The sequence below is a fragment of the Camellia sinensis genome, chromosome 6, assembly GCF_055761805.1.
Source record: "Camellia sinensis isolate YWXY chromosome 6, ASM5576180v1, whole genome shotgun sequence".
NCBI classification, from domain to species: Eukaryota; Viridiplantae; Streptophyta; class Magnoliopsida; order Ericales; family Theaceae; genus Camellia; species Camellia sinensis.
This window is the reverse complement of record NC_138966.1, coordinates 204548457-204692635: the sequence shown is the minus strand read 5'-3', so window position 1 is coordinate 204692635 and position 144179 is coordinate 204548457. Positions and strand designations below refer to the sequence as shown.

Below are 144179 nucleotides of genomic sequence, written 5' to 3'. Positions count from 1 at the left end.
AGTAACAAAACAAGAAAATAATCTGAAAAATAAAAAATGGATAGGAGACACTGTATGGTCGTGTCAGACCGTTGTAGAAGACTGTATGGTTATGGCAGACCGATGTAGAAGACACTGGCTCGTGTCGGACCGATGTAGAAGACAGTTTATGGGGTCATGTCGGACCGTTGTAGCAGACAATGTTGTGACAGTTGTTGTGACAGTTTACAGAGTCTTGCTGGACCCTTGTAGAAACTAATCGGAATCAATGTCGGGACAGTTTACAGAGTCTTGTCGGACCCATGAAGGAGCTAACCGGAATCAATGTCGGGACAATTTACTGAGTCTTGTCGGACCCATGAAGGAGCTAACTGGAATCAATGTCGGGACAGTTTACAGAGTCTTGTCGGACCCTTGGAAAAGCTAACCGGAATCAAATGTCGGGACAGTTTATGGGGTCATGTCGGACCGTTGTAAAAGTCGCACCCTCAAAAGGTGTGCCCAATCTTTCAAAAGGCGTGCCATAAAAAGGCGTGCCCAATCCATAAAAAGGCGTGCTATCAAAAGACGTGCCATCAAAAGGCGCGCCCAAGTTGTCGGCGAGCACCGAGAGGCGCATGATGCGCGTGTCTGCCTCTTCATCATGGTCTTTATAAACCGAAGCGGAGGCTGAGGCTTGGAAGCATAACAAACCAGTTGAAACCTCTTCGTTCTCTGAGAGCTTGTCGCTAAGAGCTGCAAATCTTGAAACACTCTGTAAACACTCTGTAACCAACCCTTCTCTGAAACACTCAGCAACCAATAACATGGCCTCGTCTTCCCGTTCAGCTACCCAGAATATGGCCTCTTCGTCCCGTGGTCTGCTCACTCTCTTTCCCGACCTCAACGAGTCAACAAGAGAGATAACTGGTGCGGTGGCCAGTGAACCTCAACCAAGCGCCTCTGGTTTTGCTCCGTTGAACTTTCCTATGCGGTCTGTGGAGCAAAGAATGGCAGGGCAAACGGATATTAAGGCCAATCAGTATACTTTGAAATCATGTGTGGAGACCATGACGGCGGCCACAAACCTGTCGCACCGGCTGCAGAGTAGGACAAATGAGGTGCAGCAATTAAACGCCCAACTGACTCTGCTCCAACGCATGTATAAGGATGCGCAAGCAGAGATAAGTGTGCTAAAGGCGGAAAATAAGGAGCTGAAGCGGAAGGCCACCGTGATGTTCCGATTTGGAGGTCCGCCATATGCTGTAGTGGAGGAGCAGGGTGGAGTGATCGTGCCCAGTGGAGTGGGAAACACGGAGGCAACACCGTCAAGGGCCGCCCAGGACGGAGGCAAGAAGAAAAGACCGGCGGAATAGGCGAAGAAGTGAGGTCGATTGGTGGCCGGCTGCAGAAAAGAAAACAAAGCTGTTGTGTGGTGGTTTGTTGTTGTTGTTGTTGTTGTTTTGTTTTTTTGTTTTTTTTGTTTTGTTTTTTTTTTTTTTTTTTTGTTTTGGTGTGTGTAAAATTGTGATCGGGGTGGATCCCTGAGATGAATAAAATATGGTTTGGTGTGCAAAACTATATGGTATGAATGGAATTGGAAAAAGATTAAAAATAATGTGAAAGAAAAATAAAGAAAAAATAATAAAAATATATTTGAAATCAAAAATGAAAGATGGGGGAAATAAAGAAAGTTGGATGGAGAAAATAAATAAAAATAATGGAGTTGGAAATCAAACGGAGGAGAGATGATGATTTTTTTTTTTTTGTAAAGATATAATAAGGAAAAAAGGTTTCATGGCCCACAGTTTTGTGAAAACCTGCAATGGGTTTGGTAGTTGTTTTTGTATATTTTGTTTAATAATAATAATAAGAATAAAAAAAAATAGATAAAGAAAAGAGAATTTTTTTTTTTTTTTTTTTTTTTTTTGAGTGGAGGATGTCAGGGCGATGGTGTAATGTTCAAAAAGAAAAGATAAAAAAATAAAGTAATGGTGGAAAAATCAGTGATAGTGTGTGAATCTGTGAGGTGATATTGCATATTATAATATATTATAATGGTGTGGTGGGAACAAGCCCACGAGGTGACAGCATAATGCAATAAGGAATGTGATGATGAAGGGTGAGAGAGAGAGATTAAAGGGATAGTGAGGAATTTGAGAGGGAAAGCACAAATGTCGGGAATTAAAAAATCGATTTGAGCAGACTGTAAAGGAGGCGGCAGACAAATCTCAAGAGCTCCGTTTGTGGGTGCGAAGATGGTGATGTTGTGGTTGTTTACTGTGGCTTCGAGGGTTTGTAAGAGAAGGGCTTTCTCAACGAGCTCGGCGAGCTCGGTGTAATGGGAGTCGAGGAGGGCAACGAGGACTGAGTCTGTCCCTGGAAGCTGTAATATGTGCTGGCTGGAACGGCTGACATCGTTCTGGAACCAGGCCCGTGGATCCACATGGCTGAGTTCTCATTCTGCTGTAGAGAGATCAAATGATTGGCGTCCTTGTACTGGGAACTCATTAGGTCATCATAGCTAATATTTGTAGCACCAGGGGCAGCAGGCGGATTCATTGGGATTTCGAGAGCCAAATCAGTCTAAGAAATTTCTGGCTAGACCGACCAACGACGCGTTGAGAGGGCGGCGTGGTCGGCATCAACAGTGACGTTCACGAAGGCCGACGGCAATGGCTTGTGTGGCCTTTGGTTCGGCAGCTTTGGAGCTTCGTTGAAGAAGAAAAGAGCTGGGTCTTTGTTGAAGAACAAGAGTGCTCATCTCTGTGTGTGTGTCATGTCCATCATTGTTGCAGACATGGTGTTCAACGAAATGTCCCAGAGGGATTTTGGGTTTGTTTCGGCGAGGTGGTGAAGCAATTTGAAGGTATGTGTAGAAAATTCTAACGGATTAGGTTGAGGTCCGGCGGGCGGCCAAGGCGAGGTTGCCGCCCGCCGGTGAAGCGAAAAATACTAAGTGCTTAACCTGGCTCTGATACCATGTTAAAATTGATGTATTATTGATTGATGTATGTTGTAAATTACAAATGGTGAGGGGCTCCTTATATAGGAGATGTAGTGGAGTAGGTGGTAGTAGGTGGTAGTGGTAGGTGTGTAGTAGGTGGTAGTAGGTGGTGGTAGGTGTAGTAGGTGGAGTAGGTGATGGTAGGTTTTAACACAAATTGTGTTTATTCAGAATATAAGGCAAAAGGTATGTGAGCTTGGCTTGATGAAGCAACCAGTTGTACATCAGCCAGAACTGATTCTTATTGTGTAATGAACTATATGCAAGAATACAACGAGTACATAGACAACATAAATGAGTTTGTCAAACCATTGATTACGAAAGTAGTATTTGTTTAAGAAATTAAATTTTAAGCTAGTAGGTTTTTATTCATATCTTTTGAGAATTTGCATATCAGAATTTGTACCTTAAAAAAAAAAAAAAAAAGAACAATATCTGCAAAGGTTTAAATTAGAATTATCATTGATGGAAATGAAATTTAGGACAAGGCAAATGTAAATGAACTGAAGTAGCTAATTTTGCAGGAAAATCGGACTTGCAAAGGGGTTGCCATCAACTTATATTAATGGTTGCACACTTGTTAGCCAAAGCTTTTACCAAGCATTGGCATCAGCATCAAGATTTTCCTCAAAACTACCACCTTAACCCACTGCCTTCCTTTGTTAGCAACTACATTTGAATCTTTAGCCATATATCACTACTTACTGGTGCTGACATTGTTTCTTTGTTGAAAAATGACAAACAATCTCAAATGATTTCCTCCAATGTTGCACCCAAACCCAATAAATGCTTCTATTCTGAAAAAACATTCATTTTAAAGCAATTCTCTATTGTAACTCCAGCATGAATCTCAGATGTAACACTTCCTACTCCACTCTACATGACTGTGTTTTTGCACTTCCTGGTTACTAGACACGCACTCCTAGTTCCCATTCAGACTCACTTTATGCTTCATTTTTTAAATCTCAATAACCCCACTTCAACCAAATTAGTTTTTATGCTCAACATGTTTGAGCCACACATTTCTGGCAGTTACACTTATCATTCAAAGCCACCTGATATATATTGCCATTGAAGAGTGATGATCAACCACCCACTAGTGTTACCTAAAACAAAATTAAAATGTGTTTTAATAATTTTCCTGTTTATTTCAAACTGCTGAATTTGATATGCAACAGAAGAAACAAAATTCAATCCATAAAATCAAAAACAAGAGCATCACTTTATAAAGCTCTGCATTTCTGATTCATTATTGACAACTTTAAGCACTCATGAGAAAGTTTAAGCTTGATTGAAAGTTTCAATGTCCCATACTGTTAAAGAATAAATCAACAGACATAGAAACTAAAGTGACAGGTACCTCTTTAAAAGACTAAAAGAGGATACAGTTGAAATGCAGATATAATAATCTATTTGCAACTCAGTTGGTAAACAAATTGCAAGTATGTTCAAGTTTCAGCTAAGCTATGTAAACCTACTAGTGTTATTTGGGAAGCCATACCTTGAAAACACGAACAAGAAAGAATGCTACTACTCCAGAAAATCCCATATGAATCATTGTCAGTGTTATTGGAAACGGGAAATTGAAGTACTTTGGAGAAAGAACCCACTGCAAGTATACACATTTTTAACATTAAAAACAAATAGGGGGACAACAGTTCAAGTTTCAGCTTAGCTATGTAAACCACTGCAATACAATAAGATACCAAATTAAGGCCCCACAGTTCTTGAAGGAACCAGTCAAGCCCAACAAGGGCCAAGCATTCCTTGTTTTTAGATGCTTGAGAGCAATTTACTTCAAGCATAAGCAGTAGCAGTTAAGAACATGAAGACTGTATGGTCTTAAGTCTTGACCTAAATCTTATCATGTATTCACATCCATAAAACTGGAGTATATTGCTGAAATCTCACAGTAGTTGGGGTCTTTAACCAAAGAGCAGATTATTCTAAATGCTAGAGAAAAGGAGTAAAGGATGGAGGAGACTCCAAAGCATTTTCTCTCTAATTTATCAAATATTGTAACTTAATATACTTTTAAAATTTGAACAGCAGGGTTATGTAATATACACACATATATGTACAATGGTCTAATCATGTGACAAGCATATTGATATTAATGGTAACTTCAACTTCATTCAAGGAAAATCTGGACTTAGAATTGTGGATGAACAAGTTCTTCTATATATGATCTTCCAGATTTTATAAGTTGTACTGCAGTATGTGCAGAGGGAAAAAAGGTAGAAAACAATAAAACTTTGTGTGTGTTTAAAGCTATTGGCAAAGTTTCAGCATGAGAATACATCTTGCCAGTGATGAGTCAACACATCATTTCACACATGTATGAGCTTGTATGATACTATACTCTAGGATTTCAAAAGCTGTTGAAAAAACAATATATGGACCAAAATATCCTCCTCCATGCAATTTTGAAAGCAAAGTAAATCAATTCTGATCCAGTAATAGAGAATACAAATTTATATGTTGATTGTGTTGTGAATAAAGATGTTGAGATATGCTTAGACCATCTCCAACGGTTCATCAAACCTGATATCAAATTCAAAATTTGGTGAAAAAGCCACTTTTTTGAGCTCCAACGGTTGCACCAAATCGATATCAAATCCAGAATTCAGCAAATCTTTTACCAAAATGAGAACAGGCGAAGCATTTTACCAAATCACTGTTCCTCACTGTTCCTAACCGTTGGGAGAGACCAACCGGTCAACCAACCGGTTGCCTGGCCGGTTGACCAACCGGTCGACCGCCTAAAGGTTCAAACGGTTCGAAGAAAAGGTTCAAACAGTAAAAAAATATATATATATATATATTTTTTGCCTAACCGGTCGACCACTAAAAGGTTCAAAAAGTTCAAAAAAAAAAAAAAAAAAAATCGCTTAACCGGTCGACCAACCGGTTGTCCCCGGCACAAATTTGATGAAAGTGCACCGTTGGAGCGAGTGGTATCAAATTTGATAAAATGGGTCATTTTTAACTCAAATTTGGTGAAAAATCTGATTCACCGTTGGAGATGCTCTTACCCCCCAAAAGAACAGCAAAATAGGTAAAGATGCTGAGATATGCAAATCAACCATTAATTTTCATTACCTTGTTATACAATATAACTCCAGATGAAAGAATAATGTAGATTAGTAAGTACAGATAGGTCAAGAGAAGTGATTTATTGATCATTTTCCCCATCCTTTTCTTTCACAAGGTGATGCTACTCTATCCTTGGCTCTAAACAATCTGAAAAGTGAGTCTTCCACCTGAAACAAAATATAAGATGATTCCAGGCATATCTAACCGCACATTCAGTACAGTTATCTAAATCCAGAGTTGGAATTCATCTCCAGGACTGTTTATAATCTTTATATTGACAATTTAAGCAGCTGTGGCCAGACTTCAGATATCTGCAATGGACACAAACCAGAAAATACAGATCACATGAACAATATATCCATAACATCACCTGGTAAAAATACAAGACTATCAAAGTTGCAGAGTAATTTCATAATCACAACGTGTGCAGAAAATGTACAAGACTATTAATAAAAGGAAATTCAAGGACAAATTTTGTATTTATGACTGCGCATGAGAAGCCAGCTTTGAAGACAAAGCAAAGGCACCATTTGAAATTTCAAATATAAATGGAAATTCAATCAGGAGCTGGAAAAAATAAATAAATAAATAAATAAAAGAGTATCAGCCTTGAATCATAAATTTCTACTGCCGAAGCCAGAGGTCCTAATAATAGATCTAGGAGGCAGATACATAAAACAAAACCAAATGTATGACATGAACTCAAACTCCAGAAGTGATTCTTTTGGTTGCCACAAGATTCAAGTACAGACAGAAATTAGGTACCCATGTATTTTTTTTATCAGCAAATAGTATCCATATATGACCGTGGATATTTGTTTTCCATTTTTGCTTCTTTCTTTTTTTTTTCTTTTTCTTTTCCTTGTAAGTATCCCTGAATATTGATTCCAATCATGTCAAGAATTCCTTTATAGCAAACCTTGGACAAAGGAACCTCTAACAAAAACAAAACTACATAGAGTAAAGTAAAGTTCCACATAACTGCTTTTGTATTCTCCAGAGTTCTGATATAACTGGGTGGTTGTGAAACAAGACAGAGATCACCTCCCTGGCAACGTCACCTTCGGGCAGGAGGCTAAACACATTAATATGATTGTTCTACTTTGAGATGAATGTGGCTGTGGTGATGCTGCCAATGGAACGTTTCAAGGGTTTGAATTGAGGTAAATGGAAGAGCTAATGACTAGCATGTTGCAAATGATGTCACCTAATAAACTGTCTTTAGGTTGCATTTTCTACTATCCTCGTATATACTCCATAGCCCGATGAGATCAATTACTTTGTTGTTTCATATTAGTAACTTCTGGCAGGGGAATTCAAGCAATCTCTTAAGAATGGCCAAGTCTATGTTAATGTTAATGTTACACACTCCTTAAAAGAGCGTGCATCATGTGCAAGTTATGCTCCAATGTGGTATTGGCTGCAAACAAAGTAGTGTTGGTTATGACTTGAAGTGGTGATGGGATGTGGTGCAGCTATGGTAAAACAAAGTTGGGTCAACTTTGGTTACGATCCAAAGTGATGTTTTGTTATGCTCCAAAATGGTGGGTTTTAGTTATGCCGAAAGTGGTCTTGGGTGGTAATGCCTCAAAGTGATATGTTGATTATATTATAACCAAATGCTAGAAGTGTATATGGTGTATGCACAAAACAAACTAATCCACATGAAATGCCTTTAAGATTTATTAATGTCCCTTAACTTGCATTACAACTCATATGATCAGCCTCTCTCACATTGTGCTTGCTTTCACACGATGAGGTTATTACTGGTGATAATTGAGAGAGTATCACTTAAAAGGCAACCAGGCAGCAATTTGCATCTAATAAATAATAAAATAAAATAAAAAATTGCATCTATATATACAGACACACATACAGACAGGGGACAGGTTGCATTTTTCATCTAGGGTTAGAACTGCAGGCATCAAGCGCCCCAACCAATCAATGGAACTCAGCTCCCAGATACACACATTCATATTATATATATATATATATATATAGTACCAGAGCAGATCCCACTAAAATGGCAAAAAATTAGGTACTGAACTGAAACAGATTGAAACCAATGTGGCTTTGCCCAAGAAGAGCATAAAAAAAAATTTCTTTTTAAAAAAAAAGGTTAGAAATAAAATCCAAGTAGAAAAAGCAATATTTGAAGGAAGATTGAACTGGATTTTTACCTAAAACCAACTCCAAATCTGAAGACGAACCGTCCAACCGATTGCGTACTTGAAAGAGATCCCCCCCACTCCTTTTCTTTTAACACCGAACAGAGAGAGAGAGAGAGAAGGAGAAGCTCTGTTGTCGTATAGATATATATATATATATAATGAAAAGAAAGAGAAAGAGCAGTGAGTGAGTGTCAGTAGTGTGTTTTGAAGAATAAGACAGTAGTGTAATGTAGAGTAGAGTAGTAGTGTGAGAACTGATGAGGAGTAGCATCAATGTGGGATTGTGAGTGAATGAGTTTGGTTTAAGTCTTGAAAAAAAAAATTAAAGTTTTGTTTGGTTAGAAATCTGTTAAAAAAATTACTTTTTTCTTACTTTCTTATGTGCTAATCAATTATTTTTTCTCTCTACTCTCTCCTTCTCAATCATTTTTTCTCTCACACATATTAAGAGTTATTTTGAAAAGTTGATAAAAAGTTGACTTTTGACTTTTTATCAAGCTTTTTAGCTTTTTGGAAAGTGATTTGAGAAGTTGGTAAAAAGTTGGCTTTTGACTTTTTAGTTTAATATTTATTTATAGTGTCAAATCAAATTAAAATGACTAAAATACCCTTACCCAACATAAGAAATTTATTTTTTTTATTTTTTTGTCATAGGCCCCAATTTGTAATTTCACACTTTCGTTTTTATAACTTCCCAAATCAATTTTGTTGCGTTTTTGGCCACTTGCGTTTTTGGAAAATGATCAAAGCGTGGGTTTTTTCCAAAGTTCCCAAAATGGCACTCAACTACAACAAAATATTAAATTATCTCAAACTCTAAAATTATTTTCAAAATATACAACTAAACAAACCAAAAAAAATTTCTAAATTTTCTCTTTATTTTTTTTTTTTTGAAAATTTATATAAAAACACAAACCAAACACACTCTAAATGTTTTAAAAATCATATCACTAAATGAGTGAATCGAAAAAGAGATTGGATGAATGAATTATTGGTTTAACTATCGAGTTAAATTAGAATTGAATTGTGATATCATAATTATTTTATAAATATTTTTATAATTTAAAAATAAATAAAATACATTTATTTAAAATATTTTTATAATTTAATATATATATATATATATATATTCATCAAACATATATATTTATATATATTTTTATATTAATAATGTTTGTAAAAATATTAATTATACATGTGTTTGAAGGAAATTAGTTTGAATATAATTAATATTATATATTGAGTGCTGTTATTAGCACTTAATTAATTTTTTTGGACCCCTATATTTTACTTTTTTTTTATTACAATTATATATTGAAATAAAATTATGTTAAAAGACAACTTTTAATGGAACGTCTACCCACCAAATGAAAATAATTAAAATGATACTCTACAATATTGTACATCCACATCTATTCTACAATATTGTACATCCACATCTATTCCCATCTATACATATTCCTTACCAATCTAAATCCTAATTGTATTCTTCTTCATCACCATTCTAAACTCACGGATTCATCTCTAATAAAAAAACATTTGAAACTGTTTAATTAGTTAACATTTTGTTCGGTAGTTTCAAATGTATTCGGTATTTCAAATCAATTAATGTTGCAAACAATCCCATTACAGACTCTGAGTTTCTACATCTCTGGTCATTTTCACTATTCGTTGCTACTTATAGAGTAATCACTACAACATTTTCTTAGTTTAGTAGCATTTGAAAGTGTCACAAAATTATTGATTTAATAACATTTTTTAGTCTTGTGGCATTTTGAACAAGTGCCATTTGTATCCATGCCACGGTAAATACTTGCAAGTGCCACTACACCATCATGGCTAAAAACTTTCAATGACATTTTGATGTCATGGTACTATCAAGCGCCATTAAGAAAAGAGTTAGTGACACTTATAAGTGTCATTACACCATCAAGGCTAAAACTTTTCAGTGACACTTTAATGTCATGGTAGGCACTATTTGACGTTATCAAGTGTCATTTATGACGATAATTCGTTGTAGAACAATTTGATCCGCTCTTGCGGAGACTCGAACTGCCAACCTCCCACATCACACTGTTCACACTATATCTTTATAGCACCACATGATTATATATGCAACATATATTATTTATATAGTACATACATCCATACTAATATAAAAGCATATGTATAAATATAATTATTTTATTGAACATAATTTATGTAAAATAAACTATTTACTAGCAAAATAAAAAAAGATCACTTTTGGCGACTAAAAATATTTTTTAGTCGCCAATTCTATAGTTTTGGCAACTAATTGTTTTTTAGTTGCTAAAAAACTTAACTTTTGCTGACCAAAGTCGGATTTGGTGGTCGAAGATGCACTTTCAGCTACCAAAATTTTGGTCGCCAAAAAATTTAATTCCCGCCTTAGGATTTTAGTTCTCCTGTTCTAAAAATGACCACTTTTTGCAACTAAACTTATTTTTTCGTCACCAATTGTAGACTTTTGGCTACTAAAATTTTTTTAGTCACCAAAAAACTTTATTTTTTGCTACTAAAATTTTTTTAGTCGGTAAAACCCATATAATCAGCGACCAAACTTAGTTTTAGTCGCCAATTGTAGACTTTTGGCTACTAAAATTGTTTTAGTCCCCAAAAAGCATTACTTTTGACTACAAATGCTGTTTTGGTTACTGAAAGCTATACTTTCAGCAACCAAATTTTTTTTGGTCAGGAAATTTAGTCGCCGAATGTTCTTTTACCTGTAGTGTATATTGAGTTTAATTTATTTATTTATAATCATTTACTGCATTTTAAAAATTTAGAAAATATATTGACATTTTTTATTTTTTCAAAAATGCCATTATAAGCTTGGAAAGTTTTTGGCTTAGTGGCATTTCTCAAAATGCTATAAAATATTTATTTATGACACTTTTCACCTAAGTGCCATAAAAAAAAAATTTGCACCTGTTTAATGTCCTGGCATTTTTTAAAAAATGCCATTGCTACTAAAGTTTAGTGGTATTTGTTAGTAAATATCACGAACATAATTTTTTGTGTCATTATTTTATAAAATGTCATAAAATTGACGTGACATTTCTTTATTGAAATGCTACTAGAGCCTTATATGTTTGTGGTTCTGTGGCATTTTTTCAAAACATTTAATGCCAATTTTTATTTTTGTGGCATTTTCTAAAAACATGCCACTTGTGTAGTGTCACTAAAGTGTAAATTTGTTATAGTGACATTTTTGTTGTAGTGAAGTGGCACTTTTTTTAATTGAAATGCCACTAGAGCCTTGTTTGTTTGTGGCTCTATGACATTTTTCTAAAAAATGCCACCAAATATTCTTTTTGTGACATTTTTTAAGAAGATGTCACTAGTATGGTGTCACTAAAATGTGCTTTTGTTGTAGTGAATGGAGGATGATGACAACAACTCCAATGAGATTAGTGTTGCATTGGTAAATTTATGTATCCTACATTTTATTGGAGAAACTTCACTGTATTATGGATAAATTATGTTTGTCTACTTAACAACAAACTAAAGAAATAAAGAAAATAAGAGAGATTGTTTGATTACAAAAATCAAACCAGAATATAAAATAAATAAATAAAAACAAAATTTTATTTTATTACAAAAATAAAATCAAAATTTGAAACAGAAAAAATAATAAAACAGAAAGTAAATTAATTTCTTACCATATTAATTTGTTGAACAAATTTTATTGATCAAGTCCAGTGTTTAACACCGTGTCCTTAAGATAGATTTGTCTTCTCCACGGTGCTTTCAGATTGTGGATGTCTATCTCTCAGGATAAAATGTTTAACTGCAAATAATAGCAACACTACAAATTATTTGCATAACGAATACACTTTACGTTTACACTCTTTCTCACAGAAAAATAAATACAGCAAAATGCAGAGAGGGCAGGCAGAATTTGGGACGAAAATTGAGTGAAAAAACCAAGTGAGGGACTGCCTATTTATAGATGTAAAGGTGGTTGCACAGATTTGAATCTAACAGGTATGGTTTGAATTTGAACAGGTAAGGTAATGTTTCAACAGATATGAACTATTTGGGTTTGAAATTTAAACAAATTTGAATCTGTCCGATTTATATTGGCCAAATATAGACTTGTGTGGGGTGGAGGGAAAACTGGACAAATTTCGGAATTAATTTCGAATTCTGGACAAATTTTATTTTACCAAAAATAAAATTAAATTCAAATCTTTTTTGCCCAAAAAAATAGGTATTGGGTTGGACAAGTCCAACCCAACCTCACACCATATACCCACGCCCAACCCTAGCCCGACGAACAGCGGCAACACGCATGTTTATTTTTGGTCCAATGGATCTAGCCCAAAACTTCCCCCTTACAAAACTTGGGTGCCCCTTGAGGTTTACACCAAGTTCCAAACTCAAGACTTAAAAATCCACTCAAAGTTTGCCCACCAAAACAATATGGGACAAGCCTTAAACCAAACTTTTAGGAAATTTCACCCAAAACACCATTTCCATGGAGCTCTCTTTGGCTTCAATTTTCCATTCACCCGATAATAGTTTTAAGCAACAAAATATAACACGTGAATCACAGCACGGCATAAAACACTTTACTACTTAGACCCGCTAACTTTGGCGTATGGGTCACATAAAAAATAGACTTAAGTTAAGGAAAAATCATACTTTCGAAAGCCATTTTCAGTAATACAGTGCTATTTCGAAAGCCATCAAGCTCTGGGTCATTTTCAGTTCAGTACTAGTTTGCCGACAATTAAGATTTTGTTCAGTAATACAGTGCTGAACAAAAACATTTAGTTCAGTAATACAGTGCTATACATAAACATTTTGTTCGGCACTGGAATACCAAACGATTCCATTTTTTAGGATTTTTTCCCTATTTCTGTTTTTTCTTAAGATTTTTCCCTCTAAAACCCCTGTATCGAAGGTTTTATCCCGAAATTTAGAAAATATATATAATATGTGATGGGAAGTTGAAAGTTACCTAAAAGAATAAGAAAGAGGCCGTCGAAAAGATTTCCGACGAGATTTTTAACTGAGATACCATTATTCATGGTGACAAAGAGAAAGATACCATCATTTATGAAAGAAAGAGAAGAGAAGGGCAATCGATTCATCTTTCAATCGTTTATTATTCTCAATCGTCTCACAAGAGAATAAGAAGAGAGGGGTGTGCAAAATAACGTGGGTGTGCACTTGGGGTGTAATGATCTTATGAATATGGATAAAATTAATATTAAGTGGAGTGTTCAAAGAAATCTTATTAAAATTTAAGTTTAAAGTAAGGGTCCAAAGAAATGGAGGGTCCAAAGAAATTAGATAGATGCTAATAGCAGTTCCTTATATATTTCTTATAGATTAACCAAGAATCATGGTGATAGAATGGAAATTCATACTCTTTAGAGCTTGATGTATTGGGTTTAAGTCTTTTTAGTATCAACTTTTTCAATATTGGACCGAACATAGCAAACTGGTCCGATTTGCTTCAACTTAGGATAGTTCGTTGGGTTTAACAGTTTAATCACGATTTACACCGATTTAGTTTAAAATGATCTATTTTCAAGGGTGAACATATTAGAGAATATATTCAAATTGGACCATAGACCAGTCGATGGTTCAACTGATTGAACCGACCGATCCAATTCAATTTTCACAACATTAATAGAGAGAGAGATGATAGATCAAAAAAAAAAAAAAATTTTGAGATTGGGCCGTAGAAGAAAGAAGGAAGAAAAAGAAGGAAATTAATAAAATTCGTACATAATGCATGTATGTATGCACATTTATGGGTCCCCAAAGAAAACACAAACAAACCAACAACAACTCCCAACCATAATATGGATAGATATATTAATTAAGAGTACGCTCCTGTTTCTGTTACTGCATCATTTTATTTCCTCCTTCAAAGACATTTATCATACCCTGTACAGTACACCCTCATTTTTACATACGACAATGTTGCATGTATTAATTGATATATTAATTAATGTATTAATATATCTTATGTCATTATTATTAACTTTACATATTATATAAATTATAAATATTTAAATTTTTTAAAATTATGTCATCACTAATTAATATATTAATTGATACATATAACACTATTTTATTACCAATTTGCCTAATCATCGTCGTGGTCGTTAACAGCCAATAGGGTATATTTTTGACCAATGACTTGACCAGCATCGAATGCCAGATATTTTGCTCCAATACACACCCACATCACACCACTCTTTATTTACAATTTAAAAAAAAAAATTAATTTATTAATTTACGTAGGTCATGTTATTTTTTTATTTTTTATATAAAAAAACTAATAATTTTTTTTTTTCCTAATTGTCAAAACAAACTTTTTTCATCCACCGGTTGGGTTTGTATTTTTTAATTTTAGGTTTAAAATTTTATGAATATATGGTGAATATAAATTCATTCTACTTGTCCAAGCATTTTAAAGTTTTAATTAACATATTTCAAAATTTTAAAATATCCTTTAAATTAATTTTTTGTTAAAACCGTGGAAACACGAAATAACTTCCTCATTTTATATTATTATAGTAATTATAATACAAACATATTTTTTAATAAAATACTTAGTGTAAAAAACATATCAATAGTATAAACAAAAAAGGTATGGCTTCTGTCCAGTTTGAGATTGGACTGAACCGTGGGCCCACCATAGGTCCCGTTTTGATAATCTGAACCGTTCAATGTGTAAAAATCACCGAGTACTATATGCCTATAAAAAATCACGTTGATCGGATATCGATAGCTATGTGATCAAACAGTTTTTGTCAACCGTTAATTTGTTCACCGTCCAATTTTTTTAATACGAAACTTATTTGATCATATAGATATCGATATCCAATTAACGTGATTTTTTACAGGCATATAGTACTCGACGAGTTCTACACATTGCACGGTTCAGATTATCAAAATAGGACCCGTGGCGAGCACCTATGGATCCAATAGTATGGTCTAGTCTAATTCCGGACTGGACAGAAGCCATATTCAAAAAAAAAATTAGACGTGCATATTTTTTGTAAAGAGATTGAACTTTGTAAATAAGATTAATGAAAGTCTTATCAATGTTATAAATATATTGAAAATTTCAAAAAATGATGAGAAGAAAAATTAAGTATTTTGTGACGGTCATCCAATCACTAAATTAATATTTTGTGAAGGCAGTTATTACAATTATAAAAGTAATCATTTTGTTTGGTTTTAATTTTTTGAATTTAATCTTTTAAAATTAAGTTTTTTAGTTTTTATTTTTTTTTTGTATTAGTGAATTTCTTTAATATTTTTTTAAAACTTTTTAGATACACATAATATAAATATAATTAAAAAAATATAGTAATATTTATGAAAAAAAAAGTTTAAAAATTTCACCATATACCAAAAATAAAAAAACAAGAAAACAATAATATATTGAAATTTTCATTATTGATTTTTTAAAATATATATTTTTTTTAGGTACATTTAGGTTAGATGCTTCTACAAAATAAAAAAAAAAATTGCTTAAAATATTAAAAAAATAACTAAAAATAAAAAAATACGAAAAATTAAAAAATCAATTTTCAAAAAATTGAATTCAAAAAATTGGGAACCAAACAAGATGAATACTTTTTTAACTTGTTATTTTTTGGGAAAATAACACCATATTGGTACTAGAAAAAATCACAAATTAGTGTTAAAATTTATATACTTTAATAATTAAAATGTTATACTTTTTCATTATTCTATAAAAAAAATTTCTTGGTACCACTGTACTGTTATTTCCCCTTATTTTTTTACCATTGCTAAAGAAAAAGTTTGCAACTTCATTTAGTACTTTTCAGTTAACAATTGTGCTATGGATACAGAAATAATTTTTTTAAAATGAGACATAAACGTAATTTAAAATATTTATATTTACAATTGAAATGTATTAACATTTTGATTTGTACATATTGTGTGGAGATTTTTTTGTTAAAATTATCTACTGCTTGGATGACATGAAAGAGTCTAATCCTCTCCACATATAGCATTATTTTCAAAATTGACGTGTTTAATACTGTAACTTTTTAATAAAAAAGTTAGCTTTCCAAAATATGCCATAATCTTATGGAGTGCTTTTTATGCTTTCATCATTCATCATTTGGTCAAGTACATGTAAATTTTACTTTGGACCGACAATGATACTAAAAGATAAAAAGTTATGTTATTGATTCTGTGGGGCCGAGAAGAGGGAGTCGTAGAGATTTCGAATAGTCGAATTTCGGAGAGTCGAGATTCGAGGTACTCAGCAATTGGCTCGTATGTTCAAATTCAACCCTATTCGGCCAAATAACCGATTAGGCAAGGGGCCGAGTGAGGGTCGGTCTATTATAAGATGTGCCGAATATGAGTTGGAAATGGACCTAATCCCCGAGGCCCATGGGAGAGAAGATATAAATAGAAGAACATCAGCCAGAAAGAGGTATGTGAGAATTGTAGTGCTTAACTTAGAATATAAGTATTCTTGAGTGCGGTTATTGACTTGTTCGTCGGAGTGCTAATTCCAGCACCCCCGCCGGAGTGTATATTCCTTTTCAGGTGATCGGAAGAGGATCTCGAGCGTTCCCTAGGATCAGAAGAGTATTTCCAAACCACTTCTCTACAATTGGCGCCGTCTGTGGGAATACTCAAGCACATCCATGGCGAGCGTGACGGAAGATCCTCTAACAGTCACTGTCGACCCTATACCGCAAGATGCAACCACTCCAACAACCATACTTGGAACAGAGACTTTCGCCGCAAGACGTGCCTTGACTTTCGTCTCACCCTCGCCTTCAGAGCACTACGCAATGCAAGCAATCCTGGAACAAGCACAGCAAAACGAACAAAGATTGGAGAACATGATTGCAGAGAACGAACATCTCCGTCAGGATTTGGCCTTGGAGGTGGCGAAGTCCAAACAAGCTGCATATCAAGGCCCGGAACGACCCGTGAGGGCAGCTGGTCGACGATCTTGAGCCCGACAACAAGATACTAATAGCAACTCCGACTCATTATCCTCGGAGCTCAACAAGAAGGGATGATCCGAAATTACCAGTTCTTCTGAAGAGAGTCCCTGTACAAGGCGTAAGCAAAGAAGAAACAGCTCGGATGACGATCAAGACGATCATTTTCCGCGACAGATCCCAAAGGCAATCCTACTAAAAAAATTCAAAGCACCGTCATTCATCCTGTACGATGATAAATTGGTACAAGATGGCCGGCTACAATAGTACGTTCGAAAAGGCAACCCAAACCCAAGCAATAGCCTTGGCACAGGATTCACGTTTGCTCCACGCGATCCACATGATATACAACCTGCCAACGTCATCGGCGATGCACGCAATTCAGTCAAAGTCTAACCCTCAAGAGCAACTCACTTTGGCTAAACGGCCCCATGAAGCCGAGGTTATCACTTTCGATGATTCAGATTTGGCCAGAGTAACATTGCCCCACATTGATCCCTTGGTAATTGAGTTGTGCGTGAACCGATTCACTGTTGAGCGTGTACTCATTGATTTGGGGAGCACATCGGAGATTATGTACTACAAGACATTCACCAAACTTGGCTTCTCCGAATCCGATCTCTCTCCAATCCCTTACCCCTTATTCGGCTTCAATGCCAATCCAGAGTACCCGTTGGGGAAAATCAGACTTCCCGTACGAGTTGGTACCCGAATAGTGGATGTGGGATTCTTGGTCGTCAAACTGTCGTCGCCGTATAATCTCATCATGGGGCGATCCTGGTTGCATACTATGCGAGCCATCCCTAGCACCTATCATCAGCTGCTCCGCTTCCCGATAGAACGCGGTATTGAGCAAATCTGTGGCTCCCAGAAATCGGCACAAGCATGTTATCTCCTTGCTGAGAAAACGCCAAAGGAACTACAGGTGAATTCCATTGAGTTGCCGGATCGAGAAAGCCTCGACAATGTTGGGCGGCCTCCAAATGAAAAGGCAACGGAAGATTTAGAACGAGTTCAAATCGATGGAAGCCCTGACAAGTTCTTCATGGTCGGCGCCTCCTTGCATCAGGCCGACAAATGGCAGCTAATATCTTTCCTGCTCGGCAACCTCGATATCTTTGCATGGACTCCGTACGAGATGCCGGGTATAGATCCGTCAGTTTCACAGCACCATTTGAATGTCGATCCTAAGTGTAAGCCGATCATTCAGAAAAGCCGGCGGTCAGCCGCAGAGCACACTGCCGCCGTTGTTGAGGAGGTTGACAGGCTGCTTGATGCCGGAGCAATTAGGGAAGTGACCTACCCTACATGGCTCTCTAATACGGTGGTGGTAAAGAAGAAAAATAGGACTTGGCGAGTGTACGTCGACTTCACGGACCTAAACAAAGCCTGCCCAAATGATTGTTTTCCTCTTCCCAGGATAGACCAGCTTGTAGATGCTATGGCGCGCCATCAGTGTATGGGCTTCCTTGATGCCTATAGAGGTTATCATCAAATCACCATGCACCCAGAGGACCAAGAGAAAACTACATTCCTCACCCCAAGAGGAACCTATTGCTATAAGGTAATGCCTTTTGGGTTGAAGAATGCAGGGGCAACCTACCAGAGACTGGTCACCACCATTTTCAAGGAGAAACTCGGCAAAACTATGGAAGTATACATTGACGATATGGTGGTCAAATCCAAAGAAGAGCAAAATTATATAGCCGATCTGGAAGAGACATTCGCCATCCTACGCAAATATGGAATGAAATTGAACGCTTCCAAATATGCGTTTGGTATTGGCTCTGGCAAATTTTTTGGCTACATTGTCAACCATAGAGGAATCGAAGCCAACCCAAGGCAAATCACAGCAATCCTGGAGCTCAGCTCTCCTCGTTCAGTAAAGGAGGTCCAAAAGTTGATGGGGATGGCTGCCGCACTCAACAGGTTTATAAGCCGGTCCACAGATCGCTGCCGACAATTCTTTCATACATTACGGCATGGCAAGGCCTTTGAATGGTCCGCCGAGTGCGAAGCCCCTTTCAACGGCCTAAAGACCTACCTCCGCTCAGTACCACTTCTGACAACACCCTCTGTTGGCGACCCGTTCATTTTGTAGCTGGTAGTTTCTGACCGAGCTGTCAGCGCCGTATTGATAAAGGAAGAGCTGGGGGAGAAAAGCTCATCCTAGCCCTAGTTATGGCGGCAAGGAAGCTCATGCATTACTTTCAGGGGCATAGCATTGGGGTGTTGACAGATTATCCCCTCCGATCAGTACTACGCAGTGCGGAAGCATCTAGACGTGTATCAAAGTGGGCTCTGGAACTTGGCCAGTATGATATTCAATTTCTACCCAGAACCTCAATCAAGGGACAGGTGCTTGCCGACTTCGTCGGCGAATTCACTGGAGGCCTTGCCGACTTCAAGTCTGATGTCACCAACTCCAAGTCAGATGAAATTTGACCAAAGCCGAGCTGGAGGATTTATGTTAGGGACATCTGGCAGTTGTATTGTGATGGATCGTCCAATCAACGGGGCAGAGGAGCTGGAGTTGTAATCATGACCCCCGACGGCGCAATAATTGAGCAGGTCGTCAAGCTCGGCTTCGAAGCATCAAATAACGAAGCCAAATACAAAGCCCTTTTAGCTGGTTTGCGGAATGCGCATCTTCTAGGTGCTTGTCGTCTGTTTGTATTTTGCGACTCAAAACTGGTGATCAATCAGCTAAAAGGGGAATACGCGGCAAGAAACGACCGTATGGCGGCCTACATGAAAACGACCAATTCCCTGTTGGCAAAATTTGACCATCATGAGTTGAACCAGATAACACGTGATCAGAACACCCATGCAGATGCCTTGGCTTGCCCAGCCTCCACAATTAACTCAGAGGTTAAACGGACCATCGAAGTAGGATTCATCCCAGAGCCAAGCATTGGCCCTCTGGAGGAAGTCCAAATCAACGTTGTCGAATCTGCACCAAGTTGGATGGATCCCATTGTTGTATTCCTATCTTCTGAACAGCTCTTAGAGGACAAGAAAGAAGCACACAAGCTGCGAAACAAAGCCATGTGATACTACCTAGATCTGCAAGGAAGGCTTTATAAAAAGTCACTTTCCGGCCCATATTTGGAATGTGTGCACCCGGACAAAGTCGGAGAGCTTCTGACCGAGATACACGAAGGCAGTTGTGGAGCCCATTCTGGCAGACGCCCTTTGGCCCATCGAGCTATAACCCAGGGGTATTATTGGCCAACAATGAGAGCAGACGCCGAGTGTTATGCAAAAAGTGTGAACAGTGTCAGAAATTCTCCCCGTTAAACCATCTGCCTGCTGAAGAGTTAAACTCTATCACCAGTCCTTGGCCGTTCACCCAATGGGGGCTTGACATCGTAGGACCATTGCCGAGGGCCCTAGGGAACAAGTGATACCTGATCGTCGCAACAGATTATTTCATGAAATGGGTCGAAGCGGAGGCATTAACACACATCCGAGATGCTGACGTTAAGCGCTTTGTGTGGAGGAACATCATAACATGATTCGGCATTCCCAGAGCTCTTATCTCAGACAACGGCACCCAGTTTGATTGTGGCGTATACCGAGAGCTGTACAGCAAATATAGTATTCGGCCTTACTTTTCTACGCCGGCTTACCCCCAAAGCAATGGCCAGGCCGAAGCCTCTAATAAATCCATCTTGGACGGCATCAAGAAGAGACTGGAAAAAGCCAAAAGAAAATGAGTCGAAGAATTGCCGAGTGTACTGTGGGCTCATCGAACTACACCGAGAAGATCAACTGGAGAAACGCCATTTGCCCTATGCTTTGGAACCTAGGCAATCTTACCCCTGGAGATCGGCCAACCGACACTCAAGTCGCAAGTTTTTTATACGGGCCGAAACGACATGATGCTGGCTTTGGACTTGATTCTAATCGAAGAACGAAGAGACCGAGCCCTTGCGTCCATGGCACGGTACCAGTAGCATCTGGCAAAGTCGTACAATTAACGGGTTCAGCTGCGCCGCTACTCACCAGGAGAATTGGTCCTGAAGAAGGTGCTTCCAGCTGATAGAAAACTGGCCGATGGAAAATTAGGTCCTAACTAGGACGGCCTGTAACAACCCTCATACTGTTTACTGATTAAGGACTGATTGATTACCGATAGTCACCGATTACTGCTAAACGGAACTGATAACTGACTGATAATCGAACTGAATGAAATACTGAACTGACTGACTGAAATTGAAACTGAATTGACTGAGTATATGTTAGTTAATTGCATTCTATCTGTTTGATTGTCTGATTATCTGTTCATGTTTATATGTTTAAACTGCTAATTGAAGGCCTTATCGGCGGCCGAATTAGAAACCGATTGATGTTCCGTGACCCTCATAATTAATGTGATTTTATGGTATATTTATCTGAAAACTGATTAGGTATGATTAAATTAGATTAAATAAGCTAAGTAAAGAGTTAAGCTTAATTACCATATTGCCACCCTTAGTGGCCCACTCAACATACATGTTTGAGCCTCATTACACCTTGTATCAAAACACATTTTGATCAGCCATTTTCCTTGCTTTAGCCGACCTTGAGAGGGAGAGAGTGAGTTTCATCTTGCATTGCTTGGAACTTGATAGAATTGCTTGGTAATTGAAGTGTATTTGCATATTTGAGCTCCCTCACTCCTAATTCTACAAGACTAAGGTAGGACATCCATCTTCTTGTTGCTGTTCTTGAGTTCATTCTTGCATGATTCATGTTAATTTGTAGAGCTAAGTCATGATTTGGTTCATTAATGATGGATTGAAGATCATTTCTTGCATGCATGTTGGTATTGTTGCATTTTGAGGTTGATTACATGGACATTAGTGCATGCATGCTCATATTGTTGTTATAGACCATGTTTCCAACTGGTTTGAAAAGAAATGAGCTCATTTGATCAAGCTTTGGAGCTTTAATTTGGTTTAAAACTCATACATGACATGTTTGAATGTTGTTCTTGAAAATGGGTTTGAATGTGGTTTTAATTGACTCACCTTTGGGGCTTGAATTCATAAATTGAGCTTTGAAACTTGTTATACATTGAATTTAATGATGTTTTCCAGAATTTGGGCCCAAGAGGTCGAGTTTGGAGTGGTTGAATGCTTGGTTTGAGCTTGGGAGGCAGATCTGGAAATTCCAGATTTGGCTTCCTCGCTCGAGCGAAGGATTCCCCGCTCGAGCGAGCACCTTTGTCCAGGGCTCCGCTCGAGCGACCATCGAGCGACGATCGCGCGTAAAATTTCAGCATCCAGTACTTTTACTGTTTTGCAGACCGCTCGAGCGAAGGATTCCTCGCTCGAGCGAAGCCTTTGATTTTGGACTTACGCTCGAGCGTAGAAAGTCTCGCTCGAGCGAGGCTCCTATTTTCAGCAAACTTTGCGAAATATTTTCTAAGTGTATTTTTGCATCCTCATCCCATCCTAGGCATTCTTAGGCCTAGTTTAAGGCATCTTGATGAGGATATCATTGTAGAACACACCAAGGCAAATTAGGGATTAAGTTATGAGATTTCCCAACTGTGTAGCTTAGTGTGTTCAACCTGTGAACTGTGTAGGGTTGGCAACTGGGGAGACACGCTCTAGCATACTGTAGCCCAGAACTCTGTGAGTAACAATTGTGTAAAGATATGTTCAACTGATTATCTTTTGAATACTGAACTGAACTGTTTACTGAACTGGTATTATTTACTGAATGAATGTATGTCCTTTATTTCTGAACTGTACTGTGGCATCCTTAGTACCTACGGTTTACTGTTACTGTTACTGTTACAGAGATCTCTGTCGGTTCCCTCGTGGAACCACTACTGTTTACTGACTGATGGCCATCATTACTGTTCGGTCTTTCAAGACCTACTGTTACTGTTATGCTAATGGATGTACCACATATGACTGTTTACTGTACTGAACGACTGAAATACTGATTGAATTGAACTGTTTTCATTACTGTAAGGACATTCATTCTAAACCTCTTTACGCTTTATGTTATTCACTGGGCTTTAGCTCACTGCTCATATATATATGTAGGTGTACAGGCACCAGATCGGAGCTAGGAGCGTCAGGGTAACTCCAGTTTTGTCAAGCCAGCCTTTGTGCCTCACTGCGAGGTTCCGAGTTGCCATGCTATGGCTTGGGGGTGTTTTGGTTGTTTCCCCCGCCTGTCTTCTGTACTGTCTAACTGTTCTGTATAGACTGACTGTTTACTGTACTGTTATACAGGGAATAGGTCCCTGTACTGTGTGACTGTAAATTTTGTATAGACCGTACTGTTTTGTACAGACGGAATGTTTTCTGTACTGTTCTGTAGGGTTGAGTCCCTAGTTTGAATGGATGTGAATATTGTTCATACTGTTCTGTACCGTTTATGTATGAATGCATGGAAAATCTTTTGCATACAGACTGTCACAGCTCATTGGACATTGTTTAATTACTGTATTGGCTTCCGCCAGGCCCTGTACTCTGTTTTACTGTATTTCTGTTAAGCAGGCCTTCGGTAATCTCGGATTACTGGCCGGTTACGGTGCTAAACCCATAGGGCCGGGTTTGGGTCGTGACAGAGTGGTATCAGAGCGATACTTAACCACGAGTTATACCGCACACACGTGTCCAAATGAGCTATAGGGTGTCCTAGAAAGTGATTAGGGCATCTCATGAGCATGTTAAGTGTGTGATTACGTTATGACTGAATATCTGCTAATGTGTTAAACTGGTAAGCAAATGACTGCTTATGTTTAAAACTGTTATAACTGCTTATAGTGAAATGGACAATGCAAATGAACCTGAATCCTCGTCTACCGAGGCAAGAATGGAAAGAATGGAAAGAATGATAGAACTGATAACTGCTAGACTGGAACAACAACAGAACCAACCGCCCCCACCTCCTCCTCCTCCGGTACAGCCGGAACCTAATGCGAATGTGGATGATGGGGATATTATTGCTCTCACCCATAAATTCAGCAAGATGAAACCGCCATCCTTTCAGGGAGGCCTTGAACCGTTAAAAGCTGAAGCTTGGGTTCTGGAAACAGAAAAATTATTCGAAGTGTTTCCGTGCTCAGAAGCGAACAAAGTATTGTTAGCTACCTTCACCCTGCAAGAAGAGGCTAGAAGGTGGTGGATGTTAATCCGTGATACAAATACCGTTATGACTTGGGCTCAGTTCAAGGAGTCCTTCTTTGAAAAGTATTTCCCTCAATGTGTTAGGGATAGAAAAGTGACTGAATTTGAACAGCTGAAGCAGGGCACAATGACTGTTGCGGAATACGAGACGAAATTCACCGAGCTTGCTAGATATGCACCGCATATGGTGGATACGGAATATAAGAAGGCCAGAAAATTTGAAGGCGGCCTTAATGTGGCGATACTTGACCGGATAAATGTTTTGAAATTACCGACTTTTGTGGGTGTCCTCGACCGGGCATTGATGGCCGAGTCGAACATTGCAGCAGTGAAACAATCTGAAACACCAACAACTGAATGGCATGGTAAAAGGCAGGGTTTCAAATTCAAGAAAGGCAGGCACAACCCAGCCAACAAGAAACAGAATACGGGGACAACAACTAGCCCCAGTCAAGGGAGTGGATTCATACCACCCTGTCCTGAGTGTGGCAAGAAGCACAAGGGGGTCTGCTACAGAATATCTGGAGCCTGTTACAGGTGTGGCAAGGTGGGCCACATGGTTAAAGACTGCCCCTCTGCTCCACAAGCCAGTAGTAAAGCTGCACCAAGCGCAGCAGCAACAACTGTAGCACCAAAGCCTAACCCCAGAGCTACCGGGAAAGAGCCCATGAGGCAGGGCCGAGTGTTCGCCCTAGTACCGGGAGACGTGCAAAATACTGAGACCGTTGTGTCAGGTATCCTCTCTATCTGTACACAAAATGCATATGTATTGATTGATTCGGGGTCTACACATTCTTATGTATCGCATGCTTTCTCACGGAAATTGAATAGACCCTTAGAACCTATGAACTATCTGCTAGCCGTATCATCACCCGTAGGGGGATCCATGACATGTGCTTATATGTACCCCGCATGTGAAATCATTGTTGGGGATATGCATCTGTTTATTGATTTACTGCCATTGAACATTGATCAATTTGACGTAATATTGGGGATGGATTGGTTACAAAAATATTATGCCACTATTGACTGTGTGACCAAGCAAGTTGTTTTCCGTCCACCTGGTTTACCTGAATTTGTGTTTAATGGGAGTGGAGTAGTACCTCCTCCGTATTTGATTTCGTCAGTGAAAGCTGTTAAATTAATTAGAAAGGGGTGTAAAGGATATCTGTGTTCTGTACTGACTGTGTCTACTGATGATAGTGTTAAAACTGATGTGAACTGCATTCCTATAGTCAGAGAATTTCCAGATGTTTTTCCAGATAATCTTCCAGGAGACTTGACTGACAGGGAGATTGAATTTACCGTTGATGTGATTCCTGGAACACAACCAGTTTCTAAAGCTCCATACCGAATGGCTCCAACTGAACTGAAAGAACTGAAAGTGCAACTGCAAGAACTGTTAGACAAAAAGTTTATCAGACCTAGCACTTCGCCATGGGGTGCTCCTGTTTTGTTTGTCAAGAAGAAAGATGGCTCACTGAGACTGTGCATTGACTACCGTGAACTGAATAAGGTAACTGTAAAGAACAAATACCCATTACCGCGTATTGATGATTTATTTGATCAGTTACAGGGTGCCCAAGTGTTTTCCAAAATCGATCTCAGATCGGGGTATCATCAACTGAAGGTTAAACCAGAAGACATTGATAAAACTGCTTTTAGAACAAGGTATGGCCATTATGAATTTTTGGTTATGCCTTTTGGAGTCACGAATGCCCCAGCTGCTTTTATGGACCTCATGAACAGAATTTTTAAACCATACCTTGATGACTTTATTGTTGTATTTATCGATGACATATTGATTTACTCCAAAAGCATAGAAGAACATGAACATCATCTGAGACTTGCCCTGCAAACCTTAAGAGAACAGAAACTGTATGCTAAACTGTCTAAATGTGAATTTTGGCTTGACCATGTTATGTTTTTGGGGCATGTTGTTAGCAAAAATGGAATTTCTATTGATCCGCAGAAAATTGAAGCTGTAGTGAACTGGCCTAGACCAACAAATGTGACTGAAGTCCGAAGCTTTCTGGGATTGGCTGGATATTACAGAAGATTTGTCAAAGATTTCTCCAAAATTGCTCTACCATTGACTCAGTTAACTCAGAAGGGGACATCATTTGACTGGACTGACCAAAGAGAATCTGCTTTCCAGGAGTTGAAAACTCGATTAGTGACTGCACCGGTGCTTACCTTACCCTCAGGTACGGATGGTTATACTGTATTTAGTGATGCTTCTCATAAGGGTTTGGGATGTGTTTTAATGCAGAATGGGAAGGTTATTGCTTATGCTTCCCGACAACTGAGACCACATGAAAAGAACTACCCGACCCATGATCTGGAACTTGCTGCAGTAGTATTTGCACTGAAAATCTGGCGTCACTATCTGTACGGGGTGACATGTGAAGTATACACCGACCACAAGAGTTTAAAGTATTTCTTCACATAGAAAGAACTGAATATGAGACAGCGGAGATGGCTGGAACTGATTAAAGACTATGACCTACAGATATTGTACCATCCGGGAAAAGCCAATACCGTTGCCGATGCATTGAGCCGGAAATCGATTGGAAACTTAGCCTGTTTGCTTACAGGACAGAAAGAGTTGCTTTGTGACCTTGAAAAATCTGAAATAGAAATTGTTTTGAGAGAACAAGGTGGAACCTTAGCTGCTATTTCTGCTCAACCGGCGCTGATTGAAGAGATTAAAGAGAAGCAGCAACTGGATGACTTCTTGAAGAAGATCATCGAAGAAAGAGAATCTAAACCGAGACCGGGATTCAAATTTGAGAATAATGTACTGAAATTTCAAGAAAGACTGTGTGTACCAAATGATACTGAACTGAAAAGAAGAGTTCTGCAAGAAGGCCACAATTCGAAATTGTCTATCCATCCGGGGAATACAAAAATGTACCAAGATCTGAAACAGAATCTCTGGTGGCCGGGAATGAAGAAAGAGATTGCCGACTTTGTGTCCAAATGTCTTCATTGCCAACAGGTCAAAGCTGAACATCAACGACCTGCCGGATTATTGCAACCCTTACCCATACCAGAGTGGAAATGGGAGCATATCACGATGGATTTTATCGTTGGATTACCTCGCTCCAGAAAAGGTATGGATTCAATTTGGGTTATTGTTGATAGACTAACCAAATCTGCTCACTTCTTACCTGTCAAGACGATTTATAATGCGGACAAATTGGCTGTTATTTATATTGATGAAATTGTAAGACTGCATGGAGTGCCTGTGTCTATTGTTTCTGACAGGGATTCGAAGTTTACATCGAGGTTTTGGCAAAGCCTACAAACTGCACTGGGTACTGAACTGAGACTGAGTAGTGCCTATCATCCTCAGACAGATGGCCAATCAGAAAGGACCATCCAAACTCTGGAGGATTTATTGAGAATGTGTGTCCTTGATTATCAGGGAAACTGAGAAAGTCACTTGCCCTTAGCTGAATTCGCCTACAACAACAGCTACCATTCGAGTATTGGTATGGCGCCTTTTGAGGCATTGTATGGCAGAAAATGTAGATCTCCAATTTGCTGGGCAGAAGTTGGAGATGAGCCTTTGCTTGGGCCCGAGATTGTGTATGAAACAACTGAAAAAGTGAAACTGATACAGCAAAGACTGAAAACTGCACAGAGTAGACAGAAAAGTTATGCAGATGTCAGAAGACGGGACAGAGAGTATGAAGTGGGTGATCACGTTTTTGTGAAAGTGACACCAATGAAAGGCCAGACTCGTTTCGGAGTCAAAGGCAAGCTAGCACCGAGATACGTCGGACCATACGAGATTATTGAGAAAATCAATCCGGTGGCGTATCAAGTTGCGCTTCCTCCTGAAATGGAGCACATGCATAACGTCTTCCACATTTCGATGTTGAGAGATTACCTTCGGGATCCTTTCCATGTAATAGAGCCTACTCGTGTAGTGCTGAGTGATGACTACACTTACGAGGAACGGCCTATACAGATTGTTAACAGACGGATCAAGAAACTGAGGAACAAAGAGATTCCGCTAGTGAAAGTTGACTGGCAGAACCATGGTGGTGTGTACGCCACTTGGGAAAGGGAAGATGACATGGCTAAACGATATCCTGAACTGTTTCCACTGAATCCTGTTTTCTTCCAGAATGAAGGTAACTCGAGTTTAGAGGACTAAACTCTTTATAAGGAGGGGAGACTGTAACAACCCTCATACTGTTTACTGATTAAGGACTGATTGATTACCGATAGTCACCGATTACTGCTAAACGGAACTGATAACTGACTGATAATCGAACTGAATGAAATACTGAACTGACTGACTGAAATTGAAACTGAATTGACTGAGTATATGTTAGTTAATTGCATTCTATCTGTTTGATTGTCTGATTATCTGTTCATGTTTATATGTTTAAACTGCTAATTGAAGGCCTTATCGGCGGCCGAATTAGAAACCGATTGATGTTCCGTGACCCTCATAATTAATGTGATTTTATGGTATATTTATCTGAAAACTGATTAGGTATGATTAAATTAGATTAAATAAGCTAAGTAAAGAGTTAAGCTTAATTACCATATTGCCACCCTTAGTGGCCCACTCAACATACATGTTTGAGCCTCATTACACCTTGTATCAAAACACATTTTGATCAGCCATTTTCCTTGCTTTAGCCGACCTTGAGAGGGAGAGAGTGAGTTTCATCTTGCATTGCTTGGAACTTGGTAGAATTGCTTGGTAATTGAAGTGTATTTGCATATTTGAGCTCCCTCACTCCTAATTCTACAAGACTAAGGTAGGACATCCATCTTCTTGTTGCTGTTCTTGAGTTCATTCTTGCATGATTCATGTTAATTTGTAGAGCTAAGTCATGATTTGGTTCATTAATGATGGATTGAAGATCATTTCTTGCATGCATGTTGGTATTGTTGCATTTTGAGGTTGATTACATGGACATTAGTGCATGCATGCTCATATTGTTGTTATAGACCATGTTTCCAACTGGTTTGAAAAGAAATGAGCTCATTTGATCAAGCTTTGGAGCTTTAATTTGGTTTAAAACTCATACATGACATGTTTGAATGTTGTTCTTGAAAATGGGTTTGAATGTGGTTTTAATTGACTCACCTTTGGGGCTTGAATTCATAAATTGAGCTTTGAAACTTGTTATACATTGAATTTAATGATGTTTTCCAGAATTTGGGCCCAAGAGGTCGAGTTTGGAGTGGTTGAATGCTTGGTTTGAGCTTGGGAGGCAGATCTGGAAATTCCAGATTTGGCTTCCTCGCTCGAGCGAAGGATTCCCCGCTCGAGCGAGCACCTTTGTCCAGGGCTCCGCTCGAGCGACCATCGAGCGACGATCGCGCGTAAAATTTCAGCATCCAGTACTTTTACTGTTTTGCAGACCGCTCGAGCGAAGGATTCCTCGCTCGAGCGAAGCCTTTGATTTTGGACTTACGCTCGAGCGTAGAAAGTCTCGCTCGAGCGAGGCTCCTATTTTCAGCAAACTTTGCGAAATATTTTCTAAGTGTATTTTTGCATCCTCATCCCATCCTAGGCATTCTTAGGCCTAGTTTAAGGCATCTTGATGAGGATATCATTGTAGAACACACCAAGGCAAATTAGGGATTAAGTTATGAGATTTCCCAACTGTGTAGCTTAGTGTGTTCAACCTGTGAACTGTGTAGGGTTGGCAACTGGGGAGACACGCTCTAGCATACTGTAGCCCAGAACTCTGTGAGTAACAATTGTGTAAAGATATGTTCAACTGATTATCTTTTGAATACTGAACTGAACTGTTTACTGAACTGGTATTATTTACTGAATGAATGTATGTCCTTTATTTCTGAACTGTACTGTGGCATCCTTAGTACCTACGGTTTACTGTTACTGTTACTGTTACAGAGATCTCTGTCGGTTCCCTCGTGGAACCACTACTGTTTACTGACTGATGGCCATCATTACTGTTCGGTCTTTCAAGACCTACTGTTACTGTTATGCTAATGGATGTACCACATATGACTGTTTACTGTACTGAACGACTGAAATACTGATTGAATTGAACTGTTTTCATTACTGTAAGGACATTCATTCTAAACCTCTTTACGCTTTATGTTATTCACTGGGCTTTAGCTCACTGCTCATATATATATGTAGGTGTACAGGCACCAGATCGGAGCTAGGAGCGTCAGGGTAACTCCAGTTTTGTCAAGCCAGCCTTTGTGCCTCACTGCGAGGTTCCGAGTTGCCATGCTATGGCTTGGGGGTGTTTTGGTTGTTTCCCCCGCCTGTCTTCTGTACTGTCTAACTGTTCTGTATAGACTGACTGTTTACTGTACTGTTATACAGGGAATAGGTCCCTGTACTGTGTGACTGTAAATTTTGCATAGACCGTACTGTTTTGTACAGACGGAATGTTTTCTGTACTGTTCTGTAGGGTTGAGTCCCTAGTTTGAATGGATGTGAATATTGTTCATACTGTTCTGTACCGTTTATGTATGAATGCATGGAAAATCTTTTGCATACAGACTGTCACAGCTCATTGGACATTGTTTAATTACTGTATTGGCTTCCGCCAGGCCCTGTACTCTGTTTTATTGTATTTCTGTTAAGCAAGCCTTCAGTAATCTCGGATTACTGGCCGGTTACGGTGCTAAACCCATAGGGCCGGGTTTGGGTCGTGACACGGCCCCTACCAGATTGATTCAATCACCGGAGTAGGGACATATCGGCTCAATGACATGTCAGGAAGGAGTCTGCCGTGGCCCTGGAATTCCACGCATTTACACAAATTTTATCATTAGCCTGACTTGTGGGACATGATGCTTGTTCCGAATTGTTCGCTATGTACATCTCTTTTTTTGTAATACAAAGATTCTCATTCACCTACTACAGAATCTAGTTCAAAGATGTGACGATAAAGTTTTCGGATTCGGAGCGCCCTTCGTGGACATCACGATTGGCCGATAAAGCCTCTGGATTCGAAGCGCCCTTCGTGGATATCACGATTGGCCAATTCAAGTCTCCGGATTCGGAGCCCCATCGGCGAATGACGTTTTTGGGCCGATAAAGCCTCCGGATTCGGAGCTCCCTTTGCGGATATCACGATTGGCCAATTCAAGTCTCCAGAATCGGAGCCCCATCGGCGAATGACGTCTTTGGGCCGATAAAGGCTCCGGATTCGGAACGCCCTTTGTAGATATCACCATTGGCCAATTCGAGTCTCCGGATTCGGAGCCCCATCGACGAATGATGCCTTTGGACCGATAAAGCCTCCGAATTCGGAGCGCCCTTCGTGGATATCACGATCGGCCAATTCAAGTCTTCGGATTCGAAGCCCCATCGGCGAATGACATCTTTGGGCCGATAAAGCCTCCGGATTCGGAGTGCCCTTCATGGATATCTCGATTGGCCAATTCAAGTCTCTGAATTCGGAGCCCCATCAGCGAATAACGTCTTTGGGCCGATCAAGCCTTCGGATTTGGAGCGCCCTTCGTAGATATCACGATTGGCCAATTCAAGTCTCCGAATTCGGAGCCCCATCGGCGAATGACGTCTTTGGGCCGATAACACAATGATGTCGATTAAATCAAGCCGAACAATGTCCATTCAATCGTTTGGAATACGTTTATTTAAACATTTATATAATAAAATGCAGGCAAGCATATGTGTGCCGAACAAAACTTATAACAAAACATTGAAAATAAAATGTTTTTTATTCGACCAACCAATAATTACATAATCTTAGACGCGATCCGCGTTTTAACATTTATAACGAATATTTTTATTCGGCGTCTCCTTCATCATCACTCTTTTCAACTTCAAAAGCGGAAAAGGGCAAACGATCACGATGATCCAGATCACATAAGTTGAAATCGACACCCCTCACTCGGAGAGCCTCCGCGGCCTGAAGAGCCGCAAGCCAACCATGCTTAAAGCCGCGATTCTCGCATCGGCAGACCTCCTCGGCAAGTGTCTCTTTCGTTTTCTCGATCCCAACTTTCCGGCCAGCATGGAAACCCTTATCGTAACCCTTGGCCTTCGCATTTGCTATGGCAAACATGCCTGCCGTATCTCGGTCGGCGATGGCATGACTCAATAGCCATTGGGTCACCCTCTCGTCCACAATCGGGTTAGATTGACCCGCTGCATGTGGATCGACGACTTTAACCTTTCTAAGCTCCCTAAGCTCTCCCTCCGCCTTCTCCTCATGAGCCTCCGAACTGCGGACCCATTCGTCCATTTTCACCATCTCCCGCCGCGCGGCGCGCAGACGCATGCCGACTTCGTAGGCAGTGTACAGCCCCTTCACCGCCCCATGAATTCCTTCTCAAAACACTTCGAAATCGCGTCGTCCAACCATCGATTGTTGGACTTCTGATGAAAAGATCTGTCGGGCGAACTCGACCGCTACACCCGGATCATTGACGATGGAATCTGCCTCAGTTATCGGTTTATTCCCCATGAACACCGCAAAACTCAATGGTCGTGGCATCACGTCTAACTCATTCCTCAGTCGTGGTCGCGGGGAGCTTTCCCGTTAATGCTTCTCTCTTCAGGGTGATCTGCTTCGACGGCTTGAAGGTTGACATTTTTCACTTTTCTTGGACACCCTTCTTCTCGCACGCGCAGGCTCGCCGTTGTGATTCATCGCAGCATCTAGCTTAGCCAGCGTTCGTCCCTCTCCTTTGCTGTTGAAGAACAATCTGTTTGACATTCGCCCTCGTCCCAAACTAGTTCAAATCGAGTCTGAATAAGAATAAGTGGACCCACTGGCGGGAGCCTACCCCATTTATTTGTAGGTATGCAGCGACCCCGAGGAAATTTCATTAACGCTTTTGGCAGTCTCCAAACGCCGTCGCCCCATGCCGATTAAAGTGTGCCACAGTTACTTCATGTACTGATTTTTGGCCTTTTAAACGGCCTAATTATCTAAACGGCGATTATGGGCGAATGAATTGAAGTCCATGTACTGGCTGGGGCAAGGGCAGTTTTATTAATCTAACCGGCCGAGCATCTTGGCCCCATGCCGATTAAAGTGTTCCACAGCCACTTCATGTACTGATATTTGGCTTTTTAAACGGCCTAATTATCTAAACGACGATTATGGGGGAATGCCTTGAAGTCCATGCACTGGCTGGGGCAAGGACATATTTATTAATCTAACCGGTCGAGCATCTTTGTCCCATGCCGATTAAAGTGTGCCACAGCCACTTCATGTACTGATTTTTTGCTTGTTAAACGACTTAACTATCTAAACGGCCTATCATTTAGTCGGCAAGTATACAAAATGTTTTATCCAAAACAGCAACCAAACAATTCCGTTCATTAGTGACAGCAAAGTACAAAATGAATTTTCATTAAGAGAATTAGGTACAAATTGTAACCATTTTACATATGAAAATTACTAGACAAAAAGCTGTAAAAAGCTGAAAATTACATGCAAATCCTAAAACAAAAAACAAGAGCCGCCCAAATTAGTCCTTGGAGTCAGACTCCAGCGGCTCAACATCTACTTGCTCGTATGGAATTGGCATAGCCAATGTCACATCAGCAGCAGCAAGGGCTTTGAGCCAGCCGTGTTTAAATCATCGATTCTCAAATTTGGGGACTTCGCCTACATATTCATCAAAAGCAGATTTTTTATAGCGTCGAATGCACTGGAAGCCTTCAGGTCGGCCGTTTCCTTCGCCGCCTTCATCTCTTCCAACCCAGCCTCCAATTTAGAGATCGCCTCCTGAGCCAATTTAAGCGCGCCGTTGCTCGCATCCACCCTTTTCTCGGTGACTGATCTCAATTCTTCAGCATTGCGGGCTCTCTCCATCTCAGCCTCGGCACGGGCACCCTCCGTCTGCGCCCTACTCCTTTGGCCCTCAACCTCCGCTTGTAAACGGCCAATTAGCTCGACGACATCGTGATATCGACGACCCGTGTCGGTTATTCTTCCGACGGCTTGCAAAACAGGAAGATAAGAACAAAATAATATTTGTGTAAAGAGAAAAGACAAAGTGCAGATATATACCAAAAGAGCTAATCGCGCGGCCAACCCAATTGCAACCAGATCCGGCTCTGCCCGAAAAGCCGCCTTGTCAATAGGCAATGAAACGGACGTCGCCAAGCTGAGTGCAACCGCTGGATCTTTGATCACCGAAGCATCAGAGGAGATCGGCATATTCTTTATCTTGGGCTGAATAACAAAAGGTACGATTACATCCGACTCCTCCAAACGAGGTCGTTTGTCGGCACGTTCTTCTAAGCCGGCCTCGACATCGGCAGAGCGTTTCTCCACCCTTTGCTCAGCTTCCACACTTGCCTGCACAAAAGGTTCTGCCTCAGTACTTCTGTTCTTTGTCGTCCCCTTAATAACAGGTAAGGAGGTCTGGGACTAAGATTCGGCAGCACGAATCTCCTCCGCCCTTCACCGCGCGGCCATCCTTTCCGCGTTTGCCTTCTTGGCAAGTTTAGTGAGGCTCAACCCAGCCATATCTTCTGGGAACGCGCTGGGAAGGTCCTCTAGACCGTGAAAAATATCGTCGAGCGGACGGTCTTCCCGACCCGAAGTGGACGGAGGATCAGCCGAATTAAGACCGGCTTCTTCAAATGCTAACTTCAAAGCCTCGTCAACCTCAGTTTCGGATTGGTCTGACTCGGCGACCTCAGTTATTTTTGGTCGCTCCGAATATGATCCCTCGTGACCGATTTACATCAAATTTATGAAATCAGTCAAGATAAAGGCGATAAGAAACTCCTCACCCTCCGGAATTGGAATGTTCTCCACCGCTGAAAAGGTTATATAAGTCGGCTCGTAGCGGAGCAGAACATGGGCCGCCCTCCCTTGCTTCTGAAGACTCGGTCGGCCGAAATACTTAAGCGCAGTCTTGATTTCCGAAAGGACGGCGTCGTCGGTCGATATCAAGACTTTCTTCAAATTGTTTCCTGCAAAAGCAAAACCATGAGGTCCCGAAAATAAAGTTTAATAAATATAACAAGTAAATAAATAAAAGAAGATACTCGGCCACCTGGTTTATCCCTCCATCTAGGAATACAATCAAGGCGATTCTAACCTTCGCCGAATTCCCAGTTTCCTTGGACGACGACCATAACATCATCGACTTGCTTTCCAGAGCTGGAAAGCATAGTCACTAGTTGATAGTCGGTGTCTTTGGCCCTAAGGAAATAACGCCCGTGCCGATCAGAAGACTTGGCCAAGGCATAACAATGCCGAATAGTGGGAATGCCAAGGTTAAGCCTAAGGCGACGATTTAGTGCGATAATCCCCATTATGATCCTATAGAAGTTGACGTTGGGTTGGGAAGAGATGAACCCCCAATGGCAAAGCACGGCCCTAAGGAGAGGGTGAAGGGGAAAACGGACCCCACCCTCTGCGATTGATAGAAGAGGGAAGATGATTGTGGTCTCATCAACCCTCTCCATATCGAGGGTGCCGTCTGCCACAAATGACAAACGAACATCATCAGGAATGGAAAAATGGCGTTGGAAGCTAGAAATTCGATCTGGTGAGAGGAGATCTTTTAAATGTTTCGCCATTCCCCCAGCCAATAGGATTATGCTAAGCCAAAAGAAAAACAAAGCAGAGAAGGAGAAAGCTTACAAGAGACGAAGGAGATAGAGAAGAGTAAGAAGTTGCAGAAGTAGTTCGGAAGGCAATCCAACGACTGGCGTCTAAAAGCATGTATGCATTTGAAAAGACGTCGAAATTTCAAATCGCAATAAATAGAAACGTACGAAGAGGCGGGAAGTTGAAAAGGTAACCGGGAAGCGTGTGTATAGACATTTGCGTTGGAATACGGTCAGCCGCCGAAATTCGGCTCTGACTCTTCAAGTTCGAAACCAAACATTCTAGCCAACTGTCGTTAGTGGAGTGCTTGGAGGGAAATTGTGGAGGCCGAGAAGAGGGAGTCGTAGAGATTCTGGATAGTCGAATTTCGGAGAGTCGAGATTCGAGGCACTCAGCAATTGGCTCGTATGTTCAAATCCAACCCTATTCGGCCAAATAGCCGATTAGGCAAGGGGCCGAGCGAGGGTCGGTCTATTATAAGATGTGCGGAATATGAGTTGGAAATGGACCTAATCCCGAGGCCCATGAGAGAAAAGATATAAATAGAAGAACATCAGCCAGAAAGAGGTATGTGAGAATTGTAGTGCTTAACTTAGAATATAAGTATTCTTGAGTGCAGTTACTGACTTATCCGTCGGAGTGCTAATTCCGGCACCCCGCCTGGAGCCTTTTCAGGTGACCGGAAGAGGATCTCGAGCATTCCCTAGGATCAGAAGAGTATTTCCAAATCACTTCTCCACAGATTCCAAATAATTTATTAAATTTTATATCGAATATTTCATATAAGTGTGAGACTCACACACATGTGGGTTTTGTGGATCTTACACCATATAAGAGGTTTAATAAAAAAATTGATAAATTATTTAGAATTCATAACATTTTTCAAAGATGAATGTAAATCTAAAACAAATCAAAAAAGTACCCATACATTCAAGCGAGGATCAATCTCTGTCCGTTTAATTTTTTCTCTTCTTTTTCTTAAATTTTCCTCCTACACTATTGCAATATTGATAGAGAAAATGTAGGAAGTGAACTAGAGGGATAAAAGGATAAAGTATAATTAACTTATGTTTGAGACTACAAAATTATAAACAATATCAGTTTAGGGGATTTGATATTGGCTTTTTTAAGATGTAAAAAAAAAAACTGATTTATTTCGAAATTGCTAAAAAAGTAATTATTATTTTCTTTTTTGTTTTCTTAGCTCTTTCAAAAGAGATTTTTGTCTTTTGACTTATTTTTTTTTTTAATTACCCAAACAAATCAAACTTAATATATTTTAAATTTGTTAAATTTTCAAATAAAACATAAATAAATTACTAACTACCCAACTCTAATTCAATAGAACTCATTTACAGTCCGAATAATGTTAGGTTTCATGAAAAAAATATCATGAAAATTTTATGAATATTTTTCATTATTTAATTAATTTGTGGTGTTTTATCATATGTGTAATCTAAGGGTGAAGAATTTTCATAAATCTTTCTATGATACTTATTTCATATAACTTAACATTACTCTTACAATCCTATCCACATCACATAACTTTATTTAAAATAAAAGAGAAATTACATTTCAATAAGAAAGATAAAAAAAAATTACAAATACGTAGAAAACACTCTAAAAACTTGCATCCACAAAAGATTTCCACTCATTTTATAAATCTCTGCCCCATTTTCAACATGATATTTCTGCAAAAATAAAAAGAGTTTTGGAGAACCTGTAAAAAAATTGTTGGAATTTGTGTTAGAAATTGGGCGCCCATGTGGCATGACCCTTTGAACCTTTTGAACCTGAACCTTTTAAACCTTATCCATGTAAGTTTGAATTTGAATTCAAAACTTATTTGGATAACTATTCAGGATATCTATATCTATCACATCAATAGATATAGATAGATTGATAGATAGATATTGGTTGTTATATATTTGATTATATACATCTGATATGATGGGAAGAATATCGATATCAGATACGTTATGTAGTTTTTATCTATAATCTTTTTTCCCAGACTCTCTTTCTAACTCTCTCCCATATGAGAACGATCCAACTTCTATACTGTGACTTGTGCGGGTGATACTCAATTTTGTAGTATCACTCCACTGCTGGGTTGGTTGTTCACATCCTGGAAGTACGTGATTTACTCACGAGATTCTTCGCTTCAGGCTCTGCTAAAAGGTATGGTTCTGAAATTTTTTATCTACTGCGTTTTATATTTTGATTTACATTGGTATTAGAGCCAATATGGGTATTTTCGTGCTTATTTTTATACATTAAAATATGTGTATATTTTTATATAAATACATATACACGTTATATGTATATAAATTAACAAAGGAGGAAGATGAAGTGCAGGGTTTCTGCACTTCCACTCTCATTAGATTGAGAGTGTTATACACCTCAATTTTTTATGTTCATTAAATATCATTTTTTAGACCATAAATGTATTTATTTTGAAAAATGGAGTCTGGCAGTACCGAAATTAGACCAGAAAACACCCCGGAAGGCGGCGCGTGATCCGCACGCGCCAGATGACGTCATCAGCGGCCACGCGCCTCCATGCGCGCGCTGTCCGCGTTTTCATGCGTGCGCCATCTACGTTGCACACCCGCACGCCGTGCGCTGAGCCGCGTGTTGAGCCGCCTGCTAAGCCGTTTCCTGAGCTGCGCGCTGAGTCGCGCCGTTTTTTCTCCGCCGGCTTGGCTACTGATGTTAAGGCCCTGTTTGTTTTGTTTTAATTTTAAAACTACGTTAATTGCTTCTAAATTATTCGTTATAATTTTGATTGAAGCACGTCTTATACCGTTGGGTTTGTAATTAATTTTTATACAAGATATTACAGTTTCAGAATTTTATTAAAAATAAAATATTTTTCATTAATGAAAAATTCAATATTTTTACGTTAAATTGCTCTTTGGGGAGCATGACTTGGATTCTGGACTTGAAATTTTTACAGTAGACTACTGTTATGTAATATTATTTACTGAAATAATTTTTGTATTTTTTCAGATTCTGTAATATTTATTTCTGATTTTCTGTGTAATTATTAATTACTTGTAATTTTAGAAAATTTCAGAAATTATAGAAATATGTTATGGTATTATTTAAATATTGTATACAGCATGTTAAGTTCTTTTAAATGATTAGAACTTATAGTATATTGTTATAGCATGATTTATTTATATTGGTGAATATGATTAAATATTCTAACATATGTTTTTTTATGAACTACATTGAGATATTATCACGTGGATTTAAATATTTGTCATGCTTTAAACATGCCATAGTCAGTGGGAGGTTATTCGGTTGAGAGAAATCTCTGTAGATTTACTCTCGAAAACTAATATTTTGGGCATAAATTAAACTAAATTTTGGATAATTGTCACCTGTGGCGCAAGAGATGATTACAAGCATAGCGGATTTTCAATCTTGCGACTTATGTAATATTGTCACTATTTAATTTAGATTTTTGCGGCAAAATTATATTATGTTAATCAAATTAATCCCAATGCAAATTTCTCTCTAAATTGACTTAGCTTATGGAAGTTAATTTGGTTGACCTAGACTTAGTAGAGATGTTTAAATGTGAACAATGTAATCATTTTCTTTAGATGAGCAAAAGTCTTGGAGACTTTAGGTTAGACCTTAATTAAGCCAAAGTAAGGAAACATAACTGAAAGTCGTCGTGGTTTTATTGCCTTGTTTGGCATAATAAAAATTGATGTGTGCGCTATGGTTAGCGACACGCTACATAGTTTTGATTGGTGAGTTTTGGAGTTGTGAAATTAGTAAGCCCTCAATAGATCTGTATATGATCTTGACTATTGAGTTGTGCGGATTTACTTTGTAATTTGACTTGTAATGATGTTGCGTCATTGGATGAAGTAACATTCAAGAGTCACGTCATCCAAGAAATACGAGCTTAAATGAGTTAGTCATTAAGTGTAAGATGAGTAGCTAGTATGAGTAGTGCTTTGCTCTCTACCCAACTATTGGGAGTGCATGAAGCAAAATTTCACGCACTATAATAGTGTGCATTTAAGTATCACTTGAAGTTAAAAGATTAGCGCTTAGTAGCAGCAAAATCTATTAACATTAAGTGAAAAGATTAGTGCCAAGTGGCTATAAAATCTATTAGCATTGCCAACTTGTCTAAGTCTGGACACTTACTATTTCCCCAGTTAAGTGTGAAACATGATGATGTGCTTTTTTGTATGATTCCTTAGCTGGGTTAACGTTTTTTTGAATAACGTTTACCACTAAGCCCAAACGTTGCAGCATAGTAATGAAAAATGTCAGGCTGACAAGGTTGTTATGCTTCTAAGAATTTGACACATCGTTTGTGAGAGCATTGTGTTGAATTAGACTCTTTAGCCTAATTCGCGCTTAAATTTCTTCAGGAGCTGTCATAGATTGATAGCTTATTCTCCCATTCTTGTGGATAGTAGAATTAATTGCAAGTAACTATGAAGCGAGAAACAGAGATGGCAAGAGGAGTATCGTCATCTTTCAACTAGATGCAGTAAAGTGTATGGAGAATAAAATTAACTTGAAGGTGCAGGGGATTAGCACTTACTAGTTAAATTTGTGACTTAGGCGTACTTGATACCTCCATGACATCCTTTTGTGATCTAGTGAATATGAATTAGTCGTGAGTCATTACCTAGTTGGGCCTAAACCTTTAAAACTTGTCTTTGAGAACTCACACATTAAGATGATTGGAATTAGTTTATGACATTGGTCATGAATCGGTGGCTTATTATACTTAATCACATTAATGAGATGATGACAGGATGGTTTGAGTAGGCCCTCTCGAGCCCACTCGTTTGTGACATCATGCTCTCATGTGAATGTATAACTTTGTTCGCAATGGTTACGCACAAGTAAGTAGGAAAGCCGTAAAAGGTCATTTGTATTGGCGTATTTAGTCCACTATGATATTTGTGACTAGATATGTGTAAGGGTATGATAGCTAAGCCGCAATCTCGACACATTTATAGATTACGATAAGCATCTGAGTCAAGACTATTTGATCTCCCATAAGTCAAAAGTTTTGAGATGATTTTTGACGTTATACATATGAGGTCGAGATCAATTAGATAAGAGCTTTTGTGCTTTTAGTTTTGACCAAGGTAACGAGTATTTATTTGAGTTATTTTTTAGAAAGCTCTGTGAAGAGAAATAGATGCTTAGAAAATTGATTATTCTTAGTACTCAACAACACAATGGTGTAGTAGAAATAAGGAATTAAATATTGTTAATGTTAGGTGGATAATGGCGCAAAATGTTTTTCAATTGGAAATTGCACTAGTTTGTTGCCTGTATCCCTAACTAAGTGCCCTCCATATCAGATTTTACACTCCATTTGAGTAATGGGTTAGCGGAGAGTCATCTATGGGCGATCTGTAACCGTTAAACAGCTTATCTTTATTTTACTTCTCATAAGGTTACGAAGTTAAGACCTAGGGTTCTATAGCGCATTATTGTATGCTGTCTTGTAAACACATAGGGTCATGTGGTGCATTATTGTATGCGGTCATGTAAACCCTCCGGGTCATGTGCATATAGGTAAGCAGCTTTGTGGTAGTGTAACTAAGTCACATAAAGTTTTCTTAGTAAAGGTGACGTGAATAGAGTTTTGGAACTCTATAAGATAGAGAATTCTAAGCATAGCGCTTTATGTAGCCTAGTTGAGAATGGAAATAAATTTCCAACATCCTAGGGACAGTGTGAGCGATGTGCCTTCTAATGGATTACTCCATTAGAGAAGAATACTCTACATTCTTAGTTGCGTGGTAACGAATATGAAAATTTTCCACGTCATCACTAGGTGATTGAGAAGGAAACATTCATGATTGCTCCGCAAGATGATAAAGAACCTAAGATAATGCCAAAGGCTCTAGTCCACTGTTTTTAGAAAGTGGATCAATGTTGCGCAGTTTAAGACAAAGTCTTTGAGGATTAACCATTTCTATAATTTGGTTGACTTTCCATTATGACGCGAAACTGTTCTAAAGTTATGCATAATTTGGATAGTCATTGTTGAGGCATAAGGCTCGCTAGATACCGAAAAGTCGCACCATTGAGGAAAGTGTAGACCATGAGAAGACTTCCTCCTGGGAAGTGAGGTTATTTTGACTTAGGCTATGATTGACATAAGTTCGGAACATTGATTTGTAGACATTGTAACCCAACTTTCTCGTTGGAGAATTGGATAAGTAGATCCGTAGGGATTTACCTTCTACTTTTATGGTGAAAAAGTTATGAGTGCAAAAAGGTTGCTAGTTTCAATAAATCTTTTACAGCCTAAAACAGTTATCCAAATAGTGGTTCTTAGATTTCGTCAAGCCATGATAGGCCAACTATGATATCCCTGTTCCATAATGTGTTAATTGATCCTTAATATGAGTATGATTATGTGTTTAATATGATTTTGTGTGCCATTATGTGAAAATATGTGGTTTTGAATTTCTATCTGTTCACCATAGGAATATCTGTTTGACTATCTGCTTTGGAAATTAAATTGAAGGCCTTATCGGCTACAGAATCCGAAATTAATTACGCCATTGTGATTAGCATAATTTTTAGAGCCTACGGTGAAATTTGATTAGAAATTGATTTAGATCAGAATTAATTGATTTAATTAATGAATTAGGTGTCTAATTGTTTTATAATAAAATAGTGTGTTGAGTGGGGGCCTTTATACACTCAATACCTCTCTTTTATTTTATCTTGGCTGAAATCACTCCAGGAGAGAGGGAGAGGCCGAACTAGAGAGATAGAGTGTAGGAGAATCAAAGTTGAGCTTGAAGGCTTGTGAATTTGAAGTCCAACTCAAGAATCTACCATAGATTGTGAGAATTAAAGCTCCTAAGTGAGTAATCAACCCCAAATTCTTAAGTTTGAGCTTGTGATTTTGTGAATTCAAGATTAATTGGTAAGCTAAATCATGAGTTGTGTTGATTTTGATGAGTTATGGTCATGCATGCATAGAATTGCTATCAATTGCCATAAGTTTGCATAATCTAGCATGTAGCATGCCAATTAAACAAGATTGGAAGTTTGATCATACATGTAAGCTTGGTTTTGTTGAGCTTTATGAGAACAGACATTATTTGCATCTTTTGAAATGGAATTGGAGTTAAAAGATTGCATGCATGTTTGATTTATGAACTTATATGAGATTTGCAAGCTTGAGCCATGAGTATGCCAAAAATGTTGATTGATTTTGAAGAAATGTGACCATGATTTTGAGCAATTGGCCTCCTATTACTTGTGTACTCATGGTATGTAATGTATTTGCATGTTTGGGAACCAAGATTTTGAGTTTAGAACCTTTGGAGGTCATTTTGAGCTCAAGAACACATTTTGGAAAACCCAGAATTCTTGATGTCTGCTCGAGCGGGGAAACCGCCGCTCGAGCATGAAATACGAGCTCCCAGCATATTTTGCAGACATGGCGTCCGCTTGAGCGGGGAAGTCCACGCTTGAGCGGGGAGCTATGTAGACAGACCTTCCGCTCAAGCGCCCGAGTTCATGCTCGAGCATGAATTTGATGCAACCAGCACTTTTGCAGACCAATTGGGTTCGCTCGAGCGGGGAAGTCCAAGCTCGAGCGGGGACTATGTTTTCTGAAATTTTGTTTATGCGTTCTGTGTTTCGTTTTCTATTCTCCTTCACTTCTAAGTACTCTTAGGCATGTATTGAGCATTGTAATTGAGTTGAAGAGATAAGAATAAAGCCTAAAGAGAAAATGTGAATTTAAGAACGGATTGAATTGTTGGTGACCCTTTTGTGTTCATGGACTGTGTAGGGTCGAGCTTTAGGGCAAACCAACCAACCGATCACTGTGAGTAATATTGATATTTGGAAGCTTGTCATTTGTCCAATTGCTTATTTTCTTATAAGCCTTATGCCTTATGATTTGCTAGTTTGAATTGTGGACAAATGTCTGATAAGAATGAATGGGTCAGAGGCCGTTTTGACAAGAAAGAATGGATGGGCCAAAGGCCGTTTTGACATGAATGGATGGGCCAAAGGCCATTTTGACATGAATAGATGGGCCAAAGGCCGTTTTGACATGAATGGGTGGGCCAAAGACCGTTTTGTCATGAATGGATGAGCCAAAGGCCGTTTTGACATGAATGAGTGGGCCAGAGGCTGTTTTGACAAGAATGAAAGATAAATGGGCCAAAGGCCAGTACGTTTGAAACTGCAGTCACTTGACTCAAATTGTGTATATAAATGTTAAATAAAAATGTGAATTGGGCCCAAGGCCGTTCGGAGTATGTTATTCTACATATCGTTTGTATCTTCTTATTTGATATTATTCACAAGGCTATCGCTCACGCTCATTCATGTGTTTGTAGGTGAGCCAAGAGAGGTCCTGACCCAGCCCTAGTGAAGTCTGTGTGGAACAACCAAGTTTTGGAGAGTCAGCCCTAGTGTCTCACACACGAGACTCGTCTTCGCCTTTCTGCTATGCTATGTTATTTTTGTCATGTTGGCGAGGACTTTGCATATGTCTGTATATAGTTTTCATGGGTTGATTTAGCTTTTGGATGATCTTGTTTGTACAGAACTTATGCTACTGTATTTCTGTTGTGAGTTATTAATGTATATATGTTTGGTTGTTTGGATGTGCCATATAAGCATAGCTCTATGGACAAAGTTTTGAACTGCTTCCGTTTGGGCCCCATTAACTCTGTTAAGATACATTTGTTTTGTTTTGAGGTCGTAGGTAATCTCATGATTACTAGCCGGTTATGTCCTTAACCCACGGGGACGGGTTCGGGTCATGACACCAACGATGATCGATGAAGACCACTGAGGCATGATCAATGGTCCAAAAGAAGTTTTTCCTTACTTAGTCATTATGAGCTAGGAATTTATAAGGTTGTCGCCACCTAGGGTGGGCAGTCCACTGTTTTAGATATGATGGACATGGGTAATGTAATTTATATGCTCGAATGTACGATCCTTAGGGATTGTTTTGGGAGAATTCCTGTTTTGTCTTCGATGACTTACATAAGGAATATTCTAAAACGATTCTAGATGCAAAATTGCAAACCCATTGACTTATCTATCGGTAAAAGCTAGAGCCTTAGCTATTGAGTGAATCCTCGGTTTGTCTTTGAGAGAAACAGATGACCTATATTCCTTGATCTTTTTTGTTGTGGGAGCCTGAAGTACGCTATGTGGGCGTATTTGGCATGATAAGTGTTATCTTTGGTAAATGGTCAACTGAGCTGTTTAAACATTGACCTTGCTCATTAGACTATGGATAGAATGCTTTACTAGTAGTATATTAAATTTGCCCCTTGTAAGATTCAATGCGCTAGTTGGGCGCATCCAGAATAAATGCAAATTGGTCACCAAAATATCTTTAGAGAGGTTATTGCGCAAGAGGTACTGATCTTGAATCACTTCATGTGAGGCGCACATGGTGGATTTCGTTGTATATACTTATCACAAGAGGTGCTGATAAGGCTTATGTTTGGAATCTAGAATTGCGCAAGATGTGGTCATATTTTTTTAAAATCGATCACTTATTTGTTATGAGATGATGGGATGTTGACACTATTATGGTTTATGTCATAATGATTAGTAGATAATGATGTCAGCAGGCAAGATTGGCTTACTCACACGAGCAATCGCCCTTGGCGCTTGGGAGCGAGCAAGGATGAGACTAGTGGTTTATTTTTATTTGAAGCCAAGAGAGGCTTAAATTATCCACTATGTATGTCGCCTTGGTTACAACCAAGATGAGGCCGTGTTAAGGACCAAACATGGAACTTAGCACCCACTTTCCATGTTGTGCTTGTTATGATTAGTCAGATACGAGATCTCATTTGGCGCTTGAAAAATGAGCAAATAGAGAATTCGGGTTAGGCGCTAGAAAGCGACTAGACTAATATTTGTACGGTGTATCGAGTATGACGTCACTCTTTTGGAAGAGTTACTCCATCGTAGCATGTATTCATACTATATGTGCTTGGCGATTGAGTAATGAAGTGAGAGAATGGATCCCTGTTTCCTCACTGTGTGAGTCTTACGTGTTATTATTGATATGACTTTCATTTATATACCCTTTTGTGATTTTTGACTATATCATAAGGTAAGGGGTTGATGTTCTGCTACTTTGGTATGTTACCTGCGGTCATGTATGATTCGACCTTAAGGGACATCACTGGGAAAGCGGTCAATCCTAAACTAAATGGCATGAGGGCAAATGAAAGATCATCTAGTATTACACCACTGTTGTATATTCATTGCCGGCAACTCACATCACTCTATATGAGAGGCGGATTGAGTGTGAATATGTTTCAAGAATTGAGAGGGTCAAACATGCTCTTTTTGAGGGATTAGAGATGTTTTTTTGGACCAGTGTAATTAGATGGTCTGGGGTATATGAGACACTATTTCTATTCTTTTTGGGTTGATGTCTCTATGCTGGCTTTTTTTGAATTTCTAGTATAGAGCTCCCACATACAGGTGTTCTCAGCAGTCGCACAGTGCATTGGCTAGTATGAGATTGTTCATTTTTGGGGAGATTGAGATAGAGATGTGGCAGTGTCATGCCAACTCATGTGCGAGTGGGAGATGTTAGAAATTGGACACCCATGTGGCATGACCCTTTAAACCTTTTGAACCTGAACCTTTTGAACCTTATCCATGTAAGTTTGAATTTGAATTCAAAACTTATTTGGATAACCATTCAGGATATCTATATCTATCATATCAATCGATATAGATAGATGGATAGATAGATATTGGTTGTTATATATTTGATTATATACATCTGATATGATGGGAATGAAGAATATCGATATCAGATACGTTATGTAGTTTTTATCTATAACATTTTTTTCCAGACTCTCTCTCTAACTCTCTCCCATATGAGAACGATCCAGCCTCTGTACTGTGACTTGTGTGGGTGATACTCAATTTTGTAGTATCACTCCACTGCTGGGTTGATTGTTCACATCCTGGAAGCACGTGATTTACCCACGAGATTCTTCGCTTCAGGCTCTGCTAAAAGGTATGATTTTGAAATTTTTTATCCGCTGCATTTTATACTTTGATTTACAATTTGGAATATTGTCAAGATGATCAGGTAACCTGAAGTACTAATACACACACACATATATATATATATATATATATATTCTATTATATAAAGTACTCAGAATATATATTTTTTTGAAATATGTTATGTGCTTTCTCATATTTAAATTACCCCTATGCATTTTTTTATTTCAAATTTTAATTTCTTTCATTTTTTTTATATATATATTTTTTTGTGTGTCCTTGCACCATAAATGAAGTCGGATCGCATTCTTCACACATGTAGTATGCGTGCCAAAATATATATATATATATATATATATGCGCACACATGTGTCACTTAGACATGTTAGGACAGTTTTGAATCATTTCAACACTTTGGATATATGGCCTCAGCCCAACAATATGTTTCATCAAAGCAACATTCAGAAGAAAGAAAGAAAATTCAACAGAGGGGCCAGAGTTGGGCACAAAACGTAAGTTCCCAATTTCCCTAGAAAGACAAGCTTTTGTTTTCAGACAGAATTTTGCATGATTAAATTGCATTGGTAACTTGTGTTAATTATAAGATCTTATTTATATAACCACAAATCATTTTAGAAAGCCAACCCTTGATGAAGATGCAACCCAACCACCTACCTGATTATATGAAATCGATAATGAAGCTTTAACCACTACTAAATCAGATTGGTTACGAGCATATATATATATATATATAGATTGCACACGGCCACGTACTAAACATTCGTGATGGCCATCTGACAAGAAACTTCATCCTCCAACAATATCAAATATTCCCAGCTCATTGACTCCGACAAATGATTGGATTATATTATTCTATATACGTTAATGCTAATCATGTGTTATTAAGCATTATATAATTGGAAGCAAATCTGTGCTTTTACTGTATTTTTTTTTTTTTTTGGTATGCTTTTTTCTCAAGAAACAAACAAATAATGCAGGACCCATGTCCCATCTGTTCCGAGTCCTCTGATATACTAATTTATTCGAAACCTCGGTCCCATATGCATGTTTTCCCTGGAAACAAACAGGATTTTTAAGATAGAACTCTCATCATGCATCACAGAGGGTGGAAGCAAATGGAGGAATCTAATGGCATTATGAGCAAACATGTAACTTGTTTGTTTAGACCTTTGTTACTCTGTTTCAATACAAAGCAACATCTAGTTCCCTCAACAAACACTGCTTATTTGGTATTAGATGAGTTTGTGTGATGTATATATATATATATAATGCAATTACAGCAGTCTACACATACCTAAACTTATGCACAAGGTCACTTATATTAATTGGGAGATTCTATAAGGTGCCAATATTTTGTCAAATTTAATTATCCTCATTATGATTTAAAGCTTGAAATACATAAAACAAAGCAGTAATTGGCCAAGGGAATGTAATTGCATTATAAGGTCGTACTTTAGGTTTGTTGGAAATTCAGTATTCAATATTCATATGTAACCCTATCATAAACAGCACGAATGGGCTGTCGGTTATTACAGAAAAAGAAGGAAAAAAAAAACCCCCCTTAAAATTCATGATCTGGCTCTTTAAGTAAGAATCCTAATTTTCTTTGTTTTTATGCTTTGACTCGAACCGACTTCTAAAGTAACTGAGGGAAAGCGGAGCGGCCAAGGGAAAACAATTAAAGTATTTTTGAAAAATTATACTGTGTCCGTGTGCTTCTAGAAAAAATTTCCGATAACAGTTTGACTTTGATATAAACTATATACAACTAAACATTGTGAAATGTGAAACACCCATGACCAACTTTATCAACCTAATATTCTAAGCAGCAATGGTGCATATATAGCATGCCATGTACCTATAAAAATTCTACTAGAAAACTATGGTGTTTATAAACTTTTCATTGCTTTTGTTTATAAAAACACAAATAATGAAATAAAAATTTTGAAAAATGACACTAGACTAGACTAGACTAGACTATGTTAAGATGGATGGATTAGGTTTTTCTAAATCAGTATTGCCTTTGCCTAGTGATATTTTCTTGAGTGTGAGACCAACCAATGTAAGTAATATATACATTTCAAACCATTGAACTGATTATGGGAACGAATGAATGAATCCATGTTTTTGGCCCACCGGACAGCATATGACAAGCGAAAGCACGGTCAAATACAGATCCGAGAAAGAAAAAGGAATACGATCGTGTTTTCTTCACAATATAATTGCACCACATCTACTATTTATCGTTACTCTTTTCTTTTATGCAGAATTGTTAAAATTTGCAAAATTGACCATTATTTTATTAGTATAGTATCATATATTTGTTTATTATCTTATATGTTACCCTATATTGATTTAATAGATCCTACCGCTCAATTTTATAACTAATGCAATTGGTCACTCTGAACATAATTAGATGGAACAAACTTGCCTAATTTGCATGCCTTTTGCAAAGGTAAAATCACCAAAAATGGTTTAGTTCACTGTTGAGGGAATTTAATTGACTTGTATAGTTGAAATGACTAAATGTTCCGGTGTGTATTGTACATCAAATGTAATTTTATCACAAAATTACATGAATTTTTACAAATATATATAAGTAATATCACAAAAATACATAAATTAAACACAAATTCACAAAGTTTAAATGCTAAGGGAGGGAGATTATGTGGAATTCATAATTCATCACAAAGAGTATGAGATTTCAGAGCTATTTGTTGTAGCTTTCATAAGATGATTATACTAGTTTATTTTAATTTGAGAGTTTGTATCAAACTATTTGATGTAACTTTTGCTTATAGGTTATTAGGCCGAAATACCTTAAATAAGTTGGAAAAAAAACTAATTATTTAAAAACTAATAGAGAAGTGATTTTAATTTTTACTCTATGATTATTAACTTTTAACTTAAAAAAAACTCTATCAAATCGGACCAACATATAATGTATAATTTTATTAATAAATTTAATAACAATAAAATATTTAAATCTTTCCACATAAATATATGTATGCAGGCATATGAAGTTAAAATGTGCCCTTACAAACCCCTTTAAATATGCGATTGGCATAAAATCTAAATTTGTTGGTAGATAGTCACCATAGGTCATGCAATGCATGTAATTAAATAGAGAATGTATCCTCCAATTATGTGTCAAGGTGCAGCCAATCTATCATACTTTCGTCAATTTTATGTCTTATCATCAATCTTGTAGATCTTTTACCTTTTTATTTTTATTTTTATTTTTATTTTATATATATATATATATATATATATATTGTAGATTGTAGATCTTTACATGTGAACCTGTGATGCAATATTCAAAAGAAGTAAATGTTTTGATAGAATAATAGTTCATCTATTTAGAGACAGTTTTTAGAAAGGATATTACTCTCTTTTGGCACTTTTTGGTGTGCCAACCATCAAATTGTGAGTTCTAGTTATCATGCTAAAATAAAATTTATTTATTTATTTTTAAACTGAACATATGTTTTTAGAAAACACATTTAAATTGTTTTTAAAAGAAAAGAAAAAAAAAACTATTGTCATAGAAAAATAAAAATGATAGATAAAGGTTAAGGTAGCATTTTTAGAATTGTGATTCCAATCAAAAAAATTTAAAACTCTTTTTAAAATTTATAACTGAACACACAACTCAAAACTTTGTAAAAATTATTTTCAAAACTTATAACTAAACACATAACTCAAAATTCAATTTAAAACTCTATTTAAAAAAAATTTAAAATATTTTTATTTTATTTTTTAAAATTATTTTTAGAATCATGATTTGAGTGTGGAGTCGTGTTTTAAGTTATGAGTTTTGAGAAGAAAAAATTTGTTTGGTTATAAGTTTTAAAAAGAGTTTTGAATTATATTTTGAAATTTTTTGGATTTAATTTTTTTTAATATTTAAAATTTTTCTTAATTTTATTTTATTTAATATTTAAAAAATTTCTTTATTTTATTTTTTAGGATAAATATTTTATATTTTAAATATTTATTTATTTATTTTAATGTGCACTATATTTCATACATTTGTGTTCTATATTTTTTAAATATTTTAAATATTAAAAATTTTAATTTTTTTTATTTTAAATATATAATTTTTATTTTAAATATTTTTATATTTTTTATTTTAAATATTTTATTTTATTTTATGAATATATTTTTAATATTTTAATTTTTGTATTATTTGTTTAATTACAATTTGAGTGTAGAGTTTTGAAAATAATGTGGAGTTTGAGTTATGTGTTTGGTTATAAGTTTTGAAAATAATTTTTAAATTAAATTTTGAATTATGTGTTTTGTTACGATTTGAGTGCAGAGTTGTGTTTTGAATTTAAAATACTAAATATTTACAAAATAAAATAAAATAAAATATTTAAAACAAAAAAATTTAAATAAAAATTATATATTTAAAATAAAAAAAATAAAATTTTCTTAAGCATTTTTAATATTTTAAAAAAATAAATCCAAAAAATTTCAAAATACAACTCAAAACTTAAAATACGACTTAAAACTTTTTTCAAAATTTAAAATTCAATTTAATTTTTTTCAAAACTCATAATCAAATAAATTTTTTCTTTTCAAAACTCAACTCACAATTTCACACTTAAATTATAACTTCACATTCAAATCATAATTCTAAAACTAAACCAAACAGAGTCAATTGGAACCATCAAATTGTGAGTTCTAGTTATTCATGCTAAAATTTATTTATTTATTTATTTTTAAACTGAACATATTTTTTTGGAAAATACATTTAAATTTTTTTAAAAATATATTTATATATAAAAAAATACACTGTTATCACAAAAAAAATACACTCAAGTGCCCCTAAACTTGAGTGCACATGGTCAAATGGTCATGTAAAGAATTGTTTTTAGGGTGTAAATAGAAGCAACCACATATAAAAAGCATTACAAGTTGCATTATAATAAGTTTACATGTCTCAACTCAAATATGAAAATACAGTAAAATAATGACTGTAAAGGTGGGGGGCTTGCTTTCTCTTTGACCTATCTCTGTTTGTTGGTTACCCTTACCTTTATCATTCCTTTCTACACCTCTATTTCTGAGGAACTCAATTATTATACATATCATGCTTAGCTGTTTTGACACTGTTGACATATTGGAACATAAACTACATTTGCAGACTGGTTTCAGCAGTTTTTGGGTATGCCTCCTCATTCCTATGTAATATACAACAATGATTCATTCTCTCTTTTTCCGCCACCCTCTTTAACCCCCCTCTCTCTCTCATTGGTTACATTTTCTTTTTCTTTTTCTTTTTCTTTTTTTTCCTGCTCTTCCAATCACCACCCGTCACGTGACAAAGGGGGTGAGGGGCGACCCCAAAAAGGGATTCCAAGCATTATTCTATAATATAAGAAAAATACTTGGGAGCACTAATTAGTGCTCCCACTAATTAGGTGGCAGTGGGTCCCGTCATTAATGATGTGATGTTTTGGTCTTGGAGTTGTTTTTTTTTTTTTTTTTTTACTTTTTTAATGCATTAGTGGTGATATTTTTAGTGGGATGAATCATTGTTGATAATACAATGTACTGATCCATTTGCTGTTCCCACAAACACACTAAACAAAAAAGAGAGACGACATTTTTGTAATTTCAAAGGGAAATATAAAAGGGTATTCTTATAATTTCAGATGGAAACAAGGGTAATTATGACCATCACAGAACTGGTATACTATCCAGTCTGTTTCTTTTGACTCTCCAACCTACCTGACCCACATATCCCAATTCATCAATTAATATTTAATATTTTTGAAGAATTCACAAAGCTCAAGGAGGAAGTAAATTACAGTGCTCATGAATTTCAAAGTAACCATAAATTGGGGGGGGTTCTAACTACTTGGTTTTTTTGGGGCTAATGTGGCATCCAGTCTGCTCATTTGACCTTTCAACACTGCATTTGCATTTCCTATTTTGAAATCTTGGATATAAATTATTTTTTTAAGTTTTTGGGCTTATTCACAAAATTATTTGGTAAGATAGAAAAATGTTACTTTTTATTTTTTTTTAATATCATTTGTTTATATTGTCACATCACTAGACAAATAAAAAAATTTATCATATTATCTCATGTAATTTTGTGAAATTACAATTTTATCATTATAAGAGAATATTTTTCATATTTTGGTATCACATTAGATGAGGGTATTTTGGTTTATTTTCAACTTCTCAAAAATGATTTTTTACTCAAAAAAAAAAAAAAAAAAAAAAACTTGCTTTTGACTTAACTTACATCCTTGTTCCCCAAATAGGCCTTCAATCACACCAATTACTTGCACCTATGCCTATAATCATAATTACAGCTACTCGTTTTTCTTTTTTATGATTTTTTTTTATGATGATATTATATGTACCAATTAATATACCAACACTAGTTATGACATTATTATTAACTTCACTCATTAATCACATTACAAATACTAAAAATATCTTAAATTATGTCATATCATCAGTTGGTACATTAATTAGTATATTAATTAATGCATATATTATTATTATTATTATTATTTTTTTTAGCATATATCTTTAGAACACAAACCAAAATATTTTAAAATATTATATATATATATATTTTACAAAACTCATTTTCATGCCGAATATATAATTTTGTTTTTAAAACTAGTGAAAAGTGTTTTATAATATTTTTTTCTTCTTCTTTTTTAATTTTTTAATTTTTATTGTGACCTAATAACACTTGTTGGTAAGATCTTTTATTTTAAAATAAATTTTATTAAAGAATATCATATGGATATTTATTAAGAAACTTAAAAGAATTATACATGTTTTGTTAGTTTATATGTCATAAAAATGTATAATTATTTTAAATTTCATTAACCAATAATCATAAAATAATCGTTAACAACAAGATCCTTTCAAAATTATGTTTGACTAAAAACTTGAGCTTAGAAAATTGTGAGTTACAAAATAAAAAATGACAATGAAAAAAGGTGTGGAATAATTGTTATTGTAATGAAGTTTTCTGATAATCAGTCACGGTCTCTACCTTCTCAATTTTTTGAAAGCACATAAAAAAATTACTATAAAAAAAAAAAAAAAGAATTGCAATTTTCATGCTTTTCTTTTACTCTGTATGTAAATGCATTACCTACCACTGATGAGTCCTTGCCTTGTTAGGTTATAGAATAATATTAAGGATAATCAAAAAAATATCATAAAATATTTTATGAAAATTTTTTATCCATTAATTAATGTGTGATATTTTTTACATATGTAATCTAACCATAAAAAATATTTCATAATCATTTTTGTTTTGTTTTGTTTTTTTTTTTTTCTTCATGTCACTTAACATTACTATATGTTATATAGAACTCCTATCCCCACCACCACCCCATTTCACACACAGCACAGCCATCCCAGAATTCCATGTGCTTTTATTATTGTGAGTTTGCTTCAATTCCCTTCCAATTCCAACTACACCGCAAAAACAAGGAGAAAGTTCTCTCTTGTCATCTCTTCTCTTCTCTTTTATTTTATTAAGGGGCTTTTTAAGAGGGTCCTTTAAAGCAAGCAACATAAGATGAGATGAGATGAGATATACACATTTGGGATTTGGGGTTTAGTGAAGACCCAGAAAAGAAAGTTAATCCCACAAAGCAAAGCTGCCTACATATCGGGAATTCTTGACAATGGGGATGATTTGTAGTAGGTGTTTCAATGGGTTCATTTTCAAATGGGTTTTGGGGCTTCTCCTATAAAGAATAGATCTAGGATTTTAGAGTTTTGATTCATTGTCTTCGAGGGTGGTGGGTGTGAAGGAGCTTTGTGGAGGCTGCTTTTCCTAAATCTCATCTCAGAGTTACAGGTAAAATGAGAAACTTTGATACATGTTGTTGTGTACATATAGCTTATGCTCATTTAAGTTTTCAGGGTTTTACAATGTTATTACTCGAAATTGGAAAATTTTTAACTTGTCATGTTTGTATATGGAAACTAATGGGTTACATTACATGTTTTCTTCCTTAATCCGGTCTGTTGATACCTCATTTTTACTCCACAATTTGTCTAATTTCTTCTGGATTCTCTTCACATCATTCGCAATCAACTTTGATTTTCGGCCTCGTTTTCTCATAAACAAATTGAGTATCAGGATTCCGGCCTCGACATGGTTCTTTTTGGTTATTGATTTGGTTTCTGAAGCTTGGAAGCTGCAAAAACTGATAGAAAAAAATTGTGATTTTTTCTTCCTTTTCCTTCAGTTTATGTGTGTATCTATTGTTTCATCTTTCGAAGATCGAAATGGGTCTTCTTGCTTTATCAGTTTGGTCTCTCTCTCTCTCTCTCTCAATTTTTTTTGTTGTGTGACATGTGGATTGTTACTTTCACATTTACTCTATACTTTCGTGGGTCTTTTTAAATGGTGGACCAATTGGTTAGGTTGCAGTGTATTTGATGTAAAACGTATTAGGCATTCATACTCAGATGTAATTGATTGGATTGTACTGTCTGCTGATGGAAACGTGGTAGAAAATAAGAATTCTGGAAATTGAAGTCATTACAGAATTCATATTTAATTTATATGTAACATATGCTTGTTTATATTTGGAATTGCATTCTGAATTCTCTTATTTGTCACCTTGCAGTCATCTTGGTGTTGTAAAAAAACATGGCATCCGATCTCAAAAGCGAATTATCAAAGCAAACACAGATTTTCCATCTTAAAGTGTGGGTTTTAATGGCGATCTTCGTGGGGATGTTCATTGTAATTATCCTTTTGATGCTATCGTTTTATCTTACTTCACGAAAGAAGGGTAGACGGGCTAATGAAAATCTTCCTGTTAGCCAAATCCCAACCGTGTCAAAGGAGATCAAAGAGATAAGGGTTGATCAAAATTCGGCTCACAATTTTATTCCTCCTGATGGTGATTTCCTCACCCTTCATGATAAGTTCAGCGACAAGGATTCCGACAAGCTTCTGATGCATTCAAACGTAGAGAAGACAAAAAATGCAGATAATAGTAGTCAATCGGGCTCATTTAATCATTTAGAGAAAGAAGATGACAATTCTCAATTGGGAGAAAAAGGGAGTACCAGGCAAGTTAATGTGTTCAGACCTTCTTCGCATCCTGTAACTGCCCCTTCCCCTCTATCTGGTCTGCCCGAATTCTCTCACCTTGGATGGGGTCATTGGTTTACATTAAGGGACCTAGATATTGCAACAAACAGATTTTCGAAAGAAAATGTTATAGGTGAGGGTGGGTATGGAGTTGTTTATCAGGGCCATCTGGTCAATGGCAGCCCCGTGGCTGTTAAGAAGCTCCTCAACAATTTGTAAGTTTTCACAGGTTTAATTTAGTTGATACATGACTCTCTATAGCTATTAGCTATGTAACTTATGTAGTGCTTGTTATTATGTTACTTATAGAGGACAAGCAGAGAAGGAATTCAGGGTGGAAGTTGAGGCTATTGGTCATGTGCGGCATAAAAACTTAGTTCGGCTTCTGGGTTACTGTATTGAAGGAACTCACAGGTACCAACCATACATATTCCTTTAACCTCTCTCTATATTATAAATAGATGGAACTTTAGTTGTAGATGAGAAACAGAAAAACTGATAAATTGACTTCTGCAGATACTTTTCCATAAGTATGACATAACTTGCCTAATTGTTGCATAACGATATTCTATGAAAGGTAAATGCTAAAACAGCCCTTAGGGCTGTTGTTAGTGTTGAAAAAGTGTGTTAAAATTTTATAGAAATTTATAAAAGAGTTTTGGGATATGTGAAAATTATATTGGGATTATAATTTTTTTGGATTTGTAAAAATTGTATAGAAATTTTTTAGAGCTGTTATTAGCAGGACTCTTCTATAAATTAGTTAATGGAGCAACAACTATTCCTGCAAATTCTATCCTTTTTTGTTACCGTAGTTACTTAGATAGTTAGATATGTAATGGATTGATTTGTTAACTTCTTGCTATTGAATATATATGGAAGTGTTTATTTATGTAAATAAAGTTGCCGAAAGTGCTTGTGAGTGTAGTGTTTGGACTTACTTCCCTTCCAATTCTTCTATTAAATTTCAGGATGTTGGTATATGAGTATGTCAACAATGGAAATTTAGAGCAATGGCTTCATGGAGCGATGCATCAGCATGGATATCTTACTTGGGAGGCCCGCATGAAAGTTCTCCTTGGCACTGCTAAGGCGTAAGTACTTTCTCTTAATCTGAATAATCTAAATTTTTCCTAGGCTTCATTTTCTGTTTTACACATGATATACCTGTTGCAGGCTTTCCTACTTGCATGAAGCAATTGAGCCGAAAGTGGTGCATCGAGACATTAAGTCGAGTAATATATTGCTTGATGACAACTTCAATGCTAAAATATCTGATTTTGGGCTAGCAAAATTGATGGGTGCCGGAAAGAGTCATATTACAACCAGAGTTATGGGTACCTTTGGGTGAGTATCTTTTATGAGGCTATTCTTTTTCTTTTCATAGTGCTTTTGTTTGTAAGTATTGAAAAAGACCTTGGAAGCACTTGTATAGATAGTGCCATTAGTTGGGGAATAACCTTTTTTCTTTTTCTTTTTCTTTTTTTGTTATTTTTAAAATTCTACAGATATGTGGCACCAGAATATGCAAATAGTGGTCTTTTAAACGAGAAGAGTGATGTTTACAGTTTTGGGGTTGTGCTCTTGGAAGCAATTACTGGAAGAGATCCAGTGGATTATAGTCGTCCAGCACATGAGGTATGCAAACATTGATTTCTTGAAACAAGTACTTTAATAAATTTTTGCAAAGGCATTGACAAAATTTATTCTTCTCATGTTTTTACTCATACATGTTTTATCTTCAACTGATCTGCTACATTCACATAAATTAATACTTAGAAGTGTTCTGAATCAAAAACAAAAAGACAAAAACAAAACAAAACAAAAAAGCAAAGGTGTTTGCGAGCAAGTTAAATGTAAAGAAATGCAAGCATGAATGACATATTCTAATAATAATATTGGCACGTTATATGATTATAGCATTCATATAATTGCATATTCCAACCACATTCAGTTTACTTTAAGCAGTGCTTCTGGTGTATTTAATGTTTACCAGCATATCCTAGGACCATAGTTTTTTTAATTTTTAAATATTATTATTCCCCATTGGTACTGCTCATCTGGAATTTCATTTTTGTTGCAATTTCTTCTTTTTTATTGTATGCACTTATTAAGGAAGGTAAGTTAACAATCGAATTTGGTTTCCATTTAAATCAATATCAAGCTATCTAAAATAATTATGAATATAGAGACCTTTCATTCGCTTTTTGGAATGTTGAAAAGGTAATGGTGGGGCTAAGACCAATGTGCTAGTTTAAGCTTGATTGTTCAACTCAAAACATGGTGGTTTTATCCTAGTAGTGATTACACCATCAGGTGGCTTAGTTTTCCTTATTATTGAATTTGATGGTTCTTGAAGGTAAATCTGGTTGACTGGCTCAAAATCATGGTTGGCAGCAGGCGCTCTGAAGAGGTGGTTGACCCGACCATTGAGACCAAGCCCTCTACAAGTGCCCTTAAACGAGCCCTTTTGACAGCTTTGAGGTGTGTCGACCCAGATTCTGACAAGAGACCAAAGATGGGTCAAGTTGTCCGCATGCTTGAATCGGAGGAATATCCCATACCACGAGAGGTTTGATTCTGATATTTCGAGTACAAAATAGTACCATTTTGATTTGTTTGAAACTTCAAAGGTCATTTTGTGATACTAACTTAAATTTTTTAACATGGTTGGACTTTCAGGATCGAAGACAGCGAAGGAACCATGCTGGAACCAGAGAAGGTGAATCTCAAGTGGAGAACTCTGACACAGATAAGAGTGACATTCCAGTTATGAGGTCCGACAGCAGAAGAAACCACAGGGCGTAATCAAGCATGCAAAACATTTATAGATTTTGAGCACAGCATTTGCAAAGGGGTGATTCCCACATTCTTTTGGTCTTCTGAGTTCATCCATTCGAGATCAAGGCAAGCAGCGGAGGCTGAGGTATTAAACGATGGCATTTTGTCATTTGGTTCCTTATTTCCTACTTTGTAGATGTTGGAGGGAAGATTACTATGTTGTGTATGAAGATTGCAGTATAACAAATAGCCTATGATTGATAGTCTTGTACAGTACAGGTCTTTGTGGTTTTATATATTTTTTTGTTTTCACCATTTCATATAGATCATTGTAGTGTTCACATTGAGGATTGTTAATCAATTGCCATTGCTGTGAAGTGAAGGCAAAGGATTTTATTTTGTGATTGCATTTGAAGTTCTTTTGAATACAATGTAAAGCTGATAATAATGTCTTCACCCTATGTCTATGGACAACTCTAAGAACACATAATTAGAACACAAAAACAAACATAAATGTGAGATAAGGGGTAGGATCCACATGTAAATACCACATGTGGGTCTCACCTCATGATGTCTCACCGTGATTGTTTTTTAGTACTCCACATTCTGAAAATGTGAATGCATCTTATGCAAACAACTCCGTTCAAAGAACTAGTTTGGTCTGAAAATGTGCTATAATCTTGACCTAGATTCTTCATTGTTGGCCATAAACTGAACATCTCAAGGGCAATTCCAGCTGTTACTTTCATCTGTCTAGACAACTCAAACCTTGTTAGTCAATGTTTTATATGGCAGGTTGTTGGTACAGTGCCATCAGAAACCTAAGTCTTCTGAATTGTTGTGTACGCCTCCCAAGTCTTTGGAGTTTAACCAACATTTTCAATTTTGGACGGCATAATACATTTATGTTCATTCATATATGATTAATTGTCTTATTATATGTAAACAAAATTTTTTTAAATATGGCTCCACATGCATGACTCTTTCCTTTTCACATTTTAATTGTTTGGTTCCAAAAACCTATGGGAATTAAGGGATGGTTTGTGGGATTCTAAATAAGTGTACTTTTTGACTTTTTGATAAAAAATGTAGACAAAAAAAAAATGTGTATTTCGATTAACTTTTTGATGTTTTACGAAAAAATATGTAATAAAATATTATAGAAACTATCAAAATTACTCTTTTATCCTTCCTACTCCTGACACAGCAATAGGAAGAGACAAAAACGTGCATGCTGGTTGAGTTCAAATCCTCTCCTTGAGGATCCTCTTTCAGATCCTCAGCCATTGCAGATCCAACGGTTTAAAAAATATATATATATGAAATTGAAATTTCAAATAATTTCCGCCTGCTGCTATACATATAGAGTTACAACGGCAGAGGCTCTCCACACATTTTACCTCACTCTCACTCTCACTCAGCCTCACCCTCATCCCTTCTCCACTGAACCCAGCCTCACTGGCAACCGGCGACATACTCCTTATGGCGACCCACTCCCAACGACGACGACCCACTTCGAAACCCAAAGCACTGCTCCATTCCTCATTTTCTCTGCTTTGCAAACCATAAGCATCTGTTGCTTATAGACGTTTTAATGGTCAACCAGAACTCTCTGTAATTAATGGGTTTAATTCACTAAAAGCATCTGTTAGTTGCTTGTATAAGTTCTGGAATGAAACTGTCCTTGCGTAAAAGGTAATGAATCCACTTGAGTAGTAACTGCATGTTCTTACTCTCTTTTATTTCTATTTCACAAGTGACTAACAAAATATTATAGTTATTAATGGTTCACCAACGGAGTTGATAGCATAATATGTTTCATTACAAGTAGCAAGTGGATCTGGATTGTGGAAGATCAATTTTTTGCATACAAATTATAGTAGAGCTTCCACCACAAAAGGGCATCATTTTGGCATAAATGATTTGAGGTTTGGAGTATGCAAAATTTCCTCCACTTGCAATTTCTTCTTGCAATCTGTCGTAAAACCCATTTAATGTTGGAGATAGGAAGTGAATAAGGGTTTAGGAATCACTCTAGATACTGTTTTTGGATAGACCCAGAAATTCAAAGCTAATTAAGTTTCCAAATCATCCTTATCAATAGATAACATAACTAATTTATCATACACTTTGAAGCAAGTTCACCACCAAATTATCACTTACAGAAGTAGTTAAATAGCAAACAACTCTTGTATCAAAACTTGGATGTGATTTAACCCAAAACTTACAAACTCAGAACTCAGTTTATTACCACGTATTACAGATCAATAAGAAAATAATGAGTACAATTTGCATCAAGAAACCTGAAAATTTTTGGGTGTCCATCTTATGCCATAACAGCATCAACAACATTACTAAATGTACATTGTCACCTAAATACATCTTATGCCATAACAGCATCAACAAACAAAAAAAAAATCAGTTATGAGCAACCATTTTCAGCAACCATTTTCAACCATTTTCAGCAACTCGAACAGCAACAGTTTCAGCAACACTTTTCGAAAACTTTCATTTATGAGCTGCTATGATTGAAGCTACAGAGGCTGGTTTGCTCACAAGGGAACTCTGGTTTGTGAAGTGAGGGCAGAGAGAATGAGGGCAAAGCAATGGGTTAGGTTTGGGGAGTAAGTCTCCGTCAAAAAGGTCGCCGGTGAGACGGGTTCGGTGAGGTGGAGGAGAAGAGCGTGAGGGCTTTGGTTTGCGAAGCAGATCGGTTGGGTTTCAGGAGCTTCTCGGCGTTGTTGGGAGTGGGTCGCCGGTGAGGGTGGGTTCGGTGGAGGAGAAGGGATGAGGGTGAGGCTGAGTGAGAGTGAGGTCAAATGTGTCAAGAGCCTTTGCGTTGCAGATCTGTATGTATAGCAACGGGCGGGAATTTTCTGAAATTTCAATTTCATATATATATATATATATATTTTAAACCGTTAGATTTGCAACTGCAGATTTCAACCGTTGCGAGGAGGAACTGAAGGAGGATCATCAAGGAGAAGATCATGAACTCATGTTGGTTACCCTGCATGGGTTTTCGTGGCTCCCATTGTTCCACGCAATTGGACAATGGGAAATGGAGTGGAACAGTGATGAACAGTGTTGTGTTTTGTTAAATGTTTTTTTTTTTTTCTTAGCTGGTTTTGTTATTGAACGACAGCATAATTATTGTTGATATTTATTTATTTTTATAAATAAAAAAAAAAACCATGCTTGTTAAACAATTTTTTTTTTAAATTTTTTTGAACAATTTTTTTTTTTTAATTTGTAGACATATCTAACATAAAAAGACATAAAAAAGTATAAAGTTTGTGAAGAAAATTTGCTAAAAATTCACTAACTACCAAAAATACCAAACAAAAAAAAATTATTGAATATATTTTGCGTAATTTTTGTGTTATTAATTTTTAAAAATATTTTCAGCACATTTTTGTTTGTGGAAGGTGCATCTTAAAAAAAAATATTGCTTAAAATTAAAAAATTATTGGACATACTTCCTTCAGGTATTTTATATGTTAATTATTGAACATACTTCCTTAAAAAGTAAATTTTTTTCAGAATCTATTTTACGAAAGACATCAAAATATTAAAAAATTCACGTGTTTACAAATGTATGATAATATAAATCTGAATCTCGGTTACACATATTCAAAAATTAACCAACAATATTGTTTAAAATATTCACTCCGTCCGAGTTGGTACGTAATGTTCGCTCTTACAGCGGCCATTGTCGGGTCTGAGTCCTCTTCCTCCATCACATTGGCAACCTGTGTGTATTCGTCGTGGTCAGACATTTCTAGGGCCACGTAATCGTCGTTGTTTGGGATAGGCAGCGTGACCTCATCAATTTCATTGTGCCGGCGTATGAAGTTATGTAACACCATCAACGCACATACAAAGGTCACCTGATTAGAAAAACTCAATTTCGGCATATTCTGCAACGCCCCCCACCTCAACTTCTAAGCACTAAATGTCCGCTCGATACAACTACGCAATGACGAATGGGCCTTGTTGAACCGTTCGAACTCATTCTGTGGTGTTTGATTCCGATGGGCATTTTAGTGATATCTATACCTCTTGTACGGGGCTAGGTACCCTGTCTTGTTGCTATAGCTGCTACCCACCACATAGTATTTTCCAGCAAGAAACACAAAAATATTTTCATTGTGCCCTGTTTGGTAACCATTTTGTTTTCAGTTTGCAGTTTATATTTACAAAATTTTAAAAAAATTGGCATAAAAATTTGTTTGAAAATGTTTTTTTGGTTTATAAATGGTTGTCAGTTTGTAAATTTGAGAAAAAAACGTAAACGTAAAAAATGAGTTTACGTTAGTTTTTAAATAAAAATTTAAAATTTTGACTAACAAAATTTTGTTGTTTCAATTAATTTTGATTTTCAAATAATGATTTTTCAAATAATTTATTTTTTCAATTATTTTGTTTCTCAATTATTTTTTTTTTCAATTAATTTTCTTTTCAATTGCATTTTTTTTCAATAAATTGTTTTTTTCAATTATTTTTTCCAATTAATTTTTTGTCAATTAATTTTTTTTAGTTAATTTTTTTTCCAATGATAATGTCTACGATCCCATTATCAAAAATAATTAAAAATAAATAATATTTTAGGCCTGAACAAATATATCCCTGGAGTTTATGTTTTTAAAATTTTTCAAACAATTTGTTCAAACCAAACGCGTTTGTAGTTTATGTTTAGGGAAAAATAAACAAAAACCAGTTTATACTATTTTTTTATACATAAACAAAAAACATAAACATTATGAAACGCTACCAATAACACAAATATATGGATCGAAATTTTGATATATTCACTGTTGTTACTTCTAATATGATGATGATGAAGAAATTTTGACACAAATATCTTCGGTACATGCAAGCAATATATGTGGCCATTAGTAAAGGCAATTATTTGAGGAAAAAAAAGTTACATTGCACTTTCATCACTACACTCAACAAATTGTATAGTAAAAGTACTTTCAACCGTTACGAATTTTTTGTGTATTACAGCTTTGAAATGTTATTCATTGTATTGAATAATATACATGAATAAAGTGTACACTTTACAAAAATATGAAATCATATACTTTACAAATATGTCAATAAGATTTTTTATTTCTTTATTTTTATGAATGAATATTCAATTACTTTCCAATCAACAATTGGAAAGAGTAATTTTATCAATTTTTGGTACGAGAGCAAGTATGATTTCGTAATTTGTCGGCTTATTTTTTTAAATAATTTTTTTTTATTAAATGTTTAATATTTTTTACCAGGCGCGGGGTGGGGGAAGTGATATTTAGGCTCGGTTGTGACATAGTGCAATACCTTACTGTCGTGCATGCTCCCGTCCCAACTAGCTGACACAAACGTGAAGCACAAATTGAAGTCACATACGACAATTATATTCTGCGTTGGCACGCCTTTCCAGCCATAGTAAGAAGTGGCGTACTCTTGCGAGACACGAGCCATCATGTGCGTGCCGTCTAGTGCATCGATGCAGTCCTACGCAATGCAACATTTTTTGAAAAAGTAAATAAAAAAATTAGGGTTTAGTTCGACACTGTATTCACCAAAATTTTTGGAAGGTCTCATCTTGAATGGCCGGTACAGCTGTTGCGACCGTAAATGTGGATCGCTCCCTTGTTGGACTTGCTCCGGCGTAAGACTCATACTATGAATCGATATGAATGGTATCATAGATTGCATAACCTCATGGAAATTGCATGACAATGTTTCCTTTGAGTGTTGGAACCGTTCTTGCAAATTTCTCCAAGACATTCCCTGCAACGCACAAATGAAAATGGCTACCTTCTCTTCCAGCGGAACGCCATCCTCCCGCTGTGGCACTGTCAACCCAAAACTCCGAAAAGCATCGCATAACAATAAGAAGACTCGTTTGGACATACTAACACCATCTTCAAACCGGCCTTGGTGCTGGTTAAATAACTCATAGATTCATAAACATCCCGAAAGTATTGATGTATTTCGAGGGACTTTGTGATAATGGTTATAATAATATCTCCATGCACATTGTCACAGTTTTTTGGAAGGGAAAAAAAATTACAAAAAACAAAGCAAGTAGTAACATGATAGAAAACAAATACAGGACAGTTTGTTTCATGAAACATTAACCCAATGAGGTCACTGAAGTCCTCAAAACCAGCCACCCATTCCGGAGCCATGCATTGGCGTTGATGGGCCACCCATATTTTGGGACTTCTTCATTCGTAGCCAACTAATGACCGCCTCGTCCGTCGAAATCTGCAACAATATGGCTTGATTTTCTAGGTTGTCCATTAGCGTCAAACCAAAAACAATTAGCAGGTCTTGCAGATCCAGCCCTTGCAGGGAGTACAACCTTGCCATACACTTGCCAACGAGCTCTTGCATCAAATCTCCATAATCATGATGCACTCGAACTTTTCATTGTTGTAATTTAACTGAAGACACAAGGTTTTCCATGCTACTCGCCAACAGCGAAGCTCCTCACTCTGTCATTTTTTTCGATGTAGGTGTGTTGTGCCACTGAATTTGCGTTTGCTCCTGTCACTTGTAGGTGTGTCATCAGCATGAATTGTTGACGACGCAGCATGTATGGTGATCGGCGTGTCCTCCTCTTGCGCGGAAGTGTGGTGGACAGTGTGTTCACTCTGCTCGACAGGCTGGAAAGAGGGCAAATGGCTGCTGTCCTCGCAATCTTTTTAATCCACGGGCAAAGGACCGTCCTCTGTTGCGACAGGTTCGAAAGATGCACTTGGTGTCCATACATATTTTCCAGTTGCCATAGCTTTTTCGTACACCCTTCACATAAGGTCCATGTACTCTAACGGTTTCGTTTTAAACTTTATTGCATTCTTGTTAGTCTAGAGAAAAACAAAAAAATAAAAAAAAAAATAAAAACAAGGAAAACAACAAACACCACAACCATAAACAACAATATGAAATCAGACGTGTACAACAAGATGAAAAGACCCTATCGGTGCAAGGAAATAGTATGACGGACTCATAATTGAAATAAATCCCTTCCAATTTCATGAACAGTTTAACAATGTTTGAAAGGTTTTGACAATAGCATAAGCCATCAAAGGAAGAGGTTGAGCAACTCCAACCACACTCTCTACTTTTCACTAGTTAAAGTACGAAAAAAGTACACTCTTTATTTTACTTAATTACTTTAGCTATTGTGTTCTCCAACCACACTCTTTATTTTACCTAATAATTCAAACTAACTTAATTAATTTTTAAAACAAAAAATACTAATTGCTGATATTTTACTAATATAAATTTGCAATAATCATAAATTTGCCCATACAAACATACAAAACCTGTAGAATGAGGAGGAAAAAAAAATACAAAATAAGTTTTTCTGTAATTCATCAAACAAAATTGAAAGAACATATAAAATTGCTACATACACATATACATATATAAAAAATATAAAATCTCAAATCCAAGACAAAAATATACAAAAATCCAGGATATATACATACATATTTGTTTGGAGAGCCTTTGGGGCTCTTCAATTGTAGCCGCCAAAAAAGTAGGATGATAAAGTAGCTAGTCCAATAGCCAGCCTATTGGAGCTCAAAATTAGAGTTACATTGGCTAAAATGCCTAACAAGCCTTTTTTAACTATCCCTTTGGAGATGCTTACTGTCACACTGATGAACATGGTCTGTTTATGTGACCAATGCAAAAATAAGATGGACTATGTACTGCATCTGTAAAACCCAAGTTTTGTATATAATTATTTTTGGATAGATTAGTAATTAAATTAATTTATATGGGTAATTTATTAATATCAAAGAATTAGTTATGAGATGACATTATAATTTCTATTACTTAGATGGATAATTTTGTAATCTTGGGAAATTAGGTTAATAAGCCCACAGGTTGTAGCTTTAAGCCTTGGAGAAAAAAATAAATAAAAATAAAAACAGAGGCTGGGGATTTACGGTGAGGAAGTTTGGAGGCAACAAGGGTTTGAAAAAGTAAAGAAGAAAAAGACAAAAAGAGAGGTTCAAGTATTTAACCATTGACTGGGGTAAGATTTTTGTATCACAACCAAGTTATTAATTTTCGCTTGAAAAAAAAAAAAGGGCTGAAGCTTTATGTAACCTGTAGGTGCCTATTCGGTTTGAGAGGTTGATGAATAGACCCACGTGTGGAGTGTGGTCTAGGTAAAGAGTTAAAACAGTGGAGCATTTTGGGTGGGTGTATTTTGACTTTTGGATTTTGTACATTGGGTAAGGTGTGTTTGGCTACTGAATTGGGTGGATTGATTTGGTGTCTCTTGGACTTTAAGAATATATATATATATATAGTGGGTTCTTGTTGATGTGTGAAAGACATCAAAATATTAATTTATTTGAGGTTCTATTTATTAGGTTTGTGTGATTGAATTGGTGGAACTGGGTGTTTGCAGTTAGTGTGGTGGAATATTATTTCTAAGCGTTTGAGGTAAGTAACCCTCTATCACTGTTGGTACATTTTTTATTCCTATTGAATCGTTTGAAATTATAAGTATTTATTCATAGCTTTCATGTTCTCTTAAAATAAAATATGGGTCAAGTATAAAATAACATCGAATATTATTATGAAAATTATTTGAATATTTTATGGAACTATTATGAAAATTGTACTAAATGTTTATTCTGAGAATATCGAATATTTTGTTCAAAAGTTGTGTATTGTTTGAATTTTGAACATCACTCTAGTTTGACTATGATTTGGACCCTAGCCAATAAGGGTTATTTATTGGCACAGAAACTAGTTTCTTTTGGGCTTTATCACCGGTCTATGTGTGGTTCTAGGCCTTGTCACGGGCTAAGTGACCGTAGTCACCAAGACTTGGGTTTTGTGAATCAAATCATTGAACCATCTAAATATCGAACCATCAATTTTGAACAACGAATTACTTTGAATTATCTTGTTAGCTTTTCATTTAAAATGTATTGTACATTGTTTATTTTTAGCTATGAAACCATTTTACAAATAATTGTTCATTTATTGAATTGTAGCAAAAATTATATTTATTGGTTATCGACTATTTATTTATTTTTATTTTTTTGTATACTTGTGTGACAACCTTCACCTCTGATTAGTGCTAATTTATGATTGAGCATGATAAGTAACGAATTAAGCTGAAATTCTGGACTGATTGCATGAGTGCGTTATTTGAATTGCATTTCTATCTGTTTGGTTACTGAATGATCTGTCCATGTTTTGATTTCGAATTCCGAATTGAAAGCCTTATCGGCGACCGATTCAGAAATGGGTTAGCGTTTTATGCTAGTTAGAATTTATGTGATTTTATGGCAGGTTTAATTGAAAGTCGGTTTGGAATGATTAAACTAGATTAATTAAAAGTTGTATTACATTAGTTGGCTTTTATTTATACAATTGCCATTTAGTGGGCACTTTAGGCCATTGATTGATTTTATATAATTTTGATGCATCGTCTTCATCCATTTGGAGACCAAAACTATGAGAGAGAGTGAGAGTTGGAAGAAAAGAGTTGACTCAACAAGTTTGGCTTGAAACTTAGGAGAATTTGAAAAAGAATTAAAGGAGAATTGTACATTAGGCTCCTACACCTAGAATTCAAGGCCTAAGGTAGGAAAATCATCTTCTTAATTGTGAATTCAAGTTATCTCTTGCATGTTTCATGGAAATTTAGAGTTAAAGTCAAGAATTGGTCTAAAGAGTGGAATTGAGTAGTAATTCATGCATGCATGTACATATTTTTGCATTTTGAGGTTGTTTTCATGAAAACTCTTACATGCATGTTCATATTTTGGTACAGGTCCATGAATTCACCATGGTTTTGAGCTCAACATTGCATTTGATCTTGTTTTGGAACACTAAAGCTCTTGTATGGTTTTTCATTATTCTTCATATTTACACTTAATTTTAAGTTCAATTGGCTTACTTTTGGGCTTGATTTCATAAATTGATCTTTGAAACATGTTGTATTATGAGTCTTCAAGTGTTTTCCAAAAAATTAGCCCAAAAGAATCGAGTTTGAAGCTTTAGAAGTTGAATTTTGTGCTTGAGGATCAATCTGAAAATTCCAGATTTTGGATCCATGCTCGAGCGGAGGACTTCACGCTCGAGCGTACACTCTGAGTACATGCACTTTCGCTCGAGCATAGGAAGTCACGCTCGAGCGTGAAATGCATATGCCCAGAAGTTCATATGTTTTGCAGTTCGCTCAGGCGAGAGGATTTACGCTCGAGCGAGGGTCTGAGTCTCACGCTCGAGCGGAGGTCGAGCGTCTGTCGAGTGTGAAAATCGTGCATCTAGTAATTTTTCATGAGTTTACAGTCCGCTCGAGTGAAGGAAGTCACGCTTGAGCGGAGCTCCATTGTCTGCATGTCCACTCGAGCGTAGAAAGACACGTTCGAGCGTGGACCCCTGGTTTCAGCAAATTTTGAAAAATATTTTAAAGTACATCTTTGCATCCTCATCCCATCCTAGGCATTCCTAGGCCATGTTTAAGGCATCTTAAGGAGGATATTGATGTAGAACCACACCAAGTGAAGTTTATGGGCTAAGCTATTAATCCCAAGTGTGTAACTTAGTGTGTGTTCATTCTGCAACTGTGTAGGGTTGGCACTCGAGGATGCGAACTAGCCTATCTGTAGCCCAGTAATCTGTGAGTAACAGTGTTGTAAAGATATGTTCAATTATGATTATTTTTTGAATGATCAACTATACTGCTTATTGAAATGTTAGTGTTCAATAAATGAATGTTTGTCCTATTTGTAAACTGTGCTTGTGGCATCCATAGCAACCTACTATTATTGTTACTGCTATTGTTACAGAGATCTCTGTCAATTCCAATGTTAAGACCATTACTGTTCACTGTTTGATGGCCATCAACTGACTGTTCAGTCTATTAAGACCTACTGTACTGCTTTGCGATTGGATGTACCACATATGACATTATGTTTCCTAAATGACTGTTATGGCATGAAATATGAGCCACTGATTGAATAACTGATACAATTGACTGTTTGATTACTGAAAGGACATTCATTCTTAACCCCTTTATGCATATGTTATTTACTAGGCTTTAGCTCACTGTTTATATTTATATGTAGGTGTCCAGGCACCGGACCGATGCTAGGAGCGTCAAGTTAAGCTCCCGTCTTGTCAAGCCAACCACCGTGCCTCATCTTGAGGTTCCAAGTCTGTTCAAGCTAAGGCTATTTTGGGGTGTCTCAGTTTCACCTTTTTGTTTCTGACCTGTAATAAATGTTTAAGACTTGACTGTACAGTTATACTTAGGGATTTGGTCCTTGACATGGATGTTTGTGTATATGTCGCATGTACATATGTTTTGGTTATCAGGTGTGGCATGTTTATAAAAAGTCTTTTTGCATCCAGATTGTTACAGCTCATTGGGCATCTTTTATTTACTGTTTTGGCTTCCACCAGCCCCTTTACTCTGTATTACTGTCATTACTGCTAAGTAGGCCTTCGGTAATCACGGATTACTAGCCGGTTACGGTGCTAAACTCATAGGGGCGGGTTTGGGTCGTGACAGAGTGGTATCAGAGCGATACCAAGCATTTGTTATACTGCATACACGTGTCCAAATGAGCTATAGGATGTCCTAGAAAAGTGACTAGGGCATTGCATGAGCATGAGAAAGTGTGTGTGGCTATGATAGGAATATATGTGCTAATGTGCTAATATGCTTAAGTCAGTAACTTTCTATGTTTATTATTACCATATTGCCTATAGTGAAATGGATAATGCAAGAAATGCCGATGAATCTGAATCATCTGAGGCAAAAATGGCAATGTTAGAAAGAACAGTTGAATTGTTGACTAAAGCCCTAAGGCAACAACAGAACCAACAGCCCCCACCTCCTTCATTACAGCCAGAATAAAATATTAATGATGATATAATTTCCCTGACAAAGAAGTTCAGCAAAATGAAACCACTATCATTCCAGGGAGGCCTTGAACCACTAAAGGCCGAAGCGTGGGTTCTGGAAACTGAAAAACTATTTGAAGTGTTTCCGTGTTCTGAAGCACACAAGGTGTTACTGGCTACCTTCACTTTATAAGAAAAGACAAGACGGTGGTGGATGCTTGTCCGTGACACCAACAATGCTATGACTTGGGCTCAGTTTAAGGAGTCCTTTTTTGAAAAATACTTTCCTCAGTGCGTCCGAGACCGCAAAGTGACTGAGTTTGAACAGTTGAAACAAGGTACTATGTCGGTAGCAGAGTATGAATCTAAATTCACTGAACTAGCCAGATATGCACCACACATGGTGGACACTGATTATAAAAAGGCCAGGAAGTTTGAAGGCGACCTTAATGTTGAGATACTTGATCGAATCAATGTTCTGAAGTTACTTAAATATGTAGATGTTCTTGACCGAGCAATAATAGCTGAGTCGAATATCAAAGCATTAAAACAGACTGAAACACCAGCGACCGAGTGGTGCGATAAGAGACGGGGCTTTAAGTTTAAAAAGGGCCGAAATAACTCATCGAATAAGAAGCAGAATACAGGGTCAACAACCAGCTCTAGTCAGGGAAGCGGTTCCATACCACCCTGCTCTGAATGTGGAAAAAGGCATAAAGGGGTTTGTTATAAAATTTATGGTGCTTGTTACAGGTGTGGCAAGGTGGGCCACATGGTTAAAGATTGCCCTTCCACGTCTCAAGGCAATAAAAAAGTTGCAGCTAGTGCCGCAGCATCAATTGCCCCACCAAAACCCAACCCCAAAGCTACTGGAAAGGAGCCTTTAAGCAAGGCCGGGTGTTTGCACTCGTGCTGGGAGATGTGCAGAATACCGAGACAGTTGTGTCACGTATACTCTTAATTTGTGCTCAAAATGCTTATATTCTAATTGATTCGGGGTCTACACATTCATTTGTCTTGCATGCTTTCTCATGAAAATTGAATAGACCATTGGAACCCATGAACTATTTGTTAGCTGTATCCTCACCCGTTAGGGGATCCATGACTTGTGCTTATATGTATCCTGTATGTGAGATTGTTGTCGGGGATGTGCATTTGTATATTGATTTACTGCTTTTGAACATTGATCATTTCGATGTAATTTTGGGAATGGACTGGTTAACAAAGTATCATGCTACCATAGACTGTGTAACGAAACAAGTTATTTTTTGTCCACCTGGATTGCCTGTATTTGTGTTTAACGGAGTTGGTGTAGTACCTCCCCCATATCTAATTTCGTCCATGAAAGCTTTTAAATTGATTAAAAAGGGGTGTAACGGGTATCTATGTTGCATATTGACTGTACCTATTGCTACTAAAGCTAACGTGGACAATATTCCTATACTCAGAGAATTCCCAGATGTTTTTCCAGATGATTTGCCAGGGGATTTGATTAATAGGGAGATTGAGTTCACCATTGAAGTGTTACCAGGTACACAACCAGTTTCCAAAGCTCTTTACAGGATGACACCTACTGAATTGAAAGAACTAAAAGTTTAGCTGTAGGAATTGTTAGATAAGAAGTTCATCAGGCCCAGTACTTCGCCGTGGGACGCACCAGTTTTATTTGTGAAAAAGAAAAACGGCCCACTAAGACTCTGCATTGACTACTGTGAACTGAACAAGGTAACAGTGAAAAACAAATATCCATTGCCTCGTATTGATGATTTGTTCGACCAGTTATAGGGTGCCCACGTTTTCTCCAAAATTAACCTTAGATCTGGATAACACCAGTTGAAAGTCAAACCAGGGGACATTGAAAAGACTGTCTTTCGAACGAGGTATGGACATTATGAATTTCTTGTTATGCCTTTCGGAGTTACTAATGCGCCTGCTACATTTATGGACCTTATAAACCAAAATTTTAAATCGTTCCTCGTTGAATTTGTAGTTGTTTTCATAGATGACATTTTGATTTATTCCAAGAATAGGGAAGAACATGAACGTCATTTGAGAATTGCCTTGCAGACCTTAAGAGAACAGAAACTGTATGCTAAACTGACAAAGTGTGAATTTTGTCTTGATAATGTTATGTTTTTGGGACATGTAATTAGTAAGGATGGCATCTCAGTTGACTCACAGAAGATTGAAGCAGTAGTGAACTGGCCTAGACCGACTAATGTTACTGAAGTCCAAAGTTTCTTAGGCTTAGCCAGGTATTACAGAAGATTTGTGAAAAACTTCTCCAAAATAGCTCTACCATTGACTCAGTTGACTCAAAAGGGTATATCATTTGACTGGACCAATCAAAGAGAATCAGTTTTTCAAGAATTAAAGACTCGACTTGTGACTGCACCAATTCTTACCCTACCCTCAGGTACGGATGGATTTACTATTTTCAGTGATGTTTCTTATAAGGGTTTGGGATGTGTTTTAATGCAGAATGGTAAAGTTATCGCGTATGCTTCCCGACAACTGAGACCGTATGAAAAGAATTACCCTACTCATGATTTAGAGCTTGCCTCAGTGGTTTTTGCATTGAAAATTTGGCGCCACTACCTATATGGGGCTACATGTGAGGTGTACACCGATCACAAGAGCTTAAAATATTTCTTTACACAGAAAGAGTTGAACATGAGGTAGCGGAGATGGTTAGAACTGATAAAAGACTATGACTTGCAAATTTTGTACCATCCGGGGAAAGCCAACACCATTGCTGATGCATTGAGTGAGAAATCAATTGGGAATTTAGCCTGTTTACTCACCGGACAGAAAGAATTACTATGTGACCTTGAAAAATTTGAAGTTGAGATTGTTTTGCGTGAACAAGGTGGAACATTGGCTGTTATTTCTGCTCAACCAGCACTTATTGAGGAGATTAAAGAGAAACAACACCAAGATAACCATCTGAAAAAGATCATTGATGAACGGGAATCCAAACCAAGGCCGTACTTCAAATTTGAAAATAATGTGTTGAAGTTTCAGGGAAGGTTGTGTGTACCGAATGATTCTAAACTAAAAAGACGAATTTTGCAAGAAGGCCATAACTCAAAACTTTCCATCCATCTAGGAAATACAAAAATGTATCAAGACTTGAAACTGAATTTCTGGTGGCCGGGAATGAAGAAAGAAATTGCCGAGTTTGTATTGAAATGTCTACATTGACAACAAGTCAAAGCCGAACATCAACGACCCGCAGGCTTACTTCAGCCCTTACCATTACCGGAGTGGAAATAGGAACATATTACTATAGATTTCATTGTCGGTTTACCTCGCTCCAGTAAAGGGATTCGAAATTCATATCGAGATTTTGGCAAAGTCTACAAACTGCATTGGGTACTGAACTGAGACTGAGTAGTGCATACTATCCTCAGACAGATGGCCAGTTAGAGAGGACCATCCAGACTCTGGAGGATCTACTGCGTATGTGTGTTCTTGATTTCCAAGGAAATTGGGAAAGCCATTTACCTTTAGCTGAATTTGCCTACAACAACAGCTTTCACTCGAGCATTGATATGGCACCTTTCGAGGCTTTATATGGCAGAAAATGTCGATCTCCTATCTGCTGGGTAGAAGTTGGAGATGGGCCTTTGCTTGGGCCCGAGATTGTACACGAGACTACAGAAAAAGTGAAACTGATTCAACAGAGACTGAAAACCGCACAAAGTCGACAGAAAAGTTATGCGGATGTCCGAAGGCGAGACAGCGAATATGAAGTGGGTGATCATGTTTTTGTTAAAGTGACACCAATGAAAGGGTAGACTCGCTTTGGAGTCAAGGGTAAGCTAGCATCGAGATATGTTGGACCGTATGAGATCATTGAAAAGATTAATCCGGTGGCGTATCAAGTAACGCTTCCTCCTGAAATGGAGCATATGCATAATGTCTTCCATATTTCAATGTTGGGGGATTATCTTCGGGATCCCTTCATAATATTGAGCCTACCCATGTAGTGCTAAGTGATGACTACACTTCTAAAGAACGACCTATTCAGATTGTAAACTGACGGATCAAGAAGTTGAGGAACAAAGAAATTCCATTAGTGAAAGTGGACTGGCAAAACCATGGTGGCATTTATGCCACTTGGGAAAGGGAAGACGATATGATGAAAAGATATCCGGAATTGTTCCCCCTGAATCCAGTATTCTTCCAAAATAAAGGTAATTCGAGTTTGGAGGACCAAACTCTTTTTAAGGAGGGAAGACTGTGACAACCCTCATCTCTGATTAGTGCTAATTTATGATTGAGCATGATAAGTAACTGATTAAACTGAAATTCTGGACTGATTGCATGAGTGCGTTATTTGAATTGCATTTCTATCTGTTTAGTTACTGAATGATCTGTCTATGTTTTGATTTCAAATTCCGAATTGAAAGCCTTATCGGCGACCGATTCAGAAATGGGTTAGCGTTTTATGCTAGTTAGAATTTATGTGATTTTATGGCAGGTTTAATTGAAAGTCGATTTGGAATGATTAAACTAGATTAATTAAAAGTTGTATTACATTAGTTGGCTTTTATTTACAAAATTGCCATTTAGTGGGCACTTTAGGCCATTGATTGATTTTATATCATTTTGATGCATCATCTTCATCCATTTGGAGACCAAAACCATGAGAGAGAGTGAGAGTTGGAAGAAAAGAGTTGACTCAACAAGTTTGGCTTGAAACTTAGGAGAATTTGAAAAAGAATTGAAGGAGAATTGTAAATTAGGCTCCTACACCTTGAATTCAAGGCCTAAGGTAGGAAAATCATCTTCTTAATTGTGAATTCAAGTTAGAGTTAAAGTCAAGAATTGGTCTAAAGAGTGGAATTGAGTAGTAATTCATGCATGCATGTACATATTCTTGCATTTTGAGGTTGTTTTCATGAAAACTCTTACATGCATGTTCATATTTTGGTAGAAGTCCATGAATTCACCATGATTTTGAGCTCAACATTGCATTTGATCTTGTTTTGGAACACTAGAGCTCTTGGAAACTCATGCATGTATGGTTTTGCATTATTCTTCGTATTTACACTTAATTTTATGTTCAATTGGCTTACTTTTGGGCTTGATTTCATAAATTAATCTTTGAAACATGTTGTACTATGAGTTTTCAAGTGTTTTCCGAAAAATTAGCCCAAAAGAATCGAGTTTGAAGCTTTAGAAGTTGAATTTTGTGCTTGAGGATCAATTTGGAAATTCCAGATTTTGGATCCACGCTCGAGCGGAGGACTTCACGCTCGAGCGTACACTCTGAGTACATGCATTTCCGCTCGAGCGTAGGAAGTCACGCTCGAGCGTGAAATGCATATGCCTAGAGTTCATATGTTTTGCAGTCCGCTCGAGCGAGAGAAGTCACGCTCGAACGAGGGTCTGAGTCTCATGCTCGAGCGGAGGTCAAGCGTCTGTCGAGCATGAAAATCATGCATCCAGTACTTTTTCATGAGTTTACAGTCCGCTCGAGCGAAGAAAGTCACGCTCGAGCAGAGCTCCAATGTCTGCATGTCCGCTCTAGCGTAGAAAGCCACGCTCAAGCGTGGACCCCTGTTTTCAGCAAATTTTGAAAAATATTTTAAAGTACATCTTTGCATTCTCATCCCATCCTAGGCATTCTTAGGCCATGTTTAAGGCATCTTAAGGAGGATATTAATGTAGAAGCGCACCAAGTCAAGTTTAGGGGCTAAGCTATTAATCCCAAGTGTAGTGTGTGTTCATTTTGCAACTGTGTAGGGTTGGCACCCGAGGACGCGGGCTAGCCTATCTATAGCCCAGTAATCTATGAGTAATAGTGTTGTAAAGATATGTTCAATTATGATTATTTTCTGAATGGTCAATTGTACGGCTTACTGAAATGTTATAGTTCAATGAATGAATGTTTGTCCTATTTGTTTACTGTACTCGTGTCATCCATAGCAACCTACTGTTACCGTTGCTCTTACTGTTACAGAGATCTCTGTCGGTTCCAATGTTAGGACCACTACTGTTCACTCTTTGATGGCCATCAACTGACTGTTCGGTCTGTTAAGACCTACTGCACTGCTTTGCTATTGGATGTACCACATATGACTTTATGTTTCCTAAATGACTGTTATGGCATGAAACATGAGCCACTGATTGAATAACTGATACAATTGACTGTTTGATTACTGAAAGGGCATTCATTCTTAACCCCTTTACTCATATGTTATTCACTGGGTTTTAGCTCACTGTTTATATTTATATGTAGGTGTCCAGGCACCTGACCGATGCTAGGAGCGTCAAGTTAAGCTCCCGTTTTGTCAAGCCAACCACCGTGCCTCACCTCGAGGTTCCGAGTCTGTTCAAGCTATGGCTATTTTGGGGTGTCTCAGTTTCACCCTTTTGTTTCTGACCTGTAATAAATGTTTAAGACTTGACTGTACAGTTATAGTTAGGGATTTGGTCCCTGACATGGATGTTTGTGTATATGTCGCATGTACATATGTTTTTGTTATCAGGTGTGGCATGTTTATAAAAAGTCTTTTTGCATCCAGATTGTCACAGCTCATTGGGTATCTTTTATTTATTGTTTTGGCTTCCGCCAGCCCCTTTACTCTGTATTACTATCATTACTGTTAAGCAGGCCTTCAGTAATCACGGATTACTGGCCGGTTACGGTGCTAAACCCATAGGGGTGGGTTTGGGTCGTGACAACTTGATCCAGCTAGCAGTGATGGTTGGTTATTTACTGGGCTGTCTAGCTTACCCTTATTTTTTTTTCAGATTCTGAGGAGAAGAGCTGCGTGAGATTTTTACTTGTGGGAGTGCCGAGAGTATGACTATGATTTAAGTACTTGGATTATTGTTTTGTTAGTGGATTAAATTAGTGGACTTAGTGGGCAATTTCATATAAGAATTATTTATTTTTATGAATTTTGGCATTATGATAATTAAAGATTTAATTTGAGTATTTCACAATGTTGGTTTTTGTGATTGGACTCTTAGCCTTGCATGCTCACTTAAATGAGTGTGCGGCGTTGTCATGGAGCTTGGGGCGTGACAATTTTGTGGTATTAGAGCTAGGTTATAATTTTAAAGGCTAGTATAGAATAGTGGTGAGATTGGTTAGATGTAGGACTGAGAACAGTTATAATTTGGTATAATGTTAATTTTATTTACATGTTATAGGGACTTGAGAATATAATAAGATAAGGTTTATTATTGATGCATATAGGTTGCAATGGAACATGAGGAGACATTGGCAAATATGGCTAGGAATACACACCAAGGTCAAACGAATCGATAGACTGGTAATAACAATCGGCGAGGGAATGTGACTAATATTGGTAGTGGTTCTCAAGAAGTTAGAGAAAATCAGGAGCAAGAGTTGGGACAACAAGAACAAGCTGTAATCTCCAATCCAGTTGGAATGGTTCAAGTGCTTCAGACTTTGGTCGGGGTGGTGCAACAACAAACCACCATAGGGAATAACTTGACTAGACTTATGGAGCAACAACAACGGATGCAGCCAGGTGTTAGGCCACAACCGAGGCCACGTTGTAACATTATTGAGTTTAAGAAGATGGCCTTGGCATTTGACGGAGCCACAGACCCTTTGGAGGCTGAAAAATGGTTGACAGAAATGGAAAAGTTGTTTCCCATTTTTGAGTGTACGAATGATTAGAAGGTGACCTATGCTACGTTTATGCTACAAGGGATAGCTAACGATTGGTGGCAAATGGAGAAGCGCATACATGAGCATGATGCCAACCCCTATACATGGGAAAGGTTTAAGAATGGATTCAATGAGAAATACTTCCCTAGGAGTCTTCGTCTACAAAAACAGAGGGAATTTTCGAAGTTAGAGCAAGGGACTAAGATGGTTGCAGAATACGAAGCCGAGTTTACAAAGTTGTCTAAGTTTGCATCAGCATTTGAAGCAGACGAGGATAGCAGAGCACAAAAGTTCGAAGGTGGGCTTAGAACGAACATTATGCAATAGGTGGTTCCTTTCGAGTTACCTACTTTTGGAGCAGTGTTGAATAAGGCATTGTTGGTTGAGAGTGGCCTCACTAGATCCCAAAAAGAGAAATTAGAGAATTATAAGAAAAAATCTAGTTCTACCAACTTTCAAACTAACAGCAGTTCGAAAGGCAATGCTAAGAGACCAAACACTTCTTCAGTTGGGAGTTGGAGAAGTCGAACTAAGGGTGGTAGTGTTGACAAGCAGAACGATCGGGTACTGTCATGACCCGAACCCGCCCCTATGGGTCAAGGCCATAACCGGCCAGTAATCGCGAGATTACCTACGACCTCAAACCACTAAAACAAAACTCATCAGAGTAAAGGAGCCAAACGGGAGCAAATTAAAACTTTGTCTATAGAGCTGTGCTTATGTACACACCATAGCATTCCAACATTTATATGTTAATAACTCACATCGAAATATGTACTAACACAAAACGCTATACATATAGGATCATACAAGTTAAAGTCAGTCGAACCCAACACTTATATACACAAGTAATCCAATGCTTTTGCCAACATAACAAAACTATAAACAAAGGACAAAAGCAAAGACAGTCTCGTGCGTGAGACGTTTGGGTTAACTCCTCAAAACTTCAACTGTTTCTCACAATTTCACCGGGGCTGGTTTTGGACGTCCCTTGGCTCACCTACATGTACATGAATGAGCGTGAACGAATGCCCAGTGAATAATATCAAATGAGGAAGATACATAAGCAATCATTGAAACAGTTACAGCAAATGGCCTTTGGCCCAATCATTTATATTTATCGGCCTTTGGCCCAAATGTTTATGTCAGTTGGCCTTCGGCCCAGTCATTCATGTCAATCAGCCCTCGGCCCAATTATTCATGTCAATCGGCCTTCGGCCCAACCATTCATGTCAATCGGCCTTTGGCCCAATCATTCGTATCAATCGGCCTTCGACCCAATCATTCATATCAATCGTTGTCCACCATTCTGATTAATGAACTTACAAAACTTACATATAAGTAAATAATTGAACAACAATATATTTCAAATATCGTAATAAGATATTACTCACAGTGATCAGTTTGTGGATTTGCCCTGGAGCTTGACCCTACACATTCCATGAACACAAAAAGGTTCACAAACAATTCGATCCGTTCTTAAATTCACATTTTCCTTTTTAGGCTTTATTCTTATCTCTTTAATTCAATTACAATGCTCAATGTATGCCTAAGAGTACTTGGAAGTGAAAGAGAATAGAAAATGGAACTCAGAATGCATAAACAAAATTTCAGAAAACAGGGCCCCCGCTCGAGCGGACCCTATTCAGACTCTTGAAGACATGTTGAGGGCTTGTGTTATTGATCTTGGAGGTTCTTAGGATGAGCATTTGGCCTTAGTGGAATTCTCTTATAATAACAGTTATCATGCGAGCATTCAAATGGCATCATATGAGGCTTTATATGGATGGAAGTGTAAATCACCTATTTGTTGGGATGATGTAGGTGAAAGGAAGCTGTTAAGGCCTGAGATTGTGCAACAAACAGCGAACAAGATCAATCTTATTAGAGAGCGACTTCGCGCTACATAGAGTAGACATAAAAGTTATGCAGATAATAGAAGACGCGATTTGGTGTTTGGGGTTGGAGACCATGTGTTCCTTAAGGTGTCTCCTATGAAAGGAGTAATGAGGTTTGGTGTTCGGGGTAAATTGAGTCCTAGATTTGTTGGACCATTTGAGGTTTTAGATCGAGTTAGAGAGGTAGCTTACAGACTTGCCCTACCACCTTTACTAGTTGGAGTTCATAATGTTTTTCATGTCTTAATGTTAAGGAAGTATATACCGGATCCTAGTCATGTGATTGATCATGCACCATTGCAGTTTCGGGAAAATTTGATCTATGAGGAAAACCCTATATGAATTGTTGATAGGAAGGAACAAGCTTTGAGGCGTCTAGACATTCACTATGTTAAGGTTCAATGGAGCAATCACTCGGAAAGAGAAGCTACTTGGCAACTCGAGGATGAAATAAGACAAAAGTATCCACAACTTTTTGAGACTCTAGGTATGTCAAATTTCGAGGACAAAATTTCTTTTAAGGGGGGGAGAATGTAAAACCCAAGTTTTGTATATAATTATTTTTGGATAGATTAGTAATTAAATTAATTTATATGGGTTATTTATTAATATCAAATAATTAGTTATGAGATGACATTATAATTTCTATTACTTAGATGGGTAATTTTGTAATCTTGGAAGATTTGGTTAATAAGCCTACATGTTGTAGCTTTAAGCCTTGGAGAAAAAAATATATAAAAATAAAAACAGAGGCTAGGGATTTACGGTGAAGAGTTTTGGAGGCAACAAGGGTTTGAAAAAGTAAAGAAGAAAAAAACAAAGAGAGAGGTTCAAGTATTCAACCATTGACTGGGGTAAGATTCTTGTATCACCAACAAGTTATTAATTTTCGTTTGAAAAAAAAAAAAAAAAAGGTCTAAAGCTTTATGTAACCTGTAGGTGCCTATTCGGTTTGAGAGGTTGACGAATAGACCCACGTGTGGAGTGTGGTCTAGGTAAAGAGTTGAAACAGTGGAGCATTTTGGGTGGGTGTGTTTTGACTTTTGGGTTTTGTACATTGGGTAAGGTGTGTTTGGCTATTGAATTGGGTGGATTGATTTGGTGTCTCTTGGACTTTAAGCATATATATATATATATATATAATGGGTTCTTGTTGATGTGTGAAAGACATCAAAATATTAATTTATTTGAGATTCTATTTATTAGGTTTGTGTGATTGAATTGGTGGAACTGGGTGTCTGTAGTTAGTGTGGTGGAATATTATTTCTAAGCGTTTGAGGTAAGTAACCCTCTATTACTGTTGGTGCATTTTTTATTCCTATTGAATCGTTTAAAATTATAAGTATTTATTCATAGTTTCCATGTTCTCTTAAAATAAAATATGGGTCAAGTATAAAATAGCATCGAATATTATTATGAAAATTATTTGAATATTTTATGGAACTATTATGAAAATTGTACTAAATGTTTATTCTGAAAACATCGAATATTGTGTTCAAAGTTGTGTATTGTTTGAATTTTGAACATCACTCTAGTCTGACTATGATTTGGACCCTAGCCAATAGGGGTTATTTATTGGCACAGAAACTAGTTTCTTTTGGGGCTTTACCACCGGCCTATGTGTGGTTCTGGGCCTTGTCACGGGCTAAGTGACCGTAGTCACCAAGACTTGGGTTTTGTGAATCAAATCATTGAATTATCTGAATATCGAACCATCGATTTTGAACAACGAATTACTTTGAATTATCTTGTTGGCTTTTCATTTAAAATGTATTGTACATTGTTTATTTTTTAGCTATGAAACCATCTTACAAATAATTGTTCATTTATTGAATTGTAGCAAAAATTATATTTATTGGTTATCAACTATTTATTTATTTTTATTTTTTTGTATACTTGATCCAGCTAGCAGTGATGGTTGGTTATTTACTGGGCTGTCTAGCTTACCCTTATTTTTTTTTTTCAGATTCTGAGGAGTAGAGCTGCCCGAGATTTTTACTTGTGAGAGTGCCGAGAGTAGGACTATGATTTAATTACTTGGATTATTGTTTTGTTAGTGGATTAAATTAGTGGACTTAGTGGGCAATTTCATATAAGAATTATTTATTTTTATGGATTTTGGCATTATGATAATTAAATATTTAATTTGAGTATTTTACAATGTTGGTTTTTGTGATTGGACTCTTAGCCTTGCATGCTCTTTTAAATGAGTGTGCGGTATTGTCATGGAGCTTGGGGCGTGACAGTATCTATGGTAAACAAATGCAAATAAAAAACCCTCTCCTACTCCATGATTGTTTTTTGGTTAAAAAGACAAAACCAATATATATAAATAATAAACACAACAAAACCAAAGAATACAGTAGAAAAACCAAAAGGCAGAAACAGGAAGGAAGGGCAATTCAAGTTTAAATCATCTCTATAAAATAAACAACCTGGGTAAGATATGACCAAAAGCACATTGAAATAATGTAAGGGTCTTGTTAAGCTTCTTAACATGTGACAAAATCTATAAATTACATAAGTTATTGGCACCATAACAATCAAATTCATTTTGTAGTTAAAAAATAAGCTGATAATCATACAAGATTGGTTAAAAAATGGGCAGAAACAAATTTGACTACAAAAAAATGGACACCGTAGATAATGCAAAGATCATTGTCCAAGTGTTACAACATTTGTCCATCATAGAGATTTCCAAATAAAAAGCATCATTGAGATTCTGATGTCCCTATCTGATTTATAATCAATTGGACAAATAATTTGTAAACATCAAGTTCTCAATTGTTTGAGGCAAGGCAATACAAAACAAAGATTTCATACTTGTCATTGGTGAAAAGGACAACCCAAGAACATTAATAGTTTACCCACAAGAATTTTTAACAAATATACATAAACATGCACCATGCAGAATTGGGGTGCTTTCAATTCATTTATTTCGGCTATGTACAAATTGATTTTTTTTTTTTTTTTTTTTTTTGTGATCTAAGCAAATAAAGATTGTAATATATGCATGAGTATCACCTTTTACGTAAGTAAAAAAATATGGAATTGTTACATTTTCATAATTCGCCCACTATTCATTAGATGCTTGTATCAAACCAGTTGCTTCGTTGTAACTTATGCCAGTTGGCCCATGCCTACTGTCCATAAGGCATGACCACAACTGCCAATCCTTTTTTAGTAACCCGTACTTGTTTTACAGTTGCTTCACATCATGGACCTTGTTTGTACGCTTTTGGAAGGCCTTGCAGACAACCCTGTATCCGTGCATTGTCATGGTATGAAAGCTACCATTGAAACCAAAGTCCAACTCTTTGATAACAAGTTGCAAGAAAATCTACACTGTGTCGGAGTCCCAAGCTGCTTTGTGCACATATGCAGACTGTAGCTGAGTCTGTTTACTACCCCGCTTACGCAAATTTTTGGAAGGCGTCGACTGCATTTGGGCGTGCTCCATTTGGCTATTACAATGCAGCAATAATTGTGGTATACGTGGAAAAACAAGTATTTCACAAACGTAAAATGGGCATTCATAACATGGCAACATAATGGATAACCGAAAATAGCATATTGCTTAACCATTTGAAATACGCATTGGAGACATTGTACGAAATCGAAAAACAAATGTGCAGGTGGGTAGTACATACAACCTAACAACCGAAGCACATCAACTATGCAACAACAACAACATTACAATAACAACAGACAAGACGAACGTCACAAATTGCAAGAGACGCAAAACATGCTGCAGGTTGAGGATGTCAGCCTTCAACTGGAAGACCATGTCCAACACTGAGTTGTGAGTGTCATGCACGGATGTTTGGTCATGGTCGTCACACTAGCCAATCCAAGAACGACATGGCTAAATAGACACATGTATTAGTGTAGTTTGAAAACATATAAATGCACAACTGTTGAATACTCACCACTACACGAGGGCATTGGTAGTATGCACGACCCCGAATTTCTCGAAGATCTTGAAATCTTCACAACAAACGGGCCAAAACCACACACACAGAAGGGTGTTGTCCGCGTACAAGTAGCAGACAATACAAACGAAGCCATGGTTTGTTTTTGGAACAACCATAGAAGAAAACTGTAATGTGGGATGATATGGACATGGAGCAAGGTATGACAAAATATGAAGTAGAGTCTAACGTGAGGTTATAGGTTTGTTTCCATGTCAGTTACAATCAAAAATTTCATAGGATTGTTGTAACGCATGTCATGTTGAAGTTGTTCTCTTGTTGTATGATGATCAATTAAGGAACATGTGAACAAGTGGGTGTACCGAAAATGTGAATGGACTGCTTAACTATTTGTTAAAAATTCAATTGGGACTATTTTATTTTCTTTCACTTACTATCAAAAAAATTCCTACCAATGATCTATTTTTCTGTTCCTATTCGTTTTAAGGGTAATGGCCAGTAGTATTGGGACTTTCGAACATTCCATAACTTGGCAACTTCACAACTCTACGATAGCGGCAAGAGAACTTGTAACTAAATTGATACAATATGGAAAAATAACAGACAATTAATACAATTAGAACTATGGGAACTAAAATTGACACAAAATCAAGTTATTGGGTTGTGTTTTGCAAAAGAAAAAAAAAAATCCTCATGGGTCCAACCTTTTTTTTTCTTTTGTGATTGATTCTTTTTAAAATATCCAATCTACTTGTCCCTTTCTCGTAGCTTTTTCCTTGCAAAGGAACCTCTTCCTAACAAAACGGTTTTTGTTTATATTAGCATTTACATTTCTTCTAATCTTATTAACAATTTCATTTAATTTTTATGTGTGTGTGTGTGTGTGTGTTTGTGAACAGGCATATCTGTCTTCTGTGTATGATGCAACGAATGCAGCCATGGAAGTCATGCAGAGTATAGAAGCAATGACCACACAATTCCTCCTTCAGGTTCAATTTTTTTTATTAATTTTCAATGCAAAATTACAATTTATAATTTTTATTATTAGGTCAACTAATCAGCCAAAACAAAATACGTATGAGCTGATTTGGTTACACATATTCAAGAAATACAATATGCAAAAATTGGTCATACCCTCCCATGTCTGACCCCAAACCAGTATAGTGATTTTCCAAATGTGGCATTTTTTTTTTCAGTGAAGGACATCAAAATTAAACAAGGCTATGCATGTCAACAATAGAACGAAAATAGATTGTGGTCCATGTTTCGGTATGATGCTACTGTAGAATTCTTATGTACAGTTTATACAGGGAAATAAAAGAAGAAGAGGAGAGAGAAAGACAAAGGCGGTTAACACCACCGACGTATACTGTGGATTACTTAACAAAAAGTCAAAAATGGAGCAGAAGAAGCTACCACTTCGTGGAAAAAGGGGATCTGTATGGATTGGTTGACATGTAAAAATTCATTGGCGTGGAAGAGATGTTACATTCTAGTTTGGGAGATACAGGCCGAAGTGGTGTAGATCTGGTCAGCGGTGGTACAGATCTGGACGACGGATGGTCTTTCCCATCGATTACTATTGTCATGCGATCGCGTCGAGGTCTGACTTTGGCACGGTTGTGGCGGTGCTGTAAGAAGGGTGTGACGGATCTCCGGCCGTTGGCGGTGTAAGGGTGATAGACTAGCCTCGTTGAATCGACTGAGGGACTATCTTGCTTGTTCAACGACGAGTGTAGCTTAGAGAAGGAAATGAGAACTTTCAGGTGAGAGATGGTGTATTGTCATATATCCGTCTCAGAGGCACCACTCAAAAGCAAGGGCAGAAATGTCTTTTTACCCTCTGCAGATTCAGACAGATTTTTGCCACCCAATCCATATAGTTGGTGTAACTTTTAAACTTTTTTAATAATTTTTTGTCTTTTTTCATGTATGCCAAACAAACCCTAAATATAGAGGAATAATTATACACGATAATATATTCGGTGAAACTCATTTTAAAATCTAAGGCTTTCTAGCACCTACATTTCCATTTTGGGAATTAAATATGGAGGAATAATTATACACTATTATACATTCTATTATACATTCGGTTAAACTCTTTTTAAAATCTTAGGCTTTTAGCACCTACATTTCCATATTAGGTGAATACGTGTTTTTTTGAAGTAAAAATGACCTTGGCAATCACCCCTTTGTCTAACATCCACAATTTGATTAAACTTTCTAATTTTCAAATTAGATTTAGAATACACTTCATCAAAAAAAACAAAAAACAAAACAAAACAAAAAAATGTTGATTATTACATTTTCATCATACTTTAGAGAGAACGAAAGCGTAATTACGTTTTATAAGAAAATTGTAAAACATTATTAGTGATTATGTTTTCACAAAATGTTAGCTAATCAACCCACAAATTGCATTGAAGTGCAAATACATTGAAGTTTGCAGCATTTGTAATCAAGCCAGATCCGTCTCAAGAAATAGACTCAACACTCATGCTTCTCAAATTTTACCTAGGGATCGCAACAGAGCGGGGTGGGTTTGGGGTGTCCTGCTCGCACCCCCTATTTTTTAATCAAGGCAGGGAAATCAAGGTGTTGAGCTATAAAGGTGGGGACGAAACTAAATAAAATAATATTACATATGATAGATTATAAGCTATAAGAAAAAAATTTAAAGATGAAAAGATAAAAGAAGAGAACATGAGAAATATTGGTGTTTTAATCAGATTATACTTAACAAAATAAATTACATATACACATATATAAATAAATAAATAAAAGGTATTGTTCAATGTAATTGGAGCTATACAGGACAAATGGGGCAGGGGAAGCAATTCTCATCTCCACCCTCTTTCTTATAACAGGGAGAGAGCTGCAGGGGCGGGGCAAATTATTGTGAAATTGCACAAACGAAAAGGATAAAAAATCAAATCCCAAGGAACAATCCATGAAAAATATAACCATACATCTCCATTCAAGGAAAGCAGCCAGCAAGAGTGTTGCCGAGTAATTTTCAGAACCAGCTGAAAATTCTATTACAATATTCACTTTCCTTCCTCCTTATAATTGTTGATTTTCTATTAAGACAAAAACCACATCAAAGAACACAAGGCTCTGCCAAGCAATTCAAAACCTTTAATACAAGCCAAATAAAAATAAATGCCATACTACTTGAGTCAAGTCAGTACATCTGCAAGAAGATTTCTGTAAATTACAAAGAAAAGTCCACTTTTGTTTCTTGATGACTGAAGGGTCCAATGAAGGTATATGAACTTACTAACAAACAAATCTCACTGACAAATTCGACAACAAAGGCTGACACAATTAAACTTCACAAGTTTGGTGTTTCACTGGCAGGTCCAGGTCGAGCATTCAACAGAGGCTGGAGAGCTTTAACAACAATGCTCATGTTTGGCCGGAAATCAGCTTCATATTGCACACACAAGGCAGCAACAGCAGCCATCTGATATCAACACATGACAATGTGAAGGAATTAAATGATGTAGAGAACTTTCAGAAATTCATTCATTCCTTTGTTTCTATAAATTAACTTGAATTCAATCACTCTGCGTTAAATAATTACAAGTGAATTTGGCAAAGATTAAAGTGAAAATGTCATTGAGGTTATACAATTAGATATCAGTAACAATGTAATATTTGTATAGATAAATTACCTTTGCGACCGCCTTAGGAGGGTACTCTCCTCCGAGTCTAGTGTCAACACACTGCTTCACCTTATCTTCACTGAGTTTTGGTGTTGCCTATTTGGATACACACGCAAAATATTATGCTCAGATTGAAAATTACTAAACTAATGGGCAAAAGTTCCAAATTGCACAGACAAGCACACTTCAGTTAACAGGGGGAATAAAACAAAGATGAAAAGTAGTACCCATGTCACAAGTGACTGTTGTCCACGTGGGAGTGTATGATCAACAGGTTTACGCCCAGTCAAGAGTTCCAAGAGAACAACACCGAAGCTGTAAACATCACTCTTTGAACTCAGTTGTCCGGTCATTGCATATCTGCCACCCAAAATCAGAAAAAATTAAGACCATTGTGAATGTGTTTGAGAGAGAGAGAGAGAGAGCCAAAAAGGGTTCATGACGCTCAAGCAGAACGAGTAATTCACAAAACAACTAACAGACGGGGCAGACCAGAAAGATTGTCAAACACCTGTAATTGGTGTTTTGGGGAGGGGACAATCAGTGGATTCATCTACTATTTGGTTCTTTTACCCTTCAGACCCATCCCCAGGTTCAATAACTGAATGATTGCTACATTTTTGAATGAGGGATTCCTGGGTCTGAACTATCAAAGGATGCCTATGACATACTTCCCTATCAGATACTATGACAATTCAGGAAACAAGCAACAATTCAAAGCCAAAACAAACCAAACTGTGTCTTGTGTCCCAATAAAATGAGGTCGGACACATGAATGTCTGCCATTCCACTTTGTCAAGAGTTATTTGAAAAAATTCAAAGCATCTATAGTTCAAAACAAAAATAGTAGCTTACTCTGGAGCATGATAACCAAATGTTCCTAGAACACGAGTGGAATGCAGACGTGCTGCCATATCAGGGGCTTGATTGGACAGATCGAAATCCGCAATTTTAGCGACATCATCATCAAAAAGTAAGACATTGCTGGACTTGATGTCACGATGGACAATAGAAGGCCGTGCCTTCTCGTGTAAATATTCAAGTCCCTTTGCAGCCCCAACAGCAATTTTAACCCTTTGTAACCAAGACAGAACTGGACCTGGCTGTGCTCCCTTGACACCTTTCCGTCCTACATCCACAAATTGAAGAATATTAGAAGCATCACCTAGGAGCTAAAAATTACCCACAACTCAAGTCAAGCACCCAACTGAGATGTTAAAATCATGAATTAGAAGAAAAAAAAAATGTGGTTAGTTCTTGGCATTTCAATTATACTTTTGTGAGCTTCCACTGCTTGAATTTTATGTGGCAAAGCTTATTAGATGGTGCTGAACCTATAGGACACATTTTTTAGTTCTGAAGTCATGTTCTATTGCCACTAAAGGATTAAAAAAATTATCAAGTTAAAATAGAAATACACTTAAATACATGGGCACTATTGGCTTAAGGGGGCTAGATCCATGAAAGGGAAGTGACTTCTACGTATTACTCTCTGGAGATTTTAGTTGCTCTGAGGCAATACTTGAACAGTTCTAAATGACAGCATCATGTATCTTTGTAAGAACAGAGCAATACATCCTTTCTCGAATTCATTTTCTAGCAAGAGGCTGCAGTCAACCATTCTTTAAGCTTGCAAGAACTAACCATAAAAAGGCCTCAAATATACTGATTGGCAAAGTAACAAACCTTCATACTTAAAAAGACCAAAAATTAACTTAACAGTCACTTGAGAGTAGACACTTCAAAAATAATTTAACCCTTCTCCATGCGGTAGTGGTGTTGTCCAGGAATAAGAGTCCACTTAGAAAAGGAAAAAATTGACATTACTTACCATGGAGAATATCATGAAGAGATCCATTCGAAGCATACTCATATGCAAGGACTCGGAGACCGCCATCAACAGAATAACCAAGAAGCTCAACAACATTTTCATGTTTCAGTCTTGATACCATTGAAACCTGGTAAGTCATAAAGAAACTGATAAAAATTTTGTTATGATGTAACATTGTGAAACTCAAAGCATTGTGGCAAGCCCAACCTGTGCTAAAAATTCTTGGTCTGGTTGCTTACTGGAGTCTAACTTTTTAATGGCTGCAGCCAGCCCACTGGTGAGAAGACCATAGTAAACTCTTCCATATGAGCCCTCACCAATTAATGCCTTTGTACCAAAGTTGTCTGTTATTTCCTTCAATTCATCCACTGGGATGGAGGGGACAGCAATAGGCTGAACATCTACAGTTTTTGTGTCCTTCGGTGCAGCTTCAGCAGCATGATAACCTCCATTGTTGCCTAATGATAAATTTCCGTCGTGTCAGTTTGGAAGAAATCAGAAGCCTTAGAAAGTATAAAACAAAAGCGCATGATGCTAACATGTAAGACTTACAATCGCACAAGACAGATCCAAGCAACTGAATAAAAAGTGAGCAAGGAAACTAACCACACAAGTAAACCAAGCAAAGATAGATGTACAAACTGGCCAACATGAGATATCACCCTGAAAATGTTAGGTAGCGTTTGGTAGAGTTTTGTAAATGTGATTTGAGAGTATGAGTTGTATTTTGAGTTTGTGTGTTGTGGAGTTATGATTTGAGTGTAGAAAATTTGTTTGGTAAAGAGTTTTGAAAATAGTTTTGGAAAAGAGGTTTGATTTGAGTGGGGAATTATTGATGTGACATTTGATATGTGATACAAAAATTTACAACTCATAACTAAACATACAATTCAAAATTATTTTAAAGCACATAAAAAATTAAAAAAATTTCAGAAAATATTTTTTCCGATTATATAAATCAATTGCAAAAAAAAAAAAAAAAAACAAAAAAAAAAAAAACTGTTCCGGACAGCCGGCCGGACGTCCCCTTAGCAAAAATTTTGAAAAAAAAAACAGAGCAAAAGAGCGGCTGAGACAGATTTGGTACAGAGCTCTCAGCAGAGCTTTTGAAACGTGATTACAAAATCCTAAACAAACATCATACTGAAACACAGGTGTAGAATCACGTTTCAAAAGCACAACCAAACACAGCCTTAGGGTCTTTGCCAAGGTCGGGAAACACAAATGAAATGGAAGATATGTTAATCTGTCTGATTTCATGCTTGAAGCATGGAATACAAACTTTGAAATTCAGTGCGAAAAAATAAATTTATATGCCCTTCACCACATTAATCCAACAAAGATGAAAAGCCTTCATTACCATTTCAAAGAATGAAAGAGAAAAAATTGCAAGTTTTCTAAATACTACAACCTGAGCAGAGACAATTTACCTGCTGTATTTGTCATGAATGGTCCATTATCAGCAGCCTTGTGCATATCATCTTCCATGCAACAGCTGAAGCAGCTCATGATTGTTTTCTTTAATGAACAAGCTGGATGTGTCAAAAATTTCCTTCAGCAAACAAACTCATAAATAGATCCTTTTTTTATAAAGAAAATAATAATTAGAAAGCTGAAAGGATTTCAGAACAAGAAAAATAAGGGAACCACACCTCAAAGCACTGTTAGAGTGCAACCCAAATATCTAATGACCTTGATAGTATTGTTCTTGTTTACTTAAATTTATTTTTTTACAAGAAAATCTGGATCATATACATATGACAATGATCGTCACTGGATAATTGAAAATATAGCACAAAAACAGCCTATGCAAAGGTAAGCATTGTTACACTTCAGCTTGTAATGGTCACCTTTGTTGCGCTTGGGCAGGGAGGTGAAATGTGCTTAAAATATATCACATTGATTGATTGACTGATTGTGTGTGTGTGTGTGTGTGTGTGTGTGAGAGAGAGAGAGAGAGAGAGAGAGAGAAAGGAAACAACATATTTAAACTGCTTAAAGATGTAGTTTTGTAACCCATATCATCAGTGTTGTTGGTCATATTTGTGCTTGCTGATATTGATTGAAATTGTAGTTAGGCCTCGAATAGCAATTTAGAGTAATGTAGCATGAGCGTTATGGATGAGTTAACGAGAGATATTCAGGATGATGCGCCATAGTGTATGTTTTTTGCAGATGATATCGTGTTAGTGGATGAGACTAGAGAAGGAGCTAACACTAAGTTGGAGACTTTGAGAGAAACACTTGAATCTGAAGGATTTTGGATATGCAGAACTAAGACAGAGTATATAGAGTGCAATTTTAGTAACAGTAATAATGGAAGCAAAGAAAAAGTGAAAAATGAGAACCAAGCACTACTTAAGAGTGAACATTTTCGTTGTTTAGGATACCACAACGGCTGGGGAGATTGGAACGAATGTGGTCCATAGAATTAAGGCATAGTGGCTTAAGTGAAACAGTGCGTCTAGGGTACTGTGAATAAACGAGTACCCACTAAACTAAAAGGGAAGTTCTATAGAACGACTATTAGAACAGCGATGTTGTATGGGACGGAATGTCGAGTAACTAAAAAACAATATGCAGATAAGATGAATGTTGTTGAGATGAGGATGCTTAGGTGGATATGTGGCAAGACTAGAAAAGACAGAGTTATGAACGAGTATATTCGAGAATGAGTAGGAGTAGTATCGATAGAAGATAAGTTGAGGAAAAATAGATTGAGATGGTCTGGTCATCTATAACAGAAACCAACAAAGCCAGTAGTGAAAAAATGAGAAACAGTGACATTAGATAGAAGTGGTAGGGAAAGGGGCAGACCTAAATTGACGTGGGCAAGTATAATATATAGAGATATGAATCTTTTTAATTTGACTAACGATATGACCTTGGATAGAGTCGAATGGAGAAGAATGATTCACAACACTATTTGATAGGACTTAAGGCTAGGGTTGGTTTGGTTTGGTTTGGTTTTAGGAAGAGGGTGGAAATAAAACTAAAAATGGCCACTATCTACATTATACATTTTGAGAGCAACAACCATCTTGCTAGTGATTACAGTGGGCAATTCAATTAATGAGAAATTAAAGAAAATGAGTTTAAACTATATGTAACATGATAAAAATCCTGGAGAATTTCTAGCAATTTTTTGCTCTAAGCTTTGAATAGAACAAAAGGCCCAAATATTGGGATAGGCTATATGGGGAAAAGCCTCATGAATCATAATATTAGAAAGGTTGCAGCTTGAATTTTGATATCCTTCCACTGTTCCGAAAGGATTAGCACAAGAAATTTATTATAATTGTAAAATAAAGAAGGAACAAAAAAGATTGCTCAGCACAAACATATCACGAGAATTTAAGTAATGATCAATCAATTCTTCACCATCTACTTAAATTCAGTTCAGATCGAACCCAACAAATCAAAACCCAGAGAGAGAGAGAGAGAGAGAGAGAGAGAGAAAATACCCCCAAAAAAGAAGATCAAAATCAGACCCAAAACAAAAGCAAACCCAACCAGGAACAAATAAATACGAATAATAAAACGCAAAAAAGGAGGTGCAAAAAGCAAATTAAGGAAGAGGTGGAGTATGAAAAAGCATAGATGAGTGAATAAATGAGGGAATTGAAACAAATAAAAAGAGTGGCAAGACAAGATACCTTTCTTTACCTTTGTTGTTTAATCTTGTTGTTAAAAGTGTGAAACTAGGTGGGTATGGTATAGGGTATAAGGTATAGCGGACTGACAGTGTGGTGGTGTGTGGGTTAAAGAGGAAACCAGTAGTGGAGGGTGGTGGTGGTAGTGGTAGAATCGGCGATGATTGATCGGATTCACAACAAAAAGGTGAGAGAGAGATCAAATAAGGAAGGATGGATGGATGGATCAGAAAGACGGCTGAGATAAAGATGAGCCGGTTGAGCAAAGGAGAAGGAGGAGCTGGTCGTCGTATTATATTATTATTATTATTATTATTGTTATTGTTATTAGAAGGATGTAAAATGAAGAAGACGAATTCTTAGTTGGACCGTCTTCATCCCCCCACTTTGACTTGTCCATCCCTTTACCATTGTGCAAAACAAGATATTTTCTCTTTTTCATATATCAAATCAATAACAATAGCAATAATAATAACAATAATAATATCAATATCAATGTAACAGTAATTAAATTTATTTAAAGTGTAATGTTAGACATCTCAAATATTTATATAAATTATTTATAATTTTTTTTTATTTTATGTTTGATAGTTTGTGTCAAATTATTTTGTATAATTTTTTTAATAATTTATTAAAAATAAATAATATATATAAGTTTTAAAAAAAAAAATTGGATTAGAAGATCCATGACATATAAAGATGCAAGGTTAGTATCTAAGCACCTTGAATTTTTTATGTTAAAGAAAATTATGCTACATGTCCCACAAATATTATTTAAAAAGTTATCTCAAAAAACAAAATATGTGAGCTAAATTCATACTAAATGTGGCTTCTATCAACCTTATTAGTTAAAAAAAAATACAATCATTTCAAAAAATACATGCTAATGGTGTTTCGTAATGTCTCTAAATTTTTTTTTCTAGCCATATATATTCCCTTATTATTAGACAAACACACCATGCCAATATAGTATTTTAGAAAAACTAGATAATTATTCCGTTTAATTTGAATATATACCTCATACTTCCTTTTCAAACACTAACTATTTGAGTTTTCTAATTTTTCTTACTATGAAATATAATAATGATGAGTGCTTTAATTTGAAGGCCACAAAAAAATCATGGATCTGTATCAATTTTTTGTTGAAATAAAACGTCAAGCATGATGGGATTCTAATTTTATATTAGAGAGGAGAGGAGAGGAGAGGAGAGGCTCGTAGCTAGCTAGTTCTTGGTCGTCAAGTGGAAATTTCCGGGCAAGTATCATGGGAGACTTGTTTATATAAATGGGTTATTTAAATGTTGTAGTAAACATTTTTTTAGAGACTTATTAAGATTAAAAGTACATTTTTAGTACTTAAGTGCGTGTATCGTGTTTTTGAGGGAGGTATATTCATATCTCTATCTTATAAGAATCAGGTACATAACAGGCAACAACAGCCCACAACCATTTCTTAAACCTTTTACTTGCTTTTGGTATTGGTAAGTTTCAAGGAAATTAAGTTGTGAATTATAAATGAAAAGAGAGTTGAGAATTGATTGTTTTATTTATATATCTATATCTATCAATTATATAAGAAAAAATGAAATTCTAATCCATAAGTCTGGTGGAAACTTCAAGTTTCCAATTTAAATTTCATAATTTTTTGAATTTTAAAAAAAAAAAAAATCTTCTATTGATTAACTCTTATTCAAGCAAAAATAAGTAAATAAATAAAAATTAATATCACTTATAATTTATAACTTTCAAATGAAAAGTATATCAAATCTAAAAATAATGAAAAGTATATTAATCTAGTTCAAAATTCAAATTTGAGAGTCACTAAATATGAAAATTTAAAATTACAATGATCTATCCCATGATTTATAAGTTTTAAATCTAAATTTAGGAGCAATAATAGTGACGTTGAGATTATTTATATATTTTACAAAATAATGCTTTTAAGAAGAGATATTATGAGAGTCTCAAAATTTCATACAAAATCTATATATATATATACTATTATAATTAAAAAAAATGTTGTCATCCTACTAAAGTCTAAAGTTGCAATTCTTTTTTTATTATTATGTTTAATTTTTGTTAATATGTGTCACAATATGATTGGTTTATAAATTAATTTATATTATTAATTTTAAATTTAGATTTTTCATTAAATTATGTTACTAGAATAAGATTAATATTCATTTCTTAATTTATGCATCTTCTATTAAATTATAAAAAAAATTAATTTAAATTCTTTTTAAAATTATGTTATTACAATTAGAATGTGATTAACATTCACATGTTTCATAATGATGTGTCATAATATTATTAGTCTAAACATAATATGTTATTAAATATGCGCATTCAAATTATTAATCACTATTAAAAGTTTATATTTTTTTTTTGTCATTTTTGGTTTTATATTTTATAAAAAAAAAAAATTATGTCCTTCTAAACTATAAGAACTTACTAAAAAGTAAAATATTTGTAACAAAATATTTTTAAAAAACAATAAATACACAAGAATACAAAAAATTTATTGAATTTTCATATTTTTTAATATTTTTTGTGTTTAGTAAATTTTTTAGCGATTTGTTTTCACGAATATTATACTTTTATGTGCATTTATGTTAGGTGTATCTAAAAATTAAAACAATTGCTTAAACCAAACAAGTTAGATTTTTTTTTATCTCAATTGTCAATTAAGCAAATTAAAATACAAAAATAAATTTTTTTGGCTTAAATAGTTAAGAAGTGACTTTTGCTAAAATCAAATAGAAATAAACATTTTTTTTCCTATTAAAAGTGCTAGTTGGTATTTTTTTTGATATAATTGTGTGTGTCAATTTCCAACCACACTGCCAATCAAGCACTCAGCTGGAGAACATTGACAGAATAGATTAAGCCCGAATGACCTGCAACAGAAAGAAGAGATTCCGGTGGTGGTTCGTCCACCCAGGGGCACTCCGATGATCAAGTCAATAAAATATCTCTAAAAATAATCAATAATGCTTAACTCACTAGACAAAGCATAAAAGACATACCTTAGACTCATGAGGGTGCCTCACTTTTATAGCCAACACAATCCTAGTCCCAATAGAAGCCTAGCTCCAATGGACTTAGGATTACTGCTAATTTGGGACTCCCAGTAAGATTGAGATAAACTCTCTAAGAGTCTTATCTTTACCCAAACTGAAATCCTTTCTCATTTTAGGACTCTTGTCCCTTATCTGCTTATTCTGAATTCCGATATCTTCGCAGATAACCTCGGCTTAACCGAGATGATCTCGGCGTCATGACCAGGACACGTGACACCTCGGCCGGCACTTCGGTGACACTTCGGCCACGTGTTGTCATTCAAAAATTATGCCCCCACAACTGCCCCTAGGTTCTATTACCTCGGCATCCTAAGGTGATGGAACCTATATCATTTCTTCCATTTAGCACGTCGGCTAAGCTCGCTTCATCATCTATTGCCGAAATCAAAACTCGTCGGCTTAATATGACCGAGACCTATAGTCTGCTTTCATCAATGCCTTAGAACCAACAACCAACTTCATTCAAGTTTCTCAGCCGAAACCGTCCTCCTAGCCGAGGTATTTTCTTCATTGAATCCAGAACTCCAAGAGTTCCAGCACGCGTATGAGCTAGCACGCACAGTATTTCAATCGTTTTTACCATGCGTCTTTCCCCTGCTAGACCGTACCTAATACGCGCCATCAAGTCGCATCACCTTTGCGTGCGTCGTCTCACAAGCACGTCGTCCAAGGCACCTATAATTGCCATTTTGCCGCCATTTCATGCTTTTGATCAAAATCAACTCTCTCTCCGTCTTTTCACTTCTGCATCTTCGTTCTTGTTCAAACTTTCTCTCTCAAATCCTCCATTGCTGCTTTTGCAAAGCTTTCTGCAACCAGTTTCACTCTCTCTCTCCGGTGAGGCTTTCGTTGCACTTCTTTGCTTACTACCACCGGCTGACACCGACGTACTTCACACCGGCCTTTTTGTAATCTAAACAACCACTCTTCAATGTTAGGCCGAAGTGTCTTCTTTCTTTTTCTGAATCCATTCTTTAATTTCTTCTTTCAACGTGGTTGTATGTGTCTTCTTTTTACTCTTGTATGATTCTATACTTAAAATGATTTGCATGTCTTCAAAATACACCTTAACTGTGCAATCTCCTCGGGGTGTAACACCTCGGTTATACCCACTAATCGGTTTATCTTTGCAAGCGTTATTTACAACTCGATACTTCACTCTTAGCAAGACTTCTGTCTTCAAATTTCTTCCAAGTCTTGGCAACATGGTAATCTCTGCAAGTATGTAGAAATTTCTTTCAACATAACCTTGGCTTAACTTGTAAATTTTTCTCAAAATTTCAACAAGTGTTAAACCAATATTCTTTTAACATAACTTCGGTTAACTTCAACTTGTAAACTTAAATTTCAACAAACGTTAAACGTGACCTCGGTTTAACTTCAACTTGTAAACTTAAATTTCAACAAGCGTTAAACATGGGCTCGGTTTAACTTCAACTTGTAAATTTCAATTTCAACATGCGTTAAACATGGCCTTGGTTTAACTTTAACTTGTAAACTTAAATTTCAACAAGTGTTAAACATGGCCTCAGTTTAACTTCAACTTGTAAACTTAAATTTCAACAAGCGTTAAACGTTACCTCAGTTTAACTTCAACTTGTAAACTTAAATTTCAACAAGTGTCTAAACCAATCTTAGCTTGTGAAATTCCAACTCCCAAGCATCATTCTTTAGCCCTTTGCCCCCTAATGTGAACTTAAGTTCCACTTGGGTTCTCATTAGGCACGTGGCTTTGACCTCGTCGTCGATGTAAGATTCGAACAAAGACTGGCCAAGGTTATCAATCTTGGTCTCTTTACTAAGGCACTCAGCTCCAATTTATGTCTAATTTTGCCGATATGTCAAGTCCAGGTTAACCCAACTTAGTTCAACTTTATTATATGCAAGTAAAGTTTCTACTATGCCGTATAATAAGTCTAAGTTACTCGTTATGTTTCAATCAGAAACATCGTCATAGGACTGGTCGGTCCTATCGCACAGATTTTAAAAATCAAACTAGCACTTTATTATTGCTTCAGCCGTTATGCCCCGTTGTCGGCAACCTTTCTCAGGCTGAAGTCCCTAACTTTGAACTCTTTTGGGCTGACCTTCTTGTTGTAAACCCTAGCAAGTTGTTGCTGGTATGCCCCCAGCTGAATTGATGTTCTATCGCACGTTGCACATGGATTTCAAAGCATTTTCATTCTTTTTTACATAGGCTTCAGCTTCCTTTTGCATGTAAGGCCAAAAGAATCCCTACGATATTGCTCTATGGGTAAGGGATCTGCCCCCTGCATGGCTTCCACATACTCCTTTGTGGACCTTATATAAAAATTCTTTAACTTAAGCCAAGCTCTTCTCTTCTCGAATTTAATCATCTAGGCCGAGATTTTGTCTTCTGGGATCTGGGATCCGAGATCTGGAATCCGGAATCTGCTCACTTGGGCTGAGCTCTTGTCTTCTCGTATCCAGTGTTATCTCGGCTTCACTTCGGCGAACCATTTCTTTTCTCTTGTTTGGACACCTTTGTCCCCGGCATGTCCTCCTCGGCTCTGGCATACTTTTCTATCCTGGCCATCAGCTCCTCCATGCTTTTTGGCAATGTTTTTGCTAGTGATTTTCGAAGCAGGCAGTCATCCTTCAAGCCATTTTTAAATGACACGATCGCCACCACTTGGTTGCATCCTGGTATTCGGTTGAATACCTCATAATACCTTTTGGCATAGGCCCTAAGGCTTTCATCCTCGCCGATCTTCAGGGCCATTAGAGCGTCCACCCTCAATGGCTGTAGCTTGTTTGTCACAAACCTGGCCACAAACATCTCGGTCAAGCCTTCCCAAGTTTTCACAGTTCCTTTTGGCAACTTGTGAAACCAGCCTGATGCAATTTCTCCGAAGGATGATGGGAACACCTTGCAAAGCAACGGCTCGTTCTCGGTGTACAACACCATCGAGTTCAGGTACAAGCCGACGTGAAAGTTGGGATTCGACTTACCGTCGTAGATCTGGAATCTCGACATGCTAAACCTCTTCGGGGCTTCGAATTTGTCCAATTCTAGGTTCTCGGCTTGATCGGGGAGGTTGCCTCGGCATCTTGTTGCTTCCTCTGTAGGTGATCCCCTAGATCCTCTTTGGTCCGTCCAGGAGCTCGGCTAACTCCTGTCTTCAGCCTTTTCGGTGCACTACTCCCAGTTTCATTATGAGTCTTTTTGGACTTCCCTCCATTGGTTGCGTCGAAACGCAACTCCTACCCTTGAACATGCCGATGTTCTTTGGGGTCGGTTTCCTTGGTGCGATGCGTCCTCCTCGATTCTTCCCTTCTTGACTCTCCTCACCCGACCTCCCTTGAAGGGCGATGATAGTGTTTTTTCGGTCCTGGTGTGTTGGGGGACTGTAGGGACTATTTTCTGCCCCTTTTTTCGGGCATCCTCCTTTGCCGCTGGAATCGGCATATCTTGTAGTGGGAACGGTGGCTGTATGACATTATTCTGCATCATGAAATTGACCACTATTTGTAGGTCCGCCAATTTGTTTACCATGACCTTTACCTCATCGTCCCTCCGTAGGCATCTTTCTTTCCATACCTGGAGGTCGTCCTCGTTGTAATACCCGCTCCGGTTCGTTTTCTTTGGTACGTCGCTCTCTTGGGCGACGTCATTTCCTTTGTGATTCTTATTGTGAGTCTCTTTGTTGTAGTTTTCTTCTTCGACGTCAAGGTCTACAGGTTTCCCACTCCCATTAGAAGTGTCGTCCCCAACCTTCTCTTTCTGTCCGTCGTTGGCCATCTATTCTTCTTTCTTTCCCACAGACGGCACCAAATTATGTGTGCTAATTTCCGACCACACTGCCAATCAACTCAGTTGGAGAACACTGGCATAATAGATTAAGCCCGAACGACCTGCAATAGAAAGATGAGATTTCGGCGGTGGTTCGTCCACCCGGGGGCACTCTGACGATCAAGTCAGTAAAATATCTCTCAAAGATAATCAATAGTGCTTAACTCACTAGACAAAGCATAAAAGACATACCTTCGACCCATGTGGGTGCCTCACTTTTATAGCCAACACAATCCTAGTCCCAATAGAAGCCTAGCTCTAATGGACTTAGGATTACTTCTAATCTCGGACTCCCAATAGGATTGGGATAAACTCTCTAAGAGTCTTATCTTTATCCAAACTAAAGTCTTCTCTCATTTTAGGACTCTTGTCCCTTATCTACTTATTCCGGATTCCGGTATCTTTGCAGATAACCTCGGCTTGGCCGAGATGATCTCGGCATCATGACTAGGACACGTGGCACTTCGGTGACACTTCGGCCACGTGTTGTCATTCAAAAATTATGCCCCCACAATAATAAAAAACGAAAATGAGAGTTACATGAGATAGTTTATTGTTCTAGTAATGCTGCATACCCACACTTTCACCCACAATGATGTGGCAAGGGAATTGAGCTCATATCATTGTGTATATAGCAAATCACAAGTTGATACATATGATACCACCACATTGTTGTGGATATAATTGTGGATTTTTTTTTTTTGGGTCTCAAACATTTTTCTGATTGTTCATCTAGCCTTTTGTAGCACTTGTGAAACATGATGAATCCTGATAATTTTAATCTCAGTTGTCAATTAAACAAACTAAAATAAAATAAATAAAAAAAATTGGCTCAAATTGTTAAAAATTGAGTTTTGCTAAAACAAAAATAAATAAATGTTATTTTTCTAATAAAAGTGATGGTTTGTAAAATATATTTTTTATTTTTTTTAAAAAAATGAAGGTTATAAGCGGTGGCAGAGCCACCGTGTGACTAGGTTGGCACCCCCTGGAATTTTATTTATTTTTTACATATGTATATAATAAAATTTTAAACAAAAATAATATTTAGAATAAATTGTCAAGGGCATTTTTAAATTTATGAAAATAATAGTGATTGTTTTATTGAAAATAAAGTGATTACAAAAAATTATATTTTTATGTATAAAAATTTTGTGAAAAAATCTCAATATCAAGTTGATGTCTATCATTACTGATATACAAATATAATTAATCTCACTATATATATGTAAAAATTACTAGAGTATTAGTTATATTTGCATGTAGAGTTCATCCTTTATATGTTGTTTTACTATTTGTTGGTAATATCATATGTCAATAATAACGTGATATCACCATTATATAAAACGTTTTACTCAAATTTTGCAAAAATTTGTTTATCTTACCATTATATAATTTATATTAAGATTTAAATATATGACTTTTTTGCATTGTTCGTAATACACTAGTTACACGTAATACTTTCTTTTCAATTTTACTCGAAATTAATTGTAAAATTTTATGTGAAATACTTTTGTAATAATTTATTTAAGTTTTTATACATAATATTAATTCAAAAATTATTATTTTCTTATTGTTGGTTATGGGAAAAAAAAATTAAAGTTGTAATCAATAAGTGCCCTTTCTGATTTAGTTTCCTGACTCCATCACTGGTTATAGGTGATAATTTATTGGTCATCTATAATTATTTTCAGATAAAATGAAAATAACATTCTAAATTTTCTTCTTACCTTTTTTTTATAGAGATACTTTATTTTGTAGAAATTTAATTTTATGATATTTAAATATTTTATTGTAATTTTTAAATTAAAAATATTCTTTGAAAATTCATTTTCAAATTACTTTATGCCATTATAAAATATAATTTTTGTAAGATCAACTTATTCGACAATCCCTTTCCAAAAGGTGCATTTGTTTTTGTTTATTAATATTAAATTTTTAATCAATCCTATTTATTATTAAAAAAATAAATTAGCAAATAATTTTATATATTTATATATACAATTTTGTTTCTATTACCCAGGTTATTTAGTGTTTCTGTCCAAATCCATTCAAATTTATTCAAATTTTTGAATTTTATATAAGTTCTCACCGAATTAAAAAATTATGTTGCACAATCTTTAAAAATTTACAATCTTGACTCGAGTTGCTTGGGTTCAACTTGTCCAAATTTACAACTTTAACAAGGGGGTTGAAAGTTACATTTTTGAAGTTGTGACCAATTAAAAATTGATACATAAATTGTGATAAAATTGAAAAACTTAAATTATAAGTTTCAATATATATATATATATATATTTTTTCATAATTTACGCACAAAAATCTAACTATTTATATTATTTCATATAAGCATACTTTATTAATTTTTTCGCATCCCAATCATGTCAATGAATTACAGAACTTCATGTAGATCACGGAGTGTGAATTAATATTCCTTAAGTTTTTATAATACGAATAATAATTGTTCTACATTTTTTATTTTAAATTTCAATTTTTTATTTTATTTGGGGGGAGGGAGAATTTTCATTATTCTTAAATTCAAAGTCATAAAAGAAGGTTGTCTTTTTTGTGAGGAAGAGTTCAAATAAGTTTGTCTTGGAAAGGAAGAGTCCAAGTATTTATTAAAAGTAGTTTTCGAAAAAATATTTTTCAAGTGTACATCCTTTTGAACTTATTTCTCAAAATGTTGTTCTAAGAAATTTTATTTTCAAAATACGATTTTAATGAGTTTTGCAATAAATTGATGGAAGTTGTGATTTGAAAACGTAATTTAATAAAAAGAAATTGTTAAAAAAATGACTTCATATTATTTTTATTTTTTTTGAACAGAACTTCTTATTTAAAGTCATGTTTTTATCTCATGACTTCACAAAACTGTTCATGTAAGCAGAATGGAACTCATAGCAAACCATACAAAACTACACGGGTTGCACCGGAGAGAAGTTATTTTTATTTTATAGAAAATTTATTTACAATGGCTTGGATTTGGGAATTACATGTGAAAAAGATATGAGTCTCGGAAGAAATAAATAAATAAATGTTAGAAAAAATAATTTTATGGTGATTTTAATGTGAAATTAAAGTAGATCTCAACCATTGGGTTTGAGTTATGTTCTACTAAATAGGTTTGAGTTATGCTAGAGACCTAAATATTCTACTAAATATTCTACCAAATCTCTCACATGGATATGGAATCCACATATATGTGGATTTTTGTAAATCTTACCTCATGTGAGAGGTTTGATAAAATATTTTATAGAATATTTGGAGTACATAGCATTTTTCAATGGGTTTAAATTCTTTCTAACAAAAATTTTTACACCACAAAAGAATGACAAAAAATCATTAAGAATTAAATAAGAAATTGTTTTATAAAGTTAGCCTCATGAATGAGGTATTGGAAATTGTGTATAACTATTAATCCCACATTGATTGTAGAGGAAAGTATCGATGAGTATTTAAAGCTCAAGATTTTGATAAGGGCACGAGTCTTTTAGGGCATTTAAATTCTCCGAATGAATGAAGTTATGGATGCTTCAAGAATAGGCTTTGGCCAAAACTATGATCTAAGTTAGTTATGCAAAAATTGCCACACGTGTACCGCCCCGTGGATATGTAAAAATTGCCACACGTGCGCCGCCTCGTAGATCTTAGGCTGGGACGAATAATCTTTTTAGACCAAGTTTGTTTGGTGGCTGCAAATATACACACATGTGTATATAAAGTATGTAACACACTTACTCTCCCATCATTGTGCATTACTCCTTTAGGTTTGCAGGAGTAATGAGTGCATTTGCTGCCAGCCTTCATGGCTGGGAGACTCTTCCTCTCTTCCCCATTGTGTATAAAAGGAGGCCATGGTTTCAACACAGAATTTTTTGTCTCTATAATATACAGTCAGTCTGTTGTATATTTTTCTTCATGTGTGAGTGAGTATTGCATTTGTCAGTTCGTCAGGGCTAAACAGAAAGTGTTTTTGCGTTAGTGAGTCTATACCGTCGTATCCTGGAAGACAAACACGAACACTCCTCCAGCACCTACGATAAGACGACGAATCTGTTTTAAAGAAACTGTGATTCCACACAAATTTTGATTTGTTTCTTTTAATTATTTTATTTCAATGTTTAATCTTATTAAATATTTATGTTCAAACATGTAATCATTAGCGTGAGTTAGTTTATGATTTCTCATTCTATAATATAAATTTAATTAATTATGATTCTGTTTATTTTATTTAAATTATTCAATTTATACAACAAATAAATGGGAATGATGTGAAAGGACTCGTAGCTTAGCTGGTGATCACCTAAATCAGGGGGTGTATTTGTGTTGTGTGTTGCTTTTTTGCTGGAATTGCGCTGGCTGGCTCTCATGGTCATGGAATTATCCCACCTGGCTTTATTGTCACAATGATTGCTAGTCCCATGTTATGTTACCCTTTTACCCCTTTAATTGTTCCACAAACCTCAGTTCTTCCCCTAATATCCCAACTTCATGTGCAGCTCTATTCAACTCTATCACTTATTAATAAGAGATTTTAGATTCTCTCCACCGTATATGATTACTAGGATCTAATGCGCCCTCAAATTTATTTTATGAATGTGTTACAATACACATTTTACAGAATAATGATTTATTATCGTTAACAATAATAATATGACAATATTATAAAAATAATTTTAACTTATTGAGTTTTGTTGTGAAAGTAATATGGAGTTTCGAGTTATATGTTTGGTTATAAATTTTAAAAATAATTTCTTAATTGAGTTTTGTTTTATGTGTTTTGTTACGATTTGAGTATAGAGTTGTTTTTAAATTTAAAATATTACCATTTTAAATTATTTAAATTTTTTGAATATTTAAATTATTTAAATTTTTACGACTTAAATTTTTTGAATATTTATTTTAATTTTTACTTATTAAATTTTTTAGATTATTTAAATTATTTAAATATTTATGATTTAAATTTTTTAAATATTTATTTTGAAAAAAAAAATATTTCCTTTGTAGTATTTTCAATTAAAAAATTAATTAATGTTATTTTCTGTTAATAATAAATTTTTTAATTGAATTTCAAAAAGAATTTGTTTATGAGTGCTGATCAGAATTTTCAATAATGTGAAAGTAGTATGTTTTGTTATGAGTTATAACAATTTGAATTAAATTTTGAAAACTCTTTTCAAAACTCGTAACCAAACAAATTTTCTTACTTCACATGTCAAATTAAACTTTCAAAACTCAATTCCACACTCAATTTAAAACTCAATTTAACACTCTATTCAAAAACTATAACCAAATAAATTTTTTACACACAAATCATAATTTCACAACTCACAAAGTTAAAATATAACTCATACTCTCAAATTATATTTATAAAACTCTACCAAACACAACATTTTTAACAATTTTTTAAAACACCATTTTGAGTACGGATTGATATTAGTACGGATTGATATTAATACTGCAGTGCCTGAAAAATGTTTGATGTGTTAAAGTGATTCTTAACCATACGATATTTGCAAAAAAATTTTTGTCTGAAAATGTTAGCCTGCCCCCTACATCTTTCTCGTGAAAGAAGATAGAAAAATGCTTCATAAATAGGTTTGTTTTACTTTTATTTTTTATTTATTTTTGAAAAAAGAAAAGAAAAGAATGCTATGAGGTGGGTAACTGATTGCCCGCCTGATATGACCTAACTCATAGGAAGAAACTCACCACTCAAGTACCAATAGAGTTCAACCATATACCACAAACGAGTTCAGGTTTCGATTGGAGTACAATGGGATAAAAAAAAATTACAAAAATATATGGGGTGCAAGTCATTATGTGATAGGGTGCAAATAAAAACCTGTAAGAATGTAAATGTCACTGCACCTCTCCATATTTGTGTAAAAAAAAATATGTCCCACTAAGACGTAATTCTCCTTCATGTTATGCTATACAAAATTATGTAATTCAGTAAACGTGTGTTTGATTGGGGAGATTAGAAGGGGATTATTTACTGTTTGGATTGCTTATCCAAAGAAAAGAGATGTCCATCGTTTGATTGGATTTTTAGTTCGCCGGACATGGAATCCTGCCGGACTCTCCCTCATATGATAGACTAAACAATCTTAGAGGGGGTGGAATTATTTCCATGGGATTGGTATCCCATGAGACTAATGTATGAAATGTTCATTTTACCCCATGCTATTACTTGGTAAACAATTGGAAAATGGTAAAATAGTCTTTCAAGTATTTATAAATTATTTTTTTAGTGTTGTTAATTTAAAATTATATATTAAATAAAAGATATAGGGGTTCCCGGAAAGGGTATGAACGAACACATTGTACGTGAAAACATGATAAGTTACAAAAACGAGTTTAGAAAATTGGATTTAATTTTATAAAATTAAAATGAGTCAATTATTCAGAAGTAACTCTTCAGTTAGCTCTAGATCTACAACTCTAGCTCGTATTCCTTGTACAGATATACTAATTAATAAAGAAGAACATGAATATCAAGATGTTAAAATTGATTTAAGCTGGAATATTCCTAAAGTAAAAACTAAGGAAATTTATAAAACTAGTTTTTCACAATCTACCTTTAATGTTGATTTACAAGTCAAAACAGTTAAACAAGTTTATGCTTTAAGTAAACCACGGGAAACTTGCCAATTATTATCTAAAGAGTCAATCAGAAAACATCTCAAAACTAGTCATAATTTTATCCATTTAGGATTAGTAGGAATAAACCCATTAACTCAACAAGGTAAAAATACTTCTGTCCTTTTATGTTTAAAAGATGCTCGTTTTATTAACTATCATGCTAGTGTAATGAGAATGATGGAATCTAGTCTTCATAAAGGTCCAAAACATTTTAATTGTTTTCCTGATTTTACTTTAAGTTTACGGGATCCCCATATATTAAAGGCTTTAACATTAAATATACAATTATCTGGTGAATATACCGATATGTTAGAAAGTGTTCATAATATTGCATTAATTTATCGAATTTATTACAAATGCATAAAAACTAATTTAAATGTTCAAGCTTTAACTAAAAGTCTCAAAGATAAAACCTTATTAATTCAAGGTAGCACTAATGAAACTAACATTTCAGTTCCAAAGATGATTTGTTGGAAAGATATAAATCTTTCGGATGATTGGGTTACGGTAAATGAAAATTATTCATAAAATCAACAAGCTTTGACTAGTCATGATATTCAGAATATTCAACAAATTAACGATGGTTCTGTTCATATTAGATTAATAGACCTTCTAGTCAATCTTTTCGACATAGTACCTCCAGTTTACCTACGGAAACTGATGAAGATGAAATCTTCAATACTCTATTATTCACTAGAAAAGATAGAAAACTTCATATTTGCGAACCTTCTTCGCAAATCCAACATAAACATAGTAAATTAAAAGGAATTGATAATTCCTCTACTTCTCAAATTAGTAAACCAGTTTATTCCGCTCACACACATCTTCAAGAAGAAGATACTATATCTCAAGATTCATCTACTCAAACTGATTTTGAAGTTATCCCTCCTATCAATCCGCAATTGTTAACTTTAAGTAAACCTTTTACTTCAGACCTTAATAAACTTCATGCTGAATTCCAATCTACTGCAAATAAGTCAAAAAGACACACATATCAACATAGTTATGATACAAAACAATAATATAAAATTATTAAGAAATGGTATAAATTTATGACAGAAATCAATACTGAAGTTAATTTCTTTGATTATTTAGAAAATTATTATCAAAAAGTAAATGTTATCACCAAAACTCCTACCACTTCTGTTTCATCTAGTCACCCTCCTTTAGAAACCATTTTGATTGAACATAAGCCTCGTTTGTTTTCAGAGGTAGAATGGAGAGGATTCATAGGGAGAGAATTAATAGTGAGGGGATTGATTGGGAGGGAATTAAGTAAAATTGTATTTGTTTTGATGATAGTTGTTAGTGTAGGAATTGTTAAATTATTTTTATATAAAATAATAAAACAAATATTTTAATCTCCTCACTATTTTTCTAATACTACCTCCACCTCCACCTCTACCTCCTCCATCCCAATCCCCCTTCCAACATCCATCTTAATCCCCTCCTTCATCCTAATCCCTTCTCCAACTCTACAAACAAACACAACACTAAATAACTCCACCTCTATCCTAATCCCTTTCCATCCATTACACCCCAAAACAAACGGGGCCATAAAGGCGCCATTGTTCATGCTTCTCCTTTTAAACTCCCTAGTGATGAATCTGAAATTAAAAAGGCCATTGAACAAAATAATTATACCAATCTATGTTTAAAAACTATTGGTAAACAACTAGATAAACTCGAAACTACTTTTGAGGATTACTCCACTAGTCATACTTTTACAAGTAAACCTTTAGATAAACCTCTTATTAATCTTCCTAGTACTAGAAAACGATTAAGCTTAGCTACTCAAGATAATACTATAGTTGAAGCCATTAAAAAATTATTCACTAAAATGTCTACAAGCAAAGGAATTACTGTCCTAACACAACAACCTCCTCTATAATTTCTTAGTCATTCTAATACATCTACCGATAATGAAATCACTCAATTAGCACAACAATTTCAACCTTCTCATCTTAATAGAATCACACACCCTAAAGTTAATCCTACCACTCTTACCAAAAATTGGTACACTAAACCTACACCTCCCGATCTCCAATTTGAAGAAACTAATATTAGCAATCAATTTTTCATTTTTGCTAAAAAATTATATGAATGGAATATAGATGGTCTTAGTGAACATCAAATTCTCCAAAAACTCAATCATTTATCCATGGTTGCGAATAATTACCTTATTAATTATCCTGATTATACTCAACCTGAAATTGTTATTTTAATTACTACCGGATTTACTGGTATGCTCAAATCTTGGTGGGACAAATATCTCACTTCTGATCAACGAGCATCTATTCAACATGTTGTCCAAATGGATAATAATGATTTTCCTATCTTCGATGAAGAAATAGGTTCTAGTATACCTGATGGTATCAATACCTTAATATATACCATAGTCAAACATTTTATAGGAACACCGACTAATATTCATTCTCGTACCCATGATCAACTCAGTAATATAACTGTCACGACCCAAACCCGCCCTTGCAGGTTTAGCACCGTAACCGGCTAATAATCTGTGGATTAGCAAAGGCCTCTGAACAGATTAGCAAATAAAAGGGGCTGCGGAAGCAATAATACAACATAGACAAGATCCAATGAACTATGATAACGTACATGGGACAGAACATTTCGAAACTTATATATATATATATACACAAGCGTGTTGGTCGAAGGACCTCAATATTTACAAAACATTTACATAAGTGGAGTTCCCAAGACCTGACTTTACAACATTCAAAAACTAGCATAAGTACAAAAACAGCCATGCAACTAGACTTCGATCGGAACCTCCTTGAAAGGCACAATGGTTGGCTGACAAAAACAGAAATAAAGGCCGTCAACTCTGGCCCTGGTCACACGCCTGCTCACCTACATACATAATATAAACTGTGAGCTAAAGCCCAGTGAATAATAACAGAGTAAATGATTTAATGAATGATGTCCGTCACAGAGTTAGAAATCAAATTCTTATCAGAAACGGATTCATATTCATAATCATTTTCATATTCAGATTTTGCATATAATCATACGTGGTACATCCCTGTAACAACCCTCATACTGTTTACTGATTAATGACTGAATGATTACCGTTAATCATCGATTACTGCTAAATGGGATTGATAATGACTGATAATTGAACTGCCTAAGGTACTGAACTGACCGACTGAAAACTGGAATCGAATTGACTGAGTATGTGTGTGTTAAATTGTATTCTATCTGTTTGACTGTTTGATTATCTGTTCCTGTTTGTATGTTTAAATTGCAAATTGAAGGCCTTAACGGCGGCCGAATCCAAAATTGATTAGTGTATCTTGATCAACATAATTTATGTAATTTTATGGTGAAGTTATCTGAAAACTGATTAGGTATGATTAAATTAGATTAATGGTACCAAATTTCATGAATTGGACTTATTACCAAATTGCCACCTGAGTGGCCCACTACTTGAGCCTTTTTGATCTCCTAATACACTCAACAAAACATTTCTTCTTCCACTTCCTGCACACAACCGACCTTAGAGAGAGAGAGGAGCTAGAAGAGTCGAGTTCAACTTGTTTCATTGTGAATTGGCTAGAATTGTTTGAAGAATTGAAGGTTGATTGCATATTTGAGCTCCCTTCTTGAACTACAAGACTAAAGGTAGCTCCATTGTCTTCTTATTCATGTTTTGAGTTGATTCTTGCATGGTTCATGTCATATTGATGGAGTTTAGAGCCAAAACATGGTTTAGATGTTGTATTGCAGCTTGGATGTTGCATGCATGTACATATATTGAAGTTTTGAGGTTGTAATCCATGTTTCCTCACATGCATGTCCATCTTTTGGTCATACTCCATGAGTTCATCTTGTTTTTGAAGGTTTGAGCTCTTTTGAAACAGCATTAAAGCTTTGAAAATGATTTAAGATCATGCATGTTATATTTGAGGATTGTTCTTGGAAAATGGTTTGAAATTGAGTTTAAATTAACCACCCTTGGGCCTTGATTTCTCAAATTGAGTTTTGAATCATGTTTAACTATGAGTTTACATGTGTTTTCTGGAAATTTAGCCCAAGAGGTCGAGTTTTGATGCTTTTGAACTTGATTTTGGAGCTTGGAGGTGCGATCTGGGTTTTCCAGATTTCGCACTTCCGCTCGAGCGGGGGAAGTGCCGCTCGAGCGTGGAATCCGAGCATCCAGCATCTCTCTGCACTGTTTTACAGTCCGCTCGAGCGGAGGATTGGGCGCTCGAGCGGAGTCTTGTCTCAAGCTCGAGCGGGCATCGAGCGGAGATTTCACCCATCCAGTACTTTTACAGTACGCTCGAGCGGGGAAGTTTACGCTCGAGCGTGTACCTTTGTTGCATAACCGCTCGAGCGGGGAAACGTGCGCTCGAGCGGAACTCTGTTTTTCTGAAAATGCTTTTAAGTGTACATCTTTGCATCCTCATCCCATCCTAGGCATTCTTAGGCCTAGTTTGAGACATCTTGTTGAGGATATCGTTGTAGAACACACCAAGGCAAATTAGGGATTAAGTTATGATATTTCCCAACTGTGTAGCTTAGTGTGTGTTCAACCTGTGAACTGTGTAGGGTTGGCGACTGGGGAGACGCGCTCTAGCATACTGTAGCCCAGAACTCTGTGAGTAACAATTGTGTAAAGATATGTTCAACTGATTATCTTTTGAATACTGAACTGAACTGTTTACTGAACTGGTATTATTTACTGAATGAATGTATGTCCTTTATTTCTGAACTGTACTGTGGCATCCTTAGTACCTACGGTTTACTATTACTGTTACTGTTACAGAGATCTCTGTCGGTTCCCTCGTGGAACCACTACTGTTTACTGACTGATGGCCATCATTACTGTTCGGTCTCTCAAGACCTACTGTTACTGTTATGCTAATGGATGTACCACATATGACTGTTTACTGTACTGAACGACTGAAATACTGATTGAATTGAACTGTCTTCATTACTGTAAGGACATTCATTCTAAACCTCTTTACGCTTTATGTTATTCACTGGGCTTTAGCTCACTGCTCATATATATATGTAGGTGTTCAGGCACCAGACCGCAGCTAGAGACGTCAGGGTTACTCCAGTTTTGTCAAGCCAGCCTTTGCGCCTCACTGCGAGGTTCCGAGTTGCCATGCTATGGCTTGGGGGTGTTTTGTTTGTTTTCCCCCGCCTGTCTTCTGTACTGTCTAACTGTTCTGTATAGACTGACTGTCTACTGTACTGTTATACAGGGATTAGGTCCCTGTACTGTGTGACTGTAAATTTTGTATAGACCGTACTGTTTTGTACAGACGGAATATTTTCTGTACTGTTATGTAGGGTTGAGTCCCTAGTTTGAATGGATGTGAATATTGTTCATACTGTTCTGTACCGTTTATGTATGAATGCATGAAAAGCCTTTTTGCATACAGACTGTCACAGCTCAATGGACACTATTTACTTACTGTATTGGCTTCCGCCAGGCCCTGTACTCTGTTTTACTGTATTACTGTTCTGCAGGCCTTCGGTAATCTCGGATTACTGGCCGGTTACGGTGCTAAACCCATAGGGCCGGGTTTGGGTCGTGACAATCCCTTAGCGTTAACAAATCCGATGGCCCATAAAGGGACGGCCTTGAAGGCATTCTGATGACTCATGTGCACAGAGACGTTTCTGATGACCCATAAAGGGACGCATATCATATGATGCTAAGGATGCCACGAATAACTTTCAAAATTTTGGACAACCATTCATTCATTTCAAACATAGCATAGCATTTCAGAGAACTAATTGCTTCGTATCATAATATTCAGAAAATACTTAACATTGAACATAACTTTACAAAGTTATTACTCACAGATGATTGGTAGCCCTAACTAGATGGTAAGGTGGCCTTTCACTTGTTCTGAGGCGCGTGACCTACATGAACACACATACGAACACACACTTGAAATACACGTTCGAATTGTACATAGCTTATATAGTTTGCTCTTAGTGTGTTTCTAACCCTTAATCCTCATTATGGAGTCTTAAACATGGCTTATAAATGCCTAGGATGGAATGAGGATGCAAGAATGCATTGGAAAACATTTCTCAAGATTTGCTGAAAATAAGGTCTACGCTCGAGCGTGGTTTCCCTCGCTCGAGCAGACATGCAGACAATGACTCCCCACTCGAGCGTGGTCTTCCTCGCTCGAGCGGACTGTAAACCTTGACAAAAGTACTGGATGCATGTTTTTCACGCTCGACGGGCGCTCGACCTACGCTAGAGCGTGAGACTCAAAACCTCGCTCGAGCGTGGATTCCCTCGCTTGAGCGGACTGTAAAACACAAGAACTTCTGGGTATATGCATTTCACGCTCGAGCGTAAACATCGTCGCTTGAGCGAAATGCACGTACTCAGAGTGCACGCTCGAGCGTAAAGTTCCACGCTCGAGCGTGGATCAAATTTCTGAAAATTTCAGATTTAATCACCAAGCTCAAATTCGACCTTTGAAGCGTCAAACTTAATTTTCTGGGCTCAAAACTTTGGAAAACACTTAATAACTCATAGAACAACATGTTTAAAAGATCATTTCAAGAAATCATGGCCCAAGAGTTAACCAATTGTGCACAATTCAACTTTAAATTCAAAATCAATTGATGAACATCACATGCAAGTCTTTTTTTTTTTTTTTTTTTTTGAGCTAAGGCTCTTCAAAACATGATCAAATGCTACCAAATCACATGAAACTCATTGTGTTTCCAAAATCAGAATAGACTCAACACATGCATGAGGAAATTCTTGAAACTCATCCTTCAAAATACTATGAAACATGCATGCATGCATGAATTAATCCTCAATTCAACATTTTAACCATGAACCATGAAAGAAACAATTCAAATTCAAGTTCAAGGGGATGAAATCTCTACCTTAGGTCTTGAATTCTAGGTGTAGGAGCTCAAATATGCATTTCTTCTTTAATTTCTTCTAAGTCTCCAAGCTAAACCTCTTGTTGAACTCAAATTCTCCTACTCTCCCTCTCTCTCTTGAACTGGTCTAAGAAGGAATGGCTGAGATATCTATCAAAAGCTCCTAATCAAGTTTGAACAAAGTGGGCCACTTAGGGGCAAAAATGTAATTACTTGCATTCAACTAACCTACATTTAATCTAGCATTATTTAATTTAATTTAATCGTTCCAAACCGAATTTTAATTAAGCCTACCATAAAATTCTATAAATCCTAACTAACACATATATCAAGTCAATTTCTGATTCGAATGCCGATAAGGCTTTGAATTCGCAAATCGAAACTAAATCGTGAACAGATCTCTCTACGCCTAATAGATATAAACACCATAATGCAACACATACATATGCATTTTAATTCAAGATTCAACTAAATTTCTAATTAGGCATAATTAATCATGGATTATCGTTAATCAGAGGTTGGGATTGCTATAATAACTTGCCCTATTCTAAGTGATTTTAGATGGTATAAAGATGTTTTTACTTCTAGAGTCATGCTTCAAGATGATTGTACTATATCATTTTGGAAAAAAAAAAATTTATTAATGGATTACCAAGTCTTTTTGCCCATAAAATTCGCGAAGTTCTTGGTCAACCCACTGGTATTATAGAATATGATTACTTAACCTACGGTGATATAATTAGCACAATTCAAAAGGAAGGACTAAAAATGTGCATCACTCTGAAACTTAGTCAAAAAGTTGCTAAAAACAAGCATAAAGCTAAATATGAATTAGATAACTTCTGTGAACAATATGGCTTACCTCTCGTTGCACCTTCTCGAAGTAAAAATAGTAAAAAGAAATCTTCTTATAAATACTCCACTAAGTATAAAAAGAAATATTACCCCTCTAAATCAACTGATGAATATTATACTAAACCCAAAAAGAGAAATTATCATAAGAAATCTAATAAATCTCAAAAGTCAAAACCTAAACCGGATGTCACTTGTTATAGCTGTGGAAAAAAGGGGTCATTATTCCAATAAATGCAAAGTAAAAGTAAAACTTAAAGCTAAACTCAACCAATTACAGATTACTGATGAAAATCAACAACAAATACTTGACATATTTAAATTAGCCACTACTCCAAATCAAACTCCAGTACCGTCTAGTCATTCATCTAGCGATGATATTCCCTCCAGTGATATTTCTTCCTATTATTCTCCCACTGATAGTACTAACAATGAAATTGAATTAGGATGTAATGATACTTGTTGCAAAACAGTCAATATTCTTAGTAAATCTCAACAAAAAGAAACTGCTCTCATTGAATTAATTAGTAGATTAAAAAATTCTGAATTAAAAATACAATATACTAATAAGTTGAAATCCTTATTGACCAATAAAGATAAAAAACCTAAACATGATAAACCAATCATTAGTTTAACTAAAACTTTAGACCGATTTAAAAAAGAAAAACATAAAGAAGTCACCTTACAAGATCTACAAAATGAAATTCATTATATTAAACTAACTATTCAATAATTAAAAGCAAAAGACAAGACCTTAGAAGAAGACATTGCTCTATTAAAAATCAACAAAAGTCTTAATGACTTCCAACAACCCAATAAATCATCCTCTGAATCAGAATCTGAATCTAGTTCTAAACCCGATCCAAACAAAGACATCTTTGATAATAGAACTACTCCACATAATAGTGTTCATGATAGTAATCACCTTAATCTAATTAATCGAATTAATATTCAGAAATGGCATTCAAAAGTCAAATTAGTTATTAATGATTTTAAAATAGAAGCCATCGCATTAACTGATACTGGCGCTGATTTAAATTGTATTCAAGAAAGATTAATTCCTACCAAATGTTATCATAAGTCTACTAAACAATTAAGTTCTACTAATGGAAGTCAAATGCATATCAAATATAAATTACCAAAGGTACATATTTGTCAAAATAATGTTTGTTTCAAAACGTCTTTTGTGTTAGTTCGAAACTTAACAGATAATGTCATTTTAGGTACACCATTTATTCTTTTTATTATATCCTTTCACTACTACTCCTAAAGGAATAACTACACAAGCTTTTGGTCACACTATCACTTTTAAATTTCTATCTCCATCAGAGATTGAAGAATTAAATCAATTAAAAGAATGTTCAATTTCACAATCTATTAATCGATTAACCAAACAACTCAAATTTCTCAAAGAAGAAGTAAATTACAAACGAATTGAATCTCAATTAACTAATCCCATTCTTATATCCAAAATTGATGGGTTTAAAACAAATTAACAAATATCGTTTGTTCTACTTTACCTAGTGCTTTTTGGCATAGGAAAATACATGTAGTAATACTCCCTTATATTAAAAATTTTAATGAAAAACAAATTCCTACCAAGTCTAGACCTATCCAAATGAATCATAAATTAATGGCAATGTGCAAAAAAGAGATTAATGAATTATTAAAAAATAATATTATTAGTAAAAGTAAGTCACCTTGGTCTTGCCTTGCTTTTTATGTTAATAAAAATGCTGAACTTGAACGAGGTGTTCCCAGATTAGTCATTAATTATAAACCGCTAAACAAGGTTTTAGAATGGATCCGATATCCAATCCCTAATAAAAAAGATTTAATTAAAAGACTTAGTCAAGCCGTCATTTTTAATAAATTCGATCTCAAAAGTGGATTTTGGCAAATACAAATTCATCCTGATGACTGTTGTAAAACTACCTTTACTACCCCTTTTGGTCATTACAAATGGAATGTCATGCCCTTTGGATTAAAAAATGCTCCTAGTGAATTTCAAAATATTATGAATGAGATTTTTAATCCCTTTAGTCATTTTTGCATAGTCTACATCGATGATATCCTCATTTTCTCTAAGTCACGCGATTAACATTGGAAACATCTTAATTCTTTTTTCAATATTATCAAATATAATGGTTTAGTCATCTTTGCTCCTAAAATTAAACTTTTCCAAACTAAAGTTCGATTCTTAGGTTATAATATTCACCAAAGTACTATTCTTTCCATCAGTAGGTCTATTGAATTTGCTTCCAAGTTTCCTGATGTAATCTTGGACAAAACCCAATTACAACGATTTTTAGGTTCCTCAAATTACATTGCTGAATTTTATAAGGACCTTAGGAAAACTTGTCAACCCTTATTTGATCGGTTAAAAGATAATCCTCCACATTGGTCTTCTATACATACTGCTATTGTTCAACAAGTCAAAAAATATGTCAAGACTTTGCCTTGTCTTGGTATTCCTACTGAAAATTCTTTCAAAATTATTCAAAATGATGCCTCTGATGTTGGTTATGGAGGTATCCTTCTTCAGAAAATCACCCATCAGTCATCTGAACAAATCGTTCATTTTTATTCTGGTGTCTGGAATAAAGCACAAAAGATGTCACGACCCAAACCCGCCCCTAAAAGTTTGGTCCATGACCGGCCTGTATATAGGCCTCAAACAAAATTTCACAAATATTTATTCAAATACGGGGCCTTAAGCGGAAGCCAATACCAACATAAAGATAACGCCCATTGAGCTTGTGCATACATGAAGACTTAAATTAATTTAAGCATTTAAATATACTTTTCATATTTACAAATATAATCACAGAACTTATATAGATCTCACACACAAATACATAAGACTCAATAAAAGACATAATTTTCCAATACAAAGTTAAAGCCTCAACACGGAGGTGTAACCCAGTTGGTTTGACAGAGAGGCAGACCTCGATACAACTCTAGTGATGATCCCCGATGGCTCACCTACATATATAAAATAAAAAGGGTGAACTAACGCCCAGTGAGTAATATTAAAGTAAAGAGGTTAATGAATAATGTCCTTGACATTAGGAGAACATATTTCATAATTCTGAAACATATCTTAAATCATTTCAAAAGAGACATTTACCGTGTCATAATCCATGCATTTTCAAATGGAATACATATTTTAAACCATTACAAAACATTTTACGTGGTACGTGATACGTTCATTTATACAAAAAGATAGAAGCACATTTCAAAATAGGACATTTATTCATGCATATAAAATAATACTTCGTAACATGAGTCATATAGCGATGTAAAAACATTTGTATTCATTTCATATGTTCTGAACGACCTCGGGTCCCTGTATAACAAAACAGCCTCAGGCCCAATCATATTTCAAAACAACCTTAGGTCCAAATGTATCATATCGTATCATGAAGTAGATGGAACATCGACATGTCCCCACCTCTCCTTGGGCCCAATTTATGTATGTATGGATCCAAGAGGTGACTTGTACGGACTCTAAAGGTGACTCCCACTATAGCACTTAGTTCTGTACAGCACTTTGTTCTATATTAAAAGTCAATGGGTCTTAAAGACCGAACAATCATGCCATAGCATAAATGAGACAGATAAACAGAATGGCCTTGGGCCTACTGTGACAACCATCACTACTAATTAGTGCTAATCTATGATTAAGCATGTTAACTGACTGACTGACTGAATTACTAAACTGATTGATTGATTGTGCTAGTTTGAAGCAATTTTATCTGTTGACTGTTAAATTATCTGTTCATGTTTTATGCTTCAAACTACAAATTGAAGGCCTTATCGGCGACCGAATCTGAAATTGATTGATGTTTTGTGCTAATTAAGATTTATGTGATTTTATGGCATATTTAATTGAAATGTGATTTGGTATGTTTAAATTGGATTAAATAATGATAAATTACAAGAGTTGGCCTTATTTACAACCTTGCCACTTAGTGGCCCACTCCATATCACATTTTGAGACTTAGAATCAATATTTCCTCAGCCATTCCATGAGACCAAAACCGAATGAGAGAGAGAGTAGAGAAACTTGATTTCATCTTATATTTGCTTGGAGACTTGAAGAATTTGTGGAGGATTTGTGCAATTGAGCTTATATTCTTGAGTTTGAGGACCTATGGTAGTGTGTCCATCCTTTTAATTGTGAATTTAAGTTAGTTCTTTCATGTTTCATGCTAAATTGAAGAGTTGAGCCTAGAATTGGTTTAGATTGTTGAATTGAAGCTCATTCCTTGCATGCATGTGCATCTTTTGAAGTTTAGAGTTATTTTTATGGAAATTATTGCATGCATGTCCATATTATTGTTGAAATCCATGACTTCACCATGTTTTGAGAAGAATTGGCTCATTAGGACATGTATTTGAAGCTTTGAAGTTGTTCCAATTCATGCATGTTGCATGTACATCATGTTCATGAAAGTTAGTTTGAAATTGGTATTTAATTGACTCACCTTTGGGCTTTTATTTTACAAATTGAGCTTTGAATCATGTTATATTATGAGTTTTAAAGTGTTTTCCAGAAAATTAGCCCAAAATGATCGAATTTGGTATATTGAAACTTGATTTTGAGCTTGAAGTTCAAATTTGGAAATTTCAGATTTTGGACTCCCGCTCGAGCTGGGTAAGTGGCGCTCGAGCTGGAAATTCGTGCATCTAGCACTTTTGTTGTGTTTACAGTCCGCTCGAGCGGGGTTTTGCACGCTCGAGCGAGGACTTCTGTCGCACGCTCGAGCGAAGACTTGTGTCACACGCTCGAGCGGGTATCGAGCGCTCATCAAGCGTGATTTTCACACATCCAGTACTTTTGCAGTCTGCTCGAGCGAGAAAGTTTACGCTCGAGCGGATCCTTTTGTTTGCATGTCCACTCGAGCGGTGAAACACGCGCTCGAGCGGGACCTTTATTTTCTGAAAATTCTGAAAATATTTTTAAAGTGCATCTTTGCATCCTCATTCCATCCTAGGCATTCCTAGGCCTAGTTTAAGGCATCTTAATGCGGATATTGATGTAGAACCACACCGAGTCAAGATAGGGATTAAGTTATTATTTCCTAACTGTGTAGCTTAGTGTGTATTCACTCTGTAACTGTGTAGGGTTGGCAACCGAAAACGCGTACTAGCTTATTTGTAGCCCAGAACTCTGTGAGTAACAATGTTGTAAAGATATGTTCAATAATGATTATCTTCTGAACAATTGAACTGTACTGTTGTAGACGCGCCCTCGGGCTTTATGCTTCTACAGTTTGGACTCAAATTGTCACGGTTCTTAATCTGATCTTGCAAAGTGCAATGCAAGACTGATAAATCACCAAAGAGTCCAAATCTGGCAAATCGTTTTGGAAAACTGATTTGTAGAAAGAAGTGTCAAACATGGACTGCTTTGCCAGATACAGAGTCTCCACCTAAATATTTTATTTTTGGAAAATTTAGGAAACCCTGACTCGTTGCCTAAGGCCACGTGTCCATCATCACCAAAGTTGCCTCAGCTTGGGAACTTGGGTACAATTGGGGAAGGTCAGCTATGAGCACCCCCGCTCACCCGATCAAAGATCGGCCTCTACTAACCATGATATCTAGTTTTGAAAATATTATGCATTCTTAATCCGATTAATTAGCTAATCTTACTATGTGATGCGCACAACACACAAGTATAGACTAGATCGCCTAATTTGAAACAAAGTATCGCATATCCGTTTTGTTTGGAAATGGTTTGAAATTTACTACTCGCAAGTAGGCTAAAACATGGATTTCAATGAATTATTCCAATTCAAGTAATCTAACCTTCAACCACGGGCATTCAGGCAGTTATATCACATAAGCACATAGCCTCATGGTAAGCATATTGTCATGGCAACACTCACACACATGCAAAGATGCTAAAGTGTAAATGCTTACCTAGTACTCCAAGCCAAAACAGAAATTAGTTAGTAATCATGCATGATCCTAGTCCATGTTAAGATGGCTAATGCATCGCAGGCAAAATGCAGCTAGAATAGGCTCGGCTAATCTATGGATGGCATGTGAAATGCAATAGATAACATGTATTCAAGTTAGATTTGAAATACTATGCAATTAGTATGATGCGCCGAGCCCGGTGCATGCAATACGAATGAATGGATGCACGCATGCATAGCATAAGGATGATAATTGAAATATGCCCTAATACTAACCATTGTAAGCAGTTAAATAAAAGGGAGAAAGAAGTGGGGGTTGGAAGACATACAAACACTCACGCACACTTATTACACAATTCGCCCTCTCTCGGAGAGACCGAACAAATAATACAAACTGGATAATTAATTAACTACCCTAGCTAATTAAATATTACATAACACTTAACTAATTAAACAAATTAACTAAGCTATGGAAAGCAGTAAAAGGCCTCGGGAAGAGGGATGCACGTATGCTCGGGTTGGCTTCACCCGGAAACCCGTTGCCATGCCACTATTGCCTCTGTTTGTGCTGTTCTGCACCTCTGAGGGATGCGAGAATCCTTGGGATGCCTCTGAAATACTCCCTTAGCACTGTGGAATGTCACCAGCCAGAATACAAGTCTACCGACCATATATAAAAATGGCCATCGACCAAAAGTTGGATCACCGGCTGGAGTTTGGTAGTCTGTCGGCACTTAATGTAGTCGACCGGCCATATGTTGCTGCAGAATACTGGTTTTGCTGCAGCAGAGGACAGACAGTGCATGGCAAAGAATTTACAAGACAATGTATGCACAACTACCCTCCCTATCATGTTTAAGACTCAAGGGAGTATGGTACTCGACCCTCAGACCATCAATTGCGCATTTCAATGCGTGATGGCCAAGGAGTCAGGTATGCATTTGATATCGAATGAAATGCACATAAAACAAATAAGAGGCCTCCAACCCCTATCATAATTGATTCAAGAGGCTAGAGATGCATGCAATGATATGCAACTTAAACATGCAAGCTAAACATGCCACATGAGCATGTGAACATGCAATATGCATATAGGCATACAACCTAAACATGTGGATGTGTGTAGCATGCAACAACATGCGAAATGAAACAACCATGCGACAACATGGTGAGATGGACTTACACTAACATGGGTAGCTCTCAAGCATGCCAAAATCAGTGGCCAATGGGATGCAACAAAAGCATGGAAACATACATACAAGCATGCATGTACAAAGGCCTATCATCTAAGGCATAAAAGAAGCAACTTTTAAACACATTTAAAAGAGACTATTATGGAGAAATGGCAAGCATACTAAGCGCTGAAGTTACATGAAAGATGATGCCAAATCAACTAATCAAAACAAGTAAAGCATGTTAATGGACTTAAAGCTCAAAGCAAGCCACGGGACTTGAACCATGGCCATGTCGACCAAGCCCCAAAGGGCTAAGGTGATCCAAAACAGTCCCAAGGGAGGCCAAAACATGGCTAGAACATGCATGGAATGAGGCCAAAACATGCTACAAAGGCAAGTACAAAACAAGACGCATACAAGGCCTAAAAAGGGAAATGCACTACACCTCTTACAACCAATCATGGCATGATTTAGGCAAATAAAATCAGAGTTAAAACACATCAAAACAAGCCCCAAAACCCAATGAGAAGGTCTTCCAAAGACCAAATCATGGAGGCGCATGCAATGGTCTATTCTTAAGGCATAACACACAAACTATCCCAAGCATGGAATGGATGATAAATGCAAGTGTGTGGCCCTGGAACATGGACTGAAATGGCATGGGAAGTGATTCCAAATCACTGAAATAGCCTAAATGAAGCATGATAATGACTCACACACCCGAAGCTAACAAGCTAGAACGCAAAGAAGCTATACAAAGCATGGCAAGCATGACCAAATTGACACCAAACAGGACTTAAACATGTTAAAATATGACTAAAAATTTCACAAAGCTAAGTCAAAACATACAAGCATGGTGTTCCAAATGCAAGATGCCTTTCTAGGCAAAATAGAGGAATGCAAGGCAAGTGCATGGTGCATGCAAGGGGTCAACAAACCAACCTAAAACCAAGGTAAATCATGCCTAAATAACGACAAATACCCACTGAAATAGAGCCAACACTTGTTAGAATGAGGTGCTCCTTTGGAAGGCCATGCAAGGGGTTGTTCTACACATGCAAGATAAACATTAAATATGACAAAACCACCTCTGAACAGAGGTTATATAGGTCCTAAAACTCACCAAAAATGGCCTGAACCAAGCTTGGGATGTATGCAAATATGGGCTCCTTTGTAAGGCCAAAAATGCAAGTAAACAAAACAATAAGGAGAGGGGATGGCCCTCTCCTTCTTAGGACCTCAAAACATCATCCCCACCACTGAAATCCCTCTGAATTTCAGTGGTGAGAAGGCCAATACAAGGTGGTCCCGAAACTCACAAAAAAGAGGCCAAACAAGGCCTAAGAGGGGGTAAAAAACCTCAAACACCAAATAGACCTTAAACAAACATGTAAAGGACCTCAAAATAAGACTTTTTTCAGTTTATGCCAAAACTCGAAAATTCTTGCAAGTATGGCTAAAAGATGGAGCAAAATAAAGCTTAAAAAGAGAAAAAGTGTGCTCACCTTTGTAGCTCAGCAAAACAGCCACTTCTCTGGACCAAAACCAGCTCCTTAAGCCCTCTAAAGACCTTCCAAGAACCTTAGGTTGATAGTGGAATGGTTAGGCTATGAGGTGGTTTGCAAAGGGCCAAGAACATTCACTCTTCTAAGCCTAAATGTAGAAATGTAAGGAGAGATATGTGTATAAGTCTCAGACAATTTTTTTTGAAACCTTTTCTAATGAGGGAGAGGCTCTCTCTTATAAAGGAACAAAGGTCCAAGCTTCTTTTAGAAGCTTGGAGCAAAGGGGCCAAGCTTCTCTTAGAAGCTAAAGCAAAAAGGGTCAAGCTTCTTAAAGAAACTAGAGCAAAGGGGTCAAGTTTCCTCAAGAAGCTAAGAAAGGTTCAAGCTTCTCTTAGAAGCTTGGAGCAAAAGGGTCAACCTTCTTGGAGAAGCTAGGCAAAGGTTCAAGCTTCCTCAAGAAGCTAAAATTAGAGGTTCAAAAGGTTCAAGCTTCCTCAAGAAGCTAAAACGAGGGATTCAAAAGGTTCAAGCTTCCTCAAGAAGCTAAAACACGGGTTCAAAAGGTTCAAGCTTCCTCAAAAAGCTAGAACAAGGGTTCAAAAGGGTCAAGCTTCCTCAAAAAAAGGGCTCGGCCAGAAAAAGTGACCGATTGACCGAAACAAAGGCCGGCCGACCAAACACATTGCCGACCGGCCAACACCTTTGGCCGGTATCAAGAAAATAGGGCCAGTGGCCTCAAGCCATGGCCGGTGAGGTGTAAGGATGGCCAACAAGCCATTCCCTGCCCTCAGAAGCAAAACAACAAGTGTTTGATGCAAAACCAAACATAAAACAAACGAGTCGAGAGGTCTTGAGGCAAGACGCGTAGCCGGAACCTCCGAGAACTCAAGATGAACACAAACATGAATAATCATCGAGTGTTCAAACGATGACGTCCAAGTCTTGAGAACGGTCAAAAATGGGGTGTCTACAGTTGCCTCTCTTTGACAGAACTCGAAAGTCATAACAATGACGGGAGTGAATGTCAAAGCCCAAAGACGACCCATTTTTGACAAGACCGAAGACTTAGACAAGGCATACAAGCTACAGATAAAGATATACGCCCGAACGCAGGGGCAAAATGCAAGGACAATGCACAAAGCCGAGCATAACTTATGATCATGCAAAGGATGCTGTAACGAAGCATAACATGCAACAGTTTTAAGCAAGCCAAAAACCAAACTAATTACAATGCAGAAAGGATGTGAGAGAATTATGTTATTCTCGCTACGTTTGACGCGGAGAATATAATACCTGTGCGGTTCGTCTGGTCGTGCCAGCTTCAAATGAACCGTACATACAATATCATTCCTGTCCGGTTCGTCTGGCCGTGCCAGCCTCAAATGAACCGTACATACAATATCGTGTCTAAAAAAGAAAGAGAACTTAACAGGTACAATATCGTTAGCAACATGCATAGTAATGCAATGCGTGACAACGCAAGTGAGAGGGTGCATGACAATGCAGGTGGAAGGGGTGCATAACAATACAACCTGAGTGTGTGCATAACAATGCGATTTGAAACAAGCATAACAATGTTATAAAGGCACAAACACATATAAGTAAAGTACACGCGACAACGTGTACAATGTGTGAAGGTGAGGAAACGTATACACATGTAAGTAAAGCATGCGCGACAACGCATGTACAATGTGTAGAGCGAAGAATAAAATGTACACATGTAAGTAAAGCACATGCAACAACATGTACAATGTGTGAGGCAATTGTGAAGATAAGTATGAACACATGTAAGTAAAGCATGCGCGACAACGCATGCAATGTGTAAAGTAAGGAATAAAATGTACACATGTAAGTAAAGCACATGCGACAACATGTACAATGTGTGAAAATAAAGGGACTTGAACACATATAAGTAAAGCACACGTGACAACGTGAGCAATGTGTATAGGAACTTGAACACATATAAGTAAAGCATACCGCGACAACGCATGCAATGTATATAGGAACTTGAACACATAAGTAAAGCATAACGCGACAACGCATGCAATGTGTATAGAAACTTGAACACATGTAAGTAAAGCATAACGCGACAACGCATGCAATGTGTATAGGAACTTGAACACATGTAAGTAAAGCATAACGCGACAACGCATGCAATGTGTGTGTGGAAGGATGCAAAACAATGCAACCTAAGAATGCGAAACAACGCGGGTGGACGGGAGGATGCAAGACAATGCAACCTATATGTGACGCATAATAATGCGGGTATAAGATGCAAAATGATATGCGATATTACAAAATAATGTAATAATATATAATGTATTGAAACAATACAAATGATATGCAATGCATTTGAGATGATCAAACCACAAGCAGTACAAAGCCACACAAATATCATGAAGATGATGGAGATACAACATAAAACTCCGTCTACCATAGAAAAGGTGCCGACACCCTCAAACCACAATCCCATCAGTGGAATAGGCGCGTACACATGTAGAACTATGTGTTTGTAGATGGAACACAAAATACAAGTAATTGGGTAGCATGATATAAGTGAGGCATGCTCTGCCGAGGAAAGATCGCGATCCTAAATGCTGGATGCAACAAACTACAATACAATGCAATGGATGCAATGGATGAATTGAATAAGGCGTGCAGCCAAAATCATATCTTGTCTAGGAAAGGCATGGACACAAACAGACCACGTCTAACACGAAAATGGTGCCGTCACCCTCAAACCACAATTCCATTAGTGGAATAGGCGCGTACACTAAATCTCATAACTGTGCTTTGATGCGAAAGGTATGAGCACATGCCAGACCAAGCTCAACATGGAAAGGCGCAAGCGATACAATGGAGATGCAGTAAATGCATGCAAACTATAATGCAATAAATGCTATATGCAATGCATGGAGTGGATAAGCCTCACGGCCAAACCGTATCTTGCCTAGGAAAGGAATGGACACAAACAGACCACGTGTAACACGGAAATGGTGTCATCACCCTCAAACCACAATTCCATCAGTGGAATAGGTGCATACACAAAATATCATAACCTTGCTTTGGCACGAAAAGTATGGGTACATGCCAGACTAGGCTTAACATGGAAAGGCACAAGCGACAGATGGAGGTGATACAATGGATATGCAGTAAATGCACGTAATATATTCTACATGCAATGCAATAGACATACTAGATGATGTAGTAGTGAGAAAGCGAAGGTACCTTACAGGGGCAATTGGCAATGACCTAGGTTATGCTACTGGGGACCTTCCCATCCTTCTCGGTTGAACCGCAGGTATTACTTTTCTCCCTGACTATGGTCGCAGCTTTCCCTATTCTCCAACAAGGTGACAGACTAGATTGGTTCAGTATCCAGAATTAAGGCGCATACACATACTGTCTCAATCTATGGGGCTGCCATACAAATTTCAAGCTGAGGATATACCCCTGGGTACTTAAACCAGACTTTAGTCTCGAAAATCCCAAACCTTTGCGTTCTAGGCATGAGCCATTCGAACTCTAGTTTTCACCGTCTCAGTTGGTCTCCTAGGAACTCACCGCTAACACAGACAGGTGGCTATACCAGATCACCGAAAGTCGTTTGGGCACGACAAACACCAAAGGAATTGCACCTTTAGAGGATTTAAGGTCTCCTAGACCAAAGAGTGCACAAGACAGTGTGATACAATGCACTAATAAGTGCAAGTGAGGTGCGCAAGATAGCACGATGCAATGCATACAAAATGCAATGGTGAACAAAATAGGGCGATACGCAAAATAGCGCGAGTGTAAACTGCACAAAATAGTGCAATGCGCAAAATAACACGATTGTAAACTGCACAAAACAGTGCAATGCGCAAAATAGCGTGAATATAAACTGCACAAAACAGTGCGATGCGCAAGAAAGCGCGAGTGCACAAGAGAGTGTGATGCAATGCACTAACAAGTGTAGGTAAGATGCGCAAGATAGTGCGAATGATAAACTGCACAAAACAGTACGATGTGCAAGAAAGTGCGAGTGCACAAGACAGTGCGATGCGCAAGAAAGCGCGAGTGATTTGAAATGCGCTAAATAGTGCGATACGCTAAACAGCACGATTGATTTGAAATGCACTAAACAATGCGATACGCTAAGCAGCGCGATTGATTTGAAATGCACTAAACAGCGCGATTGATATGCAATGCACAAGATAGTGCGAGTGAGATACAACCAAAAGATACACAAGACAGTGCAAGTGAGATAAAATGCACAAGAAAGTGTGATAAAATGCATCTTCTATGCAAGTATGGGGGCATTTTCTATGCAAAAGATATGAGCATTTTCTATGCAAGTATGGAAGCACATTCTATGCAATATTGAAGACATATTTCGTGCATGAGACAGGCATATTCTATGCAACATTAGAAGCAAAGCATATTCTAAGCGGAATCAAAAGCAAGCATATTCTATGCAGAATCGAAAGCAAGCATATTCTATGCATGAATCATAACGATGCGCAGCACGCATGTAACAAAAGTGTATATGAAAGTGCACATCCTATGCAATAGAGGGGCATCAAACATGTACTCCGGTGCCTCCGATTTACCTCTCAAAGGACTTTGCAACACACTCAGCTTGAAAAGGGCACACTCTGTTCATATTGGCAAGAGATGACATCTGCATGTGAAGACCACATGTGCTGCTTGGACTACCATTCTGACTTGAAGCAGGCTTACACTTGAGGTAGAGGCGCACTCATACTTCGGTAGCATTAACAAGGCCTGAGGAGGTGCATCTGGAATACAATCACGGAATTTGAAACAAACTCAGATGCTCCGATTTTCCCTCTTTTTTTTTTGCTTTGCAGTCTGGAACCTATATAGATTCAGATAGGTCCCGGTTTTACTGTTCTCACATGACCTGGGTTGAACCCTGCGGTTTTTATGAAAGAACAAATCTTGTTTTGCACAAATGTGGAGAATGAAACAGCACTCTGAGCACAAAACGATTCATTTTTGAAATTGAGAGATGAGTTCTTAACCGAGTATTGAGCCTACAACTGAACACAGCGCACTACGACTCAACAACGGAAAACAAAAAGTAAACAACCTAAACGCATCGAGAAACACTCGAGACGACTCAAAACAAGAATCGAGATAAAACAAAAGCACACATACACAACACTCAGTTGTGTATTACCAATGGCAAGAGACTTCTCAGTTCACGAGGAGCCAGTTTCTCCGGGTATTATTTCCCACCCTTTCTCATTTGTGATTCTCACATCACTCGACCCTCAGGCTCGGCTTTTCTCTCAAAACCCTTTTCTTACTTTTTCTCTCATCGCACATCTCTCTATTCTTCAATCTCACATTTTCAATCCCTCCCTTGGATGGTTGATGGATAAATAAAAAGTTGCGGGGTCTTGCCCCTAGCATTCCGCTAGATTCTTCTTCTTGTTCACAACAATGAGTTTCTCCCGCAGAGGGGCTGTGCTACAACTGGGTGTGTAGCAAATCTGCAGCTGACATCGGTTGACGATGCTCTGCTGGGGAGTTTGGACATGATCAGATCTGTCCAAATAAGGGAGTGGAATACCTTGCTCCATTCCAGTTCATGCTTCGTACTTGGCTTGATACCTCGTTGCGTGGAGGATGTGAGAGCTTTCTGTCCTTTTGCAGTCAGCTTCAGTGGTGCCCTTTTCCAACAGGTAGAGTGCCCTTTCTGGCAAGTATAATGGCCTTTCGGGAAAGTATGTTGACAACGGGGAAAAAACAAAACACCTGACTCAACTGTGCCCCTAGTTCATCATTTTGACCATTTTTTTGTTTTTGGTTTTCTACTAAAACAATTTTGACCAACATGAGAGTTAGATTAACATGCCTGTTTGATTTTCTGATCATGCAAGTTAGGTTATGAGCACTGAAAATTTTTCCTTTTTTGGGTCCAAGAAATGGTCCAGTTTTGGAAAAAATGGGATAATTTTTGAGAGAATTAGTTAACCACAGTAAAAATTCTCAAAAATTGTTTTTGCAAATCAGCCACTGCTCAACAAGCATGGAACCTACTTTTGAGATGCGCAATCTCAGATCCATAACAATGGAAAATTGCCTCTTGCTCGAAAAGAGCTGCATGGCAACGGAAAGTTGTCCCTTGTTTGAATGGCATCGCAGTGCTTTGAATGGAAACAGAAAGTTGCCCCTTGTTTGGATAGCGCCATAGCACACTGCAATCAGTCCTCAGAGTGACAACCACAACCGAACTCTCGGATACAAAAAAGGCAAAGACGATCAAAAACCATTACATGGACACAATCAATTGTAGAAGTGTTTGCGGCTGGACTTCAGAATGAAGTTTCCTATGTATCCCAAACATGGGAATCAAGCCATACGTAGTTCAGGGTTTAGGTTTCCTCGTGTATTGACCCTCACCTTTTACGCTCTAACTTTTGTCAAGGCCGCCTTTCCGGGTTTTCAACCTTGCGAGCTTTGTTTTTCTTTTTCTTTTTTTTTTTTCAATTCTTTTCATTTTTTCATTTTTTTTTTATCTTTTCTTTTTCATTCTTTGCATTTTATTTCTTTTCTTATTTTTTTTTGTTCTTTTTTCCTTGCTCTAACTTTTGCCTGGGTCGCCCTTTCGGGTTTTCGGCCTAGCGAGCCTCTCAAGGATAAAAGCGTAGCTTTGTCCATGTCGAATGGTTTTGAGATCCTGAAGTCATTTGAATCCAGGAGAATGGCCGCTGTTTGCTGATGATGCAGGAGTCCATCCAATGGGGGGCTGAATTTGCCCCTAGTGTTGTGGGTAGGAACTCAGTTGTCCTTCAGCAATGTCTTCTTCTTTCCTCCCTTCTGGGGTTTGGCATTCTTGCCGATCTTCATTGATTTGTGGAATGATCTATCTTCGACTCTTCGAGCACAATCTAGCATCTTTTGCCCCTAGTTTGAGAGGTGCTTCTAATCTAGCTTTGCAAGCTTCTTTTGATGATATCTGATCTTCTTGATCTGACTTCCCTGCCCCTGATTCACGGGCTGCTGCAAATCTGGCCACACAGGCCTTACATTGTGATTGACCTTTGAATATTCTAAATTAAGGTTCAAGGTTTGAAAGCAGGGGATTTGGGTCTCGAGGCTGAGAGCGATCCTAAGCTGCACAATCTCAAGAGCGATTCCACACAGGTCTTCGCAGGACTGCGCAAAAACATTTTTTGAAATCTTTTAAGAAAGCGACAAATCGCTCGTGCTGAAGATTGTGTAGAACCAATCTAGATCAAGCTAGGATCCTTCTCAGTACTCACATTAACAAACATGATTTCATTCATTAAGGGCTTAGCACGCCTCTCTTTCTCTCAAGTGATCAAATTTTGCAAAACCCGAGGAATTCCTTCCTCTTCGTTTTCACCGCAGTGTTCAAAAAGTTTTGAAAAACTTAGGTCAATGCAATGAGTTTGAGGTGCAGTAGAGCAGGTGAGATGCTCTGCTATTTCATTCAAATGCCGACACAACTAGCACATGACAGAAGCAAACACAAGAGTGCGAAAAATCACTGTTGTTCATTCAAATCTGTTGGCATTACTGGCTCTAAGGCAGAAACAGACTCAAAAGAAAATGAAAAGACAAACACAAAACAAGCAAGTGATGTCTGAGGTAACACCCCCGAAATCACCCGACTCCAACACAACAAGACTGACTCGATACGACAAGACAGACTCAACAGAACTGACTCGATACAACAAGACAGACTCAATACCCAAGTCAGGAAGTAAGATAAACAGCATTCGCAAATGCTCAAAATAGTGCGTGCCATCCATCACATCTGAAGTAAACTGAGCACCGACAGCAAGTGGTTCATCCCCCGATCACATAACAACACAGGTCCATAGTACCCGGGGGATATCAGACCCTTCTGAATCTATGGTTCCAAGACTACTTAGCAAGAGAGAAAACAGACAGCACCTCAGCCTAATTTCACTAGAACCATCATGAGCGAAGCTGAATGACTGCGCTCCCTACAGAATTCTACCCAAAATTCTGCCCTGTAAACTGATACCCTCAGGTAAAACTAATTCTTCGAAACACTGATGCCCGCAAGCCTGATACCCAGACTTCCAAATTGATACATGCATTCCCTGTAGAGACACACTCTAAAAGCACATAACAAGCAAGTGAGAGCCAAAATACCCCTATGTTGGGGGTAGGGTTTCCCTGTTCTATTTTGTCAGGAGCTAGGGTTTCACTACGCATGCAACGGTTTCAAACAACCTATAATTGGGTAAGCAACCTGTCCTAGTTTGGAATGGTCACTATGGATTCCGAATATGCACTAGGTCGAATGGTCAAAAGGGTGCCCCGGTGAAAACCGGGGTTTGTGTTCCCATCGTGGCAGAGCCCGTAATCGGTTAGCCTTATGGCACGCTTCTCAAAGCGAGCCTCCGACAAACCGTTCAGGAATAGCAGATGGCAAACACTGTGACTTAGGCTCACCAATGCAAATGTAATGCAAAAAAACACACAAGTGTAGTCAAAATAAGATATCATGAGTTCGAGTCAAGTTCTCTAAATCCCCAGCAGAGTCGCCAAAAACTGTAGACGCGCCCTCGGTCTTTATGCTTCTACAGTTTGGACTCAAATGTCACGGTTCTTAATCTGATCTTGCAAAGTGCAATGCAAGACTGGTGAATCACCAAAGAGTCCAAATCTGGCAAATCATTTTGGAAAACTGATTTGTAGAAAGAAGTGCCAAACATGAACTGCTTTGCCAGATACAGTGTCGCCATCTAAATATTTTATTTTTGGGAAATTTAAGAAACCCTGACTCATCACCAAAGTTGCCTCGGCTCGGGAACTTGGATACTATTGGGGAAGGTTAGCTATGAGCACCCTCGCTCGCCCGATCAAAGATCGGTTTCTACTAACCATGATATCTAGTTTTGAAAACATTAGGCATTCTTAATCCGATTAATAAACTAATCTTACTATGTGATGCGCACAACACACAAGTATAGACTAGATCGCGTAATTTGGAACAAAGCATCGCATATCCGTTTTGTTTAGAAATGGTTTGAAATTTGCTACTCGCAAGTAGGCTAAAACACGAATTTCAATGAATTATTCCAATTCAAGTAATTTAACCTTCACCCACAGGCATTCAGGCAGTTATATCACATAAGCACATAGCCTCATCGTAAGCATACTGTCATGGCAACACTCACACACATGCAAGGATGCTAAAGCGTAAATGCTTACCTAGTACTCCAAGCCAAAACAGAAACTAGTTAGTTATCATGCATGATCCTAGTCCATGTTAAGATAGCTAATGCATCGCAGGCAAAATGCAGCTAGAATAGGCTCGGCTAATCTATGGATGTCATGTGAAATACAACAGATAACATGTATTCAAGTTAGATTTGAAATACTATGCAATTAGTATGATGCGCCGAGCCCGGTGCATGCAATACGAATGAATAGATGCACGCATGCATAACATAAGTATGCTAATTGAAATATGCCCTAATACTAACCATTGTAAGCGGTTAAATAAAAGGGAGAAAGAAGTGGGGGTTGGAAGACATACACACACTCACGCACACTTATTACACAATTCGCCCTCTCTCGGAGGGACCGAACAAATAATACAAACCGGATAAATAATTAACTGCCCTAACTAATTAAATATTACATAACACTTAACTAATTAAACAAATTAACTAAGCTATGGAAAGCAGTAAAAGGCCTCGGGAAGAGGGATGTACGCATGCTCGGATTGGCTTCGCCCGGAAACCCGTTGCCATGCCACTATTGCCTCTGTTTGCGTTGTTCTGCACCTCTGAGGGATGTGAGAATCCTTGGGATGCCTCTGAAATACTCCCTTAGCACTGTGGAATGTCACCGGCCAGAATACAAGTCCACCGACCATATATAAAAATGGCCATCGACCAAAAGTTGGATCACCGGCTAGAGTTTGGTAGTCGGTCGGCACTTAATGTAGTCGACCGGCCATATGTTGCTGCAGAATACTGGTTTTGCTGCAGCAGAGGACAGACAGTGCATGGCAAAGAATTTACAAGACAATGTATGCACAACCACCCTCCCTATCATGTTTAAGACTCAAGGGAGTATGGTACTCGACCCTCGGACCATCAATCACGCATTTTAATGCGTGATGGCCAATGAGTCAAGTATGCATTTGATATCGAATGAAATGCACATAAAACAAATAAGAGGCCTCCAACCCCTATCATAATTGATTCAAGAGGCTAAAGATGCATGCAATGATATGCAACTTAAACATGCAAGCTAAACATGCAACATGAGCATGTGAACATGCAATATGCATATAGGCATACAACCTAAACATGTAGATGTGTATAGCATGCAACAACATACGAAATGAAACAAGCATGCGACAACATGGTGAGATGGACTTACACTAACATGGGTAGCTCTCAAGCATGCCAAAATCAGTGGCCAATGGAATGCAACAAAAGCATGAAAACATACATACAAGCATGCATGCACAAAGGCCTATCATCTAAGGCATAAAAGAAGCAACTTTTAAACACATTTAAAAGAGACTATTATGGAGAAATGGCAAGCATACTAAGCTCTGAAGTTACATGAAAGATGATGCCAAATCAACTAATCAAGACAAGCAAAGCATGTTAATGGACTTAAAGCTCAAAGCAAGCCACGGGACTTGAACCATGGCCATGTCGACCAAGCCCCAAAGGGCTAAGGTGATCCAAAACAGTCCCAAGGGAGGCCAAAACAAGGCTAGAACATGCATGGAATGAGGCCAAAACATGCTACAAAGGCAAGTACAAAACAAGACGCATACAAGGCCTAAAAAGGGAAATGCACTACACCTCTTACAACCAATCATGGCATGATTTAGGCAAATAAAATCAGAGTTAAAACACATCAAAACAAGCCCCAAAACCCAATGAGAAGGTCTTCCAAAGATCAAATCATGGAGGCGCATGCAATGGTCTATTCTTAAGGCATAAGACACAAACTATCCCAAGCATGGAATGGATGATAAATGCAAGTGTGTGGCCCTGGAACATGGACTGAAATGGCATGGGAAGTGATTCCAAATCACTGAAATAGCCTAAATGAAGCATGATAATGACTCACACACCCGAAGCTAACAAGCTAGAACGCAAAGAAACTATACAAAGCATGGCAAGCATGACCAAATTGACACCAAACAGAACTTAAACATGTTAAAACATGACTAAAAACTTCACAAAGCTAAGTCAAAACATGCAAGTATGGTGGTCCAAATGCAAGATGCCTTTCTAAGCAAAATAGAGGAATGCAAAGCAAGTGTATGGTGCATGCAAAGGGTCAACAAACCAACCTAAAACCGAGGTAAATCATGCCTAAATAACGACAAATACCCACTGAAATAGAGCCAACACATGTTAGAATGAGGTGCTCCTTTGGAAGGCCATGCAAGGGGTTGTTCTACACAGGCAAGATAAACATTAAATATGACAAAACCACCTCTGAACAGAGGTTATATAGGTCCTAGAACTCACCAAAAATGGCCTGAACCAAGCTTGGGATGCATGCAAATATGGGCTCCTCTGTAAGGCCAAAAATGCAAGTAAACCAAATAATAAGGAGAGGCCCCTCTCCTTCTTAGGACCTCAAAACATCATCCCCACCATTGAAATCCCTCTGAATTTCAGTGGTGAGAAGGCCAATACAAGGTGGTCCTGAAGCTCACAAAAAAGGCATAAAAAAGAGGCCAAACAAGGCCTAAGAGGGGGTAAAAAACCTCAAAAACAGACCTTAAACAAACATGTAAAGGACCTCAAAATAAGACATTTTTCATTTTATGCGAAAGCTCGAAAATTCTTGCAAGTATGGCTAAAAGATGGAGCAAAATAAAGCTTAAAAAGGGAAAAAGTGTGCTCACCCTTGTAGCTCAGCAAAACAGCCACTTCTCTGGACTAAAACCAACTCCTTAAGCCCTCTAAAGACCTTCCAAGAACCTTAGGTTGATGGTGGAAGGGTTAGGCTATGAGGTGGTGTGCAAAGGGCCAAGAACATTCACTCTTCTAAGCCTAAATGTAGAGATGCAATGAGAGATATGTGTATAAACCTTAGACAATTTTTTTTGGAACCTTTTCTAACGAGGGAGAGGCTCTCTCTTATAGAGGAACAAAGGTCTAAGCTTCTTTTAGAAGCTTGGAGCAAAGGAGCCAAGCTTCTCTTAGAAGCTAAAGCAAAAAGGGTCAAGCTTCTTGAGGAAGCTAGATGTCACGACCCAAACCCGGCCCTATGGGTTTAGCACCGTAACCGGCCAGTAATCCGAGATTACCGAAGGCCTGCTTAACAGTAATACAGTAAAACAGAGTACAGGGCCTAGCGGAAGCCAATACAGTAATTAAACAATGTCCAATGAGCTGTGACAGTCTGTATGCCAAAAAGATTTTTCATGCATTCATACATATACAAACAGTACAGTCTATACAAAATTTACAGTCACACAGTACAGGGACCTAATCCCTTGATAACAGTACAGTTAGTAACTGACAGTCTATACAGTAATCCAAACAGTATGGAGACAGACGGGGGAAAACAAACAAAACACCCCAAAGCCATAGCATGGCAACTCGGAACCTCGCAGTGAGGCACAAAGGCTGGCTTGACAAAACTGGAGTCTAACCCACGCTCCTAGCTCCGATCTGGTGGCTGAGCACCTACATATATATATAAACAGTGAGCTAAAGCCCAGTGAATAACATAATGTGTAAAGAGGTTTAGAATGAATTTCCTTACGGTAATGAAAGCAGTTCAATTCAATCGGTATTTCAGTTGTTCAGTACAGTAAACAGTCATATGTGGTACATCCATTAGCATAACAGTAACAGTAGGTCTTAAAAGACCGAACAGTAATGATGGCCATCAGTCAGTAAACAGTAGTGGCTCCACGAGGGAACCGACAGAGAATTCTGTCGCAGTAACAGTAACAGTAAACAGTAGGTACTAAGGATGCCACAGTACAGTTCAGAAATAAAGGACATACATTCATTCAGTAATACCAGTTCAGTAAACAGTTCAGTTCTGTATTCAAAAGATATCAGTTGAACATATCTTTACACAATTGTTACTCACAGAGTTTGGGCTACGGTATGCTAGAGCGTGTCTCCCCAGTCGCCAACCCTACACAGTTCACAGGTTGAACACACTAAGCTACACAGTTGGGAAATATCATAACTTAATCCCTAATTTGCCTTGGTGTGTTCTACAACGATATCCTCATCAAGATGTCTTAAACTAGGCCTAAGAATGCCTAGGATGGGATGAGGATGCAAAAATACACTTAGAAAACATTTTGCAAACTTTGCTGAAAATAGGAGCCTCGCTCGAGCGAGACTTTATTCGCTCGAGCGAAAGTCCGAAATCAAAGGCTTCGCTCGAGCGAGGAATCCTTCGCTCGAGCGGTCTGTCGAAACAGTAAAAATACTGGATGCTGTGATTTTGCGCGCGATGGTCGCTCGATGGTCGCTCGAGCGAGGAAGCCAAATCTGGAATTTCCAGATTTGCCTCCCAAGCTCAAACCAAGCATTCTACCACTCCAAACTCAACCTCTTGGGCCCAAATTCTGGAAAACATAACTAAATTCAATGTATAACAAGTTTCAAAGCTCAATTTATGAATTCAAGCCCCAAAGGTGAGTCAATTAAAACCATATTCAAACCCATTTTCAAACCATTTTCCAAGAACAATCCTCAAACATGACATGCATGATCTTAAATCATTTTCAAAGCTTTAATGCTGTTTCAAAAGAGCTTAAACCTTCAAAAACAAGATGAACTCATGGGGTACCACAAAATTATGAACATGCATGCACCATTATACCATGAATTCAACTCAAAACTCATTAATTCAAACATGCATGCATGAAATGAGCTTCAATTCACCATTAATGACCCAAATCATGACTTAGCTCTACAATCTAACATGGACCATGCAACAATCAACTCAAAACATGAACAAGAAGACAATGGAGCTACCTTTAGTCTTGTAGTTCAAGAAGGGAGCTCAAATATGCAATCTCCTTAACAATTTCTTCAATTTCCAAACAATTCTACAAGTGAACTCAAGACTCTCACTTCCTCTCTCTCTAAATTCGGCTAGAACAAGAAGAAATGGCTGATGAAATGTTTTGATAAAGCATACACAAGGCTTCAAATATGAGTAAACAAAGGCCCCACTAGATGGCAAAAGTGTAATTACGTCAAGCTCTTTAATTAGCTTATTTTAATCTAATTTAATCATACATAATCAGTTTTCAGGTAAATACACCATAAAATTACATTAATTACGAGGGTCATGGAACATCAATCGGTTTCTAATTCGGCCGCCGATAAGGCCTTCAATTAGCAGTTTAAACATACAAGCATGAACAGATAATCATACAGTCAAACAGATAGAATGCAATTTAACTAACATATACTCAATCAATTCGGTTTCCAATTTCAGTCAGTCAGTTCAGTACTTTAATCAGTTCAATTATCAGTCATAATCAATTCAGTTTAACGGTAATCGATGGTTATCGGTAATCAATCAGTCATAAGTCGGTAAACAGTATGAGGGTTGTTACACTAGAGCAAAGGGGTCAAGCCTCCTCAAGAAGCTAAGAAAGGTTCAAGCTTCTCTTAGAAGCTTGGAGCAAAAAGGTCAACCTTCTTGGAGAAGCTAGGCAAAGGTTCAAGCTTCCTCAAGAAGCTAAAACGAGGGGTTCAAAAGGTTCAAGCTTCCTCAATAAGCTAAAACTAGGGATTCAAAAGGTTCAAGCTTCCTCAAGAAGCTAAAACATAGGTTCAAAAGGTTCAAGCTTCCTCAAAAAAAGGGCTCGGCCAGAAAAAGTGGCCGATTGACGGAAACAAAGGCCGGCCGACTAAACACATTGCCGACCGGCCAACACCTCTGGCCGGTATCAAGAAAACAGGGCTGGTGGCCTCAAGCCATGGCCGGTGAGGTGTGGGGATGGCCAACAAGCCATTCTCTGCCCTCAGAAGCAAAACAACAAGTGTTTGGTGCAAAACCAAACACAAAACAAACGAGTTGAGAGGTCTTGAGGCAAGGCGTGTAGCCGGAACCTCCGAGAACTCAAGACGAACACAATCATAGAGAATCATCGAGTGTTCAAACGATGACGTCCAAGTCTTAAAGACGGTCAAAAATGGGGTGTCTACAACTGTTTTCTGAGATGATACTGTTACTGAATGAATGATGTCCTATTTGTGAACTGCATTCGTGGCATCCATAGCAACCTACTGTTACTGTACTATACTGCTACTGTCACAGAGATCTCTGTCGGTTCCCATGTTGGAACCACTACTGTTTACTGATATGATGGCCATCAACTGACTGTTCGATCTGATAAGATCTACTGTACTGTTTTGCTATTGGGTGTACCACATGTGACTATTATAGTTTCTGAATTGCTGTGTGGCATGATTTGTGAGCCACAAACTGAATGACTGATATACTGTTTAAATGACTGTTTTCAATACTGAAAGGACATTCATTCTTAACCTCTTTACGCATATGTTATTCACTGGGTTTTAGCTCACTGCTCATATATATATGTAGGTGTACAGGCACCAGACCGTTACTAGAAGCGTCAGGATAAACTCCAGTTTTGTCAAGCCAACCACCGTGCCTCACTGCGAGGTTCCAAGTCTTTCAAGCTAGGGCTTTGGGGTGTTTTAGTTTCTCCTTTTTTGTATCTATTTTGTAATTACTGTATAGACTGAATGATGTTGTGTTATACTGTTCTAACAGGGATTAAGTCCCTGTCCTGAATGATTGTATATATTGTACATACTGTTTTGGTACTGATTGTATATATATATGAATAGTCTTTTTGTATGCAGACCGTCACAGCTCATTGGACATCTTTTAATTACTGTTTTGGCTTCCGCCAGCCCATGTACTCTGTATTACTGTATTACTATTAAGCAGGCCTTCGGTAATCTTGGATTACTGGCCGGTTATGGTGCTAAACCCATAGGGGCGGGTTTGGGTCGTGACAGAGTGGTATCAAAGCGATACTTAATCACGAGTTATACCGCACACACGTGTCCAAATGAGCTATAGGATGTTCTAGAAAAGTAAATAGGGCATTGCATGAGCATGGAAAGTGTGTGTGGCCATGACATGAATATCTGTGCTAATGTGTTAATGCATTCAAGTATGCAACTGCCTATGTTTATTATTGCTATAATTATCTATAGTGAAATGGATAATGCAAGAACTACTGATGAAACTGAATCATCTGAGGCCAGAATGGCAAGGCTCGAAAGAACAGTAGAAATGTTGACTGAGGCCTTACGGCTACAACAACAGAACCAACAGCCCCCACCTCCTCTAGTACAGCCAGAGCCACCTGTTAATGATGACATAATAGCTCTGTCACAGAAGTTTAGTAAGATGAAACCACCATCCTTTCAGGGAGGCCTTGAACCCTTAAAAGCCAAAGCGTGGGTGCTTGAAAGAAAAGTTATTTGAAGTTTTTCCGTGTTCTGAAGCACACAAAGTGTTACTGGCTACCTTCACCTTACAAGAAGAGGCTAGAAGGTGGTGGATGCTAGTCCGTGGCACCGACACCGCTATGACTTGGGCTCAGTTTAAGAGAGCCTTCTTTGAGAAATATTTCCCACAGTGTGTCAGGGACAGGAAGGTGAATGAATTTGAACAACTGAAACAAGGCATCATGTCGGTAGCAGAGTATGAATCAAAATTTACAGAACTTGCCCGTTATGCACCGCACATGATTGATACAGATTACAAGAAGGCCAGGAAGTTTGAAGGCGGCCTTAATGTAGAAATCCTTGATGGGATCAATGTTCTGAAACTACTGAAATATGTAGATGTTCTTGACAGAGCAATAATGGCTGAGTCAAACATTGAGGCATTGAAACAGACTGACACACCATCGACTGAGTGGCGTGGTAAAAGATGGGGTTTTAAATTCAAAAAAGGCGGAAACAATTCATTGAATAAGAAGCAGAATATAGGGTCAACAACCAGTTCCAGTCAGGGAAGTGGTTCCATACCGCCCTATTCTGAATATGGGAAGAAACACAAAGGGGTTTGTTATAAACTTTTAGGTGCTTGTTACAGGTGTGGCAAGGTGGGCCACATGGTCAAAGATTGCCCTTCTACTCCTCAGGGCAATAGCAAAGTTGCACCAAGCGCAGCAGCATCAACTGCTCCACCAAAACCCAACCCCAAAGTGACGGGAAAAGAGCCTATGAGGCAAGGCCAAGTGTTCGCACTCGTACTAGGAAACGTACAAAATACCGAGACCGTCATGTCAGGTATACTCTCAATTTGTGCTCAAAATGCGTATGTTTTGATTGATTCGGGGCCTACACATTTATATGTATCGCATGCTTTTTCGCGAAAATTGAATAGACCATTAGAACCCATGAACTATCTGTTAGCTGTATCTTCACCTGTTGGGGGATCTATGACTTGTGCTTATATGTACCCTGTATGTGAAATTATTGTTGGGAATGTTCATCTGTATATTGATTTATTGCCTCTAAATATTGATCACTTTGATGTGATATTGGGAATGGACTAGTTAACAAAATACCATGCTGCTATAGATTGTGTAACAAAACAAGTTGTTTTCCATCCACCCGGACTGCCTGAATTTGTGTTTAACAAAGTAAGAGTAGTACCTCCCCCATATCTGATTTCATCCATGAAAGCTCTCAAACTGATTAGAAAATGGTGTAAAGGGTATCTATGTTCTGTATTGACTGTACCTACTGATGATAAAACTGATGTGAACAGTATTCCTATAGTCAGAGAATTCCCAGATGTTTTCCCAGATGATCTGCCAGGGGATTTGATTGACAGAGAGATTGAGTTCACCATTGACGTGATTCCGGGTACACAGCCAGTATCTAAAGCTCCTTACAGAATGGCACTGACTGAATCGAAAGAGTTAAAAGTTCAACTGCAAGAATTGTTAGATATGAAGTTCATCAGGCCCAGTATTTCACCGTGGGACGCGCCAGTCTTATTTGTGAAAAAGAAAGACGGCTCACTGAGACTCTGCATTGACTACCGTGAATTGAACAAGGTAATAGTGAAAAATAAATACCCATTACCTCGTATTGATGATTTATTTGACCAGTTACAGGGTGCCTAAGTGTTCTCCAAAATTGACCTTAGATCTGGATACCACCAGTTGAAAGTCAAAACAGGGGACATAGAAAAGACTGCATTTCGAACGAGGTATGGACACTACGAATTTCTAGTTATGCCTTTCGGAGTTACCAATGCACCTGTCGCATTTATGGACCTTATGAACAGAATTTTTAAACCATTCCTCGATGACTTTATTGTTGTATTTATAGATGACATTTTAATTTACTTCCAAAGCTTAGAGGAACATGAACATCATTTGAGAATTGCCCTGCAGACCCTAAGAGAACAGAAACTTTATGGTAAACTGACTAAATGTGAATTTTGGCTTGACAATGTTATGTTTTTGGGACATGTAATCAGTAAAGATGGAATTTTAATTGATCCACAAAAAATTGAAGCAGTAGTGAACTGGCTTAGACCGACAAATGTTACCGAAGTCTGAAGTTTTCTAGGCTTAGTTAGGTATTACAGAAGGCTTGTCTAAGATTTCTCCAAAAATGCTCTACCACTGACACAACTGACTCAGAAGGGGATATCATTTGACTGGACAGACCAGAGGGAATCAGCTTTTCAAGAGTTGAAAACCCGACTAGTGACTGCACCAATTCTCACCTTACCCTCAGGTACAGATGGTTATACTATATTTAGTGATACTTCTCATAAGGCTTTGGGATGTGTTTTAATGTAGAATGGGAAAGTTATTGCATATGCTTCCCGACAACTGAGACCGCATGAAAAGAACTACCTGACCCATGATTTGGAACTTGCTGCAGTGGTGTGTGCACTAAAAATTTGGCGTCACTACCTTTATGGGGCGACATGTGAGGTATACACAGACCACAAGAGTTTTAAGTACTTCTTCACACAAAAATAACTGAACATGAGGTAGCGGAGATGGTTAGAACTGATAAAAGATTATGATTTGCAAATTTTGTACCATCCGGGGAAAGCTAACACCGTTGCCGATGCATTGAGTCAGAAATCGATTGGAAATTTAGCCTGTTTACTCACCGGACAGAAAGAATTGCTATGTGACCTTGAAAGACTTGAAATTGAGATTGTTTTACGTGAACAAGGTGGAACCTTAGCTGCTATTTCTACTCAATCGGCACTGATTGAAGAGATTAAAGAGAAACAGCAACATGATGACTTCTTGAAGAAGATCATTGAAGAACGGGAAACTAAACCGAGGTCGGATTTCAATATGAGAATAATGTGTTAAAATTTCAGGGAAGATTGTGTGTACCGAATGATCCTGAACTGAAAAGAAGAATTCTGCAAGAGGGCCACAATTCAAAATTGTCTATCCATCCAGGAAATACGAAAATGTATCAAGACTTGAAATTGAATTTCTGGTGGCCGGGAATGAAGAAAGAGATTGCTGATTTTGTGTCAAAATGTCTTCATTGCCAACAAGTTAAAGCCGAACATCAACGACCCGCAGGTTTACTGCAACGCTTACCGATACCGGAGTGGAAATGAGAACATATCACTATGGATTTTATTGTTGGGTTACCTCGCTCCAGTAAAGGTATGGATTCCATTTGGGTTATTGTTGATAGACTGACTAAATCTGCTCATTTTTTACCTGTCAAAACAATTTATAATGCGAACAAATTGGCTGTAATCTATATTGATGAGATTGTTAGATTGCATGGAGTGCCTGTGTCCATTGTTTCTGATAGGGACTCGAAGTTTACATCGAGATTCTGGCAAAGTCTACAAACTGCATTGGGTACTGAACTGAGAATGAGTAGTGCCTACCATTCTCAGACAGATGGCCAATCAGAGAGAACCATCCAGACTCTGGAGGATTTACTGCGGATGTGTGTTCTTGATTTCCAGGGAAATTGGGAAAGTCATCTACCCTTAGCTGAATTTGCCTACAACAACAGCTTCCATTCAAGTATTGGTATGGCGCCTTTCAAGGCTTTATATGGCAGAAAATACCGATCTCCAATTTGCTGGACAGAAGTTGGAGATGGGCCTTTGCTTGGGCCCGAGATTATACAGGAAACCACCGAAAAAGTAAAATTGATTCAACAGAGACTAAAAACCGCATAGAGCCGACAGAAAAGTTATGCGGATGTCCAAAGGCGAGACAGAGAGTACGAAGTAGGTGATCATGTTTTTGTGAAAGTGACACTGATGAAAGGGCAGACCCATTTTGGGGTTAAAGGCAAGTTAGCGCCGAGATATGTCGGACCGTATGAGATCATTGAGAAAATCAATCCGGTGGCGTATCAAGTAGCGCTTCCTCCTGAAATGGAGCATATGCATAACGTGTTCCATATTTCAATGTTGAGGGAATACCTTCAGGATCCCCTCCACGTGATTGAGCCTACCCGTGTAGTGCTAAGTGATGACTACACTTATGAAGAACGGCCTATTCAGATTGTGAACAGACGGATCAAGAAGTTAAGAAACAAAGAGATTCCGTTAGTGAAAGTTGACTGGCAGAACCATGGTGGCGTGTATGCCACTTGGGAAAGGGAAGATGATATGATGAAAAGATATCCTGACTTGTTCCCACTGAATCCTGTTTTCTTCCAAAATGAAGGAAATTCGAGTTTGGAGGACCAAACTCTTTATAAAGAGAGGAGACTGTGACAACCCTCACTACTAATTAGTGCTAATCTATGATTAAGCATGTTAACTGACTGACTGACTAAATTACTAAACTGATTGATTGATTGTGCTAGTTTGAATGCAATTCTATCTATT

At 37.1% G+C, this 144179-nt stretch overlaps 3 protein-coding genes and 3 long non-coding RNA genes across 9 annotated transcripts in view; 3 read left to right on the top strand and 3 right to left on the bottom strand.

The window, feature by feature from the left end:
* Window positions 1-8520, bottom strand: part of LOC114308476 (putative sugar phosphate/phosphate translocator At1g48230) — an 11326-nt gene extending 2806 nt beyond the window's left edge. The window contains exons 1-3 of the mRNA XM_028254096.2: window positions 8242-8520; window positions 6068-6372; window positions 4467-4574 (exon numbers count right to left, since the gene is read on the bottom strand). Coding sequence (XP_028109897.2) covers window positions 4467-4574; window positions 6068-6160 — 201 coding nt within the window. The 5' untranslated portion in view covers window positions 6161-6372; window positions 8242-8520. The remainder of the gene's footprint in view (window positions 1-4466; window positions 4575-6067; window positions 6373-8241) is intronic.
* A 45608-nt stretch (window positions 8521-54128) lies between these two features.
* On the top strand, window positions 54129-59257 carry LOC114308645 (putative receptor-like protein kinase At5g18500). The gene is made up of 8 exons (XM_028254301.2): window positions 54129-54826; window positions 55605-56292; window positions 56387-56491; window positions 57049-57171; window positions 57254-57424; window positions 57586-57715; window positions 58437-58649; window positions 58760-59257. Exons 2-8 carry the CDS (start codon window positions 55628-55630, stop codon window positions 58883-58885), a joined length of 1533 nt encoding a protein of 510 aa, XP_028110102.2. The 5' UTR covers window positions 54129-54826; window positions 55605-55627; the 3' UTR covers window positions 58886-59257.
* Window positions 59258-83157: 23900 nt separating this feature from the next.
* Window positions 83158-85048, bottom strand: LOC114308716 (uncharacterized). The gene is made up of 2 exons (XR_014331609.1): window positions 84232-85048; window positions 83158-84167 (listed from the first exon to the last, which is right to left on the bottom strand). It is a non-coding gene; the product is annotated as an uncharacterized LOC114308716 (long non-coding RNA).
* Window positions 85049-85085: 37 nt separating this feature from the next.
* LOC145792221 (uncharacterized) lies at window positions 85086-86228 on the top strand. The gene is made up of 2 exons (XR_014331610.1): window positions 85086-85223; window positions 85545-86228. It is a non-coding gene; the product is annotated as an uncharacterized LOC145792221 (long non-coding RNA).
* A 957-nt stretch (window positions 86229-87185) lies between these two features.
* Window positions 87186-93830, bottom strand: LOC114308778 (Protein kinase superfamily protein). 4 transcript variants are annotated; one of them, XM_028254535.2, is made up of 8 exons: window positions 93390-93830; window positions 91164-91265; window positions 89941-90191; window positions 89734-89860; window positions 88758-89031; window positions 88130-88262; window positions 87912-87998; window positions 87186-87700 (listed from the first exon to the last, which is right to left on the bottom strand). In XM_028254535.2, the coding sequence occupies exons 2-8, from the start codon at window positions 91240-91242 to the stop codon at window positions 87569-87571; spliced, it is 1083 nt and encodes a 360-aa protein (XP_028110336.1). In that variant the 5' UTR covers window positions 91243-91265; window positions 93390-93830; the 3' UTR covers window positions 87186-87568. The 4 variants fall into 4 exon arrangements, with proteins under 4 accessions (XP_028110336.1, XP_028110272.1, XP_082729132.1 ...); XM_028254471.2 differs by having other exon boundaries at window positions 93400-93825; XM_082873006.1 differs by having other exon boundaries at window positions 91164-91285; window positions 93390-93802.
* Window positions 90156-92088, top strand: LOC145792220 (uncharacterized). The gene is made up of 2 exons (XR_014331608.1): window positions 90156-90409; window positions 90931-92088. It is a non-coding gene; the product is annotated as an uncharacterized LOC145792220 (long non-coding RNA).
* Window positions 93831-144179: the final 50349 nt, after the last annotated feature.

Coding starts and splice junctions, on each gene's coding strand:
- LOC114308778 (XM_028254535.2), bottom strand. CDS start 91,242: ATGAGCTGCTTCAGCTGTTGCATGGAAGATGATATGCACAAGGCTGCT. Junction 89,861..89,940: donor ACCAAGAATTTTTAGCACAG/GTTGGGCTTGCC, acceptor ATGACTTACCAG/GTTTCAATGGTATCAAGACT. Junction 87,999..88,129: donor AACAGTCACTTGTGACATGG/GTACTACTTTTC, acceptor GTATCCAAATAG/GCAACACCAAAACTCAGTGA.
- LOC114308645 (XM_028254301.2), top strand. CDS start 55,628: ATGGCATCCGATCTCAAAAGCGAATTATCAAAGCAAACACAGATTTTC. Junction 56,492..57,048: donor TGTATTGAAGGAACTCACAG/GTACCAACCATA, acceptor ATTAAATTTCAG/GATGTTGGTATATGAGTATG. Junction 58,650..58,759: donor AATATCCCATACCACGAGAG/GTTTGATTCTGA, acceptor TTGGACTTTCAG/GATCGAAGACAGCGAAGGAA.